The 144,179-nt window shown below is 39.5% G+C and overlaps 6 protein-coding genes across 8 annotated transcripts in view; 1 reads left to right on the forward strand and 5 right to left on the reverse strand.

The window, feature by feature from the left end:
* Positions 1 to 5,938: 5,938 nt before the first annotated feature.
* LOC306872396 (von Willebrand factor A domain-containing protein 7-like) lies at positions 5,939 to 20,101 on the reverse strand. Of its 2 annotated transcripts, XM_079420925.1 has the most exons (16): positions 19,794 to 19,813; positions 18,766 to 18,842; positions 18,238 to 18,450; positions 14,188 to 14,472; positions 13,736 to 13,829; positions 13,523 to 13,651; positions 13,050 to 13,236; positions 10,515 to 10,684; positions 9,659 to 9,768; positions 9,338 to 9,454; positions 9,052 to 9,240; positions 8,713 to 8,845; positions 8,004 to 8,156; positions 7,759 to 7,854; positions 6,974 to 7,239; positions 5,939 to 6,794 (listed from the first exon to the last, which is right to left on the reverse strand). In XM_079420925.1, the coding sequence occupies exons 3-16, from the start codon at positions 18,433 to 18,435 to the stop codon at positions 6,417 to 6,419; spliced, it is 2,505 nt and encodes an 834-aa protein (XP_079277051.1). In that variant the 5' UTR covers positions 18,436 to 18,450; positions 18,766 to 18,842; positions 19,794 to 19,813; the 3' UTR covers positions 5,939 to 6,416. The 2 variants fall into 2 exon arrangements, with proteins under 2 accessions (XP_079277051.1, XP_079277050.1); XM_079420924.1 differs by lacking the exon at positions 18,766 to 18,842 and having other exon boundaries at positions 19,794 to 20,101.
* A 4,661-nt stretch (positions 20,102 to 24,762) lies between these two features.
* Positions 24,763 to 42,265, reverse strand: LOC306873179 (von Willebrand factor A domain-containing protein 7-like). Its single transcript, XM_079422280.1, has 15 exons — positions 41,953 to 42,265; positions 41,071 to 41,283; positions 36,080 to 36,364; positions 35,879 to 35,972; positions 35,576 to 35,704; positions 32,882 to 33,068; positions 32,541 to 32,710; positions 32,023 to 32,135; positions 31,659 to 31,775; positions 28,684 to 28,878; positions 28,359 to 28,491; positions 26,622 to 26,774; positions 26,000 to 26,095; positions 25,626 to 25,891; positions 24,763 to 25,437 (listed from the first exon to the last, which is right to left on the reverse strand). The coding sequence occupies exons 2-15, from the start codon at positions 41,266 to 41,268 to the stop codon at positions 25,066 to 25,068; spliced, it is 2,508 nt and encodes an 835-aa protein (XP_079278406.1). The 5' UTR covers positions 41,269 to 41,283; positions 41,953 to 42,265; the 3' UTR covers positions 24,763 to 25,065.
* A 9,074-nt stretch (positions 42,266 to 51,339) lies between these two features.
* txna (thioredoxin a) lies at positions 51,340 to 56,870 on the reverse strand. The gene is made up of 5 exons (XM_079422281.1): positions 56,740 to 56,870; positions 55,009 to 55,113; positions 53,880 to 53,945; positions 52,332 to 52,397; positions 51,340 to 52,186 (listed from the first exon to the last, which is right to left on the reverse strand). Exons 1-5 carry the CDS (start codon positions 56,761 to 56,763, stop codon positions 52,121 to 52,123), a joined length of 327 nt encoding a protein of 108 aa, XP_079278407.1. The 5' UTR covers positions 56,764 to 56,870; the 3' UTR covers positions 51,340 to 52,120.
* Positions 56,871 to 58,826: 1,956 nt separating this feature from the next.
* LOC306873181 (fatty-acid amide hydrolase 2-A-like) lies at positions 58,827 to 66,259 on the reverse strand. 2 transcript variants are annotated; one of them, XM_079422282.1, is made up of 11 exons: positions 65,998 to 66,259; positions 65,125 to 65,207; positions 64,917 to 65,053; positions 64,626 to 64,835; positions 63,186 to 63,305; positions 62,892 to 63,027; positions 61,610 to 61,727; positions 61,419 to 61,538; positions 60,637 to 60,748; positions 60,200 to 60,388; positions 58,827 to 60,132 (listed from the first exon to the last, which is right to left on the reverse strand). In XM_079422282.1, exons 1-11 carry the CDS (start codon positions 66,181 to 66,183, stop codon positions 59,945 to 59,947), a joined length of 1,599 nt encoding a protein of 532 aa, XP_079278408.1. In that variant the 5' UTR covers positions 66,184 to 66,259; the 3' UTR covers positions 58,827 to 59,944. The 2 variants fall into 2 exon arrangements, with proteins under 2 accessions (XP_079278408.1, XP_079278409.1); XM_079422283.1 differs by lacking the exon at positions 65,998 to 66,259 and adding an exon at positions 65,671 to 65,791 and having other exon boundaries at positions 58,963 to 60,132.
* A 6,834-nt stretch (positions 66,260 to 73,093) lies between these two features.
* Positions 73,094 to 86,958, forward strand: LOC306872224 (dual specificity testis-specific protein kinase 2-like). Its single transcript, XM_079420720.1, has 10 exons — positions 73,094 to 73,662; positions 79,757 to 79,878; positions 80,134 to 80,182; positions 80,273 to 80,419; positions 81,285 to 81,367; positions 82,077 to 82,167; positions 82,254 to 82,337; positions 84,570 to 84,656; positions 84,776 to 84,872; positions 85,546 to 86,958. Exons 1-10 carry the CDS (start codon positions 73,345 to 73,347, stop codon positions 86,589 to 86,591), a joined length of 2,124 nt encoding a protein of 707 aa, XP_079276846.1. The 5' UTR covers positions 73,094 to 73,344; the 3' UTR covers positions 86,592 to 86,958.
* Positions 86,959 to 140,631: 53,673 nt separating this feature from the next.
* LOC306872704 (GTPase IMAP family member 8-like) overlaps positions 140,632 to 144,179 on the reverse strand; it is a gene marked incomplete at its 3' end in the record, with an annotated part of 35,911 nt that continues 32,363 nt past the window's right edge. Inside the window, exons 12-13 of the mRNA XM_079421462.1 lie at positions 140,879 to 140,990; positions 140,632 to 140,721 (exon numbers count right to left, since the gene is read on the reverse strand). Of these exons, the coding sequence (XP_079277588.1) occupies positions 140,632 to 140,721; positions 140,879 to 140,990 (202 nt within the window). The remainder of the gene's footprint in view (positions 140,722 to 140,878; positions 140,991 to 144,179) is intronic.

Here is a 144,179-nt window from a genome sequence, read left to right on the forward strand (position 1 = left end):
TAATACATATAAACACGATCCATGCATATACACCCACAACAACACCCGCACATACATATAAACTCGCTGCATGCAGACACACCTATATAAACTTGATCCATGCATATACAACTATAAACACTCGCACATACATACAAAATAAAATTCACAAACGTATACAATTCTGATGAGAAAGAAGCATGGTTTAGTTGTGTATATATGTATATGCAAGTGATTTCATATGTGGATGTGCGTTAAAGCTGCCACTGTCTATGATCTCATCAGTAATAATCAAATGCCAATAATGCTGAGGAAAAAAAAGAGAAAAACCCATAACTATTGTCTGTAAACTTTCGGATACTTAAAGAATACTTATTTCAAGTACGTAATTTTTTTTTAAAAAGTAGCCTGCTTATATAATTACAAAAATATTATTTTGCACTAAATAAATTTGATCAAATTTATATGAAAATATAGCCGTGTGCAGTAATATTGAAAACTGAGAATGTGACTCATTGTGATATTGAGTTGATAATGATAACCGTAATTGAATTGAATCTTGAAACCAGTGAAGATTCACACCCCTATGTTTAAGATGGCAGTAGTGACATACAGAGATTCCAACCATAAACAAAAAGCATAGAAACTGCAATTTTGGTTCAAATGTAAAGATGTATTTGCAGAGCAGAAGAATTAATTGGGGAAAAAATATAGATCTAGAATCGTTTTGGAATCGGATCGTGACTCCCGGAATCAGAATCGGATCAGATCGTGAAGTGCCTGAAGATTCTCACCCCAAATATATATATATATATATATATATATATATATATATATATTGCACAATATCCCTACCCTGGTCATTAAACGGGACTAGAATGTGATGTTCTGATGTTCCTTTTCTGCTGTCTATGATACTGATGGACACTCTCTTGGCCTCTGCAATGTAATTTGACAAACTGCTGATGTCAAACACAAAAGCCAGAACTGAGGTCTGACTGAGGCCCATCAATCTGAGAGAGAGAGAGAGAGAGATGAAAGGGAAATAAATATTTAAGCAACAATAGCAGTGTTGACCTAATGTGTGCATTAGAAGCTAGAGGTTTGAAGAAGTGTTAGGGATAATTGCAGAGGCGAACAGTAGTGAAGTATTTTTACTTTGCTTTAAAAGTACTTTTCAAGTGTCTGTACTTTATCAGAGTGTTTTTCGTTTACACTTTATTTGATGGTGTCCTTGTTACAGTGTATTTATACATTTAAGAGCTGAGTAATATTAATTAACTACATGTACTTACTATACGGTTAGGGTTTGGCTTAGGGTTAATTGCATATAATTATGCATAATTAATTGTTATTATAATAGCAACTACATGTAACATGTAACAAAGGCACCTTAAAATAGTGTTACCTGTTTTTCTTTACAAAACTTTACTTCACAACATTCCAAAGCATAATATTGTTCTTTTTACTGCACTACGAGTCATATTAAATATAAATAAATATTTAATATTCAATTACATTAGAAATCTATTACTTTCTACTTTTACTCAAGTAAAAGTAATTCAAAGATGTACTTGAGTACAAGAAAGTACTAAATTTTAATGTTCTTCAGTATTAACGGTAAAACAAACAACTTTTATTTATGAAATGTAGTGCAGTAAAAAGTATGACATTATGCTTTGGAATATAGTGAAGTAAAGTTTTCCAAAGAAAACACTCTGACAAACTACAGATACTTTTTCAATTTACTTGAGTAAAGTAAAAATACTTCACTACTGTCCGCTCTAGATATTTTATACTTATGACTGATGGCATGACTAACTTGTTAATTACATGACTTCCGAAAATCTTGGAGTATATTGCATAAATATGCTACTTTAGCAGCATAAAAGGACAAAGTAGAAAAAAAGGTCTTATACCGAAGAAAGGCTACATTGCCTGTGGCCAGTCGGATGTCTTCCAGCAGTTCCATAGTAGCGTTGATGGCCATTTCAGCAGCACGGAGGTGAAGGAAGCCGTGTTCTGAGCTGATGTCATCCTTATTGATGCCTCCTGTAGGTTCTTTTGAACTGGTCGAGTCAAAAGAGCCTCCGTGGCTACACTTGCCTGAAAGACATATTTTCATTGAAATTTTGTTGAGTAGTACTTTTAAGAAAACATTAGTTCTAGCCAGTTGAGCATCAAAGCTACACTCTACTGAGGTACCATATTCTCAGGTTCGGGGACATTTTGATTTTGGCTTGAAAACCAAAACACCTACCAGTGCTAATGTCAGTCCTTACCTGCAGGTTTGGAAGATAAAATCCGAAAGTCAAAATATCCTGAAGTTAATGTCTTCTGCTGCAATATATCTGGGAGAATGTTGTCACTGCAGTTTTTTTCATCACAGCTTCGGCATGTTTTTGTATTGGAACCTAGACATCCATTCATCCACACATAAAGTGTGGGTGGAATTACAAAATATTCAAAGTGTGAAGAAATTGTTATTTGGCATATGTGCGTAATTAGAAATGTGGCTAACTATTAAGTGACTGAGGATAACTTTGTATTTCTGAGATGAATGCAAGACTATACAGCCCCTTACCTGCTAGATTGTCGAGAGGACGTTCAGGTTTGAGCAGCGTGTTGAAAGGAGCAGTGCTTCCCAGTTCCACCCAGTTACTGTGGCTATAGAAATCCTGCATACAAAAACACATTCATATGCTAAATAATTTTTAACAGTATTTGAAAAAAAAATCTGCTCAGTTTAGTAGTATGGTCTCCAGGACTAACATACCTGTAAAGTATGACATACAGCCCCAAGACTGGAGCGGGCAGACAAATATTTCCCCTTTTTGATGCTGACTTTCACAGCAGCTATGCCCTGTGTGATGAGGTCCCGCCCTTTTTTGAAATCTTCATTATCAAAATGATGAGCAGTACTCAACTGCTTTCTATCCACAGCTGCATTGCTAAGGGAAGTCTGAATAACAGCCAGATTGAAAGTGGATAGTTTAAAGAGTGAAGAATATGCATTTGAGCAGGCTCTCTGGACGGTAGTTGCAGTCAGTTTGCTGTTGATCTGGAGGTGAGGAGAGGAAGATAGAGGGGAAAAAAAATAATATTGAGTAGGATTAGGGATGTAGAATAAGGCAGTAATATGTGCTTAATTACTACTAATAATAAACGACTAATATTCTAGTAATATTCATGCTAATGTAGCAGAGGCCAGCGGGTAAGTGCTGTGCAGGTTAAACCACACTCTAGGACACACAGTAGGACTGCGACACTAATACGCAACTAGTTAAGAGACCCAAAAATAAAGTGATACGGAAACTTGTAATCTGTATATTTCCAGAACACTGTGTAACATTGCACACACACACACACACATACAAATCAACGATAATTAAAAATTACCTTGAAGTAGATTTTGCTTGAGTATAATTTGCAGGCACTGTTTGTATATTTACACTGATTAAATGAAAGATTTAAATTAAATGACCATATCTACTAAATGAGTCCACCCAGACCATTTATGATCCACAGAAACACCAAAATAAATAGATGGTGCTGAATGGGGATTCAGCAAAAAAGAAAATAACCCATGCTTGGCATAATGCCCGCCTTTGGAAAATAGATACAGTTTGGGCTGGAATGAAGACTGATTTCATTCCCCCACACCCCTTTAGTGTTTAAGAAGTCAGACAACATTTCTGACAACCAATCAGGGGTGCGTTTCCCAAAAGCATTGTTAGCTAACTGGTGGTTAGTTCCATTGAATGCGATTGGTATCGACGGAACTTGCGACCATAGTTGTTTTTGGAAAACGCACCCCAGATTAGAAGGCTAATGTTAGAGTTAAGATTAATACTGAGTTAGTGCTACCATTGCTACCAACATATAAACTCCCTTTAATTTAAGAGTTAGGTTATGATAAGGGTTTGTGTTTTAACTTGACAGGATTTTCATTCTAGAACCAACAAAACATGTTGACCCAGGAGCATGCTTGCAAAATCAGGACAATTGGTCCTTAGAAATCAAATCAAATGAAACGGTTTATATGTCAGACAAGATAAAAGAATGCAGTTTGGTCTGGAAAGACTTCATTCTCCACAAACTGCTGGTGTTACAAAGGTTCAGTATCCTTACAAACTACACAGGTTTTAATGGCAAGCAAGATATATATGTAAGTGGGTCTCAAATATGAATCAGCATTCCTACAGTAGTCTAGACACCACAGCATATGCCTGAAACCAAACATTACTGTTTGATGAAAAATGACAGTTGTGGGGTAAACTGTCAATACTGGACACTACATTGCAGAATCAAAACAAACAGTAAAAAAAATAATTAAAAAAAAAAAAAACGTCACATATTAGACAGGAAAATGAACAGCTTTTAATGGTCTGACTGAGGGACCCTTATTTGGATAAACTTAAAAAACGTTTCTGCTATTTCATTTCAACATACCCCAAAATGGAGTAGGGAAGGGTCTTATTATTTTGTGAAGAAATGAAGTTACATTTACATTTTAAATAAAAAGATTAATCATATAAAATTCACTGTGCTATCTTAGATATTCAGCTTGTTGATGAGTCCAACATTTTAGTCAAATAAATATAGTAAAATTAATTTGATTCTCGCCTGTGCATATTGGGTTACCCATTTGCCTGACCCTGTCTTGGATACTGTTTGCCCCAGTCTGGACTATTGCTCGTGTTTGCAGATTAGCGCTTTTGTCAAGCCCTCTGGATTTTGTTCTCCGATCGATGACCCACACCTGCCCTAGGAATACTCTTTATTTTGCCTCATTCATGTCCGATTGCTGTTTATTGAACCATGTCTGTTTGTCACCACGCCTTTGAATAAAGCTCTGAACATGGATCCACACGCTTCCTCTGTTCAACCCGTAACAGGATGCACTTTTTTGGGCTTAAAAATCTCAACCCCCCCATTCACTGCCATTATAGAGCTTGGAATAGCCAGCACAACTTTAATACAAGTCAGATCGTTTTTTTTTTCTGAAAGAAGAAAGTGAAATACACCTAGGATGGTTGAGGGTGAGTAAATCATGGGGTAATTTTATTTTTTGGGTGAACTATCCCTTTAACTGCTATTGTTGATAGTGCCTTTTTCAAATTATGTACACCTTGTGTTTGATCTATCCTTAGCAAACTCACCTTGGTTTCCTTGACCACTGTTAATGACCCATAACAATTTGTAACTTATTTTCCTCTTAACAAACTTTCCCAAAACTTGGTTCAATATATATTTTTAAAGGGGACATCAGATGCCCATTTTCCACAAGTTGATATCATTCTTTAGGGTTTTCATGAAAGTCTATACTCTATAACATACTTTGGTTAAAATTTCTCAATGGTAGTGTAAAACAACACCCTTTTTACCTTGTCAAAAACATGCTCTGTTCACAGCGAGCCGTTTTAGTGCATGTCCCTTTAATGTTAATGTGCTCCGCTCACCCTGCCTCTCTTTTCCATGGGGTGACTGTTAACTTTAGTCGTATTCGTCATAGAACTTGCTAACTAGCACATTATTAGGAAAGGTGATTTGCAAAGACTCATTTAGGTAGGTCGCGGGGCGCATTCCTTTCAAAAACAAAAGTGATCCTCAGCGGCTCAGATGTTGGGAGTAAATGATGACTGCTATTTTCATTATTACATCCAACAACAGAACACCTCTTTCGCTTAGGAGACATTCTTGTCTACAGTATGATCTGGCGTCAAAACAATGGCGGACTGTTTACAGCTCAGGGCGGGTCAATGCTAAAATGCCAGTGTTCGTCAACAGTCATGGGAACGGCCTTGGCCTCTGTGACGTCACTCTGCCAAGAATCTGTGAATGGCTTGATCTGAGAAAGTGCTTATTATTTGTGGAGATTTTTTTTTTTTAAAAAGCGATCTGGGTGGATTTTTATCATTATAGGGTGGTGGTGTACACACAATGCCAACACACATGTAAGTTCAAACAGTGAAAACTCCCCTTTAATAATATGATAAATCAAAGTGATAAACAAAAAAGTGATAAATCAAAGATCACAATCATACATGCAATTGTATTCATTTAATCCTCCCAAATTGTCTGAAACCTTATAATTTATAATCACTAACGTGACAGGAGTTCAGTGCAGTCCCTGAGTAAAGTAGAAGCTGAATGAGAGTGGAGGCTATTTTAAAAAGTAAAATCAATACATGAGCTTACACAATGCAGAATCCACTCATGTGACCTTTATCTTTAATAAACATTCAAAAGATCAAGAACATAATACTACACTATAAAATCACAATTTAGCCATAAAAACTAATCCCAAACATACCTGTTCACATGCAACAGAAAGTGAAAGTCAGGTTCAATAAACCTTAACCTAGATTCTTTAATATTTACAAAGGGTTTTGCAATCAAAGATTTTAAAACACAGTTGTTGTGGTAAATGTTATTTAGAAGCATACAAAATGGCAAATGAAAAACCAGAAGAAAGTAAGACACATGGAAAGTGAGTAACATCCACTGAAAATAGCATTTGCTGTGGAGACAGTGAGTCGCAGTGTGACATAATTCAGATCAGTGGATCCCGGAGCTTCTGCCTCAATAGTGAGTGTGACATCCGTCCCTGACTCTGTGTCTGAGGGTGCAGTGAGTGTGAGACTTCCTTGAGCACTTCCCCCTGTCCCCAGGGTCAGAGAGCTGGGGAAAGACACGTTAAAGCCCTGGTCAGTCCGAGCTCTGATAGTGTAGTTGCTGCCTGTAGCATTAGAGGCCACTGTAAAGTTGAGACTCATTGGGACTCCAGGCTGTGTAACGTTCTGTGACTGGGCCTGTGAAGGAACAGTTATGGTAAATATATTTAATATATTTGTCACATACAGTAATGAGTTTTTAAAACTCTCTTTTTATTCCAAACTGTTATGTAAAATTAAGTGTATTTTGTTTAATAATTGTAAATGACAGTTATTTGTGTTTGTGTAACCAACATTTTGCCATTGCCATTACTTACCGTGACTGTTATTCTAGATCCTTTATGTTGGGTGGGTGACTGCCTTTGGAATCGAGTAGCTGACGACGAGTCATTCAACAGCCCTTTGAGCTGCACAACAAACGGCCACTCTGGGATTCTGTCTATGTTGACCAGGAAGTCTGTCGCACCGACAGATTTGATTGTTCCACTGACAACATCAGATCCTGAAGCTTCAACTAGAAACACGTCAGTCACTGCGACTGAATCTCCTCCAGTCACAGACACATAGAAAGTAGCGTTCCGACCTGATCAGCAATCAGAAAGCAGTTATTTGAAATATTGTATCATTGTTTGGAGGTGAAGTATCAGTACTATGTATGTATATGACAAACAAAATGAGTAGGGTGCTGTCACAGTTTCATAATTTCTAAGCAAAAAACATTAATTGTCAATAGTGTCATAATGACAACTCATACTTAAGTTACTTTAAAACCAAGCAGTATTATGTTGGTCAATTCATCAAATTTGCATGAAAAACTTGAACCCAATGCAAATATGCATGGGTAAAAGTTTCATCCATATATCTGTACAAAATTCCTGATCACACAGATTCCTATTGAAATTACTAGGTTTTGCCCATGACATTTCATAGCATAACTGTGGTAGTTGCAATGATACCTTAAAGTTTGTTGTTGTTTTTTTTCTAGAACTAGTGACATTCAAAAATTATATTTCAAATATAAAATATGATGTATGATGCCTGCAACATGACAGAGGACAAGTGGTTTGGAGAATGGATGGATGGATGATGCATGATGTTGTACCAATAAAAGGGCGGGTGAAACTCTGTCCCCATGAGTCTCCATGACCTCCCACAACTATCTCCACAAAGTAAAAGAGGACGTCCACAGAACTCTGACCTGTATTTACAATTGAAGGAATTTTGAATTATGGCATATAGGCATTCATTTTGCTTTGACAAACAGAGAGAAATTATTTTACGTGACAAGTGAAAGCATAAGAGATTAATATTTTACTCCCATTTTTAATGTACAAATAAAAACTTTACCAATAATTTTAAGACTGTAGGGGCTTGTAGAGTCAATGCTGATCTTCCATTCCCCTGTCTGGTTGACAGAGTTGAGTTTTACTCTCTTTAGATTCCCTACAGTCAGGATGCTGCCCAGAGGACCATCTGCCACTGAACCTGACTGAGACACACCTAAAGGTGTGGGCATGAACATGTATAATTACATTAAGAGTGGCATCCATTAAATCAGATGTTATCAGCACAATAATTATTTCATAATCCTAATTGCAGAGCCTAAACATTCTATGGAGCCTTAAATGTATACACCACTTGAAAAAAAAAAAAATCTGTCATCATTTACTCAATCTCATGCCATCACAGATGTATGATAGTTGGCCAGAAGCAAAGGTTTATAGTAATAAATAAAAAAAAGCTTCAGAAGACATTGATTCATCAACTGTGGTCATATGGATTATCATTATGTTCGCTTTGTGTGGTTTTTGAAGTGTCAGCTTTGGGGTTCCTATATCTACTTGCATTAAATGAACCAAGAGAGCTATATATATATATATTTTTTTTTAGAAATCTGTCTGTGTTTTTCTGAAGAAACTCAGATACATCTGGGACTGCATGAGGGTGAGTAAATTTTCATTCATGGGTGGAGTATCATTTTAAATATTATGAAACTAATTAAGCACATGCTGTATAGTACTGTAGTTTAGCATTGTTCACTGATATGTTGCCGTACCAGTAGGGCTGTAAAGGGTAAAGGCTGCAGAGTCTCCTGTGATATACACAGTCACGTTGGACAGAGTCGGATCCAGCACAAAAGAAAAGTTTTCTGCCTTGAGAGGACTTCTCTCAACCTGAAGAACCGTCACCTTCAAGAAACAGGTTTTACCACATTAGAGCGCTACAGAGATTCACCTAAGGACAGCACAGCACAAACTAAAGTGTTTTGATTAGAATATGACTGATAGCATAAAGCAAATTACATTTACTTTTACATTTACAAATGCACATCTAATAGTGATGGTAAAAGTATTAATATATAGCGTAACAGTGTGATCTCATTGTTGGAACATACCAGGTCAGCTGTGATTACATCTGTAATGACTGCAGTGGCCTGAGTAGAGTTTGTGACCTCTATGGTCTGTCCACCAGAAACATGGGCCAGGTCTCTGTACAACTGTATGTCTGACTGAGACAATGATCTTGATAATGAGACATTCTGTTGACTGCGTGTTGAAATGGAGTTTGTCAGCAGGAAATTCACCTGGAGTGCAGGAAGAAAAAAAATATTAAGACAAAGTATCTCTAACAAAATTGATCCTAACTGAAGAAACAAATCTAGCAGTTCTGCAGGCACTCACTTGTGACTGGGTACTTTGCATCATGGCCTCAACTGTTCTTTTTAATTCTGTGTCCTTTGCTGCACCATCAGTGAAAACAAAAATATTTGATGATGGAGGAGCTCTTGTCAGTGTCAACTACAGATTCGTGAAACAATGAAACAACCAAGACAAAAACTTTAGTATTATAATGATAGCAATGCTTACCACAATGATTTCTTCTAAATCTGAACTTTTAAAATAAATACTTTGCTGTTTGTTTTTGAGTGTACTGGTTTCAGTGTGAACTTTTCTTAGGCTGAATGAAGGTTTATATCACTGTCTAAAAGACAATAAACATACCAGCAGTCCTGACAGACACATCCCTGGCTTTAAACTATCAGATGCTGACAGGGAATTGATTTTCTCTTTGAATGTATCTGCGTCCCCAGTTTTTATCAGTGGTCCAAAATCTGAGTATGACACAAACATGTCACTAACAAGAGCATGTAAAATGAATTTTCAGTATAAACTGTGATAGATGTATATGGAACAATATAAATACTGTATGGCTTTCTAAATCTTATGGAACAAAATATTTAATCCATATTAATACAGCAATGTAAATATATATATATATATATTAGGGGTGGGAGAAAAAATCGATTCTCCGATGCATCGCGATCCTCTCTTCAACGATTCTGAATCGATTCTGAGCTTGGCTTTTTCCGCATATATGGCATGTTGCTTGGCAGTGTGTGCTTCCACCCGCTGTGTTTTCTTTAGATATGCTTTAGATATGCTTTCATTTATGCCGTTTGGAATGCGGTACTATTAAATGCACGAAACTCGCGCACTGACAGACTTTCACGTGCGCTTTGTGTTTGTTTGTCCTGAAGCTCGATTGCGGCTGCGGGTAAATGCACTGGCATTTTCGAATACCTTTATACGAAATTGTATACACACAGTCAGTTATGTTTTCAGAGCAGGACAAAACATCTGATATATCGAAATAGATCTGTGCATTAGTGTGAATGCAGCCTGTTAAATCTGCCACATATGAGCTCATCAGGAATAATCAAACGGCAATAATGCTGAGGAAAAAAAAGAAAAACCCATAACTATTGTCTGTAAACTTTCGGATACTTAAAGAATACTTATTTCAAGTACGTAATTAAAAAAAAAAAAAAAAAAGTAATTTTTTGCACAATATCCCTACCCTGGTCATTAAACGGGACTAGAATGTATTCTGAAGGTTCCTCTGATGTTCCTTTTCTGCTGTCTATGATACTGATGGACACTCTCTTGGCCTCTGCAATGTAATTTGACAAACTGCTGGTGATGTCAAACACAAAAGCCAGAACTGAGGGCTGACTGAGGCCCATCAATCTGAAAGAGAGAGATGAAAGGGAAATAAATATTTAAGCAACAATAGCAGTGTTGACCTAATGTGTGCATTAGAAGCTAGAGGTTTGAAGAAGTGTTAGGGATAATTGCAGAGGCGAACAGTAGTGAAGTATTTTTACTTTGCTTTAAAAGTACTTTTCAAGTGTCTGTACTTTATCAGAGGGTTTTTCGGTTACACTTTATTTGATGGTGTCCTTGTTACAGTGTATTTATACATTTAAGAGCTGAGTAATATTAATGTTATTAAATATTATGTACTTACTATACGGTTAGGGTTTGACTTAGGGTTAATTGCATGTGATTATGCATAATTAATTGTTATTATAATAGCAAGTAAAGTAAAGTCGTGACGTATTGTCAAGTATGGTGACCCATACTCGAAATTGGTGCTCTGCGTTTAACCCATCCAAGTGCACACACACAGCAGTGAGTAGTGAACAAATCCACACACACACACACACACACACACACACACACACACACACACACACACACACACACACACACACACACACACACACACCCGGAGCAGTGGGCAGCCAATGCTGCGGCGCCCGGGGAGCAGTTGTGGGTTCGGTGCCTTGCTCAAGGCCACCTCAGTCGTGGTATTGAGGGTGGAGAGAGCGCTGGACATTTACTCCCCCCACCTACAATCCCTGCCGGCCGGAGACTCGAACCCGCAACCTTTCGATTACGAGTCCGACTCTCTAACCATTAGGCCACAACTTCCCAAGTACATGTAACATGTAACAAAGGCACCTTAAAATAAAGTGTTACCTGTTTTTCTTTACAAAACTTTACTTCACAACATTCCAAAGCATAATATTGTTCTTTTTACTGCACTACGAGTCATATTAAATATAAATAAATATTTAATATTCAATTACATTAGAAATCTATTACTTTCTACTTTTACTCAAGTAAAAGTAATTCAAAGATGTACTTGAGTACAAGAAAGTACTACATTTTAATGTTCTTCAGTATTAACGGTAAAACAAACGACAACTTTTATTTATGAAATGTAGTGCAGTAAAAAGTATGACAAAGTATGACACTATATTCCAAACCATGCTTTGGAATATAGTGAAGTAAAGTTTTCCAAAGAAAACACTCTGACAAACTACAGATACAGTTGGGCAAAAAAGTATTTAGTCAGCCACCAATTGTGCAAGTTCTCCCACTTAAAAAGATGAGAGAGGCCTGTAATTTTCATCATAGGTACACTTCAACTATGAGAAACAGAATGGGGGGAAAGAATCCAGGATTCTTTCCTTTACACGGATCAGTCGTCCTGGTCCCTTTGCAGAAAAACAGCCCCAAAGCATGATGTTTCCACCCCCATGCTTCACAGTAGGTATGGTGTTCTTTGGATGCAACTCAGCATTCTTTCTCCTCCAAAAACGACGAGTTGAGTTTTTACCAAAAAGTTCTATTTTGGTTTCATCTGACCATATGACATTCTCCCAATCCTCTTCTGGATCATCCAAATGCTCTCTAGCAAACTTCAGACGGCCCGGACATGTACTGGCTTAAGCAGGGGGACACGTCTGGCACTGCAGGATTTGAGTCCCTGGCGTAGTGTGTTACTGATGGTAGCCTTTGTTACTTTGGTCCCAGCTCTCTGCAGGTCATTTACTAGGTCCCCCCGTGTGGTTCTGGGATTTTTGCTCACCGTTCTTGTGATCATTTTGACCCCACGGGGTGAGATCTTGCGTGGAGCCCCAGATCGAGGGAGATTATCAGTGGTCTTGTATGTCTTCCATTTTCTTGTGTCCTTCGACAGCTCTTTGGTCTTGGCCATAGTGGAGTTTGGAGTGTGACTGTTTGAGGTTGTGGACAGGTGTCTTTTATACCGATAACGAGTTCAAACAGGTGCCATTAATACAGGTAACGAGTGGAGGACAGAGGAGCCTCTTAAAGAAGAAGTTACAGGTCTGTGAGAGCCAGAAATCTTGCTTGTTTGTAGGTGACCAAATACTTATTTTACCGAGGAATTTACCAATTAATTCATTAAAAATCCTACAATGTGATTTCCTGGATTCTTTCCCCCCATTCTGTCTCTCATAGTTGAAGTGTACCTATGATGAAAATTACAGGCCTCTCTCATCTTTTTAAGTGGGAGAACTTGCACAATTGGTGGATTACTAAATACTTTTTTGCCCAACTGTACTTTTTAAATTTACTTGAGTAAAAATACTTCACTACTGTCCGCTCTAGATATTTTATACTTACGACTGATGGCATGACTAACTTGTTAATTACATGGCTTCCGAAAACCTTGGAGTATGTTGCATAAATATGCTACTTTAGCAGCATAAAAGGACAAAGTAGAAAAAAGGTCTTATACCGAAGAAAGGCTACATTGCCTGTGGCCAGTCGGATGTCTTCCAGCAGTTCCATAGTAGCGTTGATGGCCATTTCAGCAGCACGGAGGTGAAGGAAGCCGTGTTCTGAGCTGATGTCATCCTTATTGATGCCTCCAGTTGGTTCTCTATAACTGGTCCTGTCAAGAGCGCTGCCATGGCTACACTTGCCTGAAAGAGTTAAGTTTTTGTTTGTTTAAACCAAGTGTTTGTGATTGTAGCAGTGGTGTTGCTAGGAATTTTTGCTATGGGGCCCTTTCAAAATCATGTTCGGGTGAGGGGGGGCTTTTTTCTAAACTTATGGTGTAGTTCATAACTACTACGTTTGCAATTTACATATTCATTCTATCTCAGGAGATTCAGCATGTATTACATGTTCAGGTTCAGTGACCAGACCAAAAAACACAAAACACAACTATCTACCAGTGCTAATGTATGAGATGATAAGCTTCCCTACCTGCAGGTTTGATTGGGAGAAAAAGGTTGAAATATCCTGAAGTTAATATCTTCTGTTGTAGTACCTCTTGGAGAATGTTGTCATTGCAGTTTTCTCCATCACAGCTTTTACATGTTTTTGTATTGGGACCTATATATATCCATCCAGAAATATATACAAATCACTTTACATATTAAGATCATATACAGTTAACTGGGAAATACAACACAGTACTTGCTACGTTGTTGAGAGGAAGCTCAGGTTTGATGAGAGTGTTGAAAGGAGCAGTGCTTCCCAATTCCACCCAATTACTGTGGCTATAGAAATCCTGCACACAAAAACACATTCATTTTCTAACTTGAAAATTCATATATCCAGTGTTGTCCTATTGTAGCTCATTATAAATCACTGATAAAGGTCATGCTAAACACAGTATACTGTATTCTTTGTAACCCTTTAAAGTCATCAAATCACATTAGTGTAATATTGTACATATTTTACATTTGTCTATTTTTTTTTTTTTTTTAAAACATATCAGATAAAATTGATCCTTCAGAATTACATAAAATGCCCATCTTTATTTTGATTAAAAAAACTGAACACTTCTAAATTTCATGGCTTGAGGCTAGCATAAAAATAAAATTAGCTTCACACATATTTACTGGGACTAACCAGGACTAACGCACCTGTAAAGTATGACATACAGCCCCAAGACTGGAGCGGGCAGACAAATATTTGCCCTTTTTGATGCTGACTTTCACAGCAGCTATGCCCTGTGTGATGAGGTCCCGTCCATTTTTGAAATCTTCATTATCAAAATGATGAGCAGTACTGAACTGATTTCTATCCACAGCTGCATTGCTAAGGGAAGTCTGAACAACAGCCAGATTGAAAGAGGATAGTTTTAATAAGGAGGAATATGAATCTGAGCAGGCTCTCTGGACAGTAGTTGCAGTCAGTTTGTTGTTGATCTGGGGTGAGAAGTAGAGGGAGGAAAAAAATGAGCATTGAGTCAGTAAAATAAAAAAAATAAAAAAAAATAAAAAAATGATTATGAATTTTGCAACCTTATCAGCACTAAATGCATAGGTAATGCAATTAATTATAATAATAATTAATTACATTTATATAGCACTTTTCTAAGCACTCAAAGCACTCTACATTGTGAGTTCTCCTCGTCCACCACCAGTGTGCAGCATCCACCTGGAGGATGCGACGGCAGCCATAGTGCGCCAGAACGCCCACCACACACCAGCTTACTGGTGGAGAGGAGAGAGAGTGATGAAGCCAATCAGTGTAAGTGGATGATTAGGAGGCCATGATGGTCAAAGACCAATGGGGAAATTTGGCCAGGATGCCGAGGTCACACCTCTACTCTTTTCGAAAGACATTCTGGGATTTTTAATGACCACAGAGACTCAGGACCTCAGTTTAACGTCTCATCCGAAGGACGGTGCTTTTTGACAGTGTAGTGTCCCCATCACTATACTGGGGCGTTAGAACCCACACAGACCACAGGGGGAGCACCCCCTGCTCGCCTCACCAACACCTCTTCCAGCAGCAACCTAGTTTTCCTAGGAGGTCTGCCATCCAGGTACTGACCAGGCTCAGCCCTGCTTAGCTTCAGTGGGCAACCAGTTTTGGGCTGCAGGGTAATATGGCTGCTGGATAATACAACCCGAATTGTGTATATGTTGGGACGTTTTTTAAATTTGAATAAAATTAAAACTAAAAGACTTTCAAATCACATGAGCCAATATTTTATTCACAATAGAACACAATTCAGAAAATTGTGTCAGAAAATAACAAATGTTTAAATGGAGAATTTTTACACTTTTATCCACTAAATGAGCTCATTTCAAATTTGATGCCTGCTACAGGTCTCAAAAAAGTTGCAACAGAAAAAGCAAGATATTTTGAAAAGATTCAGCTGGGATAACATCTAAAGTCGTGACGTATTGTCAAGTATGGTGACCCATACTCGAAATTGGTGCTCTGCCTTTAACCCATCCAAGTGCACACACACAGCAGTGAGTAGTGAACAAATCCACACACACACACACACACACACACACACACACACACACACACACACACACACACACACACACACACACACATGTCATGCCGCAAGCTTTGCCCTCCCTGTCATCCCTCATCTAACCAATGTGTTTCACACATGAGGACAAACGCCCATTGTCAGCTGTGAGTGGCTTAGTTTCCTTCGGTGCTTCTGAGGAGGAGATTGCCGTTGATGACTCCGTGTCCTTAACCACGTCTGATGCAGAAGAGTGGGCGTGTTTTGGAGAAGAGCCTGACACCACTCCTCACTCAGTCTACATGGCCCAACATGGAGCTGATCCGCGTGCTTACTAAGGCTTTTGAGGATTTTGGCCTAGCTTGGTCAGCTCAGGAAGAGCCCGTCCCCGGCCTCCTTAATAAATGGTACCTGAAGGGACACTGTCAGCAATCCTCTGTCCAACAGCCTGCCCTGTTCCTGCCAGTAGTTCACAAGGAACTTACCAAGACAGGGCACTCCCCCTGTTTGGCCTGTCAAACTTCTGCTACTTCTGTCGCTCTCACTACTGTTGACGGTGCTGAAGATAAAGGATATAGTAGACTTCCCCCTCTGGAGGAGATGGTTACTGCTCACCAGTGCCCTCCATCGTTCTGGGGCTGAAGTCCAAGGCGCCGCATCCATCTGCAGAACTACATCAGCCTTAGCAAACAGGGCTTATTCAGTGGCTGGCAGGGTTGACTCAGTGCTGCATACGATGCGCACTCCAAGTGGTCAAGGCCAAACTTCTCTGATCCATGGACGAGTCAGGATTCAGAAGCCTTTAAGGAGCTGCACAAAGCACCTGACTTGGCTCTGCGTGCTACCATGGCAACAGTGCAGGTGATTGTCAAGGCCATGGCCAATTTTGTAGTGCTGGAGCGCCACCTTTGGCTGAACTTAACCAAGATCAGAGACGCTGACAAAATCGGCTGCCTCGTCTCACCAGTCTCATTTAAGGGACTGCTTCAAAATAGGGACTTCACGTCCCCTCAGGGCTTTCCAGAGAATGCTCAGCCTCATGTCGGCTGCCACCTCTGTGATACCTCAACATGTGGCCTCTTCAGTTTTGGCTCAAAGCCCATGTCCCATCCCATGCCTAGGCCAGTTATAGTTCAGGGTAAACCACCGCTGGATCTGAGCCATGGCCCCTTGAAAAACTTCTCATCTGTTTCAATCAGGCGTCCCGTTTGAACTGACCTCCAGATGAAGGTGTGAAGGTAGTCACAACAGATGCCTCCAGATGCCTTGGGTGCTCTGTACGAGGGCGAACCGGCGCTTGGCTCCTGGTCAAACCTGAAGCAACGCTTGCACATCAACTACCTCGAAATGACGGTAAGTTTATCTGGCCCAGCAAACCTTCCTACTGGCCTTAAGGTGACACCACATCCTGGTTTGCTCAGACAACATGATGGTGGTAGTCTACATCAATCACCAAAGCAGTCTCAGGTCAAGCTCCCTTCACAGGTTGGCTCGTCACCTCCTGTTATGGGCACAAGTCACCTTTATTTATATAGCATAAGGCAAACTCCTCTCACTAAGAGCAGTTAATGTGTCAGGCAGACTGAACCAAGGGGCAAACATGCTGTCCAAGGACAATGTATCTCTAGGGGAATGGAGATCGCATCCCCAAATGGTTCAAGTGATTTGGTCTGTCTTTGGCAAGGCAGAGGTGGACCTCTTTGCCTCAGAAGAAACTCTCACTGCCCAATATATTTTACCAGGCAGCGAGATGCCCTGGCCCGCAATTGGCCCAGCGCTCACCTGTACGCCTTCTCCCTGGTTGTCCTGCTGCCTCAGGTCATCAGGAAGGTCAGGGAAGTCAAATTCTCAGCCCTCTTTGTATGATTTAGAGGCTGCTCTAAAGGGCTGCCTGTCACGAAGCAGAGACTGTCTCCCTGGATAGTGGATGCTATAGCCTAGGCTTATGCCTCAGCAGGCTTGCAGTGCCCTATAGGTGTGAGGGCCCACTACACCAGAGAAATGTCCTCCTCTTGGGTGTGGTACAGCAGAATTTCGATTGGTGAGATTTGTGCGGCCGCCGGATGGTCGTTGCCATTTACCTTTGCCAGATTCCATAACTTGGACATCCTGTCCACTAAATTTTACCCAAAATCCCCCTTTGTTGCCGGAGAGGGTTATGTTATGTTAAGGGAATGCTCCAGTTACTTGCCTAAACTTGGTTCCCTGAGATAAGGGAATGAGCGATGTATAAGTTGCCGTGCAATAAAGCTGCACGCGAATCGATGACTGACGCTTCGGTTGAAAGATTCTGATGAAATGGTGTTCTGAGCTGACTTATATAGCAGTCGGCTCCTCGCCTTCTGGCAGGTTAGATTGCAATTGGTTTGTGCAGCTACACAAACGTGAACAAATCAGGCTTCAGTAGTGGAGTAAACAGAAGTTTAGTCAATAAAGTGTTTCACTCGATGCTCATTCCCTTATCTCAGGAAACCGAGGTTTCTCAAGTAACCAGAGCATTTTCTCCTGTTCATCTCCAGAGCATCCTCTTCTGTTGCCTTTCACATCATAGCTCATAATAGTCAATATACAGTATCTTCTAAGGTTGCATGACAATTCAGAGTGATAAGGTTGCAGGAATAATCTCAGTTCTAATTAAATCATTTCTGAACATAATGCGTAGTTCTCAAAGTAGTTCACGCTCATAGTCTTTTCTTACAGGTAGAGTAAAGTCTTTCCCACGGGCAGTGGCTACGTCACGACACACTTCCGCCATCTTGCGGAGGAAAGCTGCCTCAGTGATTTGTTGATGGGTGAGGGATCCATTGGCAGGGAAGATTTTGAATGCTTCGGCCTGAGGGGGCTGAAATAGAGCCCCCTGGAGGAGAAATACAGCCACTACAACCAGGGAAACCATGACTATTCAGGACAACTGTAGAAAAATGTATAATGGGAATTAAATAATTTCTTACAAAAGTTATCAAATTTCATAAAATATACCATATTTTCCTTTTCCTTCCCGTGTCTTTAACAATTACCAGTGGAATAATGTCTCAAACCTGCAGAGTTTTGTCATCTGCAGCCAATTGCTTGTTATATGTCTCCTACTCAGCACTAAATACCTGGATATCTACACATTTAAATTAGTAGTTCACTTTCTTATCCAGTTTCCGTTCGTTAATTGTATGTACTGCTGTCCAGTGTTGGGGTAATGCATTACAAGTAATGTAGTAAAGTAGCTCATTACCTTTTAATTTACAAGAAAATATCTGATTTACGATTGAAAGCTCTCCTGTCTGCATATTGAGAGATGTTACTTTAGTCCTAGAATAAATGTGAACATTCATTAATTCATCTCACTCACAAAAAAAAAAAAAATACAGATTCAGTATTCCTCAAAACTAATAAAACACTGAAATGCAACTCAGAATATGACACAAACCTGTAATAAATATGTTAAATAATACAAATATTTAATCTTATTTTATTAACCAGTGTCTTTGCTGCAGACCCTCAACTATCCAATTCAACCGTACTATTAAGCAAAAAATTACTCGATCACATAATATTTCTTCTGTTTTTATTGGTGAAAAGTGTTGAACTTTCTTCTTCTGCATTACTGTACAGACATGAATTTACTTTTCCTTCAACTTGGGGCTAATGGTGTGAAAGGGCTTTTGCATTTGCCAAGATTAAAACTTTTTATACTAAAAACAAACCTAGCAAGGACTTCCCAGATTTAAAAAGTACCACAAAAGTTATGTAACACACTACTTTCCATAAAAAGTAACTAAGTAATATAATTAGTTACTTTTTTAGGGAGTAACACAATACTGTAATGCATTACTTCCAAATAAAAATCTGAAATTTAACAACAAATTCACCACAAACCTGCCCAACTTATTATCAAGGTTGTACCAGGACTATTGAACATTTCTCCTTTTGTGTTTCACAGAAGACAGTCATACAGATTTGGAATTATATGAGGGTGAGTAAATGGTAACAGAATTTTATTGTAGGGGTCTTTAAAGCTAATACGAGTACAGCTGAGAGAGAACGTGTCAAAGTTGTCAAAGGAGTAGAGCAAATAAACAGCAAAGAGAAAATATATTCAGTTTTATTTTAAATTACTTTCTAAATGTAATCTAGCAACTGTGTTTTAGTAATAAATTTCTAATAAATGTAATGCACTACATTGCCAGAACTGTCTTCAGTAAATGCAAGATAACACAATTACAAAAGCAAAGGGAGAAAAAAAAAGAACATTTACATTACCTTGAAGTCTGCTGAAGAATAATGCATTTGCAGGCTCCGTTTGTATATTTATATCCTGTTACATATGACGTCAGCACCACAGGTCAGACTTGTAAGGCCACCAGCAAATGTGACAGTATAAATTATCAAATTTGAGGAAGACAACCTGCTTCCATTTTAACCATAATTATATGCTTTTCATAAAAAATAAATAAACCTAGCACCATATCAACTAAATAAATCCACCATGTTTATGATCTATAGAATCCCCTAAATAGAGAGAAGGTACTAAATGAGAATGGAAGCAAAAATGAAAGTAACACTTATCTAATCAGGCTTGAGCAATCTTACCCACTTTTGACAAATAGATAGTTCAGGCTGGAATGAAGAAGGATTTCATTCCATCACACCTTACTGGTCTAGTAGGATCTACTTGGTTTTTGTTTGTCCTCCAACAACCAGGTGTGGGGACTAATGTTAGGCTTATAGGCTTAGTACCAGGTTAGAGGCTTGTACGCCATTGTTAACAATATAATTTATAATCTATAAATTCCCTTTAGTTAAAGGGTTAGGTTGTGATTAAGGTTTGAGTAATAACCCAAAAAACATGCTGACCTGGAAACATGAGCCTGCAAACTCAGGACATTGTCCTCAGAATCAAATCAAAGGAAATTATTTAAATGTCAGATAAGATAAAAGAAAGCAGCTTGACTTCAACTGCCCTTACAAACCAGACAGACCATGAAAAAGTTGTAATGCCAAGTAAGACTAAGTGTGATTAGGGCTGAAATAACAATTGGCATTCCTTCAGTAGTCTAGATAACACAGTATCTGCCTAAATACCAAACATTCCTGTTTAATGATAAATTATAGCTGTGGGTTAAACTGTCAATCCTGGATACTGCATTGCATAATCAAAACGAAGCCAAAAATTCAGCGATCAGAATTAGTCAGGAAGAGAGAGATTTTAATTGCCCGATGAAGACAATCTCTGCATTCATGCTGACTGAATCAGAAATGCTTCTGCAATTTTATTTCAACATGCGGCAAATGGGAGTCAGTTGAAATTTCCTAATTTATAAATTGATAATTGTTCTCTGGTCCAGATTAGATCTGGTTCGATGCTGTGGCAAAGCAAGTACCGAGACTTGCTACTGCCACTGCTCCGGGTGTGTGTTCACGGTGTGTGTGTGTTCACTGCTGTGTGTGTGCACGTTGGATGGGTTAAATGCAGAGCACGAATTCCGAGTATGGGTCACCATACTTGGCAGTATGTCACTTCACTTCACTTCACTTCACTTCACTTCAATACATCCACATGTAAGAAATACTGCTGCTGCAAATATAGCATATATGAAATAACCCCCTATAGCATACATGAATCACCTCGTAGCAGATATATCTGCTACGAGGTGACCAAGATGGCGCCGCCATCTTCTGACCAAGATGGCGGCGCGAACACATCGCGAGGCTCAGCGTCTCACCAGTTTTTGCAATTTTGCAGTATTTTTCCTGCTCATCTCGGGTCTGTTCTCACTGAACAGCTTTGCCTTAACATCATACACCCGACAGGAGCTTTTGGATATCGGTCTGCACTTTTCCAACAATCTTATAACCAATCATCGACTCATCCCGGAGATCTCCAGAACACCCGAGGCAACGCACTCTGCTCGGCCGGGCGGAAGTGCTCACAGGCGGCGCCGAGATCGTAAACAAAGGCGGGGGAAGCGTGGAGGACTAAGAGCTAAGCTAAAGCTAACACCGCACCGGCTCTCTTTACCCAGCATTTTCCTCGCTAATGTGCGGTCATTGGTGAACAAAATGGATGAGATACGACTTCGCATCACCCATAGTAAGAAACTTTTGGACTGCAATGTCATGGTTTTCACTGAAACATGGCTACATAGCGACATACCCAATAATGCTATTGATCTAACAGGATGCTACACGCTCCGAGCAGATAGAACGGCAGATGACTCCGGCAAGACCAGAGGCGGAGGATTGTGCATTTATGTAAACAAAGCTTGGTGTACGAACTCTGACATTGTTGGAAAACACTGCTCACCTAACCTAGAGTTTCTCATGGTTAAGTGTAGACCTTTCTATCTGCCGCGGGAGTTCACTTCCACCATCATAACTGCAGCCTATATTCCCCCGGATGCTAATGCCAAGCTTGCTATGAACGAACTGCATGCGGCCATTAGTAAACAACAGACTGTACACCCGGAAGCTGCATTTATTGTTGTGGGTGATTTTAATCACTCCAACTTAAAGACAGTGCTCCCCAAATTCCATCAGCATGTCTCCTGCCACACTAGAGGAGAAAAAACTTTGGATCATGTTTACACAAACATCGCTGGAGCTTACATCGCGACTCCCCTCCCCCACCTCGGGCAGTCTGATCACCTTTCTTTGTTTCTCACCCCCAAGTATTCACCCCTCATCAACCGTGTGAAGCCATCAGTGAAGACCATCAAAGTGTGGCCAATGGGAGCAGAGTCTGTACTTCAGGACAAGTTTCAACACACGGACTGGAGTATGTTTGCTTCTCAGGCTGCCAGTGGCTCTCACACGGACATTGACATCTATACCACCTCTGTACTGGACTACATCAATACCTCCATTGACAGTGTCACAACAGAGAAACAGATCACAACGTACCCTAATCAGAAGCCATGGATGAACAAGGAAGTGCGGCTCTTGCTGAAAGCCCGCAACACTGCTTTCAGATCAGATGACGCTCAGGCCTACAGCATATCCAGGGCTAACCTGAAGAGGGGCATCAAGAAGGCCAAGCACTGCTACAAGCTAAAGGTAGAGGAGCATTTTTCCAACTCTGACCCCCGGCGCATGTGGCAGGGCATCCAGGTCATCAGTGACTACAAGCCATGCAACTCCACTCCAACGGTCACAGACGTCTCCTTCCTTAACGAGCTAAATGACTTTTATGCTCGCTTTGACAACAACAACAAGGAGACAGCCACCAAGATCACACTCTCAGGAGACCATCAGACCCTCAAACTCACCTCCACAGATGTCTGCACAGCATTGAGCCGGATCAACGCATACAAGGCTGCTGGCCCCGACGGCATTCCTGGACGTGTGCTCAGGACATGTGCAGAGCAGCTCGCAGGGGTCTTCACAGACATTTTCAATCTGTCACTCACCCAAGCAATGGTGCCAACATGCTTTAAGTCCACATCCATTGTGCCAGTGCCGAAACACTCCTCCCCAACGTGTCTGAATGACTACCGCCCCGTAGCACTCACACCCATTGTTATGAAGTGCTTTGAGCGACTGGTCCTGGCACACCTCAAGAACTGCCTCCCACCCACACCGGACCCACACCAATTTGCCTATAGAAGCAATAGAAGCACTGAGGATGCAGTAGGCACAGTACTGCACTTGGTACTCACACACCTGGAAAACAACAACACATATGCACGGATATTGTTTGTTGATTTCAGCTCAGCATTCAACACCGTCATTCCCTCCAAGCTGACCACTAAACTTGGAGACTTGGGTGTTAACACCTCCCTTTGCAGCTGGATTATGGACTTTCTGACCAACAGACCTCAGCATGTTAGGTCAGGCCTCACCTGCTCCACCACCATCACACTCAACACATCTCTACTCCCTCTACACCCATGACTGCAGGCCTGTGCATGGATCCAACTCCATCATCAAGTTTGCTGACGACACCACAGTGATTGGCCTCATCAGAGACAACGATGAGACTGCCTACAGGGAGGAGGTACAGCACCTGGCTGCATGGTGTGCTGACAATAGCCTGCTCCTCAACACCAGCAAGACAAAGGAACTTATTGTGGACTTCAGGAAGAAGAAAAGTGGAACGCATGACCCCATCCACATTAACGGATGGTTGTTGAACGTGTCTCCAGCTTCAAGTTCCTGGGAACCCACATCTTGGAGGACCTGACCTGGACCACCAACACATCCAGCCTAGTCAAGAAGGCTCACCAACGCCTCTTCTTCCTTAGGACACTGAAGAAGAACCACCTGTCTCCAATCATCCAGCGGAACTTCTACCGGTGTGCAATTGAAAGCATCCTGACCAACTGCATCACAGTCTGGTATGGGAACTGCTCAGCTGCTGACCGCAAGGCACTACAGAGGGTGGTGAAAACCGCCCAACGCATCACAGGGACACCACTCCCTGCCATTGAGGACGTCCAGAGAAAACGCTGTTTACGTCGAGCTCGCGGCATTCTTAAGGACTCCTCTCACCCTGACCATAGACTGTTTAACTTACTGCCCTCTGGGAGGCGCTTCAGGAGCCTCCGAACAAGGACAAGCAGACTCAGGAACAGCTTTTTCCCTACAGCTGTTTTCCTACTAAACTCTGCCCAATGATACCCCCCTCACACACCACTACAAACTCTTCACCCCTCCCCATCATTAAAAAAACAAAACAAAAAAAAAACAACCAATCTACACACTGAGTACTATGTACTGTAAATTTTTATTTCTATGCACTTTCAATGTTCATTGCACTAGTGTTTATATATCTTAATTTATAGCTCATTCATATCCATTTTTAATTATTTTCATAGTTTTTGCTCATAGTGTACATACATTTACTGCACAATCCATCTGTATAGTATGTTCATATCACCCATCTGTATATCATACTGATAGTATTTAAAAACTTGTAAATTATGTCCATAGTACTACTGCCTTATCTGTATATTCTGTACATATGTAACATATTGTAGGCACTGTATATCCTGTACCTCTGCTTATTGCACTTCTGGTTAGATGCTAACTGCATTTTGTTGCCCTGTACCTTACATGTGCAATGACAATAAAGTTGAATCTAATCTAATCTAATCTAATATATACAGGTGGAGCTGGGGAAGGTGGAGGTGTCAGTTTGCATTTAAATTTTAGGTCTAAGACAAAAACTCTCAGTTATCTGTGATTGGTGAAACTAAGTGATGATTCATTTGAAAAAAAATAAGACAACATCCATGTTTATGATTGTGTTTATTATTCTTGGAAAAAAATACTTTTAATAAGAGCTACGTGTGAAAACAAAAGAAAATTCAGAGGTTTTGGAAATGGACTACAATTCTGTAAGGCAGATGCTGAAAATCAACATGGAATAAAATGGACAATTTTTATTAATTTCTGGAATATTATGTTGTTGTTGTTTTTGTTTTACTCAATAAATTCCACTCCTCTTGAATGATATCTTCCTTGGTGACATGTTCAAAAGTATATTAAGATATTAATGTACAGTGTTACATGCAGTGCTAAATGTTATTTAGAATCATATACAATGAGAAATGAAAAACCAGAAGAAAGTAAGACACATGGAAAGTGAGTAACATCCACTGAAAATAGCATTTGCTGTGGAGACAGTGAGTCGCAGTGTGACATAATTCAGATCAGTGGATCCCGGAGCTTCTGCCTCAATAGTGAGTGTGACAGCCATCCATGACGCTGTGTCTGAGGGTGTGATCAGTGTGACGCTTCCTTGAGCAATTCCCCCTGTCCCCAGTTTCAGAGAGCTGGGGAAAGACACGTTGAAGCCCTGGTCATTCCGAGCTCTGATAGTGTAGTTGATGCCTGTGGCATTAGAGGCCACTGTAAAGTTGAGACTCAATGGGACTCCGGGGTGTATAATATTCTGTGATTGGGCCTGTGAAGGAACAGTTATGGCAAATATATGCTATTTGTCAAATACAGTAAGAGTTTATATTTTATTATTATTATTTTCATTTTTGTACAAAACTATGGTGTAAAATGAAACGAATTTAGTTTAACAATGGTTGTAAATATATAGTTATCTGTGTTTGCGAACTGAGCTTTTTGACATGTATTTCTCACCGTAATGGTTATTCTAGATCCTTTATGTTGGGTGGGTGACTGCCTCTGGAATCGAGTAGCCGACGACGAATCATTCAACAGCCCTTTCAGCTGCACAATAAACGGCCACTCTGGGATTCTGTCTATGCTGACCAGGAAGTCTGTCGCACCGACAGATTTGGTTGTTCCACTGACAACATCAGATCCTGAAGCTTCAACTAGAAACACGTCAGTCACTGCGACTGAATCTCCTCCAGTCACAGACACATAGAAAGTAGCGTTCCGACCTGATCAGCAATCAGAAAACAGTTATTTGAAATATTAAGCAGTGTTTGTAAGGAAAAAATAATAAAATCTTGAATGCGTGTCATTTGAGGAAGATAGCAATATTATACCAATAAAAGGGCGGGTGAAACTCTGTCCCCACGAGTCTTCGTGACCTCCCTTAAATATCTCCACAAAGTAAAAGTGGATGTCCACAGAACTCTGACCTGTATTTACAATTGAAGGATAATAGAGATAAATATATAGCACACATTGACTTTGCTTTGGCAAACTGAAAGTCAAAATAATTTATAATAATCGACAGCAAGAGGGTTTGCGCTGTATTTTGTCATAGTAGCCAAGAATGTTCCTTCAAATTACATGGCAGGAAAACTTTAAAAGCTGTAACAAATTCTTGCTGGTGTCAATGTCATGCTTTTACTGCAAATAAAACATTTTACATTAAAGGGTTTAACAGTTTTAAAAAGGATTAACAGTTATTTAATTAAAAACGTCATAGTTTTGCAAGCACGGAATTGATGAACGAATATAAAATGTCTTAATTTGTGTTCTGAAGATGAACTGAAGTCTTTAAAAACAACATGCAGGCGAGTAATTGTAGATCATTTTAATTTTTACAAATAGATACAACTATTCCTATAAATTGAAATGACTCATTAAAAAGCTGCCTGGTTCCAAAAAACAAAAACAAAAAAACTAATAGCTAGACAAATGCAGAAATAAAATGTTTACCAAAGACTTTAAGGGTGTAGGAGCTTGTGGAGTTTATACTGATCTTCCATTCCCCTGTCTGTTTAGCAGAGTTGAGTTTAACTCTCCTTAAATTCCCAACAGTCAGTATGCTCCCCAGAGGACCATCTGCCACTGAACAAGACTGAGACATACCTGGAGGAGTGAGGACAATACATTACATTAACATTACACAAAAAAAAAAATTACAGTTTTGGGTGGTGGAATGGTGACCACCAGGGTGGAACCAGCAGAGAGGTGACCATGATGAGGAAGATGGAGGAAATGACCCTGACCACCACAGAAGAGCTGGCAGAGGAGATGACCACGGGAGTGCTGGCTGAACAGGTGATGACCACTAGAGCAGACATGGATCCCTCCCGAGCAGAACGATTATGTCAACAACCACGGTGGACCCAGCAAAACCATAGCAGAGCCAAGGCAGCTGGCAAAAGCCATGGCCCCGTAGTCTTGATTGGGTACTGGAAAAACTCAAAGACAGCCCACTTGGGAGCTCTGGGAGCACTGGACTTGGGCCACCGGACTTGGGACTTCCACAGGGTTGGTACCCTCCTTCTCCTCTCCCACTGTAAAGGAGGATCTGCATGATGACATGATGGCAGAAGTTCCCTCAAAGACCATCCCCAGGCAGGTGCACTTTCTTTTGAGCATTAAGTCCCACAAGATAGAAGATGCACAGGGAGTCATCTGGGTATTGTCCCATATGAGCTAGACGTAAAAACTCATGGGTGTGGTCATCAAGGGAATAGTTCCCTTGGATGAGGAGGAGAATTTTATCCACAGCTAGATCCATTTTAGGTCTGTTCTTCTGTTCTTGTGTTACCGCGTCCCAAACGACTCGAAATAATAATAATAATAAAAAAATATAACAAATCAATCCACTCCCCTGTGCTGAGTGAGAGCGCTTATCTACTGCCTTCTTGTGCTATCACAAACTTCCTATTTCCCACATATGAAGTTGTGATTACGAGCACTTTGCATTCAAGTGATTTGTTTTCGTAAAGAATAAAATGTAATATTCCATTGGTTGATAAACATTCGCCACGCTAGATAGTCAGTTTGATAAGAATCTGGAATTTTGGCCAAATGCATGCTTATTTCACTGTTTATGAATACAATATGCTTCAAATGCCTATATAAAGGCTATATATAAACAGACACCACTTTAATGACAAGGCAAGAAAAAAAAAAAAGAAGAATAAAGAATAGCATTAACAGCAACAATTGTTGTCCCCAACATGTTTAAAGTTTATGGCCCACCTAACTCGGAAACTGGAGTATCAAAATAATCTCAGAGTAGTAAATAATACGACTTCAGAGGCCGTTCGTGTCCAATTTCTAATTAGTATTTACGATAATTTTGATAGCACGTGAAGACAGCATAAAGCGTGCTCCGGCCCGGAACGTAAAGTGTAATGTAAGTGCAGGTCAGCAGGGGAGTGGGAAGGGGGCACAATCACGCTCGGTTCAAGTCAACCGTGCCTAGTGTGAGTACACCCTAAGATAATGAGAGCTGAACAAGACAACTAAAGAAACAAACTCAATACAACTAACAGTCCTAAAAACAGAAAAACACAAACAAAACTTGACAGATACCAACTGAATCACACTAGTTAGCCTATCTGCTGTTCATCTGTTACACAAGTATGAGCGTCCTGGATGATTAAGCACAGAAAAACTGATTTATTTAGCATTCTGATCAGAGATATGCTGGCTCACCTGTAGGGCTGTAGAGGGTAAAGAATAGAGAATCTCCATTGAGATACACTGTCACATTGGACAGAGTTGGATCTAGCACAAAATAATAGTTTTCTGCCTTGGATGAATTTCTCTTTATCTGAAGAACAGTCACCTTCAAGAAACACATTTGTGAAACAATTATTTCCAAGAACAGCACAAAACAGTAACAAAGCATTTAGATTAGGATAAAATTGGTTGCATAATGCAAATTTGTACTTACAGACAGTACATTATAAAAGACATCTATTTATAAAAGTGATGATAGGAGTTGATATATTGAGCTCAAAGCATTGTTAGAACTTACCAGGTCAGCGATGATTACATCCTTAATGACTGAAGTGACCTGAGAAAATGTAGTGTTTGTGATCTCCATAGTCTGTCCACCAGAAACATGGGCCAGGTCGCTGTACAACTGTATGTCTGACAGGGCTATTAATCTCGTTGGCAAGACATCTTTTTCACTATGCAATGAGAAGAAGCTTGTAAGCAGGAAGTTGACCTGCATGGTGGGAGGAAGAGAGAAAATAGTTAAAATGTACACAGAGCTGCATGGGTAGATTAATTACAAGTTGTAGTCCATTACTGATTCCAGACTACATGTGAAAAACTGTAATGTAATGTAATCCATTACATTACACATTTTAGGTAATATAATCTTTAGATTACTTTTGATTACCACCCCCATCACATTGATTTAAATAGAAGAATCTTGTACTAAAATACAAAGAGAAAGAAAAATATTCCAAAAAATATGAAGTGCATTAAACATTGCATTATACCATGATTTCCCAAACTGGGTTTTGTGAAGGAACTGAGAGTTTGAGTTTAATGAAAAAAATTGTGAGAATCAATAAATTATGAATAATTTATTGCCGTTGTGTGAATAACATAATGATGTAATCAAAAAAGTAACTGTAGACTGATTGTGAGCATTTGAAAATGAAATATAGTGTAATTACAAGTATTTAATTTTTGGGTAACATTTTATTTGAAGGTGTCATAATACAGAGTAATTACCTAGTTAAGTACTTAGTGGGTAGCCATTGTACTTATATGAAACAAAATGTACTTACCATGTAACTAAGTTATGGAACAGCCTGTACTTACAGTTTATAATTAGAAACAAAATGTACTTACCATATAAGTAAGTTATGGAACAGCCTGTACTTACAGTTTATAATTATGTAGATGTAATAGGCAGCTACTGTTACACATATGTAACAGACTGAGTCTATTACACAGCTACTTGTACGCTTAAGTACATTCTTGATACACTTTATTTTAAGTAGCTTATGCCTGTAATATTCTGTAATTGTAATGTAATTAGAAAGGTATTACATGTATTTAAGCTGTGTACCGGTGTGTTAAATCAAATTAAGGTGCAGCTGGACAAGGTGTACAGTATAGATACACATGAAGTACACTTAAGTACAATCTTGATACGCTTTATTTTAAGTAGCTTATGCCTGTAATATTATGTAATTGTAATGTAATTAGAAAGGTATTACATGTATTTAAGCTGTGTTCTGGTGGGTTAAATCAAACTAAGGTGCAGCTGGATAAGGTGTACAGTATAGATACACATGAAGTACGCTTAAGTACAATCTTGATACGCTTTATTTTAAGTAGATTATGTCTGTGTACTTACATTTATAATTACGTTGTATAAAGTCTCAACACAAGTAACAATCTTTTGGTTACATAAGTAGCTGTGTAACAGACTCAATCTGTCACATATGTGTATCAGTAGCTGCCTATTACATCTACATAATTACAATCTGTAAGTACAGGCTGTTCCATAACTTAGATACATGGTAAGTACATTTTGTTTCGTGTAAGTACAGCGGCTACTGCTAAGTACTTAACTAGGTAATTACTCTGTATTATGGACACCTTAAAATAAAGTGTTACCCACTTTAAGGTGTCCTTGATATACGTTACATGTACTTACTATTATAATAACAATAAAGGTAACACTTAAGTACCAAAAGTAAATGGTATTATTGTTGTATGTAAAATTTGTAATACCTCTGAAGCAACTTACAATACATTACACATACTGAATACACTGACTAGCTTGTAGTATCTCTGGAATAAAGAGCTTTTAGAATGTTAAAAACATATGGGGGGGGGGGGGGGGGGGTGTATATATGTAACACCCCTACCCACCCCCACAAAAGCAGGATGGTAGTGATCTCACACAGCTCTGACAGTGTGTGCACACATCTGTGTGTAGCATTCATCCACATTTGAAGAGTGGACAGTGAAATATAAGTACAGAGTGATAAGGAAGAAAAAAAAATCAAACCTGCTTTAAAACCCAGCAACTGTAGCTGTGTAACTTTACAACAGCAACACTGCTTTAACAAAAAAGCAAAACAGCAAGACTTATTTGACATCAAAACAAAAATTTGCTGTCTAATCGCTCTCACAGTACTTTGATGTCACACACAGAACAGTCAGTGCAGTGCTGCTTCAAGTCCAACACCTACTGTGTTTTATTAGGAGACACACAACAGTTCTTCTGTGGCTTTATAGGTCATATTTTAACATAATTTAGCAAAATCAGACAATATTGTGTCTAATATATACCACAATATAACTTATTATTATGATTATTTCACTTATTATTTCACAGTTCACTTATTATTGAACTGTTGTAAATAAATATCACATTTGCAACTGGTCAGTGTTCACAAAAATGCTGGGAAATCACTTCATGTAGCCCTAAGAGTGATGAATGATAAACTGTCTGAAAAAAAAGAAAGTCACATTTTAGAGAAGAAGAAAAATCACCCACTGACTTTCAAAGCTGCTACATAGAAACAACTTTCTACTTCCAGGACCTGGATTGAAATGTAGTGGAGTGAAAAGTACAATATTTGTCTTTCAAATGTAGTGAAGTTGAAGTCATAAGTTTCCAGAAAAAAAATTATACTCAAGTAAAGTACAGATACTCAAAAAGTGTACTGAAGTACAATACTCAAGTAAATGTACTTAGTTACTGTCCGACTCTGCCAGCACTCAATGTACACTTTACAATAAGGTTCAATTTGCTAACATTAGTTAATGCATTATGTATCATGAACTAGCAATTAACCATTTTTACGGCGTTTCTTAATCATTATTAATGCATGTTTTATGTATTATTGTTTACTGTTGATTTGCGATACCTAATGCATTAACTTATGTTACCTAAAAAGAAATCTGTTTGTTATAGATATTAAGACGAGTTACATAAGTCAAGAAACAAATCAAGAAATTGAAGCGGACACTCACTGTTGACTGGGTGCTTTCCATCATGGTCTCAACCGTGCTTTTTAATTCTGAGTCCTTTGCTGCAGCATCAGTGAAAACAAAAATGTCTGATGATGGAGGTGCTTGTGTCAGTGTCAACTGTATATCCATGAAACAACAAAACAGACCAAAAGGACAAAAAACAAAACAGAACAAAAACGTCTGAGATTATATTCACTTCATAACTATATTTATATAAAAGGTAAACCTATTAATTGACAATATTTTTTATCTAAACCTTCATAATATTATTTTATAGGTTTTTGTGCATACTAATTTCAGTATGAACTTTAACTAGCTTAATGAATGCTTAAATAATGGTCCAAACACACACACACACACACACCAGGAGTGCTGACAGGCACATATTCGAGAAGTTTCCACCATCAGATGCTAAAAGCAAATTAATATATTCTTTGAATGTGTCTGCATTCCCAGTCCGAATCAGAGGTCCAGAATCTGTCATCAGAAACACACACACATTACAGAGACCAAGAACAGTGCATTTTAAACTAAACTATAAAATGTGCCGGGTCCATGTATCTCACATGTATAAAATTCTGACCTACTATCTGAATGTCACAGCAGAAATCGAGACTCATCAAAACAGGCTGTTTTTCCAATCTTGGTAGAATTTTGGTGAGCACACTGTAGCTTCACTTTTTCTGTTCTCAACTGAACTGAACTGTTGCCTATCTATTAGATTGAATCAGTCTGTTGAGTCTCCTCTCACCTACTGCATAGCACCAACAACTATTCCATATTCATAATCACCAAACTATTTATAGCATCAAACTATGAAGGAAAACCAGCAGTGGGCCTAAAAAAATGTGAAAAGTGCTATATTAAGCAAAATAGATTTACCCCGGTCATTAAATGTGACTAGAACATATTCTGAAGGTTCCTCTGATGTTCCTCTCCTGCTGTCTATGATGCTGAAGCACACCCTCTTGAACACTTCAATGTAATTAAAAAAACTTCCTGTGGTGTCAAACACAAAAGCCATAACTGAAGTCTGAGTGAGGCCCATCAATCTAAAAAGAGAGATCGGGGGAATGAAAAATTTAAGAGTTAGCTCACTCTATTCCTTTTTTTTTAATGAATGAATGAATGAAAAATGTACAGTATGGACATTTTTTCTAAAAAAAAAAAACGTTTATGCTCCTTGAAAGAATCAAAATCATAGAGGTTTTGAAACATCATACCGAAGAAAGGCTACATTGCCTGTGGCCAGTCGGATGTCTTCCAGCAGTTCCATAGTAGCTCTGATGGCCATTTCAGCAGCACGCTTATGAAGGAAACCATGACTTGAGCTGATGTCATCCTTATTGATGCCTCCAGTGGGTTCTCTTGAACTGGTCCTGTCAAACAAGCCGCCGTGGCTACATTTGCCTGACAGACAATTTTTATGGAAATGTTGAAAAAAAAAAGTGTTTTAAGTGTCAGCATCTCTCTACTCTCAGAATCAAACAAATCAAATGTCCAGTTCGGGGAAAAAAAAAAAAATTCTTCATTCTTCAGTATGTCCCGGTTACGTACATAACCCTCGTTCCTTGATGGAGGGAACGGAAACATTATGTCGTGATGACATTAGGGGTTTACTTGGGAGCCCCAATCATCTCTGATATTAAAGGGGTCATATGATGCCATTTTAAAGATCATGAGTTACGTATTTAATGTAACAGAATATGTTCACATACTTTAATGATAAAAAAACACATCAGTTTTCAAATACTGTACATTATTGTAGTTCCTCTATGCCCCGCCTCTCTCAAACGCATAATTTTCTAGGTTTCCAGGTAAAGTGAGCTGTCATGAGAGCGCATCGGAGTGTGGACGGCACGCAGTGACTTGAGCCTGCAGAAAGGTCTGTCCAGGGGCTGAATGAGTGGCAGGATTGTCACGTGAAGTGTACCATGGTGCCATGCCCATCTCGGCACTCGGGAGTGTAACCAGTGCTGAAGTGGTCTCATATGAAGCAATCTGAGCTTCGTGACTGCAGCTGTGGATACCATATGTCCAAGGAGCCTCTGAAAGTTTTTCAGTGGTACCACTGTCCTGCCTCTGAAGGAACTCAGGCAGTTTGCCACTGACTGGGCGCACTCATTAGTGTGACGTGCTGTCATACTCACGAGTCTAACTCCATACAGAGAAAAGAGATTCTCTGCACAGAGGAGAGCTTGTTCTTTTCCCATTTGACCTGAAAGCCCCAACTGGCTGAGTTGCCAGAGCACCAGGTCCCTGTGATAGCACAACTGTTCTTCTGACTGGGCCATGATGAGCTAGTCGTTGAGATAGTTGGGGATCCTGATGCCCACTTCCTGTAATGGGGTAAGGGCACCCTTCGAGACCTTCATAAAGACATTCTTCTTCAACAGTTAGGAACCTAGGTGTGCTGTTTGATAGCAATCTTTCATTTGAAAGCCATGTTTCTAGCATCTGTAAAAGTGCGTTTTTCCATCTCAAAAAAACAGTTTATGGATACCATAGGAATGAATGAGAAGTGCCATAAGCAGAATTTTTTTCGTGGTAAACTTTAAAAATTGTTCAATCCAAAAGTATTGTTTAGTGTAAAACATGTTGAAGATTAACAGATAGACTGTCGATTCATTAAATTATAAGCTTTTTCCTCTAAAAAGCTGTTTATTCAGTGTAATGAAGCCTCTCCTCCATTGACAGCCATTTAAAAAACAGCGTCTGGTCTCCTTTCCCACGTACTGCCAAAGTGGAAGCGGTAAGGCCGGGACACACCAAGCCGACTTCAAAGAATTAGCGGTGACGAAAGCCGACGGTGTTGTCGCCTCGCATCGGCAGCTGACTGCAAACTAACATGTGCATACTGCGCATGCGTGAGAGGAATTAACTGTCTGTTTCAGCAGCTATCAAAAGTAAATATTAGTCGTTCAGGAGAAACCGAAACAAAAATATACAATATAAACGCAGATATACAAAACGGAAACAAAGCAGCGCTTGCTTACCATTTCGAATATCAGTAACGTTGATAACTAATCATTTTAAGCGGCTGATGTTGTTATAAAAACATTCCCGTATTAGAATGATTGGGAAAGATCATGTAACATTTAAACAGCCTTCTGTCTGTACCGCCTTCATTTATGTGCTCGTTTTCATCACTTTCGTTGTAATTCTCAGACACTGACTCGTGCGCTAACTGAACATCCAATCAGAGTTCTCCCTCTCACCGACGGCCCCGACGTGAGCCCGACAAGAGCCGACGAGTGGAACACACCAAACAAACTAGCCCGATCATCATGTGTCCCGGGCCTTTAGCTTTAGCCATTACACTTTTTTGACTAAAGGTTGCAAGCTTGCCTTCTAGTGGCTTTGGCTGTATGCCCAGACATGGAAGACATGCTCGTGGCCTTCATCAAAGAACAGGAAACAACCACAACTAAGAGGACATGGACGGTGCAGCATCTTTAAAAAGACGTGAGAAATCTGCAATTTGGTCTTTTAGAGAAACTGCTCTTTTGGTTGAAGCACACAGGGGAATCGCTGAAAGGGACACTGCTGTTGGCGCCATACCACCAACCAGAACAGCTCTCCGACACACATCAGATGAAAGGCTTTGTGGAGTATAACAGCTTTCATATAATCACTCAGCTCCAAAGAAAAAATCTGAATGAGTGGCTGCACCCTTCGCCTCTTCATACCCATATGCACAGGGAGTGGCTCAGCATGCAAAATCCAGCTGCCAAATTTCATTGGCATTTTCTCTTATAATCAGAGATGATTAGGGCTCCCAAGTAAACCCCTAATGTTGTTACGACAATTCATAGTGACCGACAGATAGGGAAAGTAAATTAAAATTACATATCATATTTGACCTGAACACCAAAACACCTACCAGTGCTAATGCATGAGATACTAAACTTTCTTACCTGCCGGTTTGGTTGAGGAAAACAAGCGGAAATATCCGGATGTTAATATCTTCTGCTTCACTACCTCTGGGACAATGTTGTCACTGCAGTCTTCTCCAACACAGCTTTTACATGTTTTTGTTTTGGGACCTATACACACCAATCATCCATATATATATGGTACAGAAAGTGGTAAATTTACACAATATGTAAAGCATGACATTTTTTATTTGGCATAGGTGGGCAATTGTAAATAAATTAAGTGACTGAGGAACTTAATTTTAAGATGAATACAAAAAACAACTTAAGAAAAGTCTACAGTACCTGCTAGGTTGTCGAGAGGACGTTCAGGTTTGATCAGGGTGCTAAATGGAGCAGTGCTTCCGAGTTCCACCCAGTTACTGTGGCTATAGAAATCCTGCACACATAACACATATATTTGTTACATTGTTCTTAACAGTTTTGGGGGGAAAAATGTGCTCAATTCAGTTCACAGTCCCAGTATGGTCTCCAGAACTAACATACCTGTAAAGTATGACATACTTTACCAAGACTGGAGCGGGCAGACAAATAGTTTCCCTTTTTGATGCTGACTTTCACAGCAGCTATGCCCTGTGTGATGAGGTCGCGTCCATTTTTGAAATCTTCATTATCAAAATGATGAGCAGTACTGAACTGATTTCCATCCACAGCTGCATTGCTGAGGGAAGTCTGAATAATAGCTAGATTAAAAGTGGACAGTTTTAATAGATAAGAATATGAACTTGAGCATGCTCTCTGGACGGTAGTTGCAGTCAGTTTGCTGTTGATCTGGAGGAGTGGAAGAAAAAAATGAGCATTAAAATTTTCAGAAAATTAGTATTTATGAATTCTGTAACCTAGTTTGTAACAGTAAACAAAAGTACCAAGTCAGCAATTTGATCTCATAGTGATCTCACCATGAGCTCCCAGGATAGTCATGATGTGGTCACAATGTGAGGTCACAGTAAGCAAAAAGTGTAAACCATGTCTACACCAGATGTGAGCACTGTGACAAAATACTATAGAACCCATTATAATTAGTGATGCTGTCCAAAAGAAGTCCAATAAAACGTACGTTTTTGTAAGAAAATTACCCGTATTTAAAATGTCATAAACTGTCATACACGCAAGCCGTTCTGAGCGGATGACGTAGGACGTATGCACCTGTAAGACGTGATGAATGCAGAAGCATGGAGGAGAGAGCAAAACAAAACACCTGTCATGAATTAGAAGTACAAAATGAGAAAAAATGTTAGAGGAATTCGATATAAGCCAAGAGGAGACTAGTTTTTCTTTGCTAAAGTAAGGAAGCTTTGTAAACAAATACAGAGGTCTGGCATGAAACTCTAGTTGGCGCAGTCCGATAGGTCTAACTCAATCTGACCTAATGACATCATTATCACATGGCACAGCTGACTGGTTTTCTCCTGTATCCCGGAACAGCTTGTCTGTACGAAAGTTAGCACAAGCTAACAGTTTATAATGTTTTAAATATGGATATTTTTCTTACAAAAATGCATCGATTCGCTAGACGAGCGAGGCCTTTATTCAAACCCCGGAACCATGTGAGGCGCTTTTTATTATGGATGGATGCACTTTATTGGACTTCTTTTGAACTGCTGAACAAAAACACCTACCCATTGCCATTTTAAAGCTTGGAAGAGCCAGGACATTTAAAAAACAAACTCAGATTGGATTTGTCTGAAAGAAGAAAGTCATATACACCTAGGATGCCTTGAGTTAGAGCCCTGCATTTCAGCCCGGGCCGGGCTTAATTTTTTTTAAGCCCCTAGGGCCAGGCTTCGGGACAGTTTTCACGTCATAGTTCAGACGCAAGCAGGGCCTCGGGCCTGTTTTAGGCTCCTCCTTATTTTTTTATATTTTAGACATCCATCAATTAGTGATGAAAAAAATTACCGCGCTGGTGGAAACAACACGAGACCGTGCTCCCACGACTGTCAAGAGTGGCTCGACTGTGTTTAGTGTGCATAGTGTTTAGCAAAGTGCATGCTGTCAGCACAGCTGAAAAGTTCTGCGTTCAAATGCACACAATAGGCTAAAGCTTACCGCAAAGCCACAGCAAAAGTAATTACCATGAATGTGTCAGGGGGAAATAGTAAGGGGATATGTGAATTATTTAATAATAAACTATTGTTTTCTGAATCCATGTCGCAAGGATGAAGCTGTCGATCCTGAATCGCCATCTCCCCATTAGATGCACCTTTAAAGAGAAGTGCATCTTTGCAGATTATGATTGTGATTATAATGAAAGAATTTTGTTTTTGATTTGTTTTATTTCGTTAAGTAGTATTTAAAGCTTTCTATAGATATATTTGTCATGTCTGTGAGGCACGTATTCACTGAGTTTCGGTTAATTTTTCTGAAGTGCTCCTGTTCAAGACCGAGACAGCAGAAAGTGCATGTAAAAGCACTACGGTTTGTTAATATTGTGAGTACACACAAATAAAAGTAGACCCTTTACAGTTCCAAATGATGTATTACTCTTACCTTTATGAACAAAAATTATGGCATAGGTATTTTAAGTTATTTCCACTGAAAAAAATGCAAGTGATTGCACTGGCGCCTCCATGTCCTGCAAAGCGCACTTAAGCTTCCACTCTCCACACAAACCATTGGATATAGCGCAAATTTATCTACTGTATGTTTAACGTTTAAACATTGTTATATGCTTGACCTGCTTTATATCTATAGATTTTATTTTAGGCAATTCGAGATGATTTGAGAAGGCTAAATTGATCAAACACTGGCTATAATCAGCTCACTGTCTGCCGCTGGCCGCTTGGTCGTTACTTTAAAAAACAAAAACTTATATTTAACGAGCAAAAAATACTCCAAGCGTTTTTTTCTAAATTAACTTAAAGGTAGGGTATGAAATCTTTCAAAAACGCTTTAGAAAACTGAATCTGGGCCGAGTACCAAAATAAACTTGTAGCCAATCAGCAGTAAGGGGCGTGTCTACTCATGATGTGGAGGAGAGAGCGTTCAGTGCACAGGACTGACGCCGTGCCGCAACAGCTAATGTCTGCCTGGATGCGATAAAGAGACCGTTGAAAATCATTTTAAATTTGTGTCAGCACATCATAAATAGAATGTGGCAGCAGTTTTCTGTCGGAGATTTGTCGCGCCGCTCGCATCCGGTGTAGACACAGTGTAACATTGGTTTTGCTTTGTTTCACAGAACTAATCGTTGCCTGGGTTGAGTAGGCTGTGTATGTGTAGGGCGGAGCTATCAAAATAGGGCCGAGAACATTTTGAGGCAGGGGCGTGTTTGTTTTGGTGATTTAAAATATCAACATTGGCTACCAGAAATCACTTACCCTACCTTTGATAAAAAACGAAACAAAATATAATCACTTTGCCATTACATACAAAACAGAACTATTTTAACAGCTGAAACAGTAGTATTTACTACTATAAGCTGTTTTGGGAGAAGGGTAAAAAAGACGAGCGGTCTCTTTCAGACCGCTCGTTAAAGTCATCAAACCAATACACAAACAGATACAAGTGTGGCCGGAAGGGTCGTCAGAGGCACTTCAAGACTGTTTTGACACCACTGACTGGAATATGTTTAAACAGGCTGCCACACACAACAACACTACATACCTCCAAGAGTACTCAGAGACTGTCACTGCCTACATCACCAAGTGCACTGATGATGTAACGGTCAAAAAGTCTATTACTGTCAGGGCCAACCAGAAGCCGTGGCTGACAGGGGAGGTCTACAGACTTCTGAAGGCTCGGAACGCTGCCTTTAGAGCTGGAGATGAGGAGGGCTTGAAGACAGCTAGGGCCAACCTTTCACGCAGCATCAGAGAGGCCAAGAGACAGTACTCCAGGAGGATAGCGCATCGTTTCAGCGACAGCAGAGACTCTCGGAGCCTGTGGCAGGGGATACAGACCATTACGGACTACAAGCCCCCACCACAGACCTGTGACAGCACCATCCCCCTGCTGAATGAGCTGAATGCCTTCTTTGCTCAGTTTGAGGCACATAACAGCACCACTGCACAGAAGACTCCACCTCCTCCCAGCGACTGTCCCCGGACAGTGTGAAGAGATCCCTCAGCAGGATCAATGCACGCAAAGCTCCGGGTCCTGACAACATTCCTGGGCATGTACTGAGAGACTGTGCAGTGGAACTCACTGATGTCTTCACAGACATTTTCAACATCTCGCTAAATCAGGCCGTTGTCCCCACATGCTTCAAAGCTACCACCATCATTCCAGTCCCGAAGAAGTTATCTCCATCCTGCTTCAATGACTACCGTCCAATAGCACTCACTCCCATCCTCATGAAGTGCTTTGAACGGCTAGTCATGCACCACATCAAGTCTATCCTCCCCCCCTCCCTGGACCCCTTCCAGTTTGCATATAGGTCCAACCGCTCGACCGATGATGCCATCGCCACTGCCCTCCACCCAGCCCTCACACATCTGGACAAAAAAGACTCATATGTCCGGATGCTGTTCATAGACTTCAGTTCAGCATTTAACACAATCATCCCTCAACAGCTCACTCACAAATTGATCCAGCTGGGGCTCAACACCTCTCTGTGCAACTGGCTGTTGGACTTCCTGACAGGGAGACTTCAGGCAATACGGGTCAGCATTAACACATCCAGCACCATCACACTGAACACTGGGGCCCCCCAAGGATGTGTGCGGAGCCCCCTCCTCTTCACTCTGCTGACCCACGACTGCACACCGTTACACAACTCCAACTCCGTCACTTCAACGCATAGTGAGAGCAGCTGAGAAGATCGTTGGTGTCACTCTCCCCTCCCTCCAGGACATTTACAGTACCCGTCTCACCCGCAAAGCCCTCTGCATTGCAGGTGATCCAACCCACCCGACACACAGCCCTGATGGCAGCAGACTGCGGAGTCTCTAGGCGAGGACCAGCAGACTGAAGGACAGCTTCATACATCAGGCTGTCAGGAAGCTGAACTCCCTCCTGTCCCCCCCCCCCCCCCCCCCCCCCCCTCTTTTACCCCATGCAACACTGAACTCTGATACTACGACCCCACTTTATCTATCTCCTTTTTTTATTTTTCTAAAATGTCCTCAGACTGATAAGCTCCTCTTGCACTACACATATATCTGCACAGTTTTGTTTTATTTAACTGGTTTGCACTCTATCTGCCATGTGCCTTATGCCACTTTATCTATCTCTTTCTTTATTTTTCTACAATGTCCTCATTTGTATATCTGTATAGTTGTATGTACATATGTTTAAACTGTATTTATCTGTATTTGAACGTCTACTGTCAGTGTTTAATGTTAACTGTATGCACCAAGGGTCTGAGAGTAACGCAATTTCAATTCTCTGTATGTATGTGCTGTACATGTGGAAGAATTGACAATAAAGCAGACTTGACTTGACTTGAATTTGTAATATGAAGTTCCCAAATAAATAAATAAATAAATAAAACAATTAATTTGTTTCTATCTATCTATCAAAATTTTACATCTTACAGGTAGTGTAAAGTCTTTGCCCCGGGCAGTAGCTACGTCACGACACACTTCCGCCATCTTTCGGAGGAAAGCTGCCTCAGTGATTTGATGATGGGTGAGGGATCCAGCGGCAGGGAAGATTTTGAATGCTGCAGCCTGAGGGGACTGAAATGGAGCCCCCTGGAGGAGAAATATGGCCACTACAACCAGTGAAACCATGACTGTTCACGACAACTGTGAGAAAATTAATAATGGGAATTAATTCATTGTGTATGAAATTTTAATGAAATATATCATTATCCTACTTTTCCTCTTTTATTATCTATAATAAAACCCTTGTGAATAGTGTCTCAAGTCCTCTTAGGTTTCTCTCTATTGCAATGTTTCCATTCATTGTGTTTAATTGTGTTTGCATATATATGCTGCTGTCTAAATAACAAGCTGTCTCATCAGAACAATAAATATTTAAAGTGAAAGTGATGGCCCCAACAACACACATATTGGATTTTTCCCTTATGACTCCAATTTCAGGTCATAATGAATCTCAGATTTAACAAAAATAAATCACCACAAACATTTGTGATTTTTTTCTTTCATGAAAAACAAAATTACATTTTAATAGTATACTCCATAGCTATACAGAATATAACAGTATTTTTCAGTGTAATGAAAGTGTATGAGAACTTTTTTTTTGTTTCACAAAAGAAAGTCATACAGATTTTAATGACATGAGAGTGAGTAAGGTAACAGAATTTTAATTTTTAATGCTAACAGAGTACATCTGGTTGAGAGAAAGTGTAACAGCTGTCAAGTGAGAAGACATAATACATAAAATACAAAATGTATTTTAGTAATTGAGTGGTACATTTCTATATTTCTATGAATTTCTTTAGATTGCATTACCTTGCTGTAGACTTTGCTTGAGTACAATGTATTTGCAGGCTCCGTTTGTATATATACATACATATCCTTTTACATTGGAAGTCACATTAATGTCACAGGCAACTAGGTGATTGCATAAATGATAAGCCTTAAACACATCCTGTTTCCATTTTAAACATCATTAGACTATATGCTTTTCAAAAAAATAAAATAAATAAATCACCTACATGCCATATCTACAAAATGAATACACCCAGACTGTTTATGATATTCAACCCCCTAAATAAAAAGTGATGAACATGAATTAGACCAAAAAGGGAGCGAAAATGAAAGTAACCCATCCTTTGCATAATCTCCACCTTATGTAAATAGATAAAGTTTGAGATATAATGAAGACTGATTTCAACACCCACACCCTGCTGTTCAAAAGAAGGATCCCAGTCCTTTTTTGGTGCTGGAACAACATTTTTGACAACCAGTCAGGTGTGAGGGCTGTTAGAGATGTTAGAGTTAGGTTTAGGAATGGGTTATGGAATTAATCGCTCTTTAGTTAGGTTATGTAAAGGTTTGGGTTATAACATGACCAAAACATGCTGACACAGGAGAATCAGGATGTGCCAGTCAGTCCTTAAAAAAATAAATTAATAAAAAAGTTTAAATACCAAATAAGAATGCAACTTCGCCTGGAAAGAACTTTGACTTTCCCCACCATCTGCTTGTTTTAGAAAGGTTCAGTGAAAAAATTATAAAAAACCTTTTAATGGTCTGATGGTCCCTTATTTTTTAAGAAAATGGTGCCATATAGGAAATGGGTAAGTAATTATAGGTTAAATGTGTGAAGAAAAACAGATTGATTAGGATTTATATTTATTGTTTTTGAATAACAAAAGTGCTACTAAGTGTATCAAGTAATTAATTTTATGTTTAATCCACCAATGTGTATTATTAATTAACAAGTGTTGTTAATTAAGAACGATCTCAAAGTAAAAAGAGGCACTAAAGTCTGATTTTGTGGTGGCTGTCCCTAGTGAAAAATAAATATAAATTTGAAATACATTTATTTTATGCTAAGCATACTACAAATACATTTTATATTTATGTACTTAATAAAATGTCCTGCAGTTGTACTTTTAATATACTAAACTAATATAGTAAAACATCTGTGTGTTGAATCACCCAATAATAAAATGTGACATTCTGTAGTTTTGCCTCATATTCATCTTTTAATCATTTGTAAATGTCTTGACTCCACAGCCAAAAGAGTAATTTTGTCTTTACTGTTCCAATACTTATGGAGGGCATTGTATATGTGAACCAATGATTCAAAGCAAAGCCACTAGAAGGAGTGAGGACTCAAATGCAGAGTGTGTTACCAGATTTATTAGACAAATTTGCAGACAAGACGAGAGAAAGTGAGGAGGGGAGTGAACACAGCTCAAACAATAGGCAGGAGATGACTAGTAGTAAGGCAGGCTGAGAGAGGGGCCGTAGGGTCCAGCCCTGGATAACCGTTGGCCAGAGAGGAGAAGGGACTGTGCAGGAGATGACCGGAGGTGGCAGCGGTGGCCTGACAGGAACACGAAGCTCAACCACTCCTCACTTGTGATCTCTCTTGGCAATGCACTAGCTTGGCTGCGTGGCAGACCCAGGGAGAAGACCGGTAGCTCAGCCTGCAGGACAGGATGGGACTGGACTGGACAGGACTGAAGACAGACAAGTGACTGGAACAAAACTCAACAAGTAAATACTCAACAAACTCTAGAAATATGGCACATAGTCTTAAGAGTTTGTACTTGACTAACTGGGGCCCAGGTCAGGAAGCAGACAGACTGGCTAAACCGACCGTCTACTAGCCACCCTACATCACAGAAGTCAGTTCATTCTCAGCACATAGAGACTACTTCACCCAGATATCACACTATAAAGACTGTGTCTGTTCCCCGAACTAGAAAATACAGAAAACGTCCAAACCAAAGTAAGAGTAATAATTTAATTGATGTTCAACAAATAAAAAATGTTTACAATACAGAGAAACAATTGATAAAGCTTGGCTTATTGAATATCAGGTCCCTTTCTACAAAAGCACTTTTTGTAAATTATTTGATCAATGATAATAATCTAGATTTGTTCTGTTTGACAGAAACATGGCTAAAACCAGATGAATTCATTACTTTAAATGAGTCCACCCCCCAAGATTACTGCTATAAAAATGAACCACATCCGAAAGGTAAAGGGGGAGGTGTTGCTACAATTTATAACAATATTCTCAGTATTTCTCAGAGGGCAGGCTTTAAGTATAACTCGTTTGAAGTTATGGTGCTGAGTATAACATTATCTAGAGAAACACGTGTTAGTGATAAATCCCCTGTGATGTTTGTACTGGCTACTGTATACAGGCCACCAGGGCGCCACACAGACTTTATTAAAGAATTTGCTGATTTTCTATCTGAGTTAGTACTGGCTGCAGATAAAGTCTTAATTGTTGGCGATTTTAATATCCATGTCGATAATGAAAAAGATGCATTAGGATCAGCATTCATAGACATTCTGCACTCTATTGGGGTTAGACAACACGTTTCCGGACCTACTCATTGTCGAAATCATACTCTAGATTTAATACTGTCACATGGAATTGATGTTAGTGGTGTTGAAATTCTGCAGCAAAGCAATGATATCTCATTGATATATATCATTATCTAGTCTTGTGTAAACTCCATATAGCTAAAACTGTAAATTCTACACCTTGTTACATGTATGGTAGAACCATCACCTCTACCATAAAATACTGCTTTGTAAGTAATCTTCCTGATTTATCTCAATTCCTCAGCATATCCAACAGCGCAGAAAAACTGACTCTTTTCTAGCACTGTAGATACAGGTGCTCCTTTACGCTTAAGGAAGATCAAAGAAAACAGTCCGACTCCGTGGTATAATGAGCACACTCACACCTTTGAGTGACCTCCGGAGATGGAGGAAAACAAAACTAGAGGCATTTCGTATAGCCTGGCGGGAAAATACCCTATCCTACAGAAAAGCATTAAAAACTGCTACATCTGATTACTTTTCGTCTCTTCTAGAAGAAAACAAACATAACCCCCGGTATTTATTCAATACAGTCACTAAATTAACGAAAAATAAAGCATCAACAGATGTTTGTATTTCCCAAAAGCACAGCAGTAATGACTTTATGAATTACTTTACAGTACTTCCAAGATCGATTCTATCAGAGATAAAATTGTAACCATGCAGCCGTCAGCTACAATATCGCACTATAGATCCCCTGAGGAACAATTTCACTCATTCTCTGCTACAGGAGAGGAAGAATTGTATAAATTTGTTAAATTATCTAAACCAACAACATGTATGTTAGACCCTATTCCCTCTAAACTGCTAAAAGAGCTGCTTCCAGAAGTCATAGATCCTCTTTTGGCTATTATTAAGTCATCACTGTCATTAGGATATGTCCCCAAAAACCTCAAATTGGCTGTTATTAAGCCTCTCATTAAAAAACCACAACTTGACCCCAAAGATTTAGTTAATTACAAACCGATTTCAAATCTCCCTTTTCTGTCAAAGATACTAGAAAAGGTAGTATCCTCGCAATTATATTCCTTCGTAGAGAAAAATAGTATTTGTGACAGTATCATAGTACTGAGACTGCTCTCATTAGAGTTACAAATGCTTCAATCATCTGATCGTGGTTGTATCTCTTTATTAGTTCTACAGGATCTTAGCGCTGCGTTCAACACTATCGACCACAACATTCTTTTAAATAGACTAGAACGCTTTGTTGGCATTAGTGGAAGTGCATTAGCATGGTTCAAATCGTACTTATCTGAACGCCATCAGTTCGTAGCAGTGAATGAACAGGTATCATATCGATCACAAGTGCAGTACGGAGTACCTCAAGGCTCAGTACTAGGGCCGTTACTTTTCACGCTTTACATGTTTCCCTTGGGAGATATTATCAGGAGACATGGTTTGGTTTTCACTGTTATGCTGATGATACTCAGCTCTATAATTCTTCGCGGCCCAGTGAAACACACCAAATTGAGAAACTAACAGAATGCATAGTCGATATAAAAAACTGGATGACGAGTAACTTCTTACTGCTAAATTCTAAAAAAACAGAGGTGTTAATTATCAGACCTAAAAACCCCACATGTAATAACCTAGAACACTATCTAACACTTGACGGCTGCTCTGGCAATTCTTCTTCATCAGTTAGGAACCTAGGTGTACTGTTTGATAGCAATCTTTCATTTGAAAGCCATGTTTCTAGCATATGTAAAACTGCGTTTTTCCATCTCAAAAACATATCTAAATTGCGACCTATGCTCTAAACGTCAAATGTAGAAATACTAATTCATGCGTTTATGACCTCAGGGTTAGACTATTGTAATGCTTTATTTGGTAGTTGTTCTGCACGCTTGATCAACAACCCACATGGAAAGAACCTATATGAGGATATATGCGCATATATGAAACCTATATGCAGTATATATGCACATATATGATAACATATATGCTGCATATATGCGTATATATGCCACATATAGGCAAAATTGAGGTGCATATATGTGCATATAAAGGCCATATAGGTCTCCTGTATTGCTTCTTTATATCCACATATAAGCCCTATATGTACATGTAAATGTAAATTTCGACATTTTGGGTTTTATTTATGTTGTCTAGCAGCTATGGATTTTAATAATTTTACTAATATATAGGTAAACATATAGGTGCATATATTATAGGAAAACGGCCAATTTTATATATGTCACATATATTAAAAACATATATCAAAACCTATATTAAAACATATATGTTTATATAGGTTTTTTCCGTGTGGGAAATTACAGTTGGTCCAAAATGCAGCAGCTAGAGTCCTTACTAGAACCAGGAAGTATGACCATATTAGCCCGGTTCTGTCAACACTGCATTGGCTCCTCATCAAACATTGTATAGATTTTCAAATCTTTTTAATTACTTATAAAGCCCTGAATGGCTTAGCTCCTTGGTACTTGAGCGAGGTCTTATCACATTATAATCCTCCACGTCTGCTGCGTTCTCAAAACTCTTTTTGCCATTTGATAATACCTAGAATATCAAAATCGACTGCGGGCGGCAGATCCTTTTCCTATTTAGCACCCAAACTCTGGAACAATCCATCTAATACTGTTCGGGAGGCAGACACACTCTGTCAGTTTAAATCTAGATTAAAGACACATTTCTTTAACCTGTCTTACACATAACACACTAATACACTTCTATTATTCAAATCCGTTAAAGGGTTGTTAGGCTGCATTAATTAGATCAACCGGAAACGGGAACACTCCCCATGTACTCATTACATCATAAGAAGAATGGCATCTACGCTAATATTTGTCTGTTTCTATTCTGTTTCTCAGTCCGTGTCCGGATCAGATGGTGGATCAGCGCCAGGAGATGATGTATGTGGCCCTGATCGTCGGCGGAGGCCAGACACCTGGATGAGCCCCGGGGACATATCCCCAGCCACCGTAGCCACCCGATCCGGTCCGTATCCAGCCCAAATGGTCACTGCAGTCACCAGATCAAGTCCGTATCAAGATCAGATGGTGGATCAGCACCCAGAGACGACCTCTACAGCCCTGAACGTCAGCGGAGACCAGGACACCGAGATGAGCGTCAGAGACAGATCCCCAGTGAGGACCCCACCACTTAGACAGCCATCGGGGAAGACCCCTGGAACCAGTTGAGCCCTTACAATCTGACTTTGCTGCAGTTGGAATTGAACTGCTGGTTCATTTGGCCAGAGGAGAACTGGCCCTCCGACTGAGCCTGTTTTCTCCCAAGGTTTTTTTCTCCATTCTGTCACCGATGGAGTTTTGGTTCCTTACCACTGTCGCCTCTGGCTTGCTTAGTTTCCAGCGATATCGTCGACCTGATTGCAGAGATGTAAACTGAACTGAGCTGGATGATAACATCACTGAATTCAATAATGAAATGCCTTTAACTGAAAATCTTTTTTTTAATCTTTTCATTTTACATTATTGACACTATTAACGCAGCGTGTTCTCTGATTGGGCTAAGACTAGCCAGTCGTCGAGATAGTTAAGGATGCACATTCCGAGAGAGAGCAGCGTCCATGAATTTCGTAAACGTGTCAGGGGCCAGGGATAAGCCGAAGGGCAGAAACGTGAATTGGTACTCTATCCCCTCGAATGCAAATCTCAGGAAACGCCTGTGGCAGACCTGAATTCATCTGAATGTGAAAATAAGCATCCTTTAAATCCACGGAGATAAACCAATCTCTCGGCCTGATATGTGAGAGGATTTGTCTTAATGTAATCATTTTGAACAAGCGCTTTGAAAGCGCTCGATTCAGCGGTCTCAGGTCCAAGATTGGGCAGAGTACGCTATCTTTCTTTGGCACCAGAAAATAACGACTGTAAAACAGGGTCTGTGAGGGGTACTGCCTCCACAGCGTGCTTTGCGAGAAGATTTTATATATTTTTTATATATAGATTTTGTATATCCTCTCGCAGAACTGAGGCATTCCGCTCCCGTAAAGTGGACATTAACACACCGTTGAAACGGCTCATGTTCGCGCTGAAGAGCAGCAGAAGAGGCATGCGGTCTTCCCGTGCGGCGCTGAGGAGGAGCGGGAACGTGCAGGAGGTTTCGTGCCAGCGCGCTTTGGCAGGAAGTGGCTAATGGCCTTCGACTACTTCTGCGCTTCAACTCAGTCAGAGTAAGCCACAGGTGACGATCTAGCACAAGATTCCCCATATTGCGGCCGATCGCTCGAGCTGTCACCTTCGTCTCTCTGAGGGCCAGATCCGTGGTGCCTCAGAGTTCTTTGAACACTTGGGTCCGGCCCGTCCTCATCCAGAGACTTAAGCAACTTGGCCTGATATACCTGGAGTATCGCCATCACGTGCAGTGCTGAAGCTGCTTGGCCCGCTGCGGAGAAAGCCTTGCTGGCGAGTTTTGCAGTGGCGTGGCAAGGTTTAGAGGGGAGAGATGCGTTGTTTCTCACTCTCCAGTTCGCCGCGTCTGAAGGACAGAGATGGGCAGCGACAACTTCTTCCACGGGGGGGGGAGTTTGACATACCCCACTTGGTCAGCTCCATCCACAGAAGACAGGAGGGAGGATCCTGGGTTATGCACCTGACTGGTGAGCGGGGCGCGTTCCATGACTTTTTTATCTCGTCGTGCACCTCGGGGAAAAAGGGGCCGGGTCTCCACGGGGTGTCTTTTCAGCCGCGATCCGACTGAAGGTACCACTCATACAGACGGCTTCTGGCCGGCTCGGCAGGAGGCGCACACTCCAACCCGAACTCATCCACTGCCTTGGACAGGATGCGTAGGAGCTCGACATCACTCTGATGGAGGTCCCCCGCATCGGCATCGCTGCCTTGGGGTGCAGTGTCATCCAGCGGGCTGTTGGACCACTCCTCTCTCGCAGACGCTGAACCATATGAGGTGTGAATTCTGGATCTGGTCCTAATGACTGCAAAAATCTGTAATGCTTAAGATTGAATAATTACCTTACAGTATATATTTATACATATATTTCAAGGCTGCAATTTAGAAAACTTTTCAAGGTAATACTGCTGAAATGGAGGTCAAGGGGACTATGAAGAGGTGGCTCCAGCTGGCAGATCAAAAGGGCGGACTTCGGGAGTCAGACACACTCTGTGAGTTTAAATGTCCCATCTCTTTAGCCTTCCATACACATGACACACTATCACATTTCTATCATTCAAATCCCTTAAAGGATCTTTATGCTGCACCAATTAGGGTAAGCAGCAACACTTCCCATAATATCTAATGTACTTGTTAATTTGTAAGAAGAATGACATCAATGCTCATAGTAGTCGCTTATACTGTCTCACCCTTATGCCTTGGTTACAGTAATCAGATGATCCAGCCGGTATCCAGACCAGACAGTGGACCTGCACCCAGGAATAACCACAACACATCCCTGAATGTCAGCGGAGACCATGTCAACTAGATGACAGATCCCTGTTAAGACCTCATTGATGGCCCCATCACAGATCCTCAGCAAAGACTACAAGAACCAGACAAGCCCTCTGCACAGACCCTTTTTACCAGCTTCGTTTATTGGCATGATGTTTCTTCAAGCAGAAGTTGGATGAAATATTCTGAATGGTATCAATACACAATCTGACTTGTGATGATGCAGCCTGGAATAATGACACCACGTTCATTCGTCCTGACTGAGCCTGGTCTTGTTTGGGTTCCTTGTCACTGCTGCCTTTTGTCTTGCTTAGTTGAAGACACTTAATATTCAGCAATATTATTCACTTGACTGCACTGACGCCATTTGATAAGAACTAAACTGAATTATGACACATTTTTTATATATATATATAATATACAGTAAATATAATTTACCTTTTACTTTGTGGTTTAAACAGTGTGTTAATGTTTATACGGTAGTGCATTTGTTCATTGTTAATATTTATATTAAAGTATTTGGTCATTTCTTTTATTGTTTTTAAATGGTTGTATTTGTGTTTCACTGCTGAATTACATTTAGCAGTTTCTGGGCCACATTTGGGGACCAAGCCGAGTCTCAGCTGGATCTGGCTTACAGTGTCTGGGCCAGACCTGGGCCACATAAAATAATAGAAGTCACTCTACAGTATGCGGGCCAGATCTGGGCCAGGTCAATAAATAAGTCATTTTACAGGGCGTGGGCCGCATCTGGGCTAGAGGAAATAGTTTGAGCCGGTTTTCAGTGCGTGTTCAGCATTTTGGGCCGGGGACCCAGCCAGAATTGGGCCAGAAATGAAGCAAGGTTGTGGCCCAGACAAATTTTGGTCACATTTTGACAAAATCTGGGTATGGATGATCACATCCATTTGGAACTTGCCCGTGAACTGTTCGATACGCGTACCGTTACACCCCTTATATATAAGAATATTTCATATTGTTTTTGGCCCTATAGTTGCTGCGTGCATCTACAGGTTTGGTGAGTTTCATGGTCTTGTTCTACACCTGTGATTTGCTCCTGCTGTGTGTTGTAAAATCATTACTTCTTGTTTATGTCCCTGTCTTTTGTTGAGCCTTCTCATGATCTTTGTCATCAGAGTAATGTTTGTTTTCATAATGTCTCTCTCTGCTCAAAGCAAAACACTTTCTGACTTTCTCTTTCACTTATAAGACTATTCTAACATAACACACCCAGTATAAAGCCTGCACACTATCCGATTCAGTCCATAATTTAGTTTGTTTTCAAATTTCAGTAATAGTAAAAAAAAGATTCCCATGTTATTGGTCTTCTTTGATCACTTCAGGGGTCATTTTCGGGGACATGCTTCTTGAAGGGCAGTGGCCTAAAACCAAGAAAAGGGGCTATTCCCCAAACCTATGGTCAAATATTGACACCATATTATCCTTAGTACATGCACAACCAAAGTTATGCTTTAAAACTGAGAAAGCATTTAGAAACAATCTTTTGCAATATAGGCTCTCATCAAGCAACACAAAATAATGGAGTGAACTATTCACGCACTGTTTGACAAGAGATGTCTTTCAAGGTTGATGCAATTTACACACACAATAGCATAGAAACGGTCAATCTTTCTGTAGAACCAGTTGATCAGGATGTAAAATCAACAATGCTTACTTAAAATAAGATTTCCTTGGTGATAAAGAACTACTAAACACATGATTGCAATCACCATGCAGACCCAACACGCTATCACAAACAATTCATGCAGCTACCAAAATAAATAAATAATAATATTCTTCAGACAAACACTTAAGAGAAACGTTTAACAATACAATGCACAAAGAGAAAAGGCCAACAAGAGGCATCCATCATATCAGGGCCTGGGACAATTAAATAAAAAAGGGGTGGAGAAATACACACTTAATGTCTAATATTAATTTGAAGTCTTCTAAAGCACAAAATCGACATTCTCCATTATTTTTTATAATTAGGTTTATTATAATTGAAAAAAACACCTAATATAGAGTTACATGTGAACGCACAGAGGTAATCATTATGGAAATGGATGAACGATTTTGTAAGGCAGATTTTAACCTGCTAAAATCACCGTAAAACGACTAAAAATAAGAATAGATCTTCATGAATAACAAAAGGAGTTATTGTTTGTAAAATTGGAGCTTAGGCTGCACAGGAAACATTTATGACAGGGTCATATCAGGCTTAGTTTTTGTGCTGTTTCACCATCTCTTCCAGTTTAGTCTGGTTGGACCCAGAGAAATCGTCCAGCTACAAGAGAAAACAGCAGATTAAATCAACTAAACAATAACGGGAAGTAAATCAAACACAGCATATTCATAAAGACATCTTTAACTTTGTAGAGTTGATATGTGACTAATATTAGCTCAACTAGAGGAAAAACAACAGAACAAACCTTCTTCCCGTGCTTGTAGAAGTGGAATGTTGGCATACATTTAATCTCACAAGACTGGGCTACATCCTGCAAAACAGAACAACAACACTTTAATATTCCTTAAGACGCTTTATTGCTCTCATCCCAACTGCTTTTAGTAAAAAAATTCAGCTTTTTGTATAATTAATGTAGAGAAAATTTAAAAAGTTGAAGAAAATCATGTAATGAAATCAATGCATTGTACAAATATGACTGAATAAGAATAGGATTTGCAGGGCACATTCAGAAAAAGGAACAAAAGTTTGATTTGGATGTAAGCTATCCATAGCATAAATTTAATGTAATTCTACTGCCCTCTAGTGGTATAGATCATGAGCTAAAACAGCAAATTAAGAACCCATTTCCCTTCAAAAAATAAAAATGACAAATTAAATAAAACAACCTTGGGCTGACATTTCTTTAATCTATATGGATTTAGGCCTGTGGTTGCATGGGAATGAACAAGACGACTCAAAGCCAAAGCTTTTCCTCCAATGGTTTCTAGTAGGTGAATTACTGTGAAACAGTCACATTAAATTCCTTCTGGCTACCAGTTTCAGTCTAAATTTTCACACTGGCCTGTCTGTGAGTTTACTAACAAACATACATTACCTGCTGTCCTCTAACCAGCACAATTTGAGAACAGCAAAACTTATGTACATTTATAACACTATACTTTGTCTTTTCCTACCCTGGAATTAAGTTACATAAAAGCACATGAAGCGCTGCCATGTGAGTGTTTCTAATACAAAGGCTGAGGGAGTGACTGCAAATTCAACATCTACCTCCCTTGTAATGATTACATTTACCAATGTAAATCAATCTCTTGATATTATTTTCCTCTTTTGGAAAGTCATAGAAATGCTATTGTAGATTTGTTTTGTTTTTTTGAGGCAAATGAGAACAATTTATTTTATTTATTGTTGTAGTTTCCTTATACAAGTTGTGACAACTATAATAAATTCTGCTTCTGAAAACCCCAGAAATGTGAAAAGGGTCCATTTCTAGATAACCTGGAAAACCTTTTACTCTGAGCTGTTTGTGTCTTCGAAGAAAAATGCATTTCTATGCCAACACTATTAATGCAACCATGAATGTTTAATCTGAATAATCAATATACACAATCACAATACAGCAAGTAACAGTTGTTATCCAAATGATAATCTGCTTATTAGTTTATTAAGCAGGACATTAGACATTAATTATTCAGCTGAGTGCTAGCTACGTTAAACTACTGTGTCTTTCAATATTTTTCTAATTTATTTAGCATTAACAATAGACAATTATAGGAACTCTTAAAGAGAAACTTTACAACAACTAAATTACATTTCACTCCAGTCGCTGCCATTTTGAGTGGCTCCACATGATATTGTGGCAGGCAGATAAATTTAGCTCTTAGAAAACTACAAGTTCTACAAGGACATGAAGGCTATTTACAATCTCATACTAACTGTAATTCCGAGATTTCCAACATGATTTCTACAACACTACAGTCGCACACACACACAAAAACTATCACAGAAAACTCACCTGTGCATCATCCACGTCCACTTTGAGGAAGACCACATTAGCATAGGAAGGATTTTCAGACAGGCCCTGAAGTGAGGAATTACAATGAGATACTGAGTCAAAGAAGTCCACATGAAAACACTAGTGTAAACGGGGCCTATAAAAACCTTGTCTCAATTAAAAAAAAAAAAAATAAAATAATTTAGAATATTTGTGGAATTTAAAATAAAAATCCACATTCGAATGCAAAACGTTGTAGGTAGTAGGGCTGTATACCTTGGAGAACCTGGCGATACGATACATACCTCGATAGACAGGTCACGATTCGATACGTACCTCGATACAGAGCTGTCTCGATACGATTTGATACAATGTGACACGATTCGATACGATTCAATAAAAATACATGGGCCAGAGCCAATTAGTTAATGCTGAACACATTTACTCAACAAACAGAACTCTGCATTTTTCTTCAATTTATTGAAGACAAAAGTGCATTATAACAAAGTGCATTTTGCTTAAATATTTGCAACTTTAAGTGCTCTGATTAATTGTACACAAATTGTATTAATCTGGAAATTACCACAAGTCAACATTTAACTTTCCAAGGGTACAGTCTGAACTCACACAAGCACAAAATCTTCTTCTTATTATTCTTAACTTCTTATTAAATCTTCTTATAATTCTTTTTTGTGACACCATGTACTGCCATAACATATTTCACTATGAAATCACTTAAATGCTACATCTTGCTTTAACATTTTCCATGAGTTTTTTTGAAACTCGCGGGCGCCGCTGCGCCCCCTAATGGCTGGGCGGAGTATCGATACTAAGGGCTAGAATATCGATACTGTATCTTTTTTTATTATATCGGTATGTATCTAAGAATCGATATTTTGAGCACACCCCTAGTAGGTAGGTGCAGTGGCGGCGCTAGACCCCCATCAGAAACTTGCTAGCACAGCCCCCCCAAGGATTTCCAAATGATTCTCCTGTTTTTTTCACTCTTGTGGCCCCAGATAAGCCAAAAGCTTTTTTTTCCTAACTGAAATTATGCCTTTTAAATTCAAATATAATTGAATATAATCATATTTAGGTACAGAATTCTAATTTAGTTTTTCAACCATTTTGACAGCCCTAGATTCCTTACCTTGTAAAAAGGTGCGATGCTCTGACAAGGCCCACACCACGTGGCTGTAAAATCAACCACTACAAGCTTGTTACCTGCCTCAACGAGAGCTTTGTCAAAGCCATCCTGTGAACACAAATCAATGTTGGATTTCATGTTGTCATCACTGTAATTCTTTAAGTTAGTGTTGCTGAGTACCCTTCTTTTTTAGGCAACAAAAAAAAAAAAATCCATGATTAAATGAACCTTATATAAATTCACAGCATTCCAGACTGTGGAGTGGAAGCCGAATGTGTTAAATAGAGATCAAATCTGGTACTCCACTCCACTTTTATGTTGCTCCAGACCAGTTTTCATTCACAATGTTGCACAAAGCTTGATGCTTTGTCTTTATTGATGAAGAAATACAAACTGGATACATTTTCCAAGTTTAGCAATGATCTACCTGTTTATAGTGTTGTTGTTTGAAAGATAATGCTTAAAGGGATAGCTCACCCAAAAACGAAAACTATCATAATTTACTCGCCTTCAAGTTTTTACAATCCTGCATTATTTTCTTTCTTGTGTGGAACATAAAATATGATTTGAAAAATGTTGGCAACCAAACAGTTTCACGGTAGCCATTGACTTTCATTGTAGGGGGGAAAAAATACTATGGCTATCATAGTGGCTACCATCACCAACATTCTTCAAAGTATCTTATTTTGTGTTAAGCAGAAGAAAGAAATTAATTCAGGTTTGAACAACAAAAGGGGAAGTAAAACCATTTTTCATTCTTGAGTTAACCATTTCTTTAACTTTGTGTAAAACAGTTGTTTTATTTAATGTATACTCTATACTATTTGCTTCTATTAAATTGTATTTAAATATATACCGACCACATATACCCTAGGTAACAACACAAAACCACATGGGTAGACCATTAAGGTCAACATTTTGTAAGAATTATTACATGATTTATCTGTAACAGACGGAATCAAATAATAGGGTGCATTTGACTACATTAAAACAAACAGTAAGAAAAAGTCAATATACCGACATTTAATAATGTTCTTGCACAGTCTTGCCTTACTGCGGCAAATGAACAAATGCTGCTGAGCAAAAAAAACCCTCAGAAGAGTCTAGTCCACGTGACTTGATGGCGCGCTTGGTCTGCAGCAGGCCGCGATCACCGAAATGCTACAAAAGCAAGCTAATTTAGTTACCTAGGTTAAACTATGAATGAGAGCACGTTAATACCAAGGGTAGGTTTAGACCACACTTCGTTATCGCGAGCTGAAAGTTATGTAACGAAAGCGGCACGCCAGCTGCGGCAAAACTTGGGTAACGTTATGTGTTTCACGTGCATCGGTTCATAATTTTACAACACAACTGTTGCAGTGCAAATAACGTCAAATTTTCTTGGCGAAAGCTATGCATTTTGACTTTCTTGTGCCACTGTGACTAAGTAGACATGAGCTGGTGTAAAGAATTGGTTAGCAGATAGGCTAACGTTAACTATATTTTTTACAAACACAATCTGAACTGGCTTATTACTTAAGTTTATTGCTTGCTCATACTTTATGAATTCTCACACAGCTGCTGAATTTTCAACGAACTTGAATTAAACCGGTTTGAGGGGCAGTTATAGCTCTCGTGCAGTTAGTCAGCAAAACGTGTCCTCCCTAGACATACCGCGTGATTTAGCTTTCTTTATATAAAAAAATAATAATAATTTTGTGAGCGTCGGTTGAATTGAAGCAGTGGTCTCACCTGATCTTCAATGACGATGATCATTTTATCGCTTTACTGCTGTCTGGAGCTCGGAGAACAACCCTTCCTCGACTCGCTCGCACAGAAATGAGCTTCCTCCCTCTGCTCTGCTTGAATCAAGCCAAGCGTGTAACGTTAGTTTAGAAAGCATCGCTTCATTCAAAAAGCCCTGCCCATAAACGCGCTCACGCTGGCGGACTACAGGCCCCATTGTTTGAGACTCTTGCTGCAATAGATATTTTACAGCAGTTCTTACATTTTTAATAAATCCATGTGGACAAAGGACTCGAGCAATCCCTTTTAAATTTGCATACATTTTTTTTTTTACCACACTTTAAAAATTCACTTATGCTAACTTCACCATTTATCATAAAACACTTTTTAGTAGCTAGCAAGTGGTACTTTCTAGCATTGCAATATAACTTGTTTAACTGAAATCATTAGATACAGTAGTTTCTCATCATCACAGTGCAGATATTTTATCTAATAAACTTGTCTTTTTTTGCAAACAGGTGTGGAAAAAGAGGTTCATAGAATATTCATGTTAAACTAATGAATATTTAATAGACTCACAGTCACTACCCGATGAATGACATCTGCTAAAAATACTCCATTAAATATCAAAACAGATGGTAAATTATGATTAATAAATATATATTTGAATGAGACATTTTTTTATTTACTTATTTTGGATATTAGAGAATGCATGATTTAAAAAAAACCCTTAAGTGTTCACACTGCTACACAAATGGCCCACACAGGTAATTCTCATTTTCCACGCACTGCTCTTTTGCACAGCTTTCCATTTCACTCAGCCTGTTCTGTGATGTCTCATTCCATCCCATTCAATCATGGTAATCCTTTTCTTTGAACACTGATGAAAATGCATGAGATGATGGTGATGAGCGTGTTGTTATAGGATCTGGAATAATTAGGCCTTGCTCTTTGAAGTCTCTGAGTACGATGTTGCCACAGATACCAAACACTGCCTCTGTCCTTCTCTTTCTGTCGCATCCTTCATCCAGGCTTGTAGCTATTCAGAGATTCCAGGTGTTTGTCTCCATCATTTGGAAAGAAAGCCTTTTATTTACAACTGCTTAAAGGTCATATGAGGGCAGTTGTATAGCCTTAAAAGTTTGTCTGAGACGTGAACATAATGTTAGTTTAATAATGAGATCTAAGATGACCTGTGAAGGTTTCATTGTGGAGCATATGATGTATACACAGCCACTTTAAAGCTGTTCACACATCACAGTGAAATGATGCTAAATATGTTGGAATGGTATAACAAAATTATATTTCAACAAACTTTGCTTAGAATTGAAATATTAAATTATTTGTTTTACATACACCTGGATGAATGAGAAGCAGATATGGCAGATATATTGCCATAATTGCATACCATAAAATACAAAACACTGCAGGAAGAAAAAAGAAGAGCAAAATCATTTTGTGGACTGATTAGTCTGACTAGTCTACAGTCCACATCTGATGTTCAATTTAAAAGCCAACATTTTACAGAAACACTATTAGCTTTTTTTTCTTTTAAACCTTGATGAAAGCCTCTCCTATCTAATCAGTCCACAGCTCTAGAGCGTTGATTGTAAAGTGGACCTGTCTCGCTTTGTTTACCGTTTCCTAGGTGTTTTGTATCCCAGTTTGTAGACGCCTAACAAATGAATCAGAAAAAAAACCTGGAAACAGTCCCAATATACAGTAGAAGACAAGCTAACCTGGAGGCAAAAGAGTGCCAACTGATCACTCCCTAAGAGTAAAGAGAACATGTGAATGTGACTGTTTAACCAGCTCAATTTAGGTTATAATAATAGTAGTAATATGAACATCTGTACCCAAAAACAACGTATTTGTTAAAACAGTACTGCTGGGATGCTTAAACTATGATTGCAATTATGAATGAACTTGACATGGTGGACTTAGACCCACTATAAAATATACATTTCTGAATTTTTTTAAACAGTAGCGTTGACAAGACATAATGTGAAAATGCTGTCACCTAGTGGTCAGGTGGTCAAGTCACCACAAAATAGTGAAAAATGTGAATATTTGCCGTTGTACAAGCCACTTCTACTCTGCAAAAGAAAAATGTTTTTATTTTATTTGCTCAACCTAAGAGGTGAATTTGAGTGACTTTGAATATTGTGATATGATTAACAAAGAAATACAAAAAAGGAGAGAAGGAAAAATAAGTCTTCAGTTTTTTTTGAAATATTCTAACTATATCCAACAGAGTTATTTGACTTTATTCGTGATCCCTTGCACAATGAATTCATAAATGCATGCAATGTCATCTGCTTTCTATTTCTAAGTTGTAAAACAATATATTGATGATTAATGTTCATGACATGCTGATAATTTGTGTTAATGTTGCGGCGAATTCAGACATATTAGGAAAATTTAAAAAAATATACCATCTAAGAAGACAAGTACAACACTTAATACTTGGGAAGATCACATCAAAAGTTTTTTTCATTTAATTACTTTATTATTATTTAGTGTTACTGCTTTAGGCACATTATTTAATACGTCGGCACATTAAAAAAAAGTTTGACCAGATTTTTCAGAGAAACCAACAACAAAATATGAGTAATAAAGGCCAAGAAAACTACCAATGCCCAGCATTTAAATGCCCCAGCTTGATATTTACTTCTAAATATGATTGTTTTATGCCCTTTGAGTGCAACAAAATGTCTTCCTTCTAAAACACTGAAATCTGCATATGGCAAAGGATTTTCTAAAGATTAAATAGATTTGTCACAAGAAAGAGCCTGCTCGAGTAGCCTGTTAAGAAGAAACAGCGAACAGCACAAATGTGTTCAAACAACCTTGTTTTAGTGCAATAAAGTAAAACAAAAACAAACAAAAAAACATATATACTGTTATGAAATGAAATACAGTATTTCTCACATAGTTATAAAATTAATAATAGATGTCTCATGTAAATATCTCTTTTTTCTTCTGGATCCAGCATCCATTCCATTTCTTATGAATGAAATAAAGTAATAGTACATTTGCATATGGGTAAACACAAATGCAGCCCTCTAAAACATGTCAGTTAATGTCAAATGCACTCTGCACTTAAAAGGAAGAATGAATGTAAGTAAGCTTTGGATGGTTACACATGCTGTATATGTGGCACAGTATGTGTTGGTCATGTGGTCCTGTTGTTGAAGACACATGAGGTGGATTAAGGCTTGGCTGCTGACTTGCCTTGTTCCCTCCAGCCACCAAAAGCTTTCTCCAGGTAGAGGGCAGTGGCCAAAGAGAGACGGTCCTGTAATTTACCTGTCACAATCTGCACACCCAGGGGTAAACCCTCTTCACTCAGCCCTAATGGACACTGGGTTACTGGCAAACCCAGGATATTAAAGATACCTGCAGAGAACAGAGTCACTTAGAGTCCAAACTCCATAATACGTAGATCACAACCAACAACACTTACCAGTGTAAGAGAAGTTGAAGGGTGTGAAAACTGGGTAGTGATGTTTTGGAGCGACATGGGGATGAGAAGGGTACAGCAGCACTCCGTCTGTGCCCAGCATCTCCTCCAGCTCCTGCTGCAGACTCTCCTTTTGCTGTAGAATGAATGGAGATGGATGGGAACTCTGAAACAGCTCAACTAAAGCCAGACCTGAGAAACAGAGACAGAAGGGGACGCTATTATCAAATGCATTCATCTTCAGATACACCGGGGGGGGGGGGGGGGGGGGGGGGGCAAGTCTGTGCCAATTCTGCACACTTTTGGGAACTCTTGTCACAGGAGGACATTGGCAGCATTGATTTGCATCTCATGCCAACAAAGTTCATCAGACATGGATGGAAGGGTGATTCAGTCAGTCACAGTTAAAGTTGCACAAGCTCATTTGCTCTGTCACACACCTATTGCTGCTAAGGTGTGAGAAGAAAACCCCAGAAACCACTTGAACAGCTCCCAGACAGGCCAAATCTTCTTCCCGCCTTCACTCATTAGCTCTGCAAAGGTGGTGGGAGGCTGAGATAGGGAAAGAAATGACAAAATCTCATAAAAATTATGTTGACAACTAGAACATCATTTGTGTTATACAGTACAATAACATACAATGTAAAAATGATACACTTATATTAGGAAAGTATTTATCTAAAAAGGAATAACAGACTATATGCTCGGGTTAAGCTCAGACATCTAAACTTAATTATAACCAATTCAATTTTATTAGTGAGAAGAAGAAAGATATAAAAAAACTTTTAGATATCAATCTGCATATGTAATGGGCATCAGTTATGATCATCTTTGGTATATCTTTTAAAAGCATCTGGAATAAAACAGTTCCATATTTAACAAAGCACATATAAGAGACCTGAACCAGAAACGATGAGACCTGTTTTACAGAATACAGAATAATGTTGCACATAACACCGTTATTTACACAATAGCAAAACCATAGCAACAGGATGCTTAACAGGATGGAAATTAAGAGCTTAAGTTAGCCAATCTCTCAGTGAAGTTTCAACTTCACGTTCATTTTGATGAACTCATTTGTCATCCTCTGAAACTGACTTCCATCTTTAAAAAAAAATATATATATATATATATATATATTTTATCCAGTATATCTATATATTCATTTATTCAATATATTCAGTGTTGTATATGATACACTTATAATTGCAAAAAACCCCACCTTTCCATCTTTGCCAGCTGCCTCCATCATAGTTCCCCAGATCTGAAAGGAGTATTTGAGCTGAGGGATAAACAGCTCTTGGACCTCGACCCCAAGGTCTGCCTCTAAACGTCTGACCACCTAAAAAACCCAAAAGCCCATTAAGAGAGGAAAATATTTTGACTGAAGCCAATCCACACACACTCACTTACCATTTTCTGTGCCTGAAGCAGCTGTGCGTCCACTGGAGAGACCAAATGAGAGCCTCCATTGTGGGGAACAGAGAAGAACCTCAGCTTTTTCAAATCTACTTCAGCAGACAGACCCAATCTACCAGAAGTGAAAGAGACGTGATCATTTAGGATACATTTCTAACAGCGGTTGGACAAAATGAAACTAAATAAGCTGAGAGATTGAAATAAAAGCTACCCTATACAATATGTTGCAAGGTAAACTATTATACAAAAATATAATGCAAACGCAACGCTGTTCAAAGGTTTGGGGTCAGTACGATGTTTTTTTAACTAAATATTAAAATAATTAATTTATGAAGTACATTTTTTTTAAATGAAATTAATATTTTTAATTCAGTAAGGAGGATGCATTCTATATTCTAACATTCTATAGGCTTGATCATGCAGTGAATGCTTTTGGACCCTCAAGACAAAACCATCACAACTTTTAAAGGGATAGTTCACCCAAAAATGAAAAATCCGTCATCAATTATTCACTCACATTCGTTCCAAACCTGTAAGAACACAAATTAAGATATTTTTTTGATGAAGTCTGAGAGCTTTCTGACCCTCCATAGACAGCAACACAACTACCACGTTCAAGGCCCAGAAAGGTGGTAAGGACATCGATAAAATAGTCCATGTGACATCAGTGGTTCAACCATAATTTTATGCGTTAGCAGCACCACACGCATACATCATGTTAATTTCATAAACATGCATCGAAGACTGACACAGAAGAGAAGAAATAGTTGAATAGTCAATATTTTTGTTTTCTTTGCTCAAAGAAAGTATTGTTGTAGCTTCATAAAATTAAAGTTGAACCACTGATGTCACATGGACTAGGCCTATTTTAACAGTGTCCTTACTACCTTTCTGTATAATAAACTTGGCTAATAATAAAGTATATAATAAAGTATTATGGCTATTGTTGGCTTTTTGACAAATTGCTGTAAGTGGCCTATGTCCTCTTTTGTAAGTGGCTTTGGATAAAAGCGTCTGATAAATGCAGAAATCTAAAAGTGAGAAAGCATGAGATATTTCACAATATTTTCTGTTTTACTGTAGTTAAATGCAATAAAAGTGAAATGCAGCTTTGATTAGCATAGGAGACTAATGTTTTTAAAAAACAAACTTTTTGAGTAGCAGTGTAGATTACATTTATTTTATTATTTTATCTATATAAAGCTCATATTTTTTAACAGTGTCATTGTGATGATCATATCTGTCTAGTCATTTTGTAAATAGTGTAGTCTATTACTTATTTGCATTAGGTCCTCCCATGATGCTTAGCATGGGAATCAGGTCTTCAGCATAGCGGCACATGGGTCCTGTACACAGAAATCCCATCTGCAGTCCAGAGGCAGGAGGATACTGACCATCATTGCTTACAATACCTGTATGTATAGAGAAAACCAAATGTAGTCTGTGTTCCTCATAACCTTAATCAACATTACTACAATATGTGAAGTATAAAGAGAAACCATGCACTCCATCTGTGTCTCCATTATTCTACTTACCAATACATGCAAACAACTACAGCTATTCTTCTTACCTGTTGATGGCTTGTGTCCAAAGATGCCATTGAAAAAGCAGGGAATACGGATACTACCCCCAATATCCGAACCAATTCCAATCACAGAGGCACCAGCACCCAATATACTGCCTTCACCTCCTACAATTGAGATTAATTTTAATTAATGTTTCCCTGGAGGTTATCATGGACTTCTACTGCAAAGGCAATGGTTTTCAGCTACAGACGCTGTTTTAAAAATGCAGTGCACTATTCACAGTAAGCTATTATTAATTTACTGTGTGAGCAAAAGTGTCCGAAAGAAATAGGATTATAGAGATACAGGGAATATTGTATGCCTTGGCTGGTCATGTGATATTGTGGTTTTGCAGCTGTTAAAGCATAAAGTTATGAATACATGGTTTTTGCAGGTTTTACAGAGGTCAGGTTAACACTTTTTAAACATCTTAAGAGAAAGTAAATCAAATTTAAGGACCAAATTGAAAGGAACACAGTATGATCTCTAAATGTAAATGTCCTGAAAGTAGAAAATGAGTTGTATTAGCAACAGTTTGAATATACAACTTCCAATAGATCCCCATTTTGAATTAATATTACAAACAAAGCTTGACTAGAACATGGAAATAACTTTTACTGAACCTTCTTATCCCACTGCAAAAAAAATATGTTCTTCCTCAATTCTTGATTTCCAGTTCCAGTCTACAGATTCATAAATCAAGATACATTTACTTGAGAAGCAAACGTGACATAGGAAGTCTTATTTTCTTACAAACTCACTAAAATGAAGTGAGCTAATCTGCCAACGGGCTTAAAAAAATCAACATAATTCAAAGGGAGAAAAAAAGTTTTTATATTGACAGATATCTGTTCTTGTTTTAAGCATAAACTTATTTAATACACTTAATGTTGTTCAGCTTCTCAGAAAACACGACTTCAAATATCTTTTGATTTAAAAATCTCTTAATTTAAAGCGGTTTAGATATTTGTACTGGAAAACAAAAAATACTTAGGAGGCAACCAATAATTCAATGATTTTTAAAACTTTAAGACTTTCTGCTTTGATTCAACACCTTTTTAAGTCCTTAATTTGAGGAAGGGTGAATTAAGACTTTTTCAGACCCACAGAAGCCCATATGACTGAATCCTTTATTATTATTATTTTTTTATTTTACACTTAACTATTTTTAACTACTAATTTATTTAGGGGTAAAAGGTATTTAATAATGCAAATTACTTTGAACTAATTTTTCATTTGTATTTAAATTTATTTTAAAATTTAATTTAGGTTAAAATTACAGAGAGCATCTTTAACAGATGCAAAATACCTAAAAGTGCATAAAATTGAACAAACAGTCCAGCAAATTGCTTAATATTTTAAATAAGATTGACTGTGGATTGGATTTTTCGGTCAGTTGTACGATGATTAAAGTGTCAGGATGTGTGTATGTGTGTAAAAATGACCTGAGCTGCCGCCTGCAATTCTCTCAAAGTCATAGGGGTTGTTAGTGATGCCATAGAGGTGGTTGTGGGACTCCAGCCACATACAGAGCTCACTGCAGTTAGTCACACCCAGTGGAATCGCACCCGCCCTCTTCAACAGAGCAACAGATGGGGCATCTACTCCTGAAACCAGATCCCGTCTGGTCAACAGCCCTGTCGAGTTAGGCATGCCTGTTAGGGAGAATACAAAAAGTGTTATTCTACAGATATTTACCATTTCGGAAGGAAGGGTTTGCAAAAACAATCTCATACCTTGCAAGGCAAAGGCCTCTTTAACAGTGATGGGTACTCCAAGCAGAGGTAGCCTGTCCTCCAGCACCTCCTCTCCTCCCGTCTCCTCCTCTATTAGTTTGTCAACCTGTGCAGCTTCCTGAAGCGCTGCAGAAAACCTGAAGAAATGAAAATGTGTTTTCAGAATCAGAACGAAATGTAGGTTGATTTTACACTTGAACTCACTTACCTGTCTTTGACCATGGCATTGATAAGTGGGTTCACTTCCTGAATGCGGTCAATGTAGGCCTGGACCACTTCAACACTTGTTACCTAGAGACAAATTGGAAGGAAATCAATAAGTGTTTAGGCTGCGCAATGCAGTAAAACTTAAAAAATTGGTTGTGCGTACTTAATTGAAAGACAAACACAGAAAAATGCAGATTGAAAACCTAGGTTAAGTGTACTGTGAATATGAATCATGGAGCTATATAAAAATAAAAATGTTCACACTGCACTGTGTTATATTTGTATATATTATTTTTGGTTTTCAAACAAAATAACTTGTTGTTTGATACACATAGGCTACCTATAGGAGACTTTAAGCCAGGGGTGGGGAATGTTAGCTCCAACCATGAAAAACCCTGGGGGGAAAAAACCTAATTGCATCCTGAAGACCTTGCTTAGTTGGTTCATGTATGTTTAATTAGGGTTGGAGCTAAACTCTGCAGGATCAACGTTCCCCACCCCTGCTTTAAGGCCTAAACAATTTAGCAATTTCATAACTACTGCTGACCTTTGAACAGCCTTGGAAAGTCGTGAATTCCTCTAAACTAGTGGGCCAATGCACATACGGGTCCCACTCTGAACATTAAAAAGAACTATGATCAGAAGATGAACTGTCATGTTAATAAACTATGCATTACAACTGTGTTGAAACAACTACAACTCCCAGAATGCATTACAATTCACCTTGTCGCATCTCTTCCTCATGAGGGTGTGAAATAAGCTCTTTACCGTAGCACGGTTATGCTGTTAATTATATATATACATATATATCAAGCATATACATATACATATATATCAAGCCATGTAGTCTAGGCAGTTTTTATTTACATCTTACTTCTTTCCGGCGAATCTTTCTGGCAAGCTGCACCGCTGAGAGAAGCAGAAGTGGGTTAGTGATGGGTGGGAGTCGCGAAACTCCATGCCTCTGCTGGGGTGCAAATAACTTAAAAGCGGCGAAGAGCATCCAAACCACAGCTCGAAGCAATCGGCCCAAGAACCGCTCGAACCGGGACAAAGCCATCGTCAATAAGCAGCAATGACACCAGTGCGCAGCTCGGTTTCAAAGTGAAACAGGAATGATCTCTTCACTGCCCTCTACATGCAGAGCGGTGTTAATGAATCCTTGCAGGTGGATACAGGGTTTGCTGCAGTCCACAACACCCAAGGGGCGTGGTTGGATCCACATCTAGGGGGTGGAGATTGGTAGGTTTAGAGGTGGAGATGGGGTGGGTTTAGGTATAGGCGGGTGGGAGGAGTTGAATCTGGATCCAACCACGTCCCCTGGATCTTGTAGGCTTCTCTACATGGAGGTTAATTTTACAAAGTCATGCATTATTCAGAAGTTTGAATGATACTGTACTCACTGGAGAGATCAACCAGAGGTCTACAGATCTCAGCCTGAAATAACCAGTAGAAATGGGTCTTTGATTCAAAGCAATATTCTGAAATATATTGAATCTTTGACATATACTGTTCTCTCTCTCTCTCTCTCTCTCTCTCTCTCTCTCTCTCTCTCTCTCTCTCTCTATATATATATGAAATATGGTTAATGTTTGCATGATAATAAAATATATATTTAGAAGGTGTTTCCAAACCGCTCTGATATTGGAAAAAAAGAAACATGAGAAAAATTATTCAATGCATATAAATATTCTGTAAATCATTTTTAAAAGAGGGTTCTGAAAAATCTGCATTTTTACATTTGCCTTATGTAATTAATTACAATTAGTTGGAATTTGGTTTGGAATAACAGGAAGTGAAATTTTGAACCAATACAAGTTATGTGATTAAAAAAACATTGTTCATTTAGACTAAATATGCCAATTCATTCGATATGTTTAATATTTTTAGTAGCTGTATTATGAAGATTATGAAGACTAATGAGGGCGTGACTGATGAGGGAGACATCCAAAATGTATAGGGGGGTCCCCAAGACAGGTTTAAGGACCACTCTTATAATCTACGCTGTTATGAAATATAATCAATCAAAAATATGTTTAACTTTTTTTTACATTTGTTTTATTACATATGAAAATACATATACAATTGTATATAATATGTAGTATGTAGTTATTACATACAATATATAGTGCAAAATTCGCAATTGTTCAATAACTACATTGTCCTGTGTTCTCTATTGTATGTGGTAAACACATAAACAAGTAATACCACCAAACGCAGATATTACTGCCTCAAGCCAAGGCACCAGATGCTACCAAGGCTTGGGAGCCTTGCAAGATGCTAAGGCATGGAGAGGCCACACATGTCAGCCCGCCAGACACAAAAAAGCTGAGGGATTGAGAGGCTGAGACAGGAACCTCTCAGCCAGCCAATGCAGAAACTTCTGAGGTGGCTGTGGCAGGAAGGACTTTGACAGGAACCTCTCAAATGGCCATGAGAGGAACTTCTGGGACCACGATGACAGGTGACACCACCAGACATTAATGTTTCCCAGGCGTGGAGGGAGGGATGGCCACACACGTCAGCCTGCCAGACACTAAGCTGGCTGAAGAAAGACTGGGGAAACTCTACAGCTTAGACCATGAATGGAAAAGGATTTCCTCCAATCCAATCCTCTGACTTGGGTCCTGCTGCAGGAGATGCTGGATCAGAAGGCAGCATTCTGTGCAAAACAACGGGAGAGAGATATGAGAGTCGGATTATAACCTTTAACTTTACACCCACTTTGTAATAAGCTATAAGATTTGACTGTTCTAATTTTATTGCCTTGTTTTTATGTTTTATATGATTAAGAATTACAATTTGGTATTTTTGTTGTGATGTATGCCATCTTACCGGTTGTCAAGCCAGGCTCAATCCATACACTCAAGCTATCGACAGCAGGTCGTTGGGCTCTGGAAAGCATCCACACACCATTGCAAATAAGAGCACTCCTAGTGACCATACAGTAGCAGGTTTCCTGTGGTACATGCCCTCCATGTCATATTCAGGGGGAAGTACTCTTCTGTGCCTGAAGGAACCACAGGTTTACACTATCGATTAGCATGCAAAAAACAGTGCTATTTGATTCAAAACAGTGGGAAATGTTCTAAAAACTAGAATCCTAAACTACAACTTTGATGCATAATACATACCACAGAAGACGTCAAAGCCAGATTCTCTCAGCAGACACCCACACCCGAAGTCGATCAGTTTGACCTCGAGTGTTTCTGGATTGACCAGCAGGTTGTCCAGCTTAATGTCACGATGAAACACTCCACGCCGAATGCACATGTGAACCGCGTGCGTGGCCTGCCACATGACAAGCCGTGCTGTGTCCTCATTGAGTGTGCCTCCACAGCGCAGGACAAAATCAAACAGATCTTCACAGGGTGAGGGGCGTTCCAGAACCATGATGTACTGGTCGGGCTGGTCCTGCCAGTCTAACAGTTCAATGATTTGAGAAACTTTGGGGTCCTTACTGACCAAGATTAATAGGCCAACCTCTAAAGGAAGGGGTTCAGAATGTCCAGGCTAGAAGAAATATCATTTTTATGATTGTTAGATGAAGATGCTTTCTTACATACGGATTTAGTCCAGTCTTGGACTAATTGTTTACATGTTTTCCATTTAAAACTGTAAATAAACACTTACAATGTTGATGTATTCCATGTTCCTTGGCTTTCTGGCAAATTTAACTGCCACCTGATGAAAAAAAATGAAAAATTAGTCACACTTAATTTTTTTATATTTCACTAAATAGTGGGCATAGTATACACCAAGAGGACTTGAAATGGACAGAGTGAGGAAAAAAAAGGCATTTCCCTTCATAGACAGTGCCAAATCCTCCTTGACCAAGCATTCTGCTGATTTCATACCAGCTCAAAATGTTCTCCTGATTTTCATGAGGAGGGACTTTAAATCCACTAGAAAGAGGCTCCTGAAGACCATGGTAAACTTTCTGTTGAAATTTGTGATCTAAAGCAGGAAACATTAATCAAAATGGTTCAACCAAATAATAATGAAATATTACATATTACAAAATATATATTTTTTTATTAAGGTTAGATTTATTTACAGAACAAGGATATTTTGTTTACCTTCAGTGTGATGCTCATGTAACAGCACAGCAGCCTGGTTCTGCTGAGCCTGACCTTGACCTGTGCTGCCCCTCTGGTCAAAGACAAGTAGAGAGGACACCTTCTCAGCATTATCCGTCCTCCTCTTCTTTCTCTCGGGCCTATCATCTTCCTCATCAAAACTAACAGGCTGATGGTACTCACCCACTTTTTTACAGCATTTTGCATTTAGAACTCAGTTTTCTTTTCTGGCTGGTGGTAACAGTTGTCCTCTCAGTTTCATCTGCATTGAAAGATTTTAACACTGCAATAAATCCTTAATCAAACTAATCAAGAGGATTTTGATATAATGCATAATGGTGTGTATTTTTACTTATGGTAATTAATTACACATCACAACTATAATTACACATCTTTTCATGAACAGAAAAGTTAATAATTCATTAATTAAGACTTCATTAATGGATACCTATATTTAAGTTAAAAGGTTTTTGATGCACAGAGCTACCAGTTACACATTGTCCTAATATGTTCAGTCAAATTACCATCAGCACTTCTCTCATTTACCGTTGCAATAGCCTGGTCCTGCACTTGCTGACCCTTCCTGCTCTTTCTCTCCTGACTGTCATTTCCCTCACTAACACTGGTGGGCTGATGATGCACACACAAAAGAAAAAAACAGCAGTCAGGGTTTTTGTCCACACAGAAGAGTTTTGAATTCAGATATCAAAACAAATTCATAAAAAATAAGGAGTCAACATCTTTAAAATGTGATTATATCTTCAAAATCATTAGTAAATCATCAGTTGGGCTCTGGAAAGCGTCCACACACCATTGTGAATAAGAGCACTCCCAGCGACCATGCGGTAGCAGGTTTCCCATGGTACCTGCCCTCCATCTCATACTCAGGGGGGAAGTACTCTGCTGTGCCTGAAGGAAAGACATTGAGTCTGATGGGTAAGCTTGAAATACAACCTCATATTATACATAAGCATGCAAAAAAAAACTGATTAAAACAGTGGGAAAGAGTTATTAGAATGCATAATACACACCATAGAAGATGTCATAGCCAGATTCACTCAGCAGATCCCCGCACCCGAAGTCAATCAGTTTGACTTGAAGGGATTCTGGATTGATCAGCAGGTTGTCCAGCTTGATGTCACGGTGAAACACTCCACAGAGAATACACATGTGAGCAGCAAGTGTTGCTTGCACTATGATGAACCGCGCTATGTTCTCACTGAGCATGCCTCCTTGACGCTCCACAAAGTCCACCAGATCTTCGCAGGGTGAGGAGTGTTCAAACACCACCACGTACTGGTCAAGCTGGTCCTGCCATTCCAGAAGTCGAATGATCTCTGGTACTTCAGAGCCCTTATTAGCGAGGATTAATAAACTGACCTCTAATGGTAGGGGTGCAGGATGACCAGGCTAGAAGAAAGATCATTTGTATGACTGTTAGATGGATGTGCTTTCAAAAATAAGGATTTAGCCCAGTCTTTGACTAAATTTTATAAGGCGAGACACTGCAGGTGAATAGGGTAAAAAAGCCCAAAATCTCAAATTTGACAGGTGCATGAAAAAAACTGTGTTTTTGCCTGGAGTGTCTCCCCTTAAAGGGGACAAATTAAGAGTGCACTAAAATATGCTCTCAGTTTTCCCATATCTGCTTGACTGATATGGTCTTCCAGATTACAGCACAACCTCTCCTGCACCTGCTCTAAAGCCTGAAATCCCATCTATAAAGCCCATTTCCCTCTCCAAGTCGTTCATTTTCTTCACCTGCAAATAAAATGTAATACAGTGCTTTTTAAATGCTTCATGAAACTGTCGATTTGAAGTGTTTTACATTTTTGCATTATTATCTGTGGCAGTACTAGTGTTTGTTTGCTCAAAAAGTACGTTTTCACAATTGCTTTGCAAAATAAAGTAAATAAAATCGTCACAAATCACAATATGTCTGTGTCAAGTAGCTGTGATCTCCTCAGAGCTGGATGGGAATGCTGAGATAGCTGACACCTGTGAAAAATAGAAAAATATATTTGTTTTATGATACAGTTTAAAAATTGCCGAATTAATCCTCCCCCATTGCATTTAGTTCCCAGAGGGGAAACAAATCAGTACAGAAATATAAATTCAACAACATTGAAACTATTTATTTATTTTCATTTCAGGCTGAAATTCAATATTTAACCTATTTCCAGCTCTCACACTCTCTTAGAAATGAATTTTATTGACATAAATATGCACACAAACACACTATAAACAACAGATGTAAATGACACATCAAATATCATACCTCATTCATATATATATATATAATATATATAATCCCAAAAGTTTGAAGAAAAGTTAATGAGGGGTTGAAGCACACGTTTACTCTGCTGCCACCTATTGATGAACTATGGCAGGAGATTCAGACTGGTGATCATTTTGGTTTTTTTTTTGAAAGTGAAAATTTATGTTTGGTGTTGTTTTGTTAAAAATGTATGGTTTAAATTAAGGCAGTTTTCATTGTCATTACACATTCAAATGAATTTAAATCAATTAAAAGTCAGTGAAGTTCATACTGGTGATTCTCATTGTATATGTTAAATTTTCATATAATCACGTTCAAATAAAATTTCACACAAATGATGAAAATATTTTTTCTCCTTTCATCACTTATTTAATGAATTACTGAAATACTTACTGAAAAACACTGCCTTTACAATTTAGCTAGGCAATAATTAGGCTATTTTAGAAAACATTTCAAACTCTTCGTTCGGATGAAGAAGAGTTCACCAGAATGACAGAGGAAGCATAGAAACAACTGCACAACAGTGACATGGGTCAGTGGCCTGTTTTTGTACTGCTGACTCACGACGATGATTTCATGCACAGCACTGACTGCATCTTTATGATCCAGAAATTAGAAGATGACATCATAGTTCAGCCACACCAGCTCATTGGCTCGAATGCTTGATTGATGTATAATGCGGCCAATCAGAAGCCAAATTACGAAAGCTCATATCACAAATAAAGGCAAATTTAAAACTTATTTTTTGATGTGCTTAGTGGGCGCTTTCAAACTCAGTTAAGCTATGATTTTCATGACTTGCAGCGTGTGGCGTCCGACTATTTTATGGAAACAAAATGAAGAATGCAGTGCAGAGTCGCAGTAGTGCAGAATCACACTGGCACACGCTGGAGCATTTACTGCGCATGCTCGACGCGCAATGTCCAGCCTTGCCAAGACCTGCCCCTATTCTTCACCAATGAACGGGCAAATTTACAAGCGGCAGACGCGTTTCATTATGGCCGAGATGGACGGTGACAGCTTGCGAATGAGATGTTGTTGACAAAACACTGACGATCTGCTAAATGCAACGTATGTGCCCAAACGAGAAAGTCTTTTCTTCCATCCTGCTAAAATCAGGTAACGTTACAGTGCCACCCTATCCCAGGGCAGCCGCATGGGCCCGGCTAACGTTACGTGCATGCTGTCCCCCGGTTGCATATGCATGACACTTTATTATAACATCGCATGTCTAATAGACAGTAATAACCAGCTAAGTCAGAAAAACGGTATTCGCTTTGAAAATGAATAAAGGTGAAAAGCAAATTGCATTGAGAGCAAGCCCTTTAGCGGTCATGTCATTTCAGCAACAATCCGCAATGTATCCTGTCTGTAGCCAGGCTTGACAGATGGTGTGGACACACCGCATTTCTTCTAGCCATCGGAATTATGTTTATTTAAAGAGGTTTCAATAAGATTTGTCTCATAGACATTAAAGCTGCATATCGAGAGCACAATTTTACTCGGGTTTTACTGTCGCCATTTATTGAGCTTCAAGTGATTTATAAGCCCGTGCCTATGAAGGTGCAATGAGACATGACTTATTTTTAACCCATATTTAACCTTTTTTGCAGGTGTTTTGTTTGGAAAAGCGGTTGAGAGTGAAGCTACCGGCTACAGCTGCAGATACTGGAGAGGGCAGATCTGCTTATCAAACTAACGGCGATAACGCGCGAGCTTTCTGGGTTGGAGGCTGATTTAAGGACCGCGCTAGAGACCGGAAAATGAACCATGGCATCCGCATCTCTCGGGAAAGAGCTCGAGCGTACTTTTCATCATTTGCGTTCATTTGCCCTTTTTGGAGAACATTTAATTGGGGAGTTTTATGTGGTTAACAGCATTGTACGACCTTTCATTAGTTATTGAGTTGTTTTTGTACGTGATTATTTGTAGTGCATCTGACGCGGGATATGGCTATTTGGACTTGGTTGCGTTAAAGGGACCCGCTGCCTCCCTGTCCATCATAATGGATCAAGATGAAACCCAAGAAACATGTGAACCCCCTATGCATGCCCTTTACGGGCCTAACCGGATCCGGCCGTCATCGTACCGGGCTCTGCGAAGTGCCGTGTCCAGCCTGGCACGAATTGACGATTTTTTCTGTGAAAAAATCGGTTCCGGGTTCTTCTCAGAAGTCTTTAAGGTAACTTTCCCTCTTTTTATATCTACAAACGATAATACACTGTCCTAGATTTATTACAGTGGTCGTGCTTTTTCTGATAGATCCTTCTGATGATTTGCACTTTAAATGACTAGTTAAATTAGTAAGAGGGAGTTTGCATGATTGAACAGTCCGTGGATTTCATAATATACTATTGATTATGAGCAGCGACGATATTCAGGCCACTAGTGAAATGAATTCACAATGACATTGACTGTGAGATGAGAGATAAGCCTCTAACACAATACAACCTTAAACTATGGTTTATAGTGGAAACTGATTATTATTAGTAATCACTTTGACCAATATGTGTGTATAACAGATATTCACACTAATCAACTTAATTTTTTATTTTATTTTAAGTTTGTGTCTACCAATAAATGGCACTACTGTCGAAATTTTCACCAGTAATTGTTACTTTAAGGAGGCATTTCTACCTGATAAAATGTAGCTTTTTCTATATAAATGTTGGTATAAATTAATGTATTTAGTGATGTTAATGATTAATGAAACAGTTAACATGTTACCATTTTTATGTTTTAGGTACCTTTTTTCATTGAAGAATAGCAGTGCTGTTAAAAATAACCTGTATTGTTTAAGAATTTCTCAATGCCATAAAAACTGATTATAATATTAAAAATAATCCATAATGAATATTACATTTATTATTATTATTATTATGTTTTTTATTATTATTATTATTATTGATCATTTCAATATTGTGTCAAAAAAAGAATTGGTTCTGAATATTATTCCTAAAGAAATATTTTAAAGCTAAATTTGAATGACTGTGTAGTTTAAAAAAAATACACATATCCTAAAGCCTCACAGTCTCTCAATCATCTTGTATAGTATATAATACAACAGAGTCATATGTGTCCATGTTAAGAGCAACAGTGTCTCTGATTAATGATAAAACAGGTTGGTTGTACTCGACAGTATAATCAGATTACCAACCTTCCCTAATCTGTCTGCCTCTTCACCGAGGGGTATGTGTGTGCTTATTGGCCCATGCCTCTGTTGACTTTGCCTCAAGTGCAAGTCAAAAATATCAGTCTATTGCTTTCATTTGAAAGTTTGTCCACTAATATTGTCCCATATTTAATAACAAACACTCCTTTCATACTGTTTAAGAACATTGTGGACCACGATGTAAATGTAATTATTTCTCTTATTCATTCCTGCTTTTTTTTTTTGGAGCAGTCATTAGCTGCCATTTATTGTATATATTATTGCTATTTAGTAGCTGTCATTTTTCATTAGTGGTTATACTAAAGTCAGAATTACAATTTCTTTTCAGTACTACAACTACAGTATTGTGAGCATACATCTTAAACTATTATTATTTACTAACTAAAGAGGTCTAATTTCTAATGCATGTCTTTTATTGGTATCTATAAATAAAGAAAAACAGAGCTGTTATGGCACATTTTTAAATAATTATATTTTTGCTGGACAGTAGACAACTACATCATTTTGCAGAAAGCTGTGCATGTAACTTGAAAAATTGAATGTTTAATGAAAGTGGTTTGTGTTTGGGCCTTTTTTTCCTTTTTAGAAGTCAACATTTATTAAAATTTGGTGTCATAGCAAAAATTGTAATAAAAGAATTATGTCTAAATGACAAATGCAAGGGACAGTATGAAATATGAATGGATTACTGGCATTCGGTTCACAAATAGTTATAAATCACACTCAGTCAGACTCATTACATGTTGGATGATGTATGTTGTGGTGTTTGGTGATGGTAGTGGGTGAAGCCCATGTTTTCTATGTGACATTGTTGTGATGATGTCCTGGATTCCCGCTGGTTAGATGGGATGATGGGAAATCCAGAAAGCCTATTAGTGCCCTAATGGCTATTAATACTTAGCATACTCTACTGGATCTCTCTCTAACTCATACACACAAAACCATATTTAATATAAACTTAAACACACTAATGCAACTATTACATTATTGTACATGCAGATAAAAGCTGATACAGCTACTCAATCCTCCACCAGATTCTCTATCCTCAACTCCTCTATAGCCTCACATTTAATGACAAATCAGTCTAATGCATGTTGCAGAGTAATTCTGCCTAGTAGGACCAGAAAAAACTTTAGATGCAGCTTAAGATACTCTTGTGCAGATGTACATAGATTTTATCCTGAATGAGAGCAGTTCATTTACATGACTGAATGGCCTGAGCCATCAAGCATATACTCTGCTGTGCTGACCAGCTGTGGAAGTTTTAGGCAGTCCGGTATAGTGTACAATGGAATTATTTTGGAAAGTGATACCATTAAGGATCTTAACATTATATATAACATTCTTCAGAGAATCTGTCTTGAAAACAAGTGTATTTTTTTTTTGGCTGTTGAGTTTTTTCACTTAGTAGTAATAAATCTTACTAAAGGTATTATTTTATGTCATTTTTGCTATGTATTCATGATGTTCATGAGAATATGTAAAGATTATGGGATATGATAAGTACCCTACAGTTTCTACATATATAATTATTTCTGTCATAACAACCCTCAGAGAGTTTAGCATAGTAATATACATGATAGTGTTAATGTGTTTAGTCTTGGCGGAATAGATCTGCTACTGTTGCTCCTGCAGCAGAGCAAGTACCGAGACTTGCTACTGCAAGTACATCCACAACATGCTGCTGTGAGCATGTAAGAAATACTGCTGCTGCACATACAAACCCGATTCCAAAAAAGTTGGGACACTGTACAAATTACGAATAAAAAAGGAATGCAATAATTTACATATCTCATAAACTTATATTTTATTCACAATAGAATATAAATAACATAGCAAATGTTGAAAGTGAGACATTTTGAAATGTCATGCCAAATATTGGCTCATTTTGGATTTCATGAGCGTTACACATTCCAAGTTGGGACAGGTAGCAATAAGAGGCCGGAAAAGTTAAATGTACATATAAGGAACAGCTGGAGGACCAATTTGCAACTTATTAGGTCAATTGGCAACATGATTGGATATAAAAAGAGCCTCTCAGAGTGGCAGTGTCTCTCAGAAGTCAAGATGGCAAGAGGATCACCAATTCCCCCAATGCTGCGGCGAAAAATAGTGGAGCAATATCAGCAAGGAGTTTCTCAGAGAAAAATTGCAAAGAGTTTGAAGTTATCATCATCTACAGTGCATAATATCATCCAAAGATTCAGAGAATCTGGAACAATCTCTGTGCGTAAGGGTCAAGGCCGGAAAACCATACTGGATGCCCGTGATCTTCGGGCCCTTAGACGGCACTGCATCACATACAGGAATGCTACTGTAATGGAAATCACAACATGGGCTCAGGAATACTTCCAGAAAACATTGTCGGTGAACACAATCCACCGTGCCATTCGCCGTTGCCGGCTAAAACTCTATAGGTCAAAAAAGAAGCCATATCTAAACATGATCCAGAAGCGCAGGCGTTTTCTCTGGGCCAAGGCTTATTTAAAATGGACTGTGGCAAAGTGGAAAACTGTTCTGTGGTCAGACGAATCAAAATTTGAAGTTCTTTTTGGAAAATTGGGATGCCATGTCATCCGGACTAAAGAGGACAAGGACAACCCAAGTTGTTATCAGCGCTCAGTTCAGAAGCCTGCAACTGTGATGGTTTGGGTTTGTATGAGTGCGTGTGGCATGGGCAGCTTACACATCTGGAAAGGCACCATCAATGCTGAAAGGTATATCCAAGTTCTAGAACAACATATGCTCCCATCCAGACGTTGTCTCTTTCAGGGAAGACCTTGCATTTTCCAACATGACAATGCCAGACCACATACTGCATCAATTACAACATCATGGCTGCGTAGAAGGAGGATCCGGGTACTGAAATGGCCAGCCTGCAGTCCAGATCTTTCACCCATAGAAAACATTTGGCGCATCATAAAGAGGAAGATGTGACAAAGAAGACCTAAGACAGTTGAGCAACTAGAAGCCTGTATTAGACAAGAATGGGACAACATTCCTGTTCCTAAACTTGAGCAACTTGTCTCCTCAGTCCCCAGACGTTTGCAGACTGTTATAAAAAGAAGAGGGGATGCCACACAGTGTTAAACATGGCCTTGTCCCAACTTTTTTGAGATGTGTTGATGCCATGAAATTTAAAATAAACTTATTTTTCCCTTAAAATGATATTTTCTCAGTTTAAACATTTTATATGTCATCTATGTTGTATTCTGAATAAACTATTGAAATTTGAAACTTCCACATCATTGCATTCTGTTTTTATTCACAATTTCTACAGTGTCCCAACTTTTTTGGAATCGGGTTTGTATAACATATAAGAAAAAAAACATATATACAGTAACATACATGAAATCACCGTGTAGCAGATGTATACAGGTGTAGCTGGGAAAAGTGGAGGATGCTGCAACTGCTACAGCAAGCACTAGCCAAGATTTAAAGTTTGAGCAGCAAGCTCAGGCCTTTGACCAAAAATATTGATTTTTAATTGTCAGAAATGCCCAAACCTTTTACTACAATGGGCCAAAAATCAAACTTGATTGAGGGCCAGAGGCCAAAAGTAAATGTTCAATTGCATAAATAATGCTGCACTTAAATATGTTGTACTGTGTATATTACAGTAAAACATAAGCACAGGCTCACAGTTTTGACATTTATTATGCTGCTTTAATTTAAGCAGACAAAAGTTGCAAATGCATTTGATGAAGAAATGACTGCGGTACCCATGGTGGTAAAATAATTATTCTGGTTGAGTACCATCGGTGCCATGGTGAGCCAAATCGAAAGGGCAAATGGTCATGGGCATCTCTGGTCTATTAGACAAACTGAGACAGCTCTCTGTGCCCTCCTCCATCTGTCAGTGGATCACCAGCTTCCTGACAGACAGGCAGCAGCTAGTGAGGCTGGGCAAACTCACATCCAGGACTCTCACCATCAGCACTGGCGCCCCTCAGGGTTGCGTTCTCTCCCCACTGCTCTTCTCTCTCTACACGAATGACTGCACATCAAAGGACCCCTCTGTCAAGCTCCTGAAGTTTGCGGACGACACTACAGTCATAGGCCTCATCAAGGACGGTGACGAGTCTGCTTACAGACAGGAGGTTGAGCAGCTGGCTGTCTGGTGCAGTCTTAACAACCTGGAGCTGAACACGCTCAAAACTGTGGAGATGATAGTGGACTTCAGGAGAAACCCCCCTGCTCTCCCCCCACTCACCATCATGAACAGCACTGTGACTTCAGTAGAGTCATTCAGATTCCTGGGCACCACCATCTCCCAGGACCTGAAGTGGGACAATCACATTGACTCTATTGCGAAAAAGGCCCAGCAGAGGCTGTATTTCCTCCGCCAGCTAAGGAAGTTCAACCTGCCTCAGGAGCTGCTGAAACAGTTCTACTCTGCAATCATCGAGTCTGTCCTATGTTCTTCTATAACTGTTTGGTTTGGTTCAGCTACCAAAACAGACATCAGAAGACTACAACGGACAGTTAGGACTGCTGAGAGAATTATCGGTACCACTCTGCCCAGCCTCCAAGAACTTTACACCTCCAGAGTGAGGAAAAGGGCTAAGAAAGTCACTCTGGACCCCTCACACCCAGCTCACTCTCTCTTTGTACTGTTGCCCTCTGGCCGGCGCTACAGATCACTGAGCACCAGAACAGCCAGACACAAGAACAGTTTTTTCCCCCAGGCCGTATCCCACCTGAACAACACATAACACACCCCGGTACTGTACATCTGTAAATAACCCATCAAACCTTCATCTGTACATAGGACACATGCACATTCACAGTTCTGTCTATGGTCATGTCTCTTTTCTGTATATTTTTATTTTTATTACTATTGTTATCCTTAATTATTGTATATTCTCTTCATTAGTGTTCTTTATCACCTTAATTATATGTTGTCTGCACTATGTTTGTACTTTCTGTACTGGAAGCTCCTAACACCAAGACGAATTCCTTGTGTGTGCAAACACACTTGGCAATAAAGCTTTTTCTGATTCTGATTCTGATTACATGTATCATACAAAGATTTCTTTTTAGTAGTGTCACTGAATAAGTGTGTGTGTGTGTGTGTGCGTGTGCGTGTGTGTGCGTTCTGCAGGTGCAGCACAGGATCACAGGGCAGGTGATGGCTCTGAAGATGAACACACTGGCCAGTAACAAAGCCAACATGCTGAGAGAGGTGCAACTCATGAACCGCCTTTGCCACCCCAACATCCTCAGGTGTGAGATTTAGAGTTGTTCCTTTTTGTACATAAAATAGGGAATACTTCTCTCTGTAGTCACTGAATGATATAAAATATTACAGTGCAATGGCATAAATAATTTTTCTTGTTGTGCATTTGTAGGGTCTGACTTGAATGTGATAAAAATTAGGTTTTATATATCCTGTTGGAAAATAATCCTCGGTTGAAGCTGCATATTCACAAAAGGAATCCAAAAATATAGAAAATAAATAGTTGTTTTCACCTTCATTAGGTTTTTGGGGGTGTGTGTTCATGAAGGACAGCTTCATGCTCTTACAGAGGTAAGACATTTCATAGAAATCCAGACTTCAGAAGTAAATGGACTTGGACTGTTTGATATGATAATAACCGTAATGTCACTACGTTTATAGTACATAAATGGGGGCAACCTGGAGCAGCTGCTGGACAGTGACATATATCTGTCATGGAGCGTGAGAATAGGTCTGTCTCTGGACATTGCAAGAGGACTGCAGTATCTACACAGCAAGGGCATTTTCCACCGAGATCTTACATCAAAGGTACAGACACATTGGCAGTCATATATGGTTTATTGTGCCAGCAGCTATGTCTATTAATTTTGTGCTTGCTGCACGCTCGTGTTATGGGGCAAAAAGAGCGCTGCGGTGATGTCATATTTCTGTAGGCCAACCGTCACCCTGGTTTTCTTGACTAAATTTGTTTTTAATGGGCTTTTTCAATTAGTGCAGAAAATAAGCTGTGATTAGCAAAAGTTCATGATTTTTACATGTTTTGATCATCATGATAATATTCACAAAGGAACACAAATTTGGTGAATTTTGAAGTCTAAATATAATCTCCAGAAGTAAGAAGTGAACAAACAACACCCTGGTTGCATGACTTTAACGTCACTAACATTAAGCTTCTGATAACTATTTCAGTCTACGTTTAAAAAACATTTACCTGAAAGTTTGAGTTGGAACTTGGAATTGTTTGCAAGATTGTGATTATAAATGCAATGAGGTTGTAAAAGTAAACTAGTGAGTAGATGAGTTTAGTTGGTCGGCGTGATGAGGTTAAATATCCTCAACAACCAATGTAGTTCCTTTTAGCCACTTGTTAGCAAGACAAGTAAAAGCTTTAAAAAACACACAAGGGTGTATTACTGACGTATTTTGTCATAGAATAAAACTTAAAAATATGAGACCTTATTTTAGGCATTTAACCAAAAGACCTATTAAAAAAACATTGACTTCAGGATAATGGAAACAGAAGTGCTAACATGCTAACTCATTTTGGGTTTTGGCCTACAAAAATACGTCATCAATGCTGTATTCTAAGATTAAGCTATAATTTTAAGAACATTGAAATACTCTTAACATTATATCCTATGAAATACCCTGACTGTACTACTGTACTATACAGAATTGTCTGGTCCGTTGTGACAATGGTGCTTTTACCGCTGTGGTTGGGGACTTTGGGCTGGCAGAGAAAATCCCTGATTACAGGTCAGTACTTAACCAGAGACACAACCAAAAGTATGATGGCTATCCAAGAAGGCTATATTCCAAGCATAGGCCAGGGGTGCTTCTCAATATCCCTCCAAGCTTCCTCGCTCCTCCGTCCTCCATCCTATGACCCGGAAACCGAGCAAGCTTAGCCATCTTGAAGGACATCTCAATTCTCTAATTGCACCGTGAGGAGGCGAGGAACGAGGAGTGAGGAGCCTTCCAAAGGAGCTATGAGCGAGGATACACAGGTGTATCCTATGCGGAAGTCTTTTTCATCGAAAAACCTGACGCACGTGCAAATTCTCCTCCCCCTTCTCATCTGTTGTAATAATTTTGAATTTATATTTTACCTTTGCAATTTAAATAAACCATACATGTCATATATTTCAACAGGGCATCTTGCTTTATTAATGTTTATTTTGAAAGTCTTAAAAAACAAACTTTAACAACATAAGGGCAGATCCATTTTGCGCAGCTGATGACGCTCTAAAGTGATGCTAAAGGGAGTGAGGATATATCATTTCACTTGATTCAATTCCTCCATCCTCGCGTCTTTTATGTGCATCCTTCCCTCGTATCCTGAAGGGGTGGAGCTAAGATGCGAGGAAAGGACGCAAGGAAAGGAAACGAGGATGCACAAATAAGAATTGAGAAGCACCCCAAATATTGATTGAAATGACCTATGCTTTGTCTTGCTTGTCTACAGTGATGGTGTTGAAAAGCAGCCTTTGGCTGTTGTGGGCTCTCCCTACTGGATGGCTCCAGAAATGTTAAGAGGAGAGCTGTACAATGAGAAGGTATGTTGTCTTTGAACACTAACAAGTCAACATCCAACTCTACTTGTGTGCTTGTGTAACTTTATTCATCTCATTTTCATACATAGGCGGATGTTTTTTCATATGGAATAATCCTTTGTGAGATTATTGCTCGAATTGAGGCTGACCCAGATATCCTCCCACGAACTGAGGTACATCGTACAACTGCACAGCACCACATGAAGCACAGAATCATGTAACTGGTTTACCAGACATAGATCAAGCCTTAAAAAAAATCTATGCAAAATTACTTTAACAACTAATAATTCATAGCTAAATTTAATCTAGGACAAGCCTTAGCCTCTGTTTATATTTCATATGTTTAGGTAATCATAACTGAAATGTTGATATTCTGCAATTGTATTAAAACTCAAAATGTATCATTCATACTAAAATCTAAGCAAATAATTGCATATATATATATATATATACAGGTCCTTTTCAAAAAATTAGCATATTGTGATAAAGTTCATTATTTTCTGTAATGTACTGATAAACATTAGACTTTCATATATTTTAGATTCATTACAACACAACTGAAGTAGTTCAAGCCTTTTATTGTTTTAATATTGATGATTTTGGCATACAGCTCATGAAAACCCAAAATTCCTAGCTCAAAAAATTAGCATATTTCATCCGACCAATAAAAGAAAAGTGTTTTTAATACAAAAAAAGTCAACCTTCAAATAATTATGTTCAGTTATGCACTCAATACTTGGTCGGGAATCCTTTTGCAGAAATGACTGCTTCAATGCAGCGTGGCATGGAGGCAATCAGCCTGTGGCACTGCTGAGGTGTTATGGAGGCCCAGGATGCTTCGTTAGCGGCCTTAAGCTCATCCAGAGTGTTGGGTCTTGCGTCTCTCAACTTTCTCTTCACAATATCCCACAGATTCTCTATGGGGTTCAGGTCAGGAGAGTTGGCAGGCCAATTGAGCACAGTAATACCATGGTCAGTAAACCATTTACCAGTGGTTTTGGCACTGTGAGCAGGTGCCAGGTCGTGCTGAAAAATGAAATCTTCATCTCCATAAAGCTTTTCAGCAGATGGAAGCATGAAGTGCTCCAAAATCTCCTGATAGCTAGCTGCATTGACCCTGCCCTTGATAAAACACAGTGGACCAACACCAGCAGCTGACATGGCACCCCAGACCATCACTGACTGTGGGTACTTGACACTGGACTTCAGGCATTTTGGCATTTCCCTCTCCCCAGTCTTCCTCCAGACTCTGGCACCTTGATTTCCGAATGACATGCAAAATTTGCTTTCATCCGAAAAAAGTACTTTGGACCACTGAGCAACAGTCCAGTGCTGCTTCTCTGTTCAAAAGTGGCTTGACCTGGGGAATGCGGCACCTGTAGCCCATTTCCTGCACACGCCTGTACACGGTGGCTCTGGATGTTTCTACTCCAGACTCAGTCCACTGCTTCCGCAGGTCCCCCAAGGTCTGGAATCGGTCCTTCTCCACAATCTTCCTCATGGTCCGGTCACCTCTTCTCGTTGTGCTGCGTTTTCTGCCACACTTTTTCCTTCCCACAGACTTCCCACTGAGGTGCCTTGATACAGCACTCTGGGAACAGCCTATTCGTTCAGAAATTTCTTTCTGTGTCTTACCCTCTTGCTTGAGGGTGTCAATGATGGCCTTCTGGACAGCAGTCAGGTCGGCAGTCTTACCCATGATTGCGGTTTTGAGTAATGAACCAGGCTGGGAGTTTTTAAAAGCCTCAGGAATCTTTTGCAGGTGTTTAGAGTTAATTAGTTGATTCAGATGATTAGGTTAATAGCTCGTTTAGAGAACCTTTTCATGATATGCTAATTTTTTGAGATAGGAATTTTGGGTTTTCATGAGCTGTATGCCAAAATCATCAATATTAAAACAATAAAAGGCTTGAACTACTTCAGTTGTGTTGTAATGAATCTAAAATATATGAAAGTCTAATGTTTATCAGTACATTACAGAAAATAATGAACTTTATCACAATATGCTAATTTTTTGAAAAGGACCTGTACATATTAAATATATATATATTAAAAATGTTTTTTTTGCTCCCATGTTTTTTTTTTCTAAATATGATGTGTGTGCATATGCGTAACCATATAGTGTATCCAGATCCAATTGAAGAATTAATTTTTCATGACCACTGCAGTTTAGACTTTGATATCAATGTCTACTTTTTAGAGTGCTGTCTCCCTCTGCTGGTGATGCAGCATGATGGAGTATATTTCCATAAAAATAGTTTTTTCATATTATTATTATTATTACTTTAATTTAAATTTTAGAAAGCAACACAGTGTTAACTATTGCAAAGCTCAAGATTAATCTCAAATTTGCACGTGAAGATGTCTGATCAGAGCAGTAAGTGTGTAATATTATCTGTCTGTAGGATTTTGGACTGGATGTGGATGCCTTTGAGCAAATGGTGGGAGACTGTCCACCATCATTCCTTCGCCTGGCTGTCAATTGCTGCAATGTAAGCCACATGCGCACATATACACTCAGAAATTCAGTAACACAGAGTACAATACTGTATGAAACTGTACATGTCATGCTCTCAGTTGTTTTTAATTTGTTATCCTCTTTCTTTGATAGATGAGTGCAGCCAGTCGTCCTGCCTTTTCTGAATTAGTAGTGACACTTGAGAGGATAGAGAGAGAGAGGAAGATGAGTGAAGCTCCAGTCATCCTAGGTAAGTATGTTACAGATAACATGGGCAGGGGTTGAACGCACTAAATCTGTGTAATACATTAATTTAATAATGTTGGGTAAAGGATAAATAAATTATATATATATATACACTATTCAGAAAAAGTTTGGGGTCAATAAGATTTTATAAAATAAAGAACTTTTGTTCACCAGGGATACATTACATTTATCAAAAGGGACACTAAAGACTTTTTCTTTTTACAAAACATGTCTAATTCAATTTGTTTATATATATATATATTTTAGGTAAAAGAACTGTTTTCAAAATTGATAATAACAATGTGATGAAGAAAGGTTTTTTGAGCACCAAATCAGCACATCAGAACTATTTCTGAAGGATCATGTGACACTGAAGACTGGAGTAATGTCTGCTGAAAATTCAGCTTTGCCATCACAGAAATAAATTACATTTTAAAATACATTTAAATGGAAAGTTTTTTTGTAAATTGTAATAATATTTTGCAATATATTTTTGACTAAATAAATGCAGCCTTGGTGAGCATAAGAGACTTTAAAAAAAAAGTTACTGTCCCCAATCTTTTGAAAGGTATTGTGTATCACATGTTAATTTAAATCACTCTTTTTACATTCACCAATAAATAATTTAGCAGTTTCACCAGTCTTCTGACATCCAATCCTTGTTGTTGTTTCCTCAGAACCCATTGCTGTTGACGTCAGTCCGTACAGGAGGAGAAGCTCACCATGCCATCCTGGTGACCAGCGTCTGTCGCGTAGTCAATCAGACGTATTGCCCCCTGCCACTTCACCGTGTTTAGGCACGCCTGCACGGGTCAACCCATTTTCTCTTCGCCAAGACCTCAACGGTGGTCGCATCAAGCTCTTCGACACCCCTAGCAAATCTGTCATCTCTCTTACCTTTACCCTTCCACCACCTCCAGACCCCTGTGCCTCCCCATCACTAAACGGGAGCCCAGGGCTCCGAGGTCCCCCTCGAAGGTGTCGTTCCCTGCCGTGCACCCCCGAGCTGGGACGACAGCTACCCTTCCGGGACCAAGAGGGCCGAGAACAGAAGGAGAGGACTGAAGAACTGAGAGATGGAAAGAAAGAGAACGCGGCAGAAGGACAGCAAGATGCAGTGGAGGACTCAGGCCTGGTTTTGGACTTAGATATGGTGTCTTTAGAACGGGTAGAAGAGGTAGAGGAGGATGAAGAGGTGGAGAAGGAGGGACTGAGCCTCACAGAGCCCATGGACTGTAGCAGCTCGCCCGACACAGCAGAAGGAAACGTGTCAGGGAAGCGGCTTATCAGCGGTTCTTCTTATTTCTCATCCTTGCAGTCCAATGGTTGGGCTACACCCATCTCTAATGGACCACCGTTATTACCTCCCATTCCCCGATTGGACAATAACAATGGACTAATGAGGCCTGGGCGGCCAATGGCATGGGCAAGACTGAACGGTTACCGAGGCCCTGCTCCGGAGCCTTTACCGCCCACTAACGAACAAGACGATGTGATTTCTTGTCCAGCCTGCTGTCTGGCTGGGTTCAGCTTCCCTTCTGTGTGCCTGCGTGGAGCCCCTCCCTCACACCGTGGACCTCCGCGACGACCGTACAGGACCTTCAGTGGAGGGGAAGCATCCGCATCCACAGCAAAGGGACTGCTCTGTCGGGGAGCAATGGGTCTAGCTCCATCCACAGCTACTTGTGAGCCAGGGTTACCCCTACCAGAGGCCCAGACCTAAAGATGACCACTGCGACATCTCAGAAACCGCAAGGCCACAAGATCTGATGTCAGGATGGTTATCTTAATGGATGCAGTGTGGATTGAATAATTAAAGGGATAGTTCACCCAAAACTGAAAATTCTGTCATTTGCTCACCCTGATGTTGTTCTAAACCTGTATGACTTACTTTATTCTGGGAAACACAAACAATGTTTTGAAAAATGCCACACTGTTTTTTGTCTATATGGTGAAAGTCAGTGTTATTTCATTGTATGGATGTTAAAAACATTATCTTCTTTCTATTTTACTGAGTAAAGTAAGTCATAGTTTTTGACATGAGGGTGAGTAAATAATGACTGAATAATTTTTAGGGTTAGACAATATATAAAAAAAAATTTAACTGATAGTGTGAAATGGCTTAGTGCGATTGTCAAATTGCATAGGTTGAAATATATTCCAATATTTCCAAATTGTTCAGCCCTTAAAAGGATGAATCACATTTAAAATAAAAAAACAAAGTGTGGATGCACTTATTCTAGAATGATTCCCACCCCCCACCCACAAAATATTGCACTGTATTCAAGCCATCTGCTTTTTTTTTTTTTTTTTTTCACATTGCACTATATATAGCAGTAAAACCTTTTGTTTTTGGGTGAACTATCCCTTCAGATATATGTATGAGACACACACAGGATGGAAATGAGGAATGAAAGGCATGCTGGTTCCATAGTGCCAGTTCTTTATCATGGTCTTTTTTGCCGTAATTCAGAATAACTTAATACCATTACTGTACAATAATGGCTGCTTTTTATTGTGTGCTCTTTTTGGCTCCATAAATGTTTGATTGACTGAAAGCCACTATGTTTAAAAGGAAAAAATGCTGTGTTTGTAGTAAGGGAGACCTACATGATAATAGTGGCATGTCAAGCATTTCTGATTTATTTATTTATTAGATAAGCATTCCTCTGAAAGACTGAATGCTCTTCACTTTGCTGTGAGAGTGAACTAGGCTGTGTGACACTGGGTACTCATGTCAGACATTAGTTGAGACATTTTTTGTGATACACGTGTATGTTTAGATGCAATGTATGCAGTAAATCATGGTAATTATGTAAAGTGTACTGTTTAATAGGCATTTTTTAAATGAAAACTTATACATTTTGAGTTTTACACAAAATGAAGATGTGCAGGAGTGCTTATAGAAGATAGCAGTTTACTTTTTTTTTATCTCCCCCTTGTGGTCTGGTTAGATCACTGCTGCTGTAGAAAAAACAGATTCCTCTCACATGAGAGATATTAGAGGACATTTACCTTCACGTTTGATCTAGTTCAGCTTTTTTTGTGATGTTCAAGGTATGGAATTGTATTTAAAAAGCAAAAGAGCATCTTTCACAAAGTGTTTTCTGATGCCACTAACATTTACTCGAGACAAATAATGACACCCCAGCACATGTTTAAACATGAGCATAAATTTTCACAGGAACCGAGATTCATTGTGGGTCAATACTAGTCTGGGACTGAAACAGTAATTCATATTGAGTCTAAACTGAATGTTTGCATTAGTTTATGCAAATTCTGAGATTCTGAGTCTGTTATGCTGAAGTGTCTCTGAAGTGTGGATTACGCCTCAGAAACACATCCACTGAATTTCCTCATGCTTGTTTATGCACATCTGCTAATGAAATGAGCATAGGAAGTATCTGCATGCTGAGTACTGTACAAAAGAGTGATCTGTACATATCAATGCATGGCAATAGACAAGAAGCTGTCTAGCACGTTAAAACTTCCCTTCAGACTGGCATCAGAGGTGAAGTTGTCTCAAGGTATTTTTGTCTTCTGAATTCTGAGATGAGATCTGGATGCAATAAGTGCTCTTGGTTTAAACAGTAACTTATATTTTTAATAGTTTGGTAAGGAATATGTTTGAATGAATTCATTAGGTTCTTGAAAAGTATACAATACATTTTCTAATACTAATCTGTGAAGCATAGAATTGGGCTGAAGCTCAGAAGCTGATAATGAAAAGTCAGCTTAATTGACTATAACTTTCCATGCACAGAAGAGATGAAAGCAATTTGATCATGTGTATTTGAACAGCACAGACATTCAGAACTTGCCTCCTTTGTGTCAGTGATGAAGTGATGTTATAGCGGATGGGACGTGGATGGATTTGTAAGGTCCATGTGTCATGTTACTGCGTAAAGATTTGTTACTTTCTAAGAGAGAATCTCTTTCTCTCTGAAAGCAAAGCACTTATCACTATGATTACTTTTATTAGTTCTGGGGAACAGCAGCTTTAATTAATGTCAGTGAATTGTTATTTATGAAAATGTCATAAATTAAAAAAAAAAGATTGAATGTAGAAACGTTGTCTTTTTTTTATTTTAATTTTTTTACATTAAAACGTATTTGAAATGTTTATAGAAATTGTTTTAGCTACAGAGCTGAATCAGAAAACTGACAATCATTGTGCCATAATCTAGTGTATAGAGCTCATGTCATATAGAAGGGCTGTTGTGTTTATTGGAACAAAGGTTCCAGTCCACTGTATGATCCCATTCCCATTCTCTTGATACTCTCCTGTCAGCAAAATTCAGATTCAGATGGAACAAAATTCAGATCAGATTGATAGGTGTTTTTACACTAAAAATGTTTAATATGTAAAAAATTTTAATATACTGAGCATGAAAATAATCAATGATACATCTCAAACTTAACAAAACAGACCAGAACCAAATTTACAGATATCTAGAATAAGTCTGGTAAAACTAAAGGATTCTTCTCACAGTATATACTTTATGTTGATTAAAAAAATACAAATAAAAAAGGAAACAAAGTGAAAGACACCCATTGTCATTCATAGCAAATTTGTACAGTGCTAAAAAACAATGTACAAAAAACTAAAAAATTGTGAAAAAGTTGAAAATAGACTGTAAAGGTTTTGAACAATCTACGTTTTTTTTTTTTATCCGCTTCACATATGGATTCATGTGGAAAGTTCAAATTGTGTGCTCCTTGTAGAACACATTTGTGTAGGAATATGCTAGTTTTGGCATCTTTCATAACAAATACCTCTGTAAAAAATACCATCTGTAAACATAGTTGTTTTGAAACATCTGAACTTCTGAGATATATAAGTGAAATGCATCTCAGAACACCACAGCCCAATTAAGTTATATGAACTTACTTTTCCTCTTTCCATTTGTCATCTTAAGTTTTGGATATTGAACTAAAGTTTATACGTTCTTGAAAATTAAACAAAGTAATACATTGTCTTGACTACTCCTGAGTTTTGGCTAGCTCGTAAAAGTTCATTTAACTCATGTCTGTAGTTATACACCCGGTCAAGGCAGCCGCCATCTGGATTTTGATGCACGTCTGTTTGTGGAATTAAGGTGTTGAGATGCATTAAGCTTCCAAAAAGCGTCTTTCTCAGCTTTTTTGGCTGCGCCACACATTTGTACTGTAATTGCAGAAACAGACGAACATTCATATCCATCCAGGCAGCGGCTGGCTTGATCGGGTGTTCATAGATCACGACTCACTTGACTGGGGCAATGTAAGGACACTGGTTTTCCCCTCCCTAATTTTAGAGTTTACAAGAGCCTCAAATGCTTAAATAGCTTAATATTTCACTTCGGTTATCAGTGCTTATATTTTAGTTTTGTACTTTTAAACATTTCTGACAGCTGTTGTCTATTAATTTGTGTATTGTACAATTTCATATGCTTAGTCTATATTGCTTCTACTGATATGCTACTGCTTTTTCATACAGTTACAGCTGTTGATTCCTTCTCAAAGTTATTGTCACCTCAAGACATAAGGTGTCACCCTGCAGAGTTTTCAAGAAGCTGATTTTAAGGACATTCATGTTACAATGAGGTACAGTAAACACATCCTTACTGATATTAAAATCTTTCGCTGTTTAACTTGTATATTTGTTGCAGGCCTAATGCAATCACACAACATATTTAATGCAGACCGTGCTGTTCTTTTTGTACAATTCTGTAGGCTTAGTCTATATTGCTTCTACTGATATGCTACTGTGTTTTTTCCTCACAGTTACAGCTGTTGATTCCTCTTCAAAGTTATTGTCACCTCAAGATATAAAGTGTCACCCTACAGAGTTTTCAAGAAGATGTGTGAAGGACATTCATACGGTGGCCGAGAGAGCTCAACGCGCTGCAACTTCAGAAAACACATGCAAATAGACAAAACACCAGCAAATCAAGAAAACATCTTCATCATTTTGACAACACATGCGCTGCAAATGCTCACAACACATGCAAATTGAGAAACGCTGCAAATGCTCACAACACATGCAAATTGAGAAACGCTGCAAATGCTCACAACACATGCAAATTAATAAACGCTGCAAATCCTCACAACACATGCAAATTAATAAACGCTGCAAATCCTCACAACACATGCAAATTGAGAAACGCTGCAAATCCTCACAACACATGCAAATTAATAAACGCTGCAAATCCTCACAACACATGCAAATTGAGAAACCCTGCAAATGCTCACAACACATGCAAATTAATAAACGCTGCAAATCCTCACAACACATGCAAATTAATAAACGCTGCAAATCCTCACAACACATGCAAATTGAGAAACGCTGCAAATGCTCACAACACATGCAAATTGAGAAACGCTGCAAATGCTCACAACACATGCAAATTGAGAAACGCTGCAAATCCTCACAACACGTGCAAATTGAGAAACGCTGCAAATCCTCACAACACATGCAAATTGAGAAACCCTGCAAATGCTCACAACACATGCAAATTGAGAAACGCTGCAAATCCTCACAACACATGCAAATTGAGAAACGCTGCAAATCCTCACAACACATGCAAATTAAGAAACGCTGCATGGACCACAATGGAAATGTTTCAAGGGGACCCAAAAAAAGTGACGGACCAGCTGGGATTTGCTTATTGTGCAGTGGCTATTGGTTGAGTTGTTGGTGAACTGAAAGGTGAGTGTTTTTTTTTGTTGTTGTTGTTTATTTTAACACCCTGATTGCATGATTTCTTTGTCTTTTGGATATTATTAGATTAATAATGACAAATTACACGATTAACGTTATTATGTAAGATGAAGATGTTTTCTTGATTTGCGGGTGTTTTGTCTATTTGCATGTGTTTTCTGAAGTTGCAGCGTGTTGAGCTCTCTCGGCCACCGTACCATATTTTGGGACATATTCCATTAGGATTTAGTGGTTTTAACAAGCCACCAATAAAAGGCAACACATTAGAATAGAGACCCACATGGACCATACAGTTTCCATTAAAACCATTATTTGACGCACCCTAATGGCCAAGAAACAAAACTTTACATTGCGGTACAACTGGAGAACTGATATACAATCAGTCTGTTACTCACCGAAATGTTCTTTGAAATGTTCTTGTAATCGTTGGGACAGGTTCTCCTCGTTAGTCATACGCATCAACTCTGCATTCATTCAATAACCGATGGAACATAGATATTGACAACCTATTATGCTCCACAAAGTAAGGTATATGTAAAGTGAAGTACAACTATGTCAAAAGCTCTCTCATTTACATTGACTTGACATGGAATTCAGTCACTTTTTTGGTTCACTCTTTCATAGTGCATTTTAAAACATTTAGCATGTAAGCAGTAGTAAACAAGTGAACAATTCTGGACACAGCAATTGCCTTTGATTGAGAACATGCAAATTATGGGTGTGTATGTTAGGCTATTGTTTTGTATTTTATATATACAGAATGGCACTTGGTGAAACTCTTATGCAACATTTTCTTTGCAACTTATTTCCGGTTTCTCTGCAAGGAGTGCATGTGACTTCAGAGTGTCACAGACACTGGAGAGTACATGTGAGCATGATATAGGCAGATAACTTTATGAAAGGACAGTTAGCCAAGTTAGTTCAAAAAATGCCTTTAAATGTCCATGGGACAGCAAAAGTTAGAATATTTAATATTTTTCTCAGCTTGCTATCATGCATATATTGTTCATATTCATTGTACAGTTTTCTTTTGCATTTTCAGAAGCTTCTCCATCAAGTGTAGTCCTCAGAGCTTGTTTCCTTCTGTCTCTGCCCCTCTTTCTCTTTCAGGAAGCAACATTTTTCGCCTCAGTCGCTTACTTGATCAAACAACTGAATAACCTGTTCTGGATTTTGTTCTTCATTATTAAACACATGGAATCTTCCACTGCAGGTTTTGAAGAAACTGAGCAGTTTGGGGCTGTTCCTCACAAATGTGTGAATGTTTCGCCCTCCAGATGATCTACATGAGTGAACAGTGCCATTGTGTGTATATGTGGACGATTCCTCACCAAAAAATATTTGTAATAATTCTAACTACATGTTGATCTGTATATCTGCCCAGTTGAATTACATTTACAGTTAGACTGGTATCAAACAGAAGAGTCAAGCACAAATACTTTTCTGCCTTTTATTTGTGGCATTATATTTTTCACATTATCCAGTCACAGAGGAGGAACTCTCTGATTTAAAATGCTTGTAACAAACATATTAATGATGAAACCAGGGGCGTAGCCATCATTTCAAAAGTGGGAGGGGGGGGGGGGGGGGGGGATGTCTAGTATTATACCTGTATACCTGACAGGTTTTATTTTTAATCATACCTTATTGCTTAATATGCTTTATATATGATTGTATTATTATATATGATTATAAAACAGAAGGAAAAAAAGAGAGAAAAAAGAAAAAGAAAGAAAGAAATACAACAGCTTGTCACTGGGACAGTACCCTTAAAAGGACATCTTTGAACCTTATTTACCCCAAAAAGTTTCATAGTTGTACATTACTGTACATATTGGTACTCTATAGTATAAGTTACAAAGATGTCCTTATAAGGGTACTATTGTTTACATATTTCAGATTGTATTTTGTGTGTGTTGTATGTACAGTACATGGCACACAGTAATGGATACTTGCACATTCACATACTCCTTTATTCTGTTCTGTTCTATTATACATTAGTCTGATTAGTCTAAATATCTTATCATAGACAATGCTGTAAATAATCTTTACCTCTGAAGCCTCACTGAAACTTTCTGCCTCATTCACTCTCAGCTCTGAATTCACTTCTCCTCTGTCTACAGCAAATAAAGCAGTGTTTGAAACATGTACATACAGGGAATAGTGACATACAGAAGAAAATAACACATTAAGTACACTGCTGGACAATAACCAATCATTTGTATCCTAAATAATAATTTAGGATACAAATCCTAAAGAATGATAAACTTTAGAATGATAAACACATATTCAATATTAACTATGACTTTTGCCTCAGTAAACTTTTCATTTACTGCTTATTAATAGCTTAAGGTAGTCGTTGTAGTTGTTAAGTTTAGGATTATGGGATGCAGAACATGATCATGAAGAATACAGAATTAATATGTGCTTAAGTACTAATAAACAACCAATATGCAAGCTAATAATTACATACTGTAGTTAAAAATGATAGCTGAGAAGTTGTTCATCATACTAATGCTATTTTTTATTTTTCTATATTTGACTAATTATGTGTTTTCTATGATTGGTCTATATATAATCCTACAAATGCTTGTGTATTAATATATTTTATACAAAGTAAAAACAGCCAGGTGTTAAAAGCCACTCTATCAGTTCTTCTCACCTGTGAAGTTTGTTTTTCTTGTGTGTCGTCCTGATTCTGCTAACAAACCTAGGCTGACTGTTTCTTGTTCATTCTTGACAACACATAAAAACGTAAAATTAGTGCAATAATGACACAGCAGCCCTAAATGAAGATCGGTCCTGTATCAGATCAATGCTTGCATACTTGATTGAAATACATCATGCAGAATTGAGTGTCACAATGCTGCAAACAATGTAAAATCTCAGTTCAACATTATCTTTATTCTTATTTGACGGGTTCTGATAACATACATACGTGTTAAAATAAAAGACGTTACAAAAGAGTTACGGAAAAATACACTGAAAATAAATAAGTGCATGTTTGTCCAGGCAGCTTTTTTATTTCTCCATATAATGAACATCAAAACTGGCTAATTATTCAACATGAGCAATAGGCAGAGTCACTCAACATTGTGCAACACTTTTCGGATACCACATGCCAACTTACGTTTCTTGACTTTTTCGTAAAAGAGGACCTAAATTAATGAATGATGGATACAGCGCGGGACCGCGGGCGCGAGCCTGGGCATGTCGTGACGTCACAAACTGAGTGACTGATTGCCATGGAAACGTAAACGTCATTTATATCTTGTCTCTTTGAATTTTAAATCATTCTGCATTTATATACATTGCTCCATTAAAACCTCAATATGTCGAGAACACAACTGTCCAATGAAAAAGTGCGGGGGACGAATTTACTTTTTATAAAATGTGGGGGGGACACGTCCCCCGCGTAATCTACGCCCCTGGATGAAACAGATGTTATCATAGACATAATAGAGAGATGTTATAGCCAAGGCCAGGGCCACATTAAGACCGCATTGGGCCTCGGGACTAAGTCTTATGCAGGGCCCCCCATCACAATAATGATATATAAAACTTTAAATTGGATTTTTACCCCATAATCAGAATTCTTGATGGACTGAAATTTCATAAGTTTTGTCACCAATTTCAATATCACAAAAAAAAAAAAAAATACTACTAGCCTAAGTAAAATTAAGCTTACTGAAGACACATAAACAGTCACAAATTAGGCTACAACAGAACAAAGATCATAAGAAATCGACCTACTTGAAAACTTAAAGCACTGAATAATAAATTATATTGCATAATGAAAATGTACAAATAGACTGAATAGTCTTCACTTTATAAATTAAACATTCATTCTTATTTATTTTACAAAAGTGATTCAGTCAAGGACAGTAAGTGATTTCCGATGTTTGATTTACAAACCAAATTGTGGAAATGTTAGGACGTTTTTTTAAATTTGAATAAAATGAAAGCTAAAAGACTTTCAAATCACATGAGCCAATATTTTATTCACAATAGAACATAGAGAACATAACAAATGATTAAACAGAAAATTTTTAGTTTTATCTACAAAAAGAGCTATAAAAGCGAAGTCTTGCCAAGGTCTTATAAAAGTTGGCACGGCGGCAACAAAGGGCTGAAAAAGCAAATTTTGAAAATATTCAGCTGGGAGAACATCTAGCAACTAATTAAGTTGATTGGCTATATGATGATTAGCTATAAAAGGAATATCTTAGAGAGGCAGAGGCTCTCCAATCCGTGAAAGAGTGTGTATCATCATCTACAGTGCATAACATCATCAAAAGATTCAGAGAAACTGGAGCAATCTCTGTGCAAATCTCAAAGGTCGAAGACCTTTGCTGGATGCCCGTGGACTTCGGGCCCTCAGACGACACTTCATCACTCAGCGGCATGATTCTGTCACTGACATAACTAAATGGGCCCAGAAATACTTCCAGAAACCACTGTCAGTAAACACAACACAGTAAACCCAACAGCTCTATCATGCAAAAGGAAGCCATATGTGAACATGGTCCAGAAGCGCCGTCGTGTCCTGTGGGCCAAGGCTCATTTCAAATGGACTGTTTCAAAGTGGAAAAGTGTTCTATGGTCAGATGAGTCCAAATTTGGCCAAGTACGGTGTCCCATACTTGGAATTTGTGCTCTGCATTTAACCCATCCAAGTGCACACACACAGCCGTGAGAAGTGAATAAACACACACTGTGAAGTTTTTCACACACCTGGAGTAGTGGGCACCCAATGCTGCGGTGCCCGGGTTGCAGCTGGGGGTTCGGTGCCTTGCTCAAGGGTCTCACCTCAGTTGTGGTATTGAGGGTGGAGAAAACGCTGGACATTCACTCCCCCCATCGACAATCCCTGCCAGACCTGACACTCGAACCCGCAACCTACCCCAACTGCTCCAAATAATGTGATAGCTGGGGATTTTACTGACTAACTTATGTTTCTTCTGTTGTTTGTATCTGAAGTTTTTCATTTTTTGAGCCCCTCTCTCTCAGAATTACTGACATTTTTACTTATAGAATATTGTTGTTTGCACGACCATTTCCAGATTACTCTAGAACGAAGTGAAGCGAAGTGAATGCATATACTGGACAGTGATCACTTCACAGTTACATGCACATATCATTAAAAAGTCAAATATAGAATAAATGCATTTGATTGGTTAATCAAATTCAGACTTTACGTTTTAATCTCAAATGGTAATGCATGGAATTTTCGGAAAAAAGCTCAACTAAATAACAGCGCTAATAAGTGGGGGACGTGGTGGCTTTGGCAATCGGTGCTCCAGTCAATCTACTCCACAGCCAATCACGGGCCCCCTCCTTGCTTGGGCCCTGGGGCTTCAGCCCCGCCTAGACCGATGGTTAATTTGGCCCTGGCCAAGGCCAGCACTGCCTTTGGCAGACTCCGCTCATCAGTGTGGTAACAAAAAGGGATCAGCTTGACCACCAAGCTGAAAGTCTACAAAGCAGTTGTTCTGTCTGCCCTCCTTTACGCTTCTGAAACATCCAGCAACATGCCAAGAAGCTGAATTATTTCCACCTCAGCTGCCTCCACAAACTGCTGAAAGTTAAGTGGCAGGATAAAGTCCCCAACACAGAAATATTTGAAAGGACAAGCCTAGAATCGTTACAATGCTGCAAAAATCTCAGCTCTGCTAGGCTGGACACATTGTGATAATGTTCAACAAATGTCTAAATGCATCCTGTATGGAGAGCTGAGAACGTGTGTACGCTCTCAAGGCAGACAGGAAAAGAATTAAAGACACTTTAAAAGCCTCAGTAAAGCGCTTTGGCATTGAACCCTTTTCATCAAATGATTTTCTCAGTGCTCCAGGAGTTCTGCAATCAACAGTACTTCATGTACAACACTGTTTAATTAGACACTAACTCCTTCATCCCACTGTAACATGGCCCGGCACACCCAGTGGAAGAAGGTGCCACCATCTGACTCATCATGTCACAAGGTGGAGCGTAAATTTCTCTTTACCAAATATATTTCCAGAGACATTGGAATTAAATAGTAAGAAGAAAGACTCATCTCTCACTCAGATTAAGTGACGTGATCAAAACTCGCAATATTAATTTAGTGTAACCTGTGAAAACTATTACATCAGTGGTGCTGAATTTCCATTATGCCCAACCGTAATCCATCCTTGGAAAAGTAATCATATATTTACGCCACTCATTTCCGGAATTCAAATCTCCAAATAGCCTCCAAATAGCAAAGGATGCATATTATTTCAAAACATAAATCTAATCAAACTAGTTTATTAAAATATTGCTACACTAAACCTAAGATTACATAATACACGTGATTACTTTTACCAGTAGCAAAATGTACTTTGTTTTTCTTCCTTTCCGTAAGTGTTGATAATTTTGAGTTCTGTTTTTATAATAGACACAAAAGTAGAAGTTCAGTCACTTTGATGTCGAGCTCACGAGTGTCTGGATCCCTCTTATACGTTTGATTTTCCTTTTCAAAATATTAAAATATGTAACTATGTCAAATTATATTTTCATGATTCATTGCAAAACAGTATTGCACAGTACTTACAGTACAGTAAAAGCAAAGAAGAGTAAAGCAAAACAAGCACAAGGTCACAAGGTGTATATACTGTGTGTGTGTGTTTATATATATATATATATATATATATATATATATATGTATTACTTACTTTACTTACTTACTTACGTCATTTAGCAGACGCTTTTGTCCAAAGCGACTTACAAATAAGAAAAAGTAACTAAAACTAATAGTTACAACTCTGTAAATACTAAATAAATATACCCACATATTTAAGAAAATAAAGAAATTAAATAAAATTGACACATGCATATAACAACATTTCAATAATAAATATATAAATGAATAAACTAAAATAAAAAGCGATACTTCTATCCCTTGCCGGTGTCCCTGCCCGGTGGAGTCGCACGGTAGAGTTGATGGTCTTTACACTCTTAAATATATATATATACAGTGGTGTGAAAAGGTTTTGGCCCCCTTCCTGATTTTTTATTTTTTTGCATGTTTGTCACACTTTAATGTTTCAGATCATCAAACAAATTTAAATATTAATCAAAGATAACACAAGTATGCAACATGCAGTTTTTGAATGAAGTTTTTTATTATGAAGGAAAAACAAAATCCAAACCCACATGGCCCTGTGTGAAAAAGTACTTGCCCCCTAAACCTAATAACTGGTTGGGCCACCCTTAGCATTGAAATAACTTGCAATGAGTCTGTTACAGCGCTGTGGAGGAATTTTGGCCCACTCATCTTAGCAGAATTGTTATAATTCAGCCACATTGGAGGGTTTTCGAGCATAAACCGCCTTTTTAAGGTCATGCCTCAGCATCTCAATAGGATTCAGGTCAGGACTTTGACTAGGCCACTCCAAAGTCTTAATTTTGTTTTCTTCAGCCATTCAGAGGTGGATTTGCTGATGTGTTTTGGATCATTGTCCTGCTGCAGAACCCAAGTTCGCTTCAGCTTGAGGTCACGAACAGATGGCCGGACATTGTCCTTCAGGATTTTTTGGTAGACAGCTGAATTCATGTTTCCATTTATCACAGCAAGTCTTCCAGGTCCTGAAGCAGCAAAACAGCCCCAGACCATCACACTACCACCACCATATTTTACTGTTGGTATGATGTTCTTTTTCTGAAATGCTGTGTTACTTTTACTCCAGATGTAATGGGACACACACCTTCCAAAAAGTTAAACTTTTGTCTCGTCAGTCCACAAAGTATTTTCCCAAAAGTCTTGGGGATCATCAAGATGTTTTCTGGAAAAACTGAGACGAGCCTTTATGTTCTTTTTGCTCAGCAGCGGTTTTCGTCTTGGAACTCTGCCATGCAGGCCATTTTTGCCCAGTCTCTTTCTTATGGTGGAGTCATGAACACTGACCTTAATGATGGGGTGGGGGGTAGGGTGCAAACACTTTTTCACACAGGGCCATGTGGGTTTGGATTTTGTTTTCCCCTCATGAGAAAAAAAACCCTTCTTTTAAAAACTGCATGTTGTGTTTACTTGTGTTATCTTTGATTAATATTTAAATTTGTTTGATGATCTGAAACATTAAAGTGTGACAAACATGCAACAAAATAAAAAATCAGGAAGGGGCCAACACTTTTTCACACCTATATATATATATAGGATCTCACACACACCAAAAACTTGTACAGAACAAAAAAAAAAAAAATGAAGTCCTTCATTTATATAGAGCTTGCAATACAGAGACACATTTCCCAGACATTTCACTTACACATACCCATCTTCAAATGATTAAACTTTCAGATTTCATATTCACCAGAATATACAGTGTAAACATGCTTTGTTTCCATTTATTAATAACTCATTGTAAAGTAAATATCAAATAAAAAAATCTATAAATCATGAGATTTTTCAGTACCCTCTTTCCCTAGCCACTGTAATGGAACGGGTCAGACACAGAAGGTAAGTGAAATCACAAGGTGTTTATTTACAGGGTGAACAGCAAACAGCAATCGTGCGGATTCTTCGGACTTGGTGAGTGTCAATTCGTGAGGTTAAAGTAATAGGAATGTCAATCACAAACAGTCTCTCTGTCTTGACAGATCCTGGAGTTTGGCAGCGTCAGAGAGGCAGAGACATCCGAGGATTAGACAAAGCCACCGGGGACAGACGAGGAGGAGGACTGGAAGAGGACAAGGCAGAAGGTAAGTAAAGACAGGTAAGTATTTGCAGGTAGATATACTCAGCTTATAGGAAGCAGAGACAGTCCAGGTAGCAATCCGGAGATCGGACAACTGGTGACTGAGTTTATATGTGGCTGGTGATAATGAGGTGCAGGTGATTAAAACTGAAGTGAAGTGGATCGGGGTAACTGGCTCTGGGAGGAGCCTGGTCCTTCTGTTACAGTACCCCCCCCTCCACGGCCCACTCCTGGGGGCCGACCTCTGCGTCGTGGTGGTCTGCCTCGGCCTCGAGGTGCAGGACGATCCGGATAGGAGGCGTGGAAATCATCCAGAAGGCTGGGATCGAGAACATCATCTCTGGGGATCCAGGAGCGCTCCTCAGGACCGTACCCCTCCCAGTCCACGAGGTATTCTAGTCTCCCACCACGACGCCGGGAATTTAGAATGTCTCGGACCTTGTAGATGGCTCCATCATCAATGATGAGTGGGAGAGGGGGTTCCTCGGTCGGACCAGGCTCTGGGGAAACAGAAGGGTAATATGGTTTGAGTAAGGAGACGTGAAAATTAGGGTGAATTTTATATTGTGCAGGGAGCTGAAGCTTGAAAGTGACCGGATTGACCTGTTCCAGAATGGTGAAGGGGCCAACGAACCTGGGACTCAGCTTACGGCTGGGCAGGCGTAGCCGAATGTCTCGTGTGGAAAGCCATACCTTCTGTCCAGGCAGATAGGTGGGTGTTACTGAACGACGAGCATCGGCGGCGATCTTCTGCCTGCGTACTGCCCGTTGCAGGTGGTGATGTGCTGAGTCCCAGACTCCCTCGCTTTCTCGGAACCAGTGGTCGACCGCAGGCACATCGGAAGGTTCTCCGGACCAGGGGAACAATGGAGGCTGGAAACCGAGTACGCACTGGAAGGGAGAGAGTCCAGTAGAAGATTGACGGAGTGAATTCTGGGCGTACTCGGCCCAGCCTAGGAACTGGTTCCAAGAATTCTGGCGGCGATGGTAGAAGGTTCTCAGGAAGCGCCCAATTTCCTGGATTTTGCGTTCAGTCTGCCCATTTGATTGAGGGTGATAACCTGAAGTCAAACTGATGGTCACACCTAGGAGAGCGAAGAAAGCCTTCCATACGCGGGAGATGAATTGTGGACCTCTGTCCGAGACTATATCTTCAGGGAGGCCGTAGTAACGGAATACATGATTGAATAAAAGTTCTGCTGTTTGCATGGCAGTGGGGAGTCCAGGTAGAGGAACGAGACGGGTGAATTTGGAAAATCTGTCGATGATGACGAGGATGCAGGTATTATGGTCGGAGGGTGGAAGATCAGTTATGAAATCCACTCCCAGGTGTGACCACGGGCGGTTGGGAATGGGTAAGGGCACCAGCTTGCCTGAAGGGAGATGACGGGAACTTTTGGATATGGCGCAGTCTGGGCAGCTCTGAACGAACCTTCTCACATCCCTGGTCATGTTCGGCCACCAGAAGCGATCGCTCAGCAGCGAGAGAGTAGCGTTGGCCCCTGGGTGACCAGTACCAAGTGAAGTGTGAGAGGAGTGGATGAGGGAAGTGCATTGTGTCCTGGGAACATACTGACGACCCGGTGGGCAGCCCGGCGGATTGGCAGGAGGAGTGTCGGAGACCACTGGAGGAGAGGACCAAGCAATGGGACTTACGATGATGTTGGAGGGCAAGATACCTTCGGGCTCCTCGAGAGAATCCTCCTTGGTGTGAAGACGAGATAAAGCGTCCGCCTTGGCGTTATGGGATCCTGGACGATAGGAGATTTGGAAATTGAAACGGGTGAAAAACAATGCCCATCTTGCTTGGCGTGGATTTAATCTTTTGGCGTCTCATAGATATTCGAGGTTCTTGTGATCTGTGAGCACGAGAAATGGTTGAGCTGCCCCCTCCAACCAGTGTCTCCACTCCTCCAGGGCAAGCTTGATGGCCAGAAGCTCCCTGTTGCCGATGTCGTAGTTTTTCTCCGCCGGGCTGAGCTTCTTGGAGAAGAAGGCACATGGATGGAGCTTGGGAGGCTTCCCCTGCTGCTGAGATAATACCGCACCTACTCCAGTTGTTGATGCGTCCACCTCTAAGATGAAGGGCAGTTCTGGATCGGGGTGGACAGGAGTGGTGCGGTAGTGAAGGCTTCTTTGAGACGGTTGAAGGCATTGGTGGCATTCACATCCCAGGCAAGGGACTTCTTACCTCCTCGTAGGAGATCAGTGAGGGGGCTTGTGATTGAACTATAGTTGGCAACGAATCTTCTGTAAAAGTTTGAGAAACCCAGGAAGCGCTGCAATTCCTTGATCGTGGTGGGTCGGGGCCAGGATGTGATGGCTTCCACCTTCCCCTTGTCCATGCGGATGCCACCGTGACTGATGATATATCCAAGGAAGTGTACGGATGGTTGGTGAAATAGACATTTTTCTGCCTTGAGGTAGAGCTGGTGTTTCAGCAACTGCTGAAGGACCTCCGCAACGTGGTGGCGATGTTCGGCCAGGCTCCGGGAGTAGATCAAAATGTCATCAATGTAGACAATTACAAAACGATGAAGGAACTCCCGGAGCACCTCATGCATGAAACTTTGGAAGACAGATGGGGCGTTGACAAGCCCATAGGGCATGACCCGGTACTCATAGTGCCCAGTAGGGGTTACAAAGGCGGTCTTCCACTCGTCCCCCTCTCTGATGCGGATGAGGTTGTACGCGCTGCGGAGGTCCAGTTTGGTGAATATGGTGGCACCGCGAAGTTGTTCCAACGCTGCAGGGACAAGAGGAAGGGGATAGCGATATTTAACCGTGATGAGATTTAATTTACGATAGTCTATACATGGACGGAGCCCTCCGTCCTTCTTGGCCACGAAGAAGAAACTCGAAGCAGCAGGGGAGATGGAAGGGACGATGTAACCCTGTTTGAGTGCCTCCTCAATATACTCCTCCATCGCTTTCTGCTCGGGAAGTGATAGGGGATAAATTTTTCCCCGTGGTACTGGTTCACCCGGAACGAGGTCGATTGCGCAGTCCCATGGCCGATGAGGTGGTAGCCGAGATGCCCTTTTGGGACAGAACACATCCCTGAAAGCCTCGTAGTCCGGTGGAACCTCCACAGATTGTTTATCCACAGGGCTCTCTATGGACGTGGCCTGCACAGATAATTCAACAACTGGACGTGGAGATGGCTTTGGCATATGTGGGAAACATTGCGGGAAACAGTTAGTACCCCACTTCAGAACATCTCCAGAGGTCCAAGATAAAACTGGATTGTGCTTAACCAGCCAGGGTCGACCCAAAACAATGTCTACAGTGGATTCCTCTAAAATTAGTAAATTAATACTCTCTTGATGGAGCTGCCCCATTCTCAGCACTAGGGGACCGACACAAAATTTCACAAGGCGACGGGTAAGTGGAGTACCTGTTATGGCCTGGATCTGGTAAGTGGTTTCGGTTGCAATGGGTGTGAGGTGGAGTTGCCGGCTGAGTTTCCCCGAGATGAAGTTCCCCGCTGATCCAGAGTCCAAGAGGACTGTGACTGGCATTAGGTGATTTCCAAGGACAATGTTAGCACAAGTAGTTAAGGGGTTCATCTTGGGTATGTGAGGTTGCATACCACTCACCCAAAGCCTGGGCGGACAAAGGGTGCAGGATTGAATTCTATGGTCAGAACTTCCACAATACAGGCACAACCCATTGGTAATTCGCCTCTGTCGTTCTGTTGGCGATAAATGGAAAGTGTCAGTCTGCATAGGTTCAGATATGGGTCTAACCTCTGGCTGGTGGCTCGGAGGAGTGTCAATGGCGGTAACGGTCGTGGTCTCCGATGTACAGGCCCGCATCCGGTTGGAGCAGCGGATGGCAAGTTGAATAAACTTCTCTAGCCCAAAGGTGTCATCGTAGGCTGCCAGATGAATTTTCAGGCGGGTATTTAAGCCTTGCCGGAAAGCAGTTATCAGTGATGGCTCGTTCCATCCACTCGCGGCCGCGAGGGTGCAAAACTTCAGGGCGTATTGATGAATAGTCATATTACCCTGTCGAAGCTTATATAACTGTTCCCCAACTGAAGAATCACCAGGAGAGCTGCTAAACACCTCTTTAAAATGGGCCAGAAACTGGGCAAAAGAGTGCGTGGCGGGTCCTGCTTGACTTAAAATAGTCTCCGCCCATCTCAATGTGGGTCCTGTGAGCGACGTGATCACAAACGCTATCTTCGCCTGATCGGACAGGAACATCTAAGGATGTAAGTCAATAGTTAGAGTACATTGGAGAAGGAAGCCATTGCACTCCTCTGGATCACCTGAATAGGGCGCTGGTCGGGCCATGGGACTGGCGTACATTACTGCCGAAGAAGTGGTGGAGGCGGAAGTGACGGGTGTGGTAACAGAGGCCGGTGGTGATGGTGAAGTCGGATGGGCTAATACCCGTTTCAAAGTGTCGACCAGTTCCTGAAATGGGTCGTTTACACTCATGGTGTAACCGTCTTGGTCCGATCTTCTGTAATGGAATGGGTCGGACACAGAAGGTAAGTGAAATCACAAGGTGTTTATTTACAGGGTGAACAGCAAACAGCAATCGTGCGGATTCTTCGGACTTGGTGAGTGTCAATTCGTGAGGTTAAAGTAATAGGAATGTCAATCACAAACAGTCTCTCTGTCTTGACAGATCCTGGAGTTTGGCAGCATCAGAGAGGCAGAGACATCCGAGGATTCGACAAAGCCACCGGGGACAGACGAGGAGGAGGACTGGAAGAGGACAAGGCAGAAGGTAAGTAAAGACAGGTAAGTATTTGCAGGTAGATATACTCAGCTTATAGGAAGCAGAGACAGTCCAGGTAGCAATCCGGAGATCGGACAACTGGTGACTTTGGTGACTGAGTTTATATGTGGCTGGTGATAATGAGGTGCAGGTGCAGGTGATTAAAACTCAGGTGAAGTGGATCGGGGTAACTGGCTCTGGGAGGAGCCTGGTCCTTCTGTTACAGCCACATGATCCGTTTTCAATAAGTTCACCATAAGAATTTACTTAATGCTTTAATCAAAGAACTGACCAAGTGGATCAAGATCTCGCCTTCATGTTGGAAATGGAAGAGAGTAAGATTACCCACAAAAAACAAGAGGGGAAAACATGATTTACCGGTAATATACAGTCAAGTCAAGCCATTTTCATCAACATTAAAGTGATTATTAACACATGCCTGCAAAATGTCCGTGGTCACTGCACCATCCTGTGAAACCCTTGCAATCTTTGCTGGGAGTGCAGTTACCTTCAAAAAGTCAAACATAAACAGATTGTTTAGGAAACAGCTGCATATATATACGTGATATATACATGCTACTTTCACTACTTTTACTAAGTGCTGTGTCTCCTTTTCCTAGGGACATGAAAGAGAGGTGGCAGACTTCCTTCCCCCATCTTCCTACCTTCCTGTGTAAAATGTACAAATCTTCGACCATGTCTGTAATTGACATTGACCAAATATGTTTATCATGCTTTCCCACTTTGATAGTAGTATCTATTAAATGTACTACTTTTCATTTCATGAACCGTACCCCTCAATCTCAAGGTTCTCCAGCACAACCTTGCACCACCACCTCCTCAGATATGGCATGTCATCCTGAACATAAGAACAGTTGTAAGGTAATTTAAAATAATTAACATTAAACATTTTTATGTTAACACTAAGACTTCACTTACAATGGTGAAATCAAATGCTGCCTCCATAGTTATGTACCAGGCATACTGTAAAAGCAAAAAGGCTGTTATTTTGCCATGTCTGTGTATGAGCAAAAATTCACAAAGATAAATGAAAACGAGGTGCTCAGTAAAAGCGTTAATGGGCGTAATGGACATGGTGTGGACACAATGGATGTGTGGACATCAATAAACATCCTGAAAATGAGCTTGGCAACTCACCATAACCATGAATACTCCACAGTCAATCCCAAAATGTTGTAGGGGTAGTCCCTGTTTGAAGAAAGAACACCCATTAAGAAGAATTTACAATGATTGTCAACCTTATACATGTTGTTCTTGTATATTTTCATTGCACTGTAAATGAATATTACCTCAACATCCAAGCCTGACTGTTCTTCCTATGGCCCAGGAATGAGCTGTTGTGCAGCAGCCCTGATAAAAATCAAGACAGCATTACGAGGAATATTAACAATTTAAATACACAGAGTATGATTAAGCTGGGGAACACAAACAATGCAGAACATTCAGTGTTTGGTTGTATAATGTATAATTCCATCATGTTTATTCATCCTTTTGTGCGTAATTTCATCCAAGCCCTGTGCCTTCTGCTTGCACTGCACGTTACGACAGTGTCAGTTCGCATTGTAGCGATGATAAAATAAAATTACCTGAGTTAAAGTTTGAAGAACTCACAGCGATGCCATTTTGAATTATTCAAGTGGAGGTGACGTATTTCCTGTTCGCGAGTGGAGCTCCACCCGCCTACGGTCTGCAGCCAGATCCCTCTCACAATGTCAGTGACACAAGACGCAGTTCATTGACATGTATCACAGGTTTTAGTGACACATGCCACTGAAAACCGGAAGTGCCACCAATCATAGTGGCATCTGTGCGTCAGGTCATGTCACTTAATGGTAAAACTGCTGCTGTGCAGGAAGGGTTACTGGTGTAGACTGCCATCTATAGGAGACAGGACGATAATGATAATAAGATTCATCAGTCAGTAAAGCAGCACGTCGCCTGTTTAGAAATGTATTTAATCATAAAAAGTTAATAAAGCTGAATTTTTCTTCATAAAAATGATTTACACAAAAATAAATTAATAGAATTAATAAATTAATATTGAAAATACCTGCAATGTTGAAATTCATTTAAAATGTAGAGTCACAATCCTGCTGCAAAAAAAAAAAACAATAGAAACATCACAGAAATTCTAATGGTTTGCCCTACAAATACCATTACAAACAGGGGCGTCATGCACTCATTATTTCTGAGGGGGCACGAGTGAGTGTGGGGCTCGTCGTGCATGCCATGTGACACACAGTATAGCCACGATAGCACTGTATAAAAATAGGCTTATGTTTTATTTAATTTTTTTCAAAATATTCCCGAACTGGTTAACTATTTCATGAAATATCTCGATTCTCAAATGTGTAAGTAAATCATGCATTTTGCACGAGTGATCTATTGTCAATCTGTCCAGGATTCAGTTCTTCATTATTGAACACATGGAATCTTCCACTGCAAGTTTTGATGAAACTTAGCAGTTTGTTGATGTTACGCACAAATGAATGTGAATGTTTTTGTCCTCCAGATGATCTCCATGAGTGAACAGTGCCATGGTGTATATGAGTCCTCACCAAAAATGTTTTGAATAATTCTAACTGATTCTGCATCTTTATCTGTAAATCTGCCTAGCTGAATCACAATTAAGAAGACGTGAACTAAGAGCAGAAAATAAAATGCACTCTCAAAATGTTGCCTGGTGTATCAACACTTTAACACAACACATTCGCCTGCTGACAGATGAATCACTGGAACAACAATTCTACTGAATGATTAATAACATCAAAGAAGCATGCGAACTGCCAAACAATGAAAAATAATGGCACAAAGAGGAAAATAATGGTAACATTTTACAATGTGGTGGCACTAATATGCATTAATTTTAATTCATGCTTAATGCACAGATAATCGTGGAGTTAATATATAACTCATGAAGAACTAAACCATTTATTAATAATTACTGCATCAGCAACACATAAACATTCTATATGATTCATAAATTAAGTAATCAATAAATTGTTATTAGTTAAATGTGTCAATGTATTAATTCTCTAATAACATATTATATTGTTATGTTGAGGCACATGAGTAACTAATTCAAAATCCATAACCACAATGACACTGTTACAGGGTGAATGAGACATGAGACGTGCAGATCCATTTGCAAGCTTTATTCCAAGACGTTATTCCAAGCTTTAACACAAGTCTAGACTAGAAACTATGACTGGAAATGGCTCTGTAAAGTGCTATCACTAGGAGAGCGATAAACGCAGACAATACTCGGCGATCTGACTGAGGAAGTCCATGTCTGCGTCCTAATGTGCATACTATCCATCTTAAATTCTATGTGATAGTAGTAATTGTCAATACTATTTAGGGCAGATAGGGTGGATAGTATACACATTGGGACGCAGGGCAAGGCTTAAGTAAGGCATGTGATGGGAATCAGCTGTTTAATCAGTGCAATCAGCTGTGTGTATGTCATCAGTTTAATGGATGATGGGAATTGTAGTCCGGACTGACGTGCAACAGTTAGCAATTACAACAGTTAACATTACAAAAGGCATAGTACCTAAAGAATAAGCAATAGTAAGTAACATTAGCCTACTGGTACTTAATTGAAAAGAGTATCTAAAAAATAGGTATTAATAACATGAATATATATACCAGTACTTGTGCGGTTTATAGAGTAAATGTTAAAACGGCTTGCCATAGGACATGACAAGCAAAGGGCGAAATGAAATATATTGTGGCGATTAATTAAAAATTTGTTCCCATGACTTTAAATTTATTCTTTCATTTTATTTAAACACAGGACACAGGACCAAACATGTTTAAAAATTGCAAATGTTTTATTGAGAGTATAATCAATTCAATGCAATTAACAATTCATCAAATATCATTAAATATGAAGTGTCTGTATAAATATGTTATTTTATTTTAGGTGCTTGTTTTGTTTGTTTTATGTGAGGCCCATAAGAGAATATTAAATACCACTCTTACTTTTTATTATGCAAATATGTAATTTAAAATGTCTACAAATTTATAAAACTGATCCAAGGTAAAAAAAAAACACTGGCCAAAGGTTTTGAAGCATCATGAAGCAGTGCTTCAAAAGTACCCATGTTTTGCAAGCATTGTAGTCAAATGGGAAAGCAAATTCTAAATGAAAATTAGTTTGCCAATTCAAATTTTAGTTGCCTCTCATTCAAATTGGTTTGCTCTTTCACTTACATATTTTCTGTGATTTTGAGAAAAAGAAAAGGATCTATCATCAATTTTATGTATGGTTTGTTTGGTTTTCTGATGATTCCTTGACATTGTTGTTGCAAATTCTGCTGATTTGTCACCGCAATAATATATCATGTAATCATGCTCCATAAAAAACTACAAATATCAAATCAAACTGAATAGAAGCCAAAATAACTTAGGAGAAAAAGAATAAATAGCAACCATGATCACCCTTGTGCTTGTTGCATGAAAAAATTTTCACAATTTCAAAACTTGATTCTCTCTTAAGGAAATGTTGTGACAAATATATCTTAAGAAATCCCTGTCATCATGTGCAATGACTGATAATGAATAAATGTGTACATCACATAATTAATAATGCTTGTTTTTACGCTGATTCTCAAATCTGTATTTGTACCTCCATTCCCTGAGAAAAACACCTACTAAAATGAGTTAACAGTACAGTTCATTGAATGACAAAGAACCTGCTTAATCAATACAAACTAAATTTCATACTGTATATTCAGTTACAGATATTCAGTTTGTCGATGTCATATATGGGCATACTGTGAATTTATCAAAACACCACCTGCATAACAAGCACACATGCATGAAGCTAAAGTTTTATATTTAACCTGATTAAATGTACAGTATCTCACAGAAGTGAGTACAACCCTCACATTTTTGTAAATATTTTATTATATCTTTTCATGTGGCAACACTGAAGAAATGACACTTTGCTACAATGTAAAGTAGTGAGTGTACAGCTTGTATAACAGTGTAAACAATCCTTTTTGTTAGCAAAAAAAACAAAACAATATTGATAAGCAGTTAGGGTATACCAATAATAACCTATCAACATCAATCAAGCTGAGTATTATTCTTGGATAGAGTAGAAAGACTAGGTATAATTATTAAATAAATAAAACATGCCATGGAATCACAATTACATCTGATATGATTTTTTTTATACATAAATTTAAACTGAGTAATATTCTATTCATGAGAACAAAATAAAATGCAGTTTAAATTTATATATAAAATATATAATGTATACAGTTTAAATTTATATATAAAATATTTAAATCCATGGCATGTTTTATTTTTTTAATATTTATAGTCTTTCCTGTACTGACTTAGCCTAAGCCGAATAATTTCTTCACAAAGTTGCCAACAAATGTCATGATTTTGTCCAAAACTGAAGTGCTTCTCTCAGCTTGCTGTCTTGCTTGCTGTTCATGATCATTCTTTAGCTTTTCTTCAGCTTTTTTAAGGGCCTCACCTTCAAGTGTAACCCTCAGAGCTTCTATCTCCTTCTGTCTCTGCTCCTCTGTTTCCTTCAGGATACGTTGTTTTTCATCCTCAATTGCTCTCTCAGCCCTTTCAAGCATCTCACTGGTGTAATGTTGACCACCATTTCCAGTGACCATTTTATCAATCTGGTCAAGCAACTGAATGACCTGTTCAGGATTTTGTTCTTGATTGTTGAACACATGGTATCGTCCATTGCATGTTTTGATGAAACTGAGCAGTTTTGGGCTGTCCCGCACAAATGTGTGAATGTTTTTGCCCTCCAGTCGATCTCCATGAGTGAATAGTGCCATGGTGTAATTGGAGGATTCCTCACCAAAAATAGCTTGGATGGTTCTAACAGCTGCTGCCTCTTCATCTGTGAATCTACTCAGCTGAATCACAACTAAGAAGACATGTGGACCAGGAGCAGAGAGTGGGATGCAAAGTTTAATTCTGGCAATCACATCATCTGCAGTTAGGCTGGTGTCAAACAGACCCGGAGAGTCAATGACAGATATTATTCTGCCATTTATTATCGCATTAAATTTTTCACATTCTCCAGTCACAGAGGAGGAGGATATCTCTGATTTAAAAAGCTTTTTCCTCAAAATAGTGTTGCCTGTTGCACTTTTTCCCACACCTGTTTTTCCAACCAGAACAATCCGGAGCTCGTCACCTGGATGATGCACTGTCCATTAACAAGAATTACATTTAATTTACATGATAATCACTTGCCAGTCTTTACATATACATATTTCATATATATAAACAAAAGCCATAATGCAACATTTACACAATCATATTTGAGCCACTAGTCGGGAAAAAAACTTACCTATATCAACTGAATCATGAACATGGTGTTGATGATTTTGTTGCCTAAAAATCTAGAAATTAACAACACAATATCAAACATTTGATCACATTTTCTCATTTATAGAATATATACACTCAAAAAAGAAATGGTGCTAAATAGCACTAAAAGTGGTTCATATATAGCACTTTAAAGTTGCCATACAGCTCCTGAAATGGTGTGAAATGGTGCTATGTAGAACCATAAGAGGAACCCCATTCTCCTCCTTAGATTTTAGATATGTTTCTCACTCTTTGTTTGCTATGAATGATAATTTACTACAATGGCAAAAGCTGTTTTGAATCACTTTTATGCTTTTCTCAAGTCAAAAAGTCTCATGTGGGGGCCCTGGAATATTTTCTTACAGGGGGCCTTTGGGGGCCAAAAAGGTTGAGAACCATGTTGTCTTCAGAAAATACACTGTATTTTAATGTAATTTTTTAACCCTTTCTCCAACTAAACTAAGAGAGAGTTAGAGAACCTTTAAAGAACTACACAGAGGCCAGGTTCTTTATATGGCAGTGTTGCTACAGCACCTCAACCACCCCAAAGAACCACTGAAGAACCTTTTTGTGTGTGTATACAATATGTCCTTTTAAAAGGTCATTAGTTTAGACAGGGAAAAGTATATAATTTTTTTCACACGCTGTCCAATACAGCAGTGGTGGATTGAAATGAAATAATTTCTATATAATAAAGTCAAAAGCTAAGCTATTTTTTACATATCCATATTACAAAAATGTAAATATTTTGTGTTTCTGGGTTTTCTTGTATTTTAACAAGGTAAGAATTTTCAAATACATACCTGCACCACTACTGCAGCAGTTACCCCAATTATTCCAAGCACTACCAGTACAATGAAGGAAGATGAGACCCATGATTTTGAGGTTGTTGATAACTGTCTCTGATAATGTTTGGTGTCCTCCATAGCTAATGAGAAAGTACAGTCAAAACTATTGTTCTAGTAATGCAATCCTAAAATGTGACAGCCACACTATGGCCCAACACAAGATGCCACTGTATATGTAATATTAATACAGACAATAAGTAAAATAAAGAAATAAATGAAAAATGTCATCTGTTCCTAGCCCCTCTCTTTATTACTCACATGATCTGTTCATATTTGTAATTATTAACTTTATTTAAAATAGGCAAATGGATAACAAACATATTACCCACAAAGTTTATATACCTACACTAAACCCCAGATTGCATCATTTACTCTGCGCATAATTTTTTTCTCCATTTTCTCTCATTGTCTCTACCCTTACGAAAAATATGTTTATTCAAGTGTGTTATTAGTATACTTCTTTTAAACTAAAAAATAGGAAAGTATACTTTTAGTCTACTTTTTATGTATTTCTCAGAAATGGGCTTTATGTAGGGACTGAGTACAGTAGAGACACTTTCTGCTTTTTTCATCACTACACAAAAACTAGATGCTGAAATGAAGTGATTTTCACGTTATTTCTTTTGCTTTTGTACTAAAATATCATAAATTGATAATAGCCATAAGTAGTTCATATTTTCCACAATTAGCTCATAAACATGAGGTGCATTTTTGTCTCAACTGTACCCATATGGGTTGAAACAGTAGCATGGTACAGTTGAGACACCCATTCTTAATTCTTAATTCAATCTTGGCTAACCATTTATAGCAAATGTAATAAATTAAAAAATTTCAGTTTTAAATAATACAGTTTAAAAATAAATTTATTTATTTGCTTTATTTAATTCAGATTCAGTTAAACAAAACAGGAACAAATATTTAACACTACAAAAACATATGGCAAACAGTACAAATGTAAACAGTAAAAATAACAATATATATACCTGTATATTCTATAAACATTACTCGAATCTATCTGCATTTTTACATTTTTCAATCATTCTGTATGATTTATAAGCTTGTTTCATCATGGGGACCTAAAACTATTCCCATAAGGTGAATTTACTGGTATTACTATACTTATTGGGACATTTGGTCCCCATAATGTAGGTAATACCTGTACACAAACACACACAGCCTCTGTATGCATTTTATTTTCTATGATTGAACTGTTACTGTATACAGTACATAGCAACCTATAAAGGGTGTATCAACTGTACCCACTTTACCACCTTGTATATTTCTCAAAATGCTATGTAATCCTTTTAACATTCATGTTAGAAAATATGTTCATTAATAACAGACAGTTGAAATATCACAAATATAATTTTTTTAACAGAATTTGCGTAGCATATGTGTAAATGTGACTTTTATCCTATAATCATAACACTGTACAACTAAACAGCATGTGAAGCAATATGAGACCAATCCTGGTACAGTTAAAACACTGTCTCAACCATACCCCACTGACATGCTCGCACGTTTCTCTAGATTATGAAAAGACCTTGCATGGCACAATGTCATAAAATATGTCTATTTTTATAGCGCAGAGTAACGTTTGCAATGATATATGTTAAGTTTAACAATCATAAAAGATTAATAAGCTATTCATTGTGGAAGGGACATGGTGAAATGAAAATCTCACCTTGGTAAAAAAAACGTTTGCCGATATCTTCGGAGTGGAAAGACGCACACATTTCAAATTTCCCACGATCAAAGAGAACACTAATACACATGTGTGGAGCAAAAATCATGGCTCGGGGTTCTTGTGTGCGCAAGTTATTTAAGGTGTTTCAACTGTACACATGTCTCAAATGTACTCAGTCTACCCTACTTCTCAGAAATATACTTAAAATGACATTTAAGTATACTTGACTTATACTAGGGCTGTAGTACTCGAGTCCGGACTCGAGACGTTTTTCTGTCGTCTCGGACTCGTCTTGGACTCGGACTTGGTCATTGGACTCGCCAAATGTTCTAGTTGGTCTCGACCGAGTCCAGCTATATATGCGTTTTTTCTCTTTCAAAACAAAACCATTAATCTGGCTCGCTTGTTCGGAAAATGGGTAATGTAATTGGTTTAATTTACAATCCATCTAGAACGGGCATTGCCATTGGTCGCCTGGTAAATGCACGGCTGCGTCATATGCCTGGCTCCGAGTGCGCGCGCTACGCAGAGGCATAATTCATTTTTATTTTGGCCACAGACACAATGTTGGCGAGTTGCATAATACAGTTTGGGTTTACAAAGTTTGTTGGAGTTTTCCCTCTCTTCCACCTGACTTTCCTTCGCTTTTATATAGCTTATAAATGCCCGTGCGTTTAAAAAAAAAAAAAAAAAACCTTGTGGAACCAAATGAATAAGAAACAGAACGAATGAATAAAGCCAGGAGGATCAAACACCTTAACGTAAAATAAATAAATTACACAAAATTTAAATAAAGTAAAAATAAGCAAACACTGGGGCTATGGCTGGGCGATTTTTCAGATTTTATGGATTAATTTGATCGAATTTAAACAGATTAACGATATTTTATCATTATTAAAGCGGATGCAGTGACGAGACAGGCCGGATAAACTTTTAAATGCCCATTAGAAGAATCTACAGAAAATTAATGTGGGACTATTTTAATTATTCCAATTTATTAAACCTGTTAACCTTTGCCAGAGCGTCGGCGCACTGAAGCGTTTTTTTCCCCACTAGTTTAATGTTTATGAATGAATTTAACGTGAAAGAATATCATTAACCTTGGCAAACTAGACATCATTCTGAAGGTCTAAGCCTCAGGCATCGACGACAGATCGCTGTTTTCCCGATGGAAAGCTTATAAGGAATGTATTTGCTACATTTGTGTAAGCAGTACACATCAAAACATATCCCAGCGAGCACTTTTAGTCCAGCGAAACAATAACGTTGTAATAAGGATGAATATTCCTTTGTTTACATTTCATTTCTTCGGTAGAATTATTATTCGCGTCCATAATGGAATAAATTACGCTCAAAAACAGCGTCTTGGTGGTAAAAAAAACAACAACACTGTGCTGTAGCATACAGTTTTACAAACAGAATGAGACCGTCCACGGAAAAAAAAGTCTCAGAAAAGCGGAATATAGTTTATTTGAATTTGGCGCTCTCTCCTGCCAGCACGTGACGCACGCTGTGACGCAGCTGTCACCTGAGGGGGGCGTAACTTAGCGATCTGCTTTTTCCATAAAAAACGTTTATTTTTTTCTTCAACATTTTTTATATGTGTGTGTGGGGAATGTGGCCGTATCTGCATGATTATCATATGTATGGACGCACATCAGCGTGTTTATTACCGACTCTATGACGGCTATCATTGTGATTCAATGATCAGCTATTATTGATTATATGGCCCATCTGTATGATTATCATCAGTGTGCGATTACTGACTGTATGATCATGTCATGAATATGTATAATGAGTAAAATAGTTTGTATAATTCTGCAATACATTTGGTGGTTATTTTTCCTCAAACAGGGGGGCTGGGGGGACTATAAATATTTTCAGAAAAAATATTGCAGGAATCTCATTTTTCATGGTATCGTCTTCAAATTTGAAATATAAACTCATGAGACACGTGGCTTTCAACCCATTACTTTTCTGGATTGCTCCAGGACTTATTTCATGTATTTGTATATGAAATTTAAAAAAAAACATTCAGTGTGGAAAAACATTTTTCAAGGTACGTCGGTGTCTTTAACTTTTTATCTTTTTGAGCATTATCAACTCTGGATGATGGATAGTAAAGCCTAGGGTGTCTTCTTTCCAAAGATACCTAATTTGTTTGTGTAGCACACTTTGTCAGGAACTGTTACCATTTTAATTTAGGTATGTTATTTTCACCTGTGAGGCCCCAAATGGGGGGTGAGGGGTAACTGTGTCTTCACACAATTCACAATTCATACCCATGAAAAACTTCACAGAGACACAATTCATACCCATGAAAACGGCTATTTCGTGTCATACGTAATACTAAATACACGTTTTATGCTAGTAGCCTATTCCTAATTTATCTTGGGTGAATTTTCAAGCAACTGTTTGCCACTGCTTTAAATCAAGCTTCATCTTTATATATCCACACTAAACGGCTGCTGTCTGTTTTCACTTTAAATCACTTTAAAATCTCTGGATTTTCATTAAATATTTATTCTATTGAGCAGATTTTCATCTTTTCAATGCAAATGTTAAGTTAGTTTAAATCATTCTCTAGTGAATGTATAAAAATGACTACTCACTTTTAGATGAAGAGCGCATCGTGCGAGTATAAATGAGAGCTTAGTTTCGTTCTTCTTTCCTATGAAAAGGACACGACAGTTTCGTTTAATCTCCATGAAACTCGCTAGGCTTGCTTTACCAGAGGGGTTACCTGGTGTAGACTACCGTCTAGAGGAGAAAAGATGCCACTGCTTCATAAAGGCCTAAGAAATGTCTGTTTTCGCCTGTTTAGAAATGTATTCATAAACAGTTAATAAAGCTGCATTTTTCCTCATTAAAAAGTGTTACACAAAAATAAATTAACAGTAGTTTTTCTAATTATATTAAAAATTACTGAAATGTTGAAACTCATATGAAGAGTCAGTAGCCTTAACGAAATTCGTTTCATAAATATGCCTTGAAAATGAATTTGATAGGCTCTCCACAATATTCCAATTGAACTGACTAACATATTTCTAAATCCACAGCAGTCATTATCGTCATTACTATATGGAGCTTATAATATGACAAAACTATTTGAATTTGAATTGTGTAAATCTGAATTATTGACAGGTGTCATTTAACAAACCTGAATATAATGTGGCATTTAACATAGTTCTGAATTTGAATTTTTTTAAACTTGAATAATGAACATTTGAAATTAAACAACTGAATTTTTTTATGCCAGTTTTTTTAATAGACATGTATTTTCAAACAGCGGATTTTTTGTTCTGAATTCTTTGACTGCAAATATCCCGTTTTAAAAAATACAGCTTCAAGTTTTCAAGATGAAGAAGAAATTCGGAACATTAAATTCAGTATTTAAAATTCAAAGCGCAGAAATTCAGATCGTAAAGAAAGTAGGTCAGAGGTCATCCACAGGGAAGAGTAGATCCCCGAAAAGTCGAACGAAGCCTTTACTGCGACCAGGAGGGGATATGTTCGGTTCACTTAGGCTAGTTTTGTCCTGGCCACAACATATTAACTCGTGGGAGTGTGATCATATGTTTTGGCCACGAGATTATTTTGTCGAGGTAATCCAGCTACTTTTGACTGACATTCCAACAGATGTTAGACAGAGTTGCATGCATAATCCACGGATCAGAGAATAAAACGCTAGTCTCATTATTTATACACAATAGACTGTGGATGTCTTTGTATCTGTTCCTGACTATGTGACAGAGTGAGTTTTGAGGTGGATCTACAGCCCCACCCTCCTAGAGCCACACACACTTTTAAGCATTCAATACATAGTTTATGTTTATGTTATGACGCAGAAAAAAAGTACAAATATAAAAAATTGTACAAACATATAATGGCATGTACCAACGCTAAAATATAAAGCTCAAGCACTGATTGATTATCAATAACCGATGGAACATAGATATTGACAACCTATTATGCTCCACAAAGTAAGGTATATGTAAAGTGAAGTACAACTATGTCAAAAAGCTCTCTCATTTACATTGACTTGACATGGAATTCAGTCACTTTTTTGGTTCACTCTTTCATTGTGCATTTTAAAACATTTAACATGTAAGCAGTAGTAAACAAGTGAACAATTCTGGACACAGCAATTGCCTTTGTTTGAGAACATGCAAATTATGGGTGTGTATGTTAGGCTATTGTTTTGTATTTTATATATACAGAATGGCACTTGGTGAAACTCTTATGCAACATTTTATTTGCAACTTATTTCCGGTTTCTCTGCAAGGAGTGCATGTGACTTCAGAGTGTCACAGACACTGGAGAGTACATGTGAGCATGATATAGGCAGATAACTTTATGAAAGGACAGTTAGCCCAGTTAGTTTAAAAATGCCTTTAAATGTCCATGGGACAGCAAAAGTTACAATATTTAATATTTTTCTCAGCTTGCTATCATGCATATATTGTTCATATTCATTGTACAGTTTTCTTTTGCATTTTCAGAAGCTTCTCCATCAAGTGTAGTCCTCAGAGCTTGTTTCCTTCTGTCTCTGCCCCTCTTTCTCTTTCAGGAAGCAACATTTTTCGCCTCAGTCACTTACTTGATCAAACAACTGAATAACCTGTTCTGCATTTTGTTCTTCATTATTAAACACATGGAATCTTCCACTGCAGGTTTTGAAGAAACTGAGCAGCTTGGGGCTGTTCCTCACAAATGTGTGAATGTTTCGCCCTCCAGATGATCTACATGAGTGAACAGTGCCATTGTGTGTATATGTGGACGATTCCTCACCAAAAAATATTTGTAATAATTCTAACTACATGTTGATCTGTATATCTGCCCAGTTGAATTACATTTACAGTTAGACTGGTATCAAACAGAAGAGTCAAGCACAAATACTTTTCTGCTTTTTATTTGTGGCATTATATTTTTCACATTATCCAGTCACAGAGGAGGAACTCTCTGATTTAAAATGCTTGTAACAAACATATTGATGATGAAACAGATGTTATAGCCAAGGCCAGGGCCGCATTAAGACCGCATTGGGCCTCGGGACTAAGTCTTATGCAGGGCCCCCCATCACAATAATGATATATAAAACTTTAAATAGGATTTTTACCCCATAATCAGAATTCTTGATGGACTGAAATTTCATCATTTTTGTCACCAATTTCAATATCACAAAAAAAATAATAATACTAGCCTAAGTAAAATTAAGCTTACTGAAGACACATAAACAGTCACAAATTAGGCTACAACAGAACAAAGATCATAAGAAATCGACCGACTTGAAAACTTAAAGCACTGAATAATAAATTATATTGCATAATGAAAATGTACAAATAGACTGAATAGTCTTCACTGTATAAATTAAACATACATTCATTCTTATTTATTTTACAAAAGTGATTCAGTCAAGGACAGTAAGAGATGTTCTTCCCGATATTTGATTTACAACCCAAATTGTGGAAATGTTGGGACGTTTTTTTAAATTTGAATAAAATTCAAATTAAAAGACTTTCAAATCACATGAGCCAATATTTTATTCACAATAGAACATAGAGAACATAACAAATGATTAAACAGAAATTTTTTTGTTTTATCTACAAAAAGAGCTATAAAAGCGGTCTTGCCAAGGTCTCATAAAAGTTGGCACGGCGGCAACAAAGGGCTGAAAAAGCTAATTTTGAAAATATTCAGCTGGGAGAACATCTAGCAACTAATTAAGTTGATTAGCTATATGATGATTAGCTATAAAAGGAATATCTTAGAGAGGCAGAGGCTCTCCAATCCGTGAAAGAGTGTGTATCATCATCTACAGTGCATAACATCATCAAAAGATTCAGAGAAACTGGAGCAATCTCTGTGCAAATCTCAAAGGTCGAAGACCTTTGCTGGGTGCCCGTGGACTTCGGGCCCTCAGACGACACTTCATCACTCAGCGGCATGATTCTGTCACTGACATAACTAAATGGGCCCAGAAATACTTCCAGAAACCACTGTCAGTAAACACAACACAGTAAACCGAACAGCTCTATCATGCAAAAGGAAGCCATATGTGAACATGGTCCAGAAGCGCCATCGTGTCCTGTGGGCCAAGGCTCATTTCAAATGGACTGTTTCAAAGTGGAAAAGTGTTCTATGGTCAGATGAGTCCAAATTTGGCCAAGTACGGTGTCCCATACTTGGAATTTGTGCTCTGCATTTAACCCATCCAAGTGCACACACATAGCCGTGAGAAGTGAACAAACACACACTGTGAAGTTTTTCACACACCTGGAGCAGTGGGCACCCAATGCTGCGGTGCCCGGGTTGCAGCTGGGGGTTCGGTGCCTTGCTCAAGGGTCTCACCTCAGTTGTGGTATTGAGGGTGGAGAAAACGCTGGACATTCACTCCCCCCACCGACAATCCCTGCCAGACCTGACACTCGAACCCGCAACCTACCCCAACTGCTCCAAATAATGTGATAGCTGGGGATTTTACTGACTAACTTATGTTTCTTCTGTTGTTTGTATCTGAAGTTTTTCATTTTTTGAGCCCCTCTCTCTCAGAATTACTGACATTTTTACTTATAGAATATTGTTGTTTGCACGACCATTTCCAGATTACTCTAGAACGAAGTGAAGCGAAGTGAATGCATATACTGGACAGTGATCACTTCACAGTTACATGCACATATCATTCAAAAGTCAAATATAGAATAAATGCATTTGATTGGTTAATCAAATTCAGACTTTACGTTTTAATCTCAAATGGTAATGCATGGAATTTTCAGAAAAAAGCTCAACTAAATAAAAGCGCTAATAAGTGGGGGACGTGGTGGCTTTGGCAATCGGTGCTCCAGTCAATCTACTCCACAGCCAATCACGGGCCCCCTCCTTGCTTGGGCCCTGGGGCTTCAGCCCCGCCTAGACCGATGGTTAATTTGGCCCTGGCCAAGGCCAGCACTGCCTTTGGCAGACTCCGCTCATCAGTGTGGTAACACTAAACGGCTGCTGTCTGTTTTCACTTTAAATCAATTTAAAATCTCTGGATTTCCATTAAATATTTATTCTATTCAGCAGATTTTCGTCTTTCCAATGCAAATGTTAAGTTAGTTTAAATCATTCTCTAGTGAATTTATAAAAATGACTACTCACTTTTAGATGAAGCGCGCATCGTGCGAGTATAAATGAGAGCTTAGTTTCGTTCTTCTTTCCTATGAAAAGGACACGACAGTTTCGTTTACTCTCCATGAAACTCGCTAGGCTTGCTTTACCAGAGGGGTTACCTGGTGTAGACTACCGTCTAGAGGAGAAAAGATGCCACTGCTTCATAAAGGCCTAAGAAATGTCTGTTTTCGCCTGTTTAGAAATGTATTCATAAACAGTTAATAAAGCTGCATTTTTCCTCATTAAAAAGTGTTACACAAAAATAAATTAACAGTAGTTTTTCTAATTATATTAAAAATTACTGAAATGTTGAAACTCATATGAAGAGTCAGTAGCCTTAACGAAAGTCGTTTCATAAATATGCCTTGAAAATGAATTTGATAGGCTCTCCACAATATTCCAATTGAACTGACTAACATATTTCTAAATCCACAGCAGTCATTATCGTCATTACTATATGGAGCTTATAATATGACAAAACTATTTGAATTTGAATTGTGTAAATCTGAATTATTGACAGGTGTCATTTAACAAACCTGAATATAATGTGGCATTTAACATAGTTCTGAATTTGAATTTTTTTAAACTTGAATAATGAACATTTGAAATTAAACAACTGAATTTTTTTATGCCAGTTTTTTTAATAGACATGTATTTTCAAACAGCGGATTTTTTGTTCTGAATTCTTTGACTGCAAATATCCCGTTTTAAAAAATACAGCTTCAAGTTTTCAAGATGAAGAAGAAATTCGGAACATTAAATTCAATATTTAAAATTCAAAGCGCAGAAATTCAGATCGTAAAGAAAGTAGGTCAGAGGTCATCCACAGGGAAGAGTAGATCCCCGAAAAGTCGAACGAAGCCTTTACTGCGACCAGGAGGGGATATGTTCGGTTCACTTAGGCTAGTTTTGTCCTGGCCACAACATATTAACTCGTGGGAGTGTGATCATATGTTTTGACCACGAGATTATTTTGTCGAGGTAATCCAGCTACTTTTGACTGACATTCCAACAGATGTTAGACAGAGTTGCATGCATAATCCACGGATCAGAGAATAAAACGCTAGTCTCATTATTTATACACAATAGACTGTGGATGTCTTTGTATCTGTTCCTGACTATGTGACAGAGTGAGTTTTGAGGTGGATCTACAGCCCCACCCTCCTAGAGCCACACACACTTTTAAGCATTCAATACATAGTTTATGTTTATGTTATGACGCAGAAAAAAAGTACAAATATAAAAAATTGTACAAACATATAATGGCATGTACCAACGCTAAAATATAAAGCTCAAGCACTGATTGATTATCAATAACCGATGGAACATAGATATTGACAACCTATTATGCTCCACAAAGTAAGGTATATGTAAAGTGAAGTACAACTATGTCAAAAAGCTCTCTCATTTACATTGACTTGACATGGAATTCAGTCACTTTTTTGGTTCACTCTTTCATAGTGCATTTTAAAACATTTAACATGTAAGCAGTAGTAAACAAGTGAACAATTCTGGACACAGCAATTGCCTTTGTTTGAGAACATGCAAATTATGGGTGTGTATGTTAGGCTATTGTTTTGTATTTTATATATACAGAATGGCACTTGGTGAAACTCTTATGCAACATTTTATTTGCAACTTATTTCCGGTTTCTCTGCAAGGAGTGCATGTGACTTCAGAGTGTCACAGACACTGGAGAGTACATGTGAGCATGATATAGGCAGATAACTTTATGAAAGGACAGTTAGCCCAGTTAGTTTAAAAATGCCTTTAAATGTCCATGGGACAGCAAAAGTTACAATATTTAATATTTTTCTCAGCTTGCTATCATGCATATATTGTTCATATTCATTGTACAGTTTTCTTTTGCATTTTCAGAAGCTTCTCCATCAAGTGTAGTCCTCAGAGCTTGTTTCCTTCTGTCTCTGCCCCTCTTTCTCTTTCAGGAAAAACATTTTTCGCCTCAGTCGCTTACTTGATCAAACAACTGAATAACCTGTTCTGGATTTTGTTCTTCATTATTAAACACATGGAATCTTCCACTGCAGGTTTTGAAGAAACTGAGCAGCTTGGGGCTGTTCCTCACAAATGTGTGAATGTTTCGCCCTCCAGATGATCTACATGAGTGAACAGTGCCATTGTGTGTATATGTGGACGATTCCTCACCAAAAAATATTTGTAATAATTCTAACTACATGTTGATCTGTATATCTGCCCAGTTGAATTACATTTACAGTTAGACTGGTATCAAACAGAAGAGTCAAGCACAAATACTTTTCTGCTTTTTATTTGTGGCATTATATTTTTCACATTATCCAGTCACAGAGGAGGAACTCTCTGATTTAAAATGCTTGTAACAAACATATTGATGATGAAACAGATGTTATAGCCAAGGCCAGGGCCGCATTAAGACCGCATTGGGCCTCGGGACTAAGTCTTATGCAGGGCCCCCCATCACAATAATGATATATAAAACTTTAAATAGGATTTTTACCCCATAATCAGAATTCTTGATGGACTGAAATTTCATCATTTTTGTCACCAATTTCAATATCACAAAAAAAATAATAATACTAGCCTAAGTAAAATTAAGCTTACTGAAGACACATAAACAGTCACAAATTAGGCTACAACAGAACAAAGATCATAAGAAATCGACCGACTTGAAAACTTAAAGCACTGAATAATAAATTATATTGCATAATGAAAATGTACAAATAGACTGAATAGTCTTCACTGTATAAATTAAACATACATTCATTCTTATTTATTTTACAAAAGTGATTCAGTCAAGGACAGTAAGAGATGTTCTTCCCGATATTTGATTTACAACCCAAATTGTGGAAATGTTGGGACGTTTTTTTAAATTTGAATAAAATTAAAATTAAAAGACTTTCAAATCACATGAGCCAATATTTTATTCACAATAGAACATAGAGAACATAACAAATGATTAAACAGAATTTTTTTTGTTTTATCTACAAAAAGAGCTATAAAAGCGGTCTTGCCAAGGTCTCATAAAAGTTGGCACGGCGGCAACAAAGGGCTGAAAAAGCTAATTTTGAAAATATTCAGCTGGGAGAACATCTAGCAACTAATTAAGTTGATTAGCTATATGATGATTAGCTATAAAAGGAATATCTTAGAGAGGCAGAGGCTCTCCAATCCGTGAAAGAGTGTGTATCATCATCTACAGTGCATAACATCATCAAAAGATTCAGAGAAACTGGAGCAATCTCTGTGCAAATCTCAAAGGTCAAAGACCTTTGCTGGATGCCCGTGGACTTCGGGCCCTCAGACGACACTTCATCACTCAGCGGCATGATTCTGTCACTGACATAACTAAATGGGCCCAGAAATACTTCCAGAAACCACTGTCAGTAAACACAACACAGTAAACCGAACAGCTCTATCATGCAAAAAGAAGCCATATGTGAACATGGTCCAGAAGCGCCATCGTGTCCTGTGGGCCAAGGCTCATTTCAAATGGACTGTTTCAAAGTGGAAAAGTGTTCTATGGTCAGATGAGACCAAATTTGGCCAAGTACGGTGTCCCATACTTGGAATTTGTGCTCTGCATTTAACCCATCCAAGTGCACACACATAGCCGTGAGAAGTGAACAAACACACACTGTGAAGTTTTTCACACACCTGGAGCAGTGGGCACCCAATGCTGCGGTGCCCGGGTTGCAGCTGGGGGTTCGGTGCCTTGCTCAAGGGTCTCACCTCAGTTGTGGTATTGAGGGTGGAGAAAACGCTGGACATTCACTCCCCCCACCGACAATCCCTGCCAGACCTGACACTCGAACCCGCAACCTACCCCAACTGCTCCAAATAATGTGATAGCTGGGGATTTTACTGACTAACTTATGTTTCTTCTGTTGTTTGTATCTGAAGTTTTTCATTTTTTGAGCCCCTCTCTCTCAGAATTACTGACATTTTTACTTATAGAATATTGTTGTTTGCACGACCATTTCCAGATTACTCTAGAACGAAGTGAATGCATATACTGGACAGTGATCACTTCACAGTTACATGCACATATCATTCAAAAGTCAAATATAGAATAAATGCATTTGATTGGTTAATCAAATTCAGACTTTACGTTTTAATCTCAAATGGTAATGCATGGAATTTTCAGAAAAAAGCTCAACTAAATAAAAGCGCTAATAAGTGGGGGACGTGGTGGCTTTGGCAATCGGTGCTCCAGTCAATCTACTCCACAGCCAATCACGGGCCCCCTCCTTGCTTGGGCCCTGGGGCTTCAGCCCCGCCTAGACCGATGGTTAATTTGGCCCTGGCCAAGGCCAGCACTGCCTTTGGCAGACTCCGCTCATCAGTGTGGTAACAAAAAGGGATCAGCTTGACCACCAAGCTGAAAGTCTACAAAGCAGTTGTTCTGTCTGCCCTCCTTTACATTTCTGAAACATCCAGCAACATGCCAAGAAGCTGAATTATTTCCACCTCAGCTGCCTCCACAAACTGCTGAAAGTGAAGTGGCAGGATAAAGTCCCCAACACAGAAATATTTGAAAGGACAAGCCTAGAATCTTTACAATGCTGCAAAAATCTCAGCTCTGCTAGGCCGGACACATTGTGATAATGTTCAACAAATGTCTAAATGCATCCTGTATGGAGAGCTGAGAACGTGTGTACGCTCTCAAGGCAGACAGAAAAAGAATTAAAGACACTTTAAAAGCCTCAGTAAAGCACTTTGGCATTGAACCCTTTTCATCAAATGATTTTCTCAGTGCCCCAGGAGTTCTGCAATCAACAGTACTTCATGTACAACACTGTTTAATTAGACACTAACTCCTTCATCCCACTGTAACATGGCCCGGCACACCCAGTGGAAGAAGGTGCCACCATCTGACTCATCATGTCACAAGGTGGAGCGTAAATTTCTCTTTACCAAACATATTTCCAGAGACATTGGAATTAAATAGTAAGAAGAAAGACTCATCTCATATTCTCACACTCAGATTAAGTGACGTGATCAAAACTCGCAATATTAATTTAGTGTAACCTGTGAAAACTATTGCATCAGTGGTGCTCAATTTCCATTATGCCCAACCGTAATCCATCCTTGGAAAAATAATCATACATTTACGCCACTTATTTACGGAATTCAAATCTGCAAATAGCCTCCAAATAGCAAAGGATGCCAATTATTTCAAAACATAAATCTAATCAAACTAGTTTATTAAAATATTGCTACACTAAACCTAAGATTACATAATACACGTGATTACTTTTACCAGTAGCAAAATGTACTTTGTTTTTCTTCCTTTCAGTAAGTGTTGATCATTTTGAGTTCTGTTTTTATAATAGACACAAAAGTAGAAGTTCAGTCACTTTGATGTCGAGCTCACGAGTGTCCAGATCCCTCTTATAAGTTTGATTTTCCTTTTCAAAATATTAAAATATGTAACTATGTCAAATTATATTTTCATGATTCATTGCAAAACAGTATTGCACAGTACTTACAGTACAGTACATAAACAGTAAAGCAAAACAAGCACAAGGTCACAAGGTGTATTTACTGTGTGTGTGTTTGTGTGAGAGCATTATATATATATGTGTGTGTGTGTGTGTGTGTGTGTGTACATATATATATATATATATATATATATATACAGTGGTGTGAAAAGGTTTTGGTTTGCTTCCTGATTTTTTATTTTTTTGCATGTTTGTCACACTTTAATGTTTCAGATCATCAAACAAATTTAAATATTAATCAAAGATAACACAAGTAAACACAACATGCAGTTTTTGAATGAAGTTTTTTATTATGAAGGAAAATCAAAATCCAAACCCACATGGCCCTGTGTGAAAAAGTAATAACTGGTTACTAATAACTGGTTGGGCCACCCTTAGCATTGCAATAACTTGCAATGAGTGTTACAGCGCTGTGGAGGAATTTTGGCCCACTCATCTTGGCAGAATTGTTGTAATTCAAATCAAATCAAATCACTTTTATTGTCACATCACCACAGCACATGTGCCTTCGTGAGTGAAATTCTTGAGAGCGTGCTCCAGACAGTGCAGAAACAATTTACATATAGACATTACCATACATACGTACAGACTTATACAGATGACAATGTGTAATATACACATACGTATACTCAGTACACACAGTGTACTATTAGACAGACATACAGTTACCGATACACATTATACACAGTATGTAGTACACATTCTACGTTATATACACACAGTAATATGCGAAGATGCAGCAGATTATATATAAACCGGATGTGCAAATGTCATGGATGTGCATTGGATGGTATCCAGTGCTGGCAAAAGATTGTTGTATTTGTGCAGTAGTGTACTGGTAGTCCAGTTTGAACTGTATGGAATTAAAGTGCAGTGCGTGGTATACTGTAAAGTGGGAGTATGCTGTAGGGTGTATTAGTTTTGACTGTTCATTAGCCTGATAGCCTGAGGAAAAAAGCTATCCCTCAGTCGGCTAGTGCGGGATCGGATGCTGCGGAGACGTCTTCCTGAGGGCAGCAGAGAGAGCAGTCTGTGGGACGGGTGGCTGGAGTCACTGATGATCCTCCGGGCTTTCTTTATACACCGCCTGGTGTAGATGTCCTGGAGGGAGGGAAGCTCACCTCCAACAATGTGACGGGCAGTTCGCACGACCCTTTGCAGAGCTTTGCGGTTGCCAGCAGTGCTGTTTCCAAACCAGGCGGTGATGCAGCCGGTCAGGATGCTCTCCACAGTGCAGGTGTAGAATGTTCTGAGGATGCTGGGGCTCATTCCAAACTTCCTCAGCCGTCTCAGGAAGAAGAGGCGTTGGTGTGTCTTCTTCAGCACTGCATCTGTGTGAGCGGACCATGTGAGATCCTCAGTGATGTGAACACCGAGGAATTTGAAGCTGTTTACTCGCTCCACAGGTGTCATGTCGATGGTGATGGGTGTGTGTTCTCTGCTCTGTCTCCTGAAATCCACCACCAGCTCCTTGGTCTTATCGATGTTGAGTGAGAGGTGGTTCTCTTGACACCATTTAGTCAGGGTTCTCACCTCCTCTCTGTAGGCCGTCTCATCGTTGTCAGTGATCAGGCCTATCACCGTTGTGTCGTCAGCAAATTTGACGATGACGTTGGAGCTGTGTGTTGCTGTACAGTCATGTGTGTACAGGGAGTACAGGAGTGGGCTGAGGACGCAGCCCTGAGGAGCACCAGTGTTGAGGGTCAGCGGGGATGAAGTGTTGATAATGAATGTGGGGAATTCAGCCACATTGGAGGGTTTCCGAGCATGAACCGCCTTTTTAAGGTCATGCCACAGCATCTCAATAGGATTCAGGTCAAGACTTTGACTAGGCCACTCCAAAGTCTTCATTTAGTTTTTCTTCAGCCATTCAAAGGTGGATTTGCTGGTGTGTTTTGGATCATTGTCCTGCTGCAGAACCCAAGTTCGCTTCAGCTTGAGGTCACGAACAGATGGCCGGACATTGTCCTTCAGGATTTTTTGGTAGACAGCTGAATTCATGGTTCCATTTATCACAGCAAGTCTTCCAGGTCCTGAAGCAGCAAAACAGCCCCAGACCATCACACTACCATCACCATATTTTACTGCTGGTATGATGTTCTTTTTCTGAAATGCTGTGTTACTTTTACGCCAGATGTAATGGGACACACACCTTCCAAAAAGTGCAACTTTTGTCTTGTCAGTCCACAGAGTATTTTCCCTGGTTCCCAAGTCTTGGGGATCATCAAGATGTTTTCTGGCAAAACTGAGAGGAGCCTTTATGTTCTTTTTGTTCAGCAGCGGTTTTTGTCTTGGAACTCTGCCATGCAGGGCATTTTTGCCCAGTCTCTTTCTTATGATGAGTCATGAACACTGACCTTAATGATGGGGTGGGGTGCAAACACTTTTTCACACAGGGCCATGTGGGTTTGGATTTTGTTTTCCCTTCATGAGAAAAAAAACCTTCATTTTTAAAAACTGCATGTTTTGTTTACTTGTGTTATCTTTGATTAATATTTAAATTTGTTTGATGATCTGAAACATTAAAGTGTGACAAACATGCTATAAAATAAAAAAAAATCAGGAAGGGGCCAACACTTTTTCACACCTATATATATATATATATATATATAGGATCTCACACACACCAAAAAAATCTCAAGTACAACTTATATAGAACAAAAAAAAAAAAAAAAGAAGTCCTTCATTTATATAGAGCTTGCAATACAGAGACACAATTCCCAGACATTTCACTTACACTTTCATATACCCATCTTCAAATAATTAAACTTTCAGATTTCATATTCACCAGAATATACAGTGTAAACATGCTTTGTTTCCATTTATTAACAACTCATTTTAAAGTAAATATCAAATAAAAAAATCTATAAATCATGAGATTTTTCAGTATCCTCTTTCCCTAGACACATGGTCCGTTTTCACTAAGGTCACCATAAGAATTTACTTAATGCTTTAATCAAAGAACTGACCAAGTGGATCAAGATCTCGCCTTCATATTGGAAATGGAAGAGTAAGATTACCCACAAAAAACAAGAGGGGAAAACCACACTTCTTGAACTCACTATCAAGCCAGCTGAAGTGTGCCTCCTGTTGAAAATGCTCCTGGCTGACAATGTGGTTAAATCTCTGGCATGTCAGAGCCAGCCTGAGGATTGCAGAGCAGCCATCTTCTAGAACTACAAAGACAAGTATACTCTGGAGAATGTCATCTGGCAACTGTATATATGAAACAAGATTTACCGGTAATATACAGTCAAGTCAAGCCATTTTCATCAACATTAAAGTGATTATTAACACATGCCTGCAAAATGTCAGTGGTCACTGCACCATCCTGTGAAACCCTTGCGATCTTTGCTGGGAGTGTAGTTACCTTCAAAAAGTCAAACATAAACAGATTGTTTAGGAAACAGCTGCATATATATATATATATATATATATATATATATATATATATATATACGATATATACATGCTACTTTCACTACTTTTACTAAGTGCTGTGTATCCTTTTCCTAGGGACATGAAAGAGAGGTGGCAGACTTCCTTTCCCCATCTTCCTACCTTCCTGTGTAAAATGTGCAAATCTTCGACCATGTCTGTAATTGACATTGACCAAATATGTTTATCATGCTTTCCCACTTTGATAGTAGTATCTACTAAATGTACTACTTTTCATTTCATGAACCGTACCCCTCAATCTCAAGGTTCTCAAGCACAACCTTGCACCACCACCTCCTCAGATATGGCATGTCATCCTGAACATAAGAACAGTTGTAAGGTAATTTAAAACAATTAACATTAAACATTTTTATGTTAACACTAAGACTTCACTTACAATGGTGAAATCAAATGCTGCCTCCATAGTTATGTACCAGGCATACTGTAAAAGCAGAAAGGCTGTTATTTTGCCATGGCTGTGTATGAGTAAAAATTCACAAAGATGAATAAAAACGAGGTGCTCAGTAATAGCGTTAATGGGCATAATGGACATGGTGTGGAATCAATGAATGTTGTGTGGACATTAATAAACATCCTGAAAATGAGCTTGGCAACTCACCATAACCATGAATACTCCACAGTCAATCCCAAAATGTTGTAGGGGTAGTCCCTGTTTGAAGAAAGAACAACCATTATGAAGAATTTACAATGATTGTCAACCTTATACATGTTGTTCTTGTATATATATATATATATATGATTATGATTAAGCTGGGGAACACAAACAATGCAGAACATTCAGTGTTTGGTTGTATAATGTATAATTCCATCGTGTTTATTCATTTACATTTACATTTAGTCATTTGGCAGACGCTTTTATCCAAAGCGACTTACAATTGGGGAATACAAAAAGCGATTCATCTTAAAGAGGCAATCAGACAGAGAAAGTGCTCGTAACACCAAGTCTCAGTCATTGTTCAAATAAGTACAAGCTAGTAAGGGAGGTAGAGAAAGATAGAGGGAAAGAGTGAGTTTTTTTTGTTAGTTTGTTTTTGTTTTTTGTTTAGGATGAAGTCAATTACTGCCGAAAGAGATGAGTTTTCAGTTGTTGCTTGAAGATTGACAGGGATCCAGCATTCCGGATAGGGGTGGGAAGATTATTCCACCAGCCAGGAATGGTGAACGAGAATGTTCTGGAGAGTGATTTTGAGCCTCTCTGTGATGGTACCACAAGGCGTCGCTCACTAGCAGATCTCAGACTTCTGGAGGGGATGTAGGTTCGTAATAGTGAGTGGAAGTAGGAGGGTGCTGAGCCTGTGGTAGTTCTGTATGCAAGCATCAGTGTCTTGAACTTGATGCGAGCTGCCACTGGTAACCAGTGCAAGGAGATGAAGAGAGGTGTAACATGCGCTCTTTTGGGCTCGTTGAAGATCAGTCTTCAACATTCTGCATTCTGAATCATTTGTAGAGGTTTGATTGTGTTTGATGGCAGACCAGCCAGAAGAGCATTGCAGTAGTCCAGTCTAGAAACGACAAGGGCCTGGACAAGAAGTTGTGCAGCATGCTTTGTCAGAAAGGGCTGGATCTTTCTGATGTTGTGTAGTGCAAACCTGCAGGATCGAGCAGTCTTTGCAATGTGCTCTTTGAAGGTAAGCTGGTCATCAAAGATTACACCAAGATTTCTGACCGAAGTTGATGGGGTAATCATTGATGAGCCTAACTGAATCGTGAAGTCATGCTGTAGAGTCAGAGTGGCAGGGAAGACAAGAAGTTCCGTCTTTGCCAGGTTTAGCTGTATAGGTGATGTTCTTTCATCCATGCCGAGATGTTGCCAGGCAGCCTGAGATCCGTGCAGCTACCGTTGGGTCATCTGGTTGAAAAGAGAGATAGAGCTGTTTGTCATCGGCGTAGCAGTGATAGGAGAAGTCATGTGCATGTATGAAGGGACCCAGTGATGTAGTGTATGTGGAGAAGAGGAGGGGTCCAAGAACCGATCCCTGAGGAACTCCAGTGACCAGTTGATGTGGTTTGGATACCTTCCCTCCCCAGGCCACCCTGAAAGATCTACCGGTGAGATAGGATTCAAACCAGCGGAGAGGAATCCCATTGATGCCCAGTGATGAGAGGGTAGACAGGAGAATCTGATGATTGACAGTGTCAAAAGCAGCAGAAAGATCCAGCAGAATGAGGACTGATGATTTGGAATCGGCCTTTGCAACTCGCAGGGCTTCAGTGACTGAGAGTAGCGCAGTCTCTGTTGAATGGCCGCTTCTGAAACCTGACTGTTTAGCATCCAGTTTGTTGTACTGTGAAAGAAACCGTGAGAGCTGGTTGATGACAACTCGTTCAAGTATTTTCCCTACGAATGGAAGGAGAGAGACAGGTCTGTAGTTTTCTAAAAGAGAAGTGTTTAATGTAGGTTTTTTCATCAGTGGGGTTACCCGAGCCTGCTTGAATGCTGTGGGGAAGATGCCTGTGAGGAGAGATGTGTTGATAAAATGTGTGAGTGCCGGTAAGAGTGTGGGAGAGATTGTTTGGAGAAGGTGTGAGGGGATTGGGTCGAGAGGACATGTTGTAGGATGGCTGGAGAGAAGAAGTTTGGATACTTCTGCCTCAGTGAGGGGACAGAAGGAGAAGATGCGAGTTAGAGCAGTGGATGTGGTTGATTGGAGGTCCTGTGGAGTTGAGAACTGGTTACTGATTGTTCTAGTTTTGTCTGTGAAAAAAAAGAGGCAAAGTCGTCAGCGGTTATCAAAGTGGTGGGAAGTGGAGGAGGGGGACAGAGGAGAGAATTAAATGTTCTGAAGAGATTACGCATATTCATCCTTTTGTGCGTAATTTCATCCAAGCCCTGTGCCTTCTGCTTGCACTGCACGTTGCGACAGCGTCAGTTCGCATTGTAGCGATGATAAGATAAAATTACCTAAGTTAAAGGTTCAAGAACTCACAGCGACGCCATTTTGAATAATTCAAGTGGAGGTGACGTATTTCCTGTTCGCGAGTAGAGCTCCACTCGCCCACGGTCTGCAGCCAGACCCCTCTCACAATGTCAGTGACACAAGACGCAGTCCATTGACATGTATCACAGGTTTTAGTGACACATGCCACTGAAAACCGGAAGTGCCACCGAGCATAGTGTCATGTGCCAATGGCATCTGTGCGTCAGATGTCATGTCAGTTAATGTTAAAACTGCTGCTGTGCAGGAAGGGTTACTGGTGTAGACTACCATCTATAGGAGACAAGACGCCACTGCATGATAATAAGATTTATCAGTCAGTAAAGCAGCACGTTGCCTGTTTAGAAATGTATTTAATCATAAAAAAGGTAATAAAGCTGAATTTTTCTTCATAAAAATGATTTACACAAAAATAAATGAATAGTAATTAATATTTAAAAAATATATTGAAAATACCTGAAATGTTGAAATTCATATCAAATGTACAGTCACAATCCTGCTGTAACATAAGCTCCCGGACACAGATGTTAATAAAAGAGAGTTGGTGTTTATTGAACAGGTGAGTAACTTAGGCAGTGCAGTGGTGACTGGAGGTGAGTGGTTGTATACTGAAGACGTTGCTTGATAGAGGTGAGTGGTCTAATGAGCCTGTTCTTTTCTTCCACAGGTATAGAGTTCAGACAGCACGGGGGAGATTCCTGGAGCACACAGATCACGGAAACGCCCAATCTGGCAGGAGAGGAACACACAGGAGGAAGACACAGGAGGTAAGTAGCAGAGGGTAAGTTTCATAAGAATATACTCAACGAGACGATGTCTGGAGAGAAGTCCACTTCGTTGTGTACGAGATCGGATGCTGGAGTGAATGGAGAGTGTGCTTAAATACTGGGGATTATTGCTGCGGTGATGAGGTGCAGGTGAGCGTGATCAGAACTCGGGTGATGCGGAACGTTGTGATTGGCGGAGAGGAGAGCCTGGCCGATCTGTGACAGTACCCCCCTCTCCACGGCCCGCTCCTGAGGGCCGACCCCGGCGTCGTGGTGGTCTTCCTCGGGGAGCCGGCCAATCGGGGTGAGCTGTGTGGAACTCCTCTAGGAGCGTCGGGTCCAGTATGTCACTTCTGGGGACCCACGAGCGTTCCTCAGGACCGTATCCCTCCCAGTCCACAAGGTATCAGAATCAGAATCAGACTCAGAAAGAGCTTTATTGCCAAGTGTGTTTGCACACACAAGGAATTTGTCTTGGTGTTATGAGCTTCCAGTACAGAAAGTACAAACATAGTGCAGACAACATATAATTAAGGTGATAAAGAACACTAATGAAGAGAACACACAATAATTAAGAATAACAATAGTAATAAAAATAAAAATATACAGAAAAGAGACATGACCATAGACAGAACTGTGAATGTGCATGTGTCCTATGTACAGATGAAGGTTTGATGAGTTATTTACAGATGTACAGTACCGGGGTGTGTTATGTGTTGTTCAGGTGGGATACGGCCTGGGGGAAAAAACTGTTCTTGTGTCTGGCTGTTCTGGTGCTCAGTGATCTGTAGCGCCAGCCAGAGGGCAACAGTACAAAGAGAGAGTGAGCTGGGTGTGAGGGGTCCAGAGTGACTTTCTTAGCCCTTTTCCTCACTCTGGAGGTGTAAAGTTCTTGGAGGCTGGGCAGAGGGGCACCGATAATTCTCTCAGCAGTCCTAACTGTCCGTTGTAGTCTTCTGATGTCTGTTTTGGTAGCTGAACCAAACCAAACAGTTATAGAAGAACATAGGACAGACTCGATGATTGCAGAGTAGAACTGTTTCAGCAGCTCCTGAGGCAGGTTGAACTTCCTTAGCTGGCGGAGGAAATACAGCCTCTGCTGGACCATTTTCGCAATAGAGTCAATGTGATTGTCCCACTTCAGGTCCTGGGAGATGGTGGTGCCCAGGAATCTGAATGACTCTACTGAAGTCACAGTGCTGTTCATGATGGTGAGTGGGGGGAGATCAGGGGGGTTTCTCCTGAAGTCCACTATCATCTCCACAGTTTTGAGCGTGTTCAGCTCCAGGTTGTTAAGACTGCACCAGACAGCCAGCTGCTCAACTTCCTGTCTGTAAGCAGACTCGTCACCGTCCTTGATGAGGCCTATGACTGTAGTGTCGTCCGCAAACTTCAGGAGCTTGACAGAGGGGTCCTTTGATGTGCAGTCATTCGTGTAGAGGGAGAAGAGCAGTGGGGAGAGAACGCAACCCTGAGGGGCGCCAGTGCTGATGGTGAGAGTCCTGGATGTGAGTTTGCCCAGCCTCACTAGCTGCTGCCTGTCTGTCAGGAAGCTGGTGATCCACTGACAGATGGAGGAGGGCACAGAGAGCTGTCTCAGTTTGTCTGCGAGAAGGTCAGGTATGATGGTATTGAAGGCCGAGCTGAAGTCCACAAATAAGATCCTTGCATATTTCCCAGGTTTGTCGAGGTGTTGCAGGATGTAATGCAGTCCCATATTGACAGCGTCATCCACAGACCTGTTTGCTCTATAGGCAAACTGAAGAGGATCCAGCAAGGGTCTAGTGATGTCCTTCAGGTAGGCCAGGACCAGTCTCTCAAGTGACTTCATGACCACAGACGTGAGTGCGACAGGTCTGTAGTCATTAAGTCCAGTGATTTTGGGCTTTTTGGGGACGGGAATGATGGTGGAGCGTTTGAAGCAGCAGGGAACTTCACACAGCTCCAGAGATCTGTTGAAGATTTGTGTAAAGATGGGGGCCAATTGGTCAGCACAGACTTTTAGACAGGCAGGTGAAATACCGTCTGGTCCTGAAGCTTTCCTAGATTTCTGTTTTCTGAAGACCCGGTTCACATCCTCTACACAGACTTTAAACGCAGGTAGAATGGTGGGGGAGGGAGTAAGGGGGGTTGCAGGGGGGGAAGGTGAATGTGTGAAGTGCAGATCAGAGCAGGTGCTGGATGACAGTCTGGCCTTTTCAAATCTGCAGTAAAACACATTGAGATCGTCAGCCAGTTGTTGATTCTCCACAGACTGTGGGGGTGGTGATTTGTACATGGTGATGTTCCTCAGACCAGTCCATACCGACGCCGGATCGTTGGCTGAAAGTTATTTTTTCAACTTCTCAGAGTAGTTCTTTTTAGCTACTCTGATCTCCTTTGTTAGTCTGTTGCTGGCCTGGTTATACAAGATTTTATCCCCACTTCTGTAAGCGTCCTCTTTGGCCTGACGAAGCTGTTTGAGTTTCCCAGTAAACCACGGTTTATCATTATTGAATGATAAGAATGTCCTGGTGGGGATGCATATATCCTCACAGAAACTGATATATGATGTTGCAGTCTCTGTGAGTTCATCCAGATCGGTGGCAGCGGCTTCAAAAACACTCCAATCAGTGAGGTCAAAACAAGCTTTTAAATCTTGCTCTGCTTCATTATTCCATCTCTTAACAGTTCTTAATACAGGCTTAGAAGATTTGAGTTTTTGCCTATAGGTCGGTATGAGATGAACCAAACAGTGATCAGAGAGCCCCAGAGCTGCCCGTGGGACAGAGTGATATGCATCTTTAATTATTGTGTAACAATGATCCAATATATTACTGTCTCTGGTGGGACATGTAACGTGCTGTCTGTATTTTTATCAGAAGGTACTCCAGTTTACCACCACGGCGCCGGGATTCCAAGATCTCCTTTACCCGGTAGACGACACCTTCCTCGAGGATGAGAGGGAGAGGGGGTTCCTCCGTTTGGCCAGGCTCTGGGGAGACAGAAGGAAAGAATGGTTTGAGTAGTGAAACGTGGGATGTATCTTGTAATGTGGAGGTAACAGAAGTTTGTAAGTGACGGGGTTGATCTGTTCCAGAATCGTGAAGGGGCCAACGAATCTGGGACTAAGTTTCCGGCAAGGCAGGCGTAGCCTAATGTCCTGTGTCGACAGCCATACCTTCTGTCCTGGATGGTACGTGGGAGTGGCAGACCGTCGAACATCTGCAGAGATACGTTGTCTACGCACTGCCTGCTGCAGCTCATGGTGTGCTGCGTCTCAGACTCCCTCGCTCTCTCGGAACCAGTAATCCACTGCTAGAACGTTGGACGGTTCCCCTGACCAGGGAAACAGGGGAGGCTGGAAACCGAGCACACACTGGAAGGGAGTGAGTCCAGTCGAGCTCTGGCGAAGGGAGTTTTGGGTGTACTCGGCCCAGCCTAAGAACTGGCTCCAAGAGTTCTGGCGGCCATGGCAGAAGGTTCTCAGGAATCGCCCCACATCCTGGACCTTGCGCTCGGTCTGCCCATTAGACTGTGGATGATATCCTGAGGAGAGGCTCACAGTCACACCTAGGAGAGAGAAGAACGCTTTCCAGACCTTGGAGATAAAGTGGGGTCCTCGGTCCGACACAATATCTTCAGGCATACCATATGTCCGGAAAACCTGATTAAAAAGGAGCTCTGCCGTCTGAAGAGCCGTAGGTAAGCCTGCAAGAGGTATAAGGCTACAGAACTTAGGGAACCGATCAATTATGACCAGTATACATGTATTACCATCTGAAATGGGAAGGTCTGTAATGAAATCTACCCCTAGGTGTGACCAGGGACGGTTTGGTATGGGTAATGGATAGAGTTTACCAGAGGGTAGATGGTGGGGACTCTTTGAGATGGCGCAGTCTGGGCAGCCTTGCACGAACCTTCTCACATCCCTGGCCATACTGGTGATTCGGTGGGCAGCCCGGCGGATTAGCTGGCGGAGTTGTAGAGGCGACTGGTGGAGAGGTCCACTGAATGGGGCTAGTAATGATCTCGGATGGCAGTATCCTTTCTGGTTCCTCTGGAGCTTCCTCCGACGTGTGCATTCGTGATAGGGCGTCCGCCTTTACATTTCTGGGGCCAGGACGATAGGAAATCTTGAATTGAAAGCGCGTAAAGAATAAAGCCCACCTTGCTTGGCGAGGATTCAACCGTCTAGCCTCATGGAGATACTGTCGATTTTTATGATCTGTCAACACCAGGAGAGGATGAGCTGTCCCCTCCAGCCAGTGCCTCCATTCCTCTAAGGCCAGCTTGATGGCTAGGAGTTCCCGATTGCCGATGTCATAATTTCTTTCCGCCGGGCTGAGCTTGTCCGACACCTGTAGTAGAAGCATCCACTTCCACAACGAACGGCAACCTTGGGTCAGGGTGAACCAGGAGTGGTGCACTGGTGAATGCTTGTTTAAGCTCTTCGAACGCCTCCTGGGCCCCAGGAGTCCATGATAAGGATTTGGCCTTTCCTTTCAGTAGGTCAGTGAGAGGACTGGTAAGTGTACTGTAGTTGGAGATGAATCTGCTGTAGAAATTGGAGAAACCTAGGAATCTTTGGAGCTCTTTTATACTGGTGGGACGGGGCCAGGAGGTAATAGCTTCTACCTTCCCCTTGTCCATACGAATGTCACCACTGTTTATGACATACCCGAGGAAGTGGACTGTGGACTGGTGGAAGGTACATTTCTTGGCTTTAAGGTATAGTTGGAATTCCCGTAGACGCTGAAGGACCTCCGCAACATTTTGGCGATGTTCGGCCAGGCTCCGGGAATAGATGAGTATGTCGTCGATGTAGACAATGACGAATCTGTGGAGGAATTCCCGGAGCACCTCATGCATAAAACCCTGGAAGACAGAAGGAGCGTTGACTAACCCATAGGGCATTACCCGGTATTCGTAGTGACCGGTGGGTGTGACGAATGCTGTCTTCCATTCGTCCCCTTCTCGTATGCGGACGAGGTTATAAGCGCTGCGGAGGTCCAGTTTGGTGAATATGGTGGCACCGCGCAGTTGTTCCAGGGCTGTAGGGACAAGGGGAAGAGGGTACCTGTATTTTACGGTGATCTTGTTAAGCTTACGATAATCAATACAGGGTCGGAGTCCTCCATCCTTCTTGGCCACGAAGAAGAAACTGGAAGCAGCAGGGGAGGTTGAAGGAATTATGTAGCCTTGCTTTAACACCTCCTCAATATACTCCTCCATGGCCTTCTGTTCCGGGAGTGACAAGGGATAAATCTTTCCACGAGGTACTGGCTCACCTGGAACGAGATCAATCGCACAAGTCCCATGGCCGATGTGGTGGTAGCTGTGCAGCTCTCCTGGGACAGAAGACATCCTTAAAGTGGGAGTAACAGGATGGAACGTCCACAGATTGTTTCTCCACTGGGCTCTCGGTCGATGTGGAGTGAACAGGAAGTGAAACTGGAGAGGTAGGACGAGGTAGTGGTAACTGTGGAAAGCATCGAGAGAAGCACTCCTCACCCCACTGAAGAATTTCCTCAGTCCTCCAGGATAGAGTAGGGTTATGCTGTACAAGCCAGAGGCGGCCGAGAATGATGTCCACAGTGGAACCCTCCAGAACCAAAAGATGAAGTTCCTCCTGATGTAAATGTCCAATCTGAAGATGTACGGGGCCAACACGATGTCTGACATGACGTCAAGTGAGAGGTTTACCAGTTATTGATTGTACTTCATAAGTCTTCTCCGTAATCGAGGTCAGGAGTCGGAGTTGTCGACAGAGGCTTCCGGAGATGAAACTGCCCATGGATATGGAGTCAAGGAGGACGGTAACTGTAATTACAAAATTTCCGGCAGTAAGCTGGGCATGGGTAGATAAAGGATTCATCTTAGTGATGGTAGGGTGAACCGTACTCACCAAAACTCGAGAAGGACGAAGGGGGCACTCCAGAATCCTGTGCCCACCGGTTCCACAATATAAGCATAAGCCTCTAGACAAACGTCTTCTCCTTTCGGCTGGCGTTAAGCGATTGGAATCCGTTAGCATGGGTTCTGGAGGGTCACTGGGCTCTGGCTGGCGAATGGGAGGAGTGGCAATGGCTACTGAGGTGTCCGTGGAGCATGACTGGACGCGATGAGCACAACGGATGGATAGTTGAATGAATTTTTTGAGCCCATAAGTGTCATCATAGGCGGCTAGGTGAAGGCGGAGGCTGGGATCAAACCCTTGACGAAAAGCCGTGAGGAGAGATGGCTCGTTCCAGCCACTAGCGGCCGCCAGGGTACGAAATTTAAGTGCATATTGATGAATTGACATAGTGCCTTGTCGTAAACGATACAGCTGCTCACCAATCGATGAGTCTCCTGGCGAAACGCTGAAAACCTCCCGAAAATGAGCCAGGAAGTTGGAAAATGACTGCGTTGCTGGACCCGCTTGTTGGAGGACAGTCTCCGCCCACTGGAGCACACCTGTTAGAGAGGTAACCACAAAAGCGATCTTTGATTGATCATCTGGGAACATCTGTGGATGTAGGTCAATGGTAAGTGTACACTGTAATAGGAAGCCATTGCACTCCTCCGCCGAGCCAAAGTAGGGCGCTGGTTGGGCCATGGGACAGGCGAAAACGATCGGAGAAGAAGTGCTGGTTGGTGGCGGTGCAGGAGCCGAAGGAACTGGTGAAGTAGATGGACGGGTTAAAATCCTCTTCAGGGTATCCACCAGCTCCTGGAATGGATCTGCGGTACTCATCCTGTTCAACGGTATTGCGGTCCGATCTTCTGTAACATAAGATCCCGGACACAGATGTTAATAAAAGAGAGTTGGTGTTTATTGAACAGGTGAGTAACTTAGGCAATGCAGTGGTGACTGGAGGTGAGTGGTTGTATACTGAAGACGTTGCTTGATAGAGGTGAGTGGTCTAATTAGCCTGTTCTTTTCTTCCACAGGTATAGAGTTCAGACAGCACGGGGGAGATTCCTGGAGCACACATATCACGGAGACGCCCAATCTGGCAGGAGAGGAACACACAGGAGGAAGACACAGGAGGTAAGTAGCAGAGGGTAAGTTTCATAAGAATATACTCAACGAGACGATGTCTGGAGAGAAGTCCACTTCGTTGTGTACGAGATCGGACGCTGGAGTGAATGGAGAGTGTGCTTAAATACTGGGGATGATTGCTGCGGTGATGAGGTGCAGGTGAGCGTGATCAGAACTCGGGTGATGCGGAACATTGTGATTGGCGGAGAGGAGAGCCTGGCCGATCTGTGACACCTGCTGCTGCAAAAAACAATAGAAACATCACAGAAATTCTAATGGTTTGCCCTACAAATACCATTACAAACAGGGGCGTCATGCGCTCATTATTTCTGAGGGGGCACGAGTGAGTGTGGGGCTCGTCGTGCATGCCATGTGACACACAGTATAGCCACGATAGCACTGTATAAAAATAGGCTTATGTTTTATTTATTTTTTTTCGAAATATTCCCAAACTGGTTAACTATTTCATGAAATATCTCGATTCTCAAATGTGTAAGTAAATCATGAATTTTGCATGATTGCATGTTGCACGAGTGTCCTATTGTCAATCTGTCCAGGATTCAGTTCTTCATTATTGAACACATGGAATCTTCCACTGCAAGTTTTGATGAAACTTAGCAGTTTGTTGATGTTACGCACAAATGAATGTGAATGTTTTTGTCCTCCAGATGATCTCCATGAGTGAACAGTGCCATTTATCTGTAAATCTGCCTAGCTGAATCACAAATAAGAAGACGTGAACTAAGAGCAGAAAATAAAATGCACTCTCAAAATGTTGCCTGGTGTAGTGTTTAACCACATATTATCTTTATTTTAGCTTTTAGGGAATCACTCTTAAGATGATTATATGATTTATATGATTAATTGCTATTAATCAGAATGTCCAACTTATACCTGGTTAACGATACCTTATTAACGACTTGTCCAGCAAGTATTAAAATCAGCACGTTATTTTTTTTAACAATTTGTTTATCTTATTCGCTGGCCAACCATAAAACAACCCAAATAGTTAACTTTAGTTATCAAGCTCATGAACGTAGGTAACGCGATCTTTTTGGCAAATAATTACGATTTGCAAAATCACATAGCACAGACAAGAGATTTCTTAATGGAATCAAAATTTATTTACTACTCTAACACAATACTAAACTTAGACAACACAAAACATACAGGTAATGAGTTGTTTTGATCTGAAGAGAGTCAAAGCTTAGGTTCTAATGCTCATTTCAACCTGAGGGAAATCACACGCAGGAACTCTATCTTTACTCTTAAAAGATAAATGCAACCAGTTTCAGCCAATTCAGGAGATTTTGTCTTACTGTCTTTTGCTTTCGGTCGAGTTCAGGCTTTTTCTTCGGTTCAAGGAGTCTCTACTTCAACTTCTCTGCTTTCAGCTGAATTCAGTTCCTTCCCAGTTTGAGACGGACCGTGCGCGGATTGGCGGCTTGGGAGGTCGTGTCACGAGGGTACTCTTCAGTGGTTGGTTGGCTTCGTGCTGACTTGATGACGCTCTCAGGAAGTCGTTTTAGTTCTTAGCTTCAGATGTTAGTTTCTCTCAAAGTTTAACTGAGTCTTGGTCTCAGTTGCAATGCTCGGCCGTGATGTTGGTGGCAAGAAGCGCTTTGCAGCGCGTGAGCAAACGAGAGACGAGCGAGTTGAACTTAAGCTTTTCTTTTCAGTTTCCAACAACAACTGAACTTTTACAGTTGTGCATCTGTTTTTAACGGGCCAATTTGGGATCTGCCCACGGGCGCCTGACCCAATCGGATTCTTCCTGTGGGGCGTTTGATCCAATTGCAAGTGCTTCTGTGGGGCGGAGCCCTGCACAGCTGCGTGTTGTGCATACATTATCTTGTTTAGTGATCGACCGATATTGATTTTTTTTTACCAATTATTTACATGCTTATGTGCCCGATAACCGATATGCAGAACCGATATTTATTTACTGTTATAAAGTAAATAAATGACTGCGTGAAGCAAGTCCATACTTCACTTTGGTTTTTCCTCCTTTCAGTCATCTTAACAAAAAATGTTTTGAGAATTAGCAGTCTTTCATGCAGGGCTCTAGACTCATTCTTCCCACTGATCTCACTTTTGCGACTAACTTTCTCAATTGGTCGCACGAGCACATAATTTGGTTGCAATTTGTTTTTTGTTTTTGCACATTTGAACATTTGATTAATCAATGCATGCTGATGAACTTTTATCATAGTTTATAGTTATATGGTAATGAAAGTGTTCAACATTCAACTGGTTCTTTTTCATCTGTATTATTTGTGATTTAAATTTTGTGAACAGGAATTCCTTTTTTCGTGCGCTTTCACTTTCATGTCATATTTTACAAGAAAAGATCATTGTGTTTTGTTTATATCTATACACCTTTCATTTTTTAAGACTAAAACAAAAGATGGATTCATTGTTATTCTTAATTAAAAAGCACAACAACAATAAAACAGTACGTTGACAAACTAGCTTTTATAACATTTATCAACAAAAACGAATAAGATGAGGCATGGCACAGGACACATCACATGCTGTCTTATATACCGAGTATATTATAGAATGTTTAGCAAACTCTGAGGAAGCAAATAAATATTAAAATAATTTTTTTTTTTTTAATTAAGGAAAGCCTCCATAGCGTAACGTGAGGTAAACAGCGAAGATAACAAGTGTAACGGGCGTGTTTCGTCTTTAACAGTTTGTTAGGTTGGATGCACGTCCATTAACCCTTGCATATTCTGCGTTGTGTTCTTGTTGTGTTGATTGAAGGAAATACGCAGACCACGACCAACTGCTGGTTTCTCTTTTAATGAAGGCGAAACAGCAAATTTGTTTCCTCTCAGCGAGCCTAGTGCAGACTGTACAAATCAACAAAAAAATACATAAGGCTCTGTCACATGCAGTCTCCTCCACACAACACACAGGTCTCAAGCTCCTCCTCTCAGCTAATCTGGCGCAAACTGCATATACATATACTGATAGAACTTTTAGTATTTTCAGCAAAAATACTTTTAAATAAAAAAATGTGAAAATGAACTGAATAAATTATAAAATGCTCAATGTAATTGACAACATGAATTTCTTTTACATACTTAATACAACCAATGTAAACACTATGCCAGGTGAATTATAATGAACATTATACACATACCTGTACAAATCAACAAAAAAATACATAAGGCTCTGTCACATGCAGTCTCCTCCACACAACACACAGGTCTCAAGCTCCTGTTAGCAGATAAACATACAGAAAATCCTGTAGACTAGCACGTGGAAACATGTCTACTTTAAAGCTTGCAAAAAGTCTGTTTACAAGGTTTACGTTCAATTGACACATTAACTGCATGTTCACACCCTCAAAACTAACATTTATACATGCATAAAACAAAGTTTGCATCGTACAAAAACCGAAATAAATGTTTAAAACTG

The sequence above is a fragment of the Barbus barbus genome (assembly GCF_936440315.1).
Source record: "Barbus barbus genome assembly, chromosome: 7".
Classification (NCBI taxonomy): Eukaryota; Metazoa; Chordata; class Actinopteri; order Cypriniformes; family Cyprinidae; genus Barbus; species Barbus barbus.

Coding starts and splice junctions, on each gene's coding strand:
- LOC306872224 (XM_079420720.1), top strand. CDS start 73,345: ATGTGGTTAACAGCATTGTACGACCTTTCATTAGTTATTGAGTTGTTT. Junction 79,879..80,133: donor TGCCACCCCAACATCCTCAG/GTGTGAGATTTA, acceptor CACCTTCATTAG/GTTTTTGGGGGTGTGTGTTC. Junction 82,168..82,253: donor GAGAGCTGTACAATGAGAAG/GTATGTTGTCTT, acceptor TTTCATACATAG/GCGGATGTTTTTTCATATGG.
- LOC306873179 (XM_079422280.1), bottom strand. CDS start 41,268: ATGGTTTCACTGGTTGTAGTGGCCATATTTCTCCTCCAGGGGGCTCCA. Junction 28,492..28,683: donor ATGTAATCATCGCTGACCTG/GTAAGTTCTAAC, acceptor TGTTTCTTGAAG/GTGACTGTTCTTCAGATAAA. Junction 25,438..25,625: donor GATCTAGAATAACCATTACG/GTGAGAAATACA, acceptor GTTCCTTCACAG/GCCCAATCACAGAATATTAT.
- txna (XM_079422281.1), bottom strand. CDS start 56,763: ATGATCATCGTCATTGAAGATCAG. Junction 53,946..55,008: donor GCATCGCACCTTTTTACAAG/GTAAGGAATCTA, acceptor TCCTCACTTCAG/GGCCTGTCTGAAAATCCTTC. Junction 52,187..52,331: donor TCTACAAGCACGGGAAGAAG/GTTTGTTCTGTT, acceptor TTTCTCTTGTAG/CTGGACGATTTCTCTGGGTC.
- LOC306873181 (XM_079422282.1), bottom strand. CDS start 66,183: ATGGCTTTGTCCCGGTTCGAGCGGTTCTTGGGCCGATTGCTTCGAGCT. Junction 64,836..64,916: donor AGAGGCCTTTGCCTTGCAAG/GTATGAGATTGT, acceptor TCTCCCTAACAG/GCATGCCTAACTCGACAGGG. Junction 60,749..61,418: donor CAGCTGGCAAAGATGGAAAG/GTGGGGTTTTTT, acceptor TCCCTATCTCAG/CCTCCCACCACCTTTGCAGA.
- LOC306872396 (XM_079420924.1), bottom strand. CDS start 18,435: ATGGTTTCCCTGGTTGTAGTGGCTGTATTTCTCCTCCAGGGGGCTCTA. Junction 13,237..13,522: donor TCTCCCAATCAAACCTGCAG/GTAGGGAAGCTT, acceptor TAACTCTTTCAG/GCAAGTGTAGCCATGGCAGC. Junction 7,240..7,758: donor TTTCACCCGCCCTTTTATTG/GTACAACATCAT, acceptor ATTGCTGATCAG/GTCGGAACGCTACTTTCTAT.